The sequence below is a fragment of the Anomaloglossus baeobatrachus genome, chromosome 8 (assembly GCF_048569485.1).
Source record: "Anomaloglossus baeobatrachus isolate aAnoBae1 chromosome 8, aAnoBae1.hap1, whole genome shotgun sequence".
Classification (NCBI taxonomy): Eukaryota; Metazoa; Chordata; class Amphibia; order Anura; family Aromobatidae; genus Anomaloglossus; species Anomaloglossus baeobatrachus.
Genome location: NC_134360.1, coordinates 239,937,265 through 240,059,160, shown reverse-complemented (window position 1 = coordinate 240,059,160; position 121,896 = coordinate 239,937,265). Strand labels below are relative to the sequence as shown.

The 121,896-nt window shown below is 48.6% G+C and overlaps 5 protein-coding genes across 8 annotated transcripts in view; 2 read left to right on the top strand and 3 right to left on the bottom strand.

The window, feature by feature from the left end:
- Positions 1 to 244: 244 nt before the first annotated feature.
- On the top strand, positions 245 to 68,541 carry EBNA1BP2 (EBNA1 binding protein 2). 2 transcript variants are annotated; one of them, XM_075320434.1, is made up of 10 exons: positions 245 to 310; positions 53,788 to 53,875; positions 60,661 to 60,744; positions 62,002 to 62,165; positions 62,784 to 62,907; positions 64,099 to 64,188; positions 64,277 to 64,352; positions 66,118 to 66,199; positions 66,449 to 66,620; positions 68,322 to 68,541. In XM_075320434.1, the coding sequence occupies exons 1-10, from the start codon at positions 252 to 254 to the stop codon at positions 68,370 to 68,372; spliced, it is 990 nt and encodes a 329-aa protein (XP_075176549.1). In that variant the 5' UTR covers positions 245 to 251; the 3' UTR covers positions 68,373 to 68,541. The 2 variants fall into 2 exon arrangements, with proteins under 2 accessions (XP_075176549.1, XP_075176550.1); XM_075320435.1 differs by lacking the exon at positions 245 to 310 and adding an exon at positions 53,254 to 53,340.
- CFAP57 (cilia and flagella associated protein 57) lies at positions 5,200 to 53,241 on the bottom strand. Its single transcript, XM_075320433.1, has 23 exons — positions 53,129 to 53,241; positions 42,965 to 43,145; positions 40,376 to 40,692; positions 38,784 to 39,073; positions 35,715 to 35,874; positions 35,452 to 35,604; positions 34,814 to 34,953; positions 33,723 to 33,888; positions 31,314 to 31,427; positions 31,001 to 31,213; positions 30,365 to 30,538; positions 29,945 to 30,106; positions 29,448 to 29,603; positions 29,274 to 29,367; positions 24,013 to 24,203; positions 21,094 to 21,267; positions 20,710 to 20,868; positions 19,785 to 19,928; positions 17,754 to 17,870; positions 17,371 to 17,505; positions 8,869 to 9,012; positions 8,458 to 8,593; positions 5,200 to 6,263 (listed from the first exon to the last, which is right to left on the bottom strand). Exons 2-23 carry the CDS (start codon positions 43,119 to 43,121, stop codon positions 6,079 to 6,081), a joined length of 3,681 nt encoding a protein of 1,226 aa, XP_075176548.1. The 5' UTR covers positions 43,122 to 43,145; positions 53,129 to 53,241; the 3' UTR covers positions 5,200 to 6,078.
- Positions 68,542 to 74,881: 6,340 nt separating the features above from the next.
- CFAP144 (cilia and flagella associated protein 144) lies at positions 74,882 to 79,764 on the bottom strand. Its single transcript, XM_075321163.1, has 4 exons — positions 79,497 to 79,764; positions 75,913 to 75,972; positions 75,447 to 75,550; positions 74,882 to 75,374 (listed from the first exon to the last, which is right to left on the bottom strand). The coding sequence occupies exons 1-4, from the start codon at positions 79,636 to 79,638 to the stop codon at positions 75,261 to 75,263; spliced, it is 420 nt and encodes a 139-aa protein (XP_075177278.1). The 5' UTR covers positions 79,639 to 79,764; the 3' UTR covers positions 74,882 to 75,260.
- A 774-nt stretch (positions 79,765 to 80,538) lies between these two features.
- On the top strand, positions 80,539 to 93,143 carry PIF1 (PIF1 5'-to-3' DNA helicase). The gene is made up of 13 exons (XM_075321162.1): positions 80,539 to 80,643; positions 85,686 to 86,256; positions 87,186 to 87,315; positions 87,489 to 87,614; positions 87,926 to 88,079; positions 88,157 to 88,271; positions 88,495 to 88,601; positions 89,134 to 89,273; positions 90,081 to 90,187; positions 90,834 to 90,921; positions 91,460 to 91,605; positions 91,686 to 91,877; positions 93,062 to 93,143. The coding sequence occupies exons 2-13, from the start codon at positions 85,690 to 85,692 to the stop codon at positions 93,098 to 93,100; spliced, it is 1,911 nt and encodes a 636-aa protein (XP_075177277.1). The 5' UTR covers positions 80,539 to 80,643; positions 85,686 to 85,689; the 3' UTR covers positions 93,101 to 93,143.
- A 17,147-nt stretch (positions 93,144 to 110,290) lies between these two features.
- Positions 110,291 to 121,896, bottom strand: part of USP24 (ubiquitin specific peptidase 24) — a 229,752-nt gene continuing 218,146 nt past the window's right edge. For all 3 annotated transcript variants that reach the window (XM_075320429.1, XM_075320432.1, XM_075320431.1), the window contains exon 67: positions 110,291 to 110,662. In XM_075320429.1, the coding sequence (XP_075176544.1) occupies positions 110,600 to 110,662 (63 nt within the window). In that variant the 3' untranslated portion in view covers positions 110,291 to 110,599. The remainder of the gene's footprint in view (positions 110,663 to 121,896) is intronic.

Here is a 121,896-nt window from a genome sequence, read left to right as displayed (position 1 = left end):
GGGGGTACACTAGGTCTGTCACATTGGTTCTCCATGTAATAGGCTCCCCATCTCAGTATAAAGAACAAGAGGCTGATAACGCTCCAGTGACGTTTTCTCTACCGGGGACTCCTGGCACCTGCTCTACAAACCGGGCATTGTTCGTGGTGCCGGCGGTGACACAATACCACATTGTCCGCCGGCATCGCTGCGCACATACAGTGCATTGAGTATTACAGTCTCACTTCCATTTGCCTAAATAACAGGCAGTAATGAAATCATCATCAGCCGCCTCTGCGACCTGTGAACATCCAAGAGACGTTTCAGAGAGGTCAGTGAATGCGTCTTTACTACTTATTTTCCAGTTTTTAGTTAAAAACCCCCAAATCTAATTAATCTAGAACTGATCAATACACTGCTGCTGACGATCCATTATTCTTAAAATGTGCCCCTTACTATGAATGGTGATTTACATTAATGGTTGTTTGAGCCAAGTTCTACACAGCATCATATTATTGTAAAAAACATTGTAGGATTATTATCACAATGACACGCGCTCGATGTTTCCCCAACACAACAATCAAAACCAATGAATGGAGAAAGGCCATTAATAAAGCCTATGATGGGAGTAAGGCTGGAATGACACGAATGTATGAAAAACAGTCCCATTCTCATCCAGGAGAGGACGAGTTTTCATCACTTGTCATCCGTGTGCAATCTGTTTTTTTCTCAGCTGCTATTAGTCCTTTACAGTAATTTACAGAACCATTTACAGTGTTCTCTGCTACATGATAGGATTATATCCTTAATAATGGATGTCACTAGGATGGTCTGTGCCGTCCGTTTTTTTCTCGCACCCATTGACTTCTATTGGCAAGACAAATCCAGTATCTGGATGAGAAAAAAGCTGACCAACTGCTCTGCCTCATTGACTAACACTGGTCCGAGTGCAATGAGAGATTTTCTCACATTGCACTCGTCCGATTCATACGCTTGTGTGAGCGTACCCTAAGGCTATGAACCCACGGGACAATGTACCCGTGGATTTTGCAGCGGAAAACCCGCGTATTTATCTGGATTTTCCAGATAAATCCGCAGGTTTAAGCAAGGACAGACACTCCCCATGTTACCCTAAGAGATTTGGGGAGTGCTGTATCAATGCTGCGGTATGTGCGGCAGTGGAATATGCTGCGGATGTCCCGCAGCCATATGTAACTGCATGTCAATTATTCATGCGGAAATATCTGTGGAATTCCCGCCCTTCCACCATGGAGATAGAGGCCGGGACATCCGCAGGTAAGTCGCATGAATGTCCGCAGGTTTACCGCAACAAAAATGCCCGGAACCCGCAGCAATGGATAGCTGCGGATTCCGAGAAGCTGCTGCGGACAAACCTGCGGGTGCATTGTTCCGTGGGCGCATAGCCTAATACTCAGAATGGCTCCTTCAGACTGAGGGGCCACCACCACATCCAAAGCAGGTGGGATTGTGCAAAATAATATCATCTCAGCAAAGGGGCGGACATATCACTGGTGCAGCCGCACAGGGGCCCAAGAGGTAAGGGGCCCCACTACCTCCAAAGAAGGAGGAATTGTGCATTATGATATTTTGGGCTGCACAGGGGTCTTTTCTGTCTGTGTCCGCTCCTCTATATGTAAAGTACAGGAGAAAGTGACAATTAGGCTATGTGCCCACGGGCGCTCGTACCTGCGGATGTATGCGCAGGTACGAGCGCATGTTTCCCGCAGCTGCCCGCCGGCGTCCGCAGCTATTTTTAGCTGCGAGATTACAGCGGAATAGCTGCGGGAAACATGTGGACATTCATGCGAATTACCTGCGGACGTCCCGGCCTCTATCTCCATAGCGGAGGGCCGGGACATCCGCAGGTAATTCCGCATGAATAATTTACATGCAATTATACGTGCGGATACGGACATCCGCAGCATGGTCGGCAGCTGCACTTTCTGCAGCGTGGACACAGCACTCCCCATGTTCCATAGGATAACATGGGGAGTGACTGTACTTGCTAAAACCTGCAAATTCATCTAGAAAATCCAGAAAAATCCGCAGGTTTTCCGCGGCAAAATCCGCACAAACAAGCTCCCGTGGGCACATAGCCTTAGAGATAAACCGCATGCAGTACCAGAGCCGTACAAGAGAAGAAATCTCATCTATACATGACATACGTTTAGCTGAGATACTGTATCTATCAGACCTGCTTCATACAGAATTTGATTTGCAGGCTTTTTTTTTTTTTAGCTTACAAAAATCCCCCACTATAAAATTCATTTTCTATAAGCGGTATTATATGTGGCATTTTTGCTATTATTATTTTGATAAAAAAGCTATAAAAAACATGAGAAAAAAGCTTCATCCATAACATGCTGCATTAAAAAAACACATAAAGGTCTCAAAAAAACCCCCAAAACCCACGAAAAAAATATAAATTGACACAACACTACTGACTCACCCCAGGGTTTGGGGTACTCTGTCCCGGGCCGTATATTTACTGGGACAGTTAACTGGGTGGCCATTGCCCAGTTCCGTGACCCTGGGGGTCGCTTGAAAGGGGTTATGTACAGGGGAATAATAATAAAGTTTTTGTCGTGACGCCACTTGCGGGTCGCGGCTATGTAGATGGAGCCGCCGCTGGACAGTCTGTGGGGCTGGTGTTAATGGCAGCCTGGATGTTAGGCCCTCTGCAAGTAGTGTGGCGCCCTGGACTAGCTAGGTCGTCACAGGTACTACAACACACACACCCACCCTGAGACAGGCACATCAGCCAGACACAAAATCCTTGTTGCCTCCCTCTAGGGGCTGATGTCCACACCAGGTGGGGTGGAGCCAGGCGGTTGGCCCCACCCACAGGAGTTCACAGTCCTGGAGGCGGGAAAGGAAGTCAGATCAGTTAGGGAAGTGCAAAAGAGAGGAGAAGTGAGGAGTAAACTGACCGTGTCCGGGTGTGTGGCCCGGGCACCAGGAGCAAGGTTGGCAGACGGTGGTGGCCGTCTGCAGGAGAGGCATATCAACGCGGAACCGTAGGACCGGGGACGGGCGGTGGCCTGCCGGTACCGAACCGGGGAGCGAAGTGAAGCCAGCACACACAGGCAGGGCCTACGGACCCCGACCAGGCTTGGAGTCGCCATTAGAGGTCAAATCCGTCAGTGACCAGAACCCCAGGGGTTTCCTAACAGCCAAGACCCGATTGAAGGCAACCGTGCGACCAGCAAAAGGAAATACAGCTACCGCCACAGCTAGAGTTCCAAGGGCCAGAGCCTGCGGGCAAAAGGGCTCCTCCGGCACATATACACGCTGGGGAGCGGGTTACCGGTGGGAATCCATCGGGACCGAACATACAAAAAGGTGCAGGGAAAGGCAGCCACAACCAACAGTCCGGGAGAAGCCACAGCGGCCGGCTGCGGGACCCGTCCATCCAGCCGTTTGGTTTACCAGAGACTTTGCGTACATTTGTGGCTGAGTGAGTACAACCGTGCCATCCGGCACCGCGCTGCGCAGTCCAGGCGACCCTGCACCTTGCCAACCCTGCCTCCCCGTCACCTCACTGGGCCCCGGGACCACCAACCCCCTACCCACGGAGGGTGAAAACAACATCCCAGCTGCTCCCTACCATCGCTCCCGGGATCCCCGTCATCAGCAGTGGTGGTGCCCAACCTCCCCACAACCCGTGGATGGTGTCACGGACCAAATCCCCAAACCAAACTACCCCCTTTCACTCACGGGCGAGGAGCGCCGCTCGACTCCCCGGATCCGGCCCACCGCTCGAGCCACCGAGCAGCCGTCGCAGCAGCGCCGGACCCGAGTGTTAGCGAGCACAGTGCAGCGGCGTCCTCCCCGCCTGCGACAGTAGGGCCAGGCCCCGGGGGGGTAGGTGATGGAGTTGGGCGTGGAAAGAAGGTAGGCCACACAAGGGATTGCAGTGTAACTGGTTTCTTAACTCACAGGGTTGTTGTTGCTGGAGGCTGGTCCTCACCACTGGTCTCCTTAGTCCCAGTGTCGTAGTGGTGACCTGGTGGCTTCTTTCCCCTGCACCTGTCTCTAGTTGGTGGGTCCCCGTGGCTTGGAGCGTCTGGGGGTCCCCTTCTGGTAGTCTTTCAGTCTCTGGTCCGTACGGTGGGCAGTTTGAACCCTGCAGGGTCGGTGTTCTGTTCCGGTCCCTGGTTCTCCCGTCACTGCTGGTGCCCCCAGAGTTTACGGTCAGTGAGGTCCTGGATGGTCCCCTCACTGTGCTATGGTTCCAGGAGTACTCCGCCGTTCTCCACCGGCAACCACACGCCTGGGCTCTCAGGTCACCGCTACACTCTCCCCGTCAGTACGGTTTTGTCCGCCTCCTCACACTTCCACTTACTGACTGTCTGACCCCTCCACCCTGGCTGTCGTCTAGTGGACTGGATCGGCTCCACCCCTAGGTGACCATCCACTGGGTCCAACCCTAGCCTGTCACCAGTCATTGGGGAAGGGAAAAACAGGGATTACCGTATATATATGTTTTGGTGTTACCAGCACTGGTCTTCTGGGTCCTTGGAGGTAGGCTCTGCATCTTTCACAGGATGCAGTACTTTGTAGCTCCTTATTATTATTTATTATTATTATTTATTATTATAATAATAAATAATAATAATAATAAGGAGCTACAAAGTAGCTTATGGCTTCAGGGGTGCTACACAACTACTGTTTGTATTGTTTTATAAAAATCATGAACACTGTTTTTTTTTTTTTTTTTGTCTTAAAACATATATTTGGATTTATTGCTCTGAAATCTGCAGCTATGATACGTTCATCCCTCGGGGGTCCGACCCCAGGAGGAGAACGAGGTGCACAAAGCCATGTCCCAAAATGACATGAATGGTAGACAGGGAAACTACAGGGGTTTGTTTTTTTTTTTTTAGCCATTTTCATTGTCATTTTCACTAGTGTTGTTGTTGTTGTTTTTTTGTGTGGCCTGATATTACTACAATGGGATAGAAAAAAAAAGTCTTTTGTGGTGTTTTGGGGGGAAGGTGACTTTCTTTTCACTAACTCCCAAAAAATTACAAAAACTTTTTTCAGTTATTCTCATAGTTTTATCACTAAGTAAAAAAAAATACCAAAAACGCAAATAAAAATTACTTAAAAATCTGACATTGCATTTAAAAAACACTGTTATTTTTAATTTTTTTTTAAAATGCAAACAAAAGAAAATGGTGCGGAATCATGAACGCAGCTTTGTAGAGTTTTTCTTTTTTGTAATTACACTTCTTCTTTTACGTTATCTTGTACACTTTATTCACATCTAGAGCTGCAATCACAGTTCTGCTTTTACACCACGTCCTATACTCTATTCACATACACAGCTGCATTCACAGTTCTGTTTCGATGGCATACATTCAGCTTTGCTGTTAAGTGTTTTTGAGCAGAGAACCAGAAGTGGATTCAAAAGTGCTAGGAAATGTAAAGGACGGATTGATACTTTTCCTGTTGGATCCACTTTTCTCATTGGCTTAAAAAACTGCACCAAAAATTGCCTGTGTGATTTCAGCTTAAAAACAGCAGGGAGCGCAGCTCTGGAGGCTCCTTCTAATGATTAATGGAAGGTAAAAATGTATCTCTGTCCCGTCTGTGGGTGAGGGGCTGACAGAAACATGCACTCAGGAAAAAATCTCACAGCTACAAAGTAACATCCAGTGCAACATTTCCGCTAAATGACAGATGAGGCCGATATAATCAGAGCATAGTCCTGGAAAATTCCTGTGCTTAACGCCATGTGTCATTTTATATTATAAAGTAAGGCATCACGATATATCATCTTTGACTAATAGGGCATGATGGGAATTGTAGTTTTTCAACAGGGTCACAGGTTGGAAAACATTATTATAGCCATAGTAGTAGCAATCAACTTCACAAAACGGTGGCATTAGAAACTGCAGGTAGGTGGACATTTTTTTTAGACGTGTGAAGCTTATCGATGTAAATGGCGCCATCTCATTATATAAATACATATATAGTATGGTGTATTTCAGCGGTTATATGGAAGATTGTATCAGACACATGAATGATGGGAGGCTGATTGTTTATTAGGTTATGATAACATGTGCAGAGCGATCAGGTGGTGAGTGACGGTAACCTCCCCACCGAGGGCGGCCTCATCCCCACCGCCACATCCTGGGACTGGAGCACATCATGTAAGCGTTTGATCTCCAGTTTCTGCAGTTCGATGATCCTCGCTGTTTCTTCCTCGATGTTTAGCCGCAGCACCCCCGAGGAATGCTGATCGCTGGTGAAAGACCCTGGTATAGAGAACACAGCAAGTCTAATGTCTCCATATGATAGCAGACTACGCGGCAGATACTGCGCTTTAGGTTCTCCTAATCCAGTCACATGCAGAGCGGTATTCACAGTTCTGTTCCTACATCATGTCCTATCCTCTATTCACATCCTGAAGAATAAAACTGACATCACATTCAAAGCTGCATTTGTAATTCTGCAATACATTGTTACAGCAACTGTGGCTGAGATCCAAAAACACTCTGCACCTTACGGCACTGCACTGGAATCTGCATTACACTGCACTGTGCTGCACTACACTGCATCCTACTACACAATACTGCACTGTGACTGTGCTGCACTACACTGCACCCTACCACACTATACTGCACTGTGACTGTGCTGCACTACACTGCACCCTACCACACTATACTGTGCTGTGCTGCACAATACTGCACTACACTGAACCCTACCACATTATACTGCACCCTACCACACGTTACTGCATCCTACCACACTACACTGCACTGTGCTGTACTACACTGCACCCTACCACACTATACTGCACTGTGCTGTACTACACTGCACCCTAATGCACTATACTGCAGTGTGCTGCACTACACTGCACCCTACCACACTATACTGCACTGTGACTGTGCTGCACTACACTGCACCCTACCACACTATACTGTGCTGTGCTGCACAATACTGCACTACACTACACCCTATCACATTATACTGCACCCTACCACACGTTACTGCATCCTACCACACTACACTGCACTGTGCTGTACTACACTGCACCCTAATGCACTATACTGCAGTGTGCTGCACTACACTGCACCCTACCACACTATACTGCACTGTGACTGTGCTGCACTACACTGCACCCTACCACACTATACTGTGCTGTGCTGCACAATACTGCACTACACTACACCCTATCACATTATACTGCACCCTACCACACGTTACTGCATCCTACCACACTACACTGCACTGTGCTGTACTACACTGCACCCTAATGCACTACACTGCACCCTACCACACTATACTGCACTCTGCTGTACTTCACTGCACCCTACTGCACTATACAGCACTACACTGCACTCTACCACACTATACTGCACTGTGATTATGCTGCACTATACTGCACCTTTCCACACTTTACTCCACTCTGGTGCACTACACTGCACCCTAACACACTATACTGCATTCTGCTGCACTCTTCTGTAATACACTGTACCCTACTGCACCGTATTGCACTGAGCTACATTATCCTCCACCCTGCCAACACTACACTTGCAGTGCGCTACAATACATTGCACTCTACTGCACTGCATGGTTGTATGTTTTCCCTATAGTCTAAAGCCCGCTTTACACGCTACAAGATATCTTACGATGTGTTGGCGGGGTCACGTCGTAAGTGACGCACATCCGGCATCGTAAGGTATGTTATAGCTTGTGACAGCGACGTGCAATTGCGATTGAACGAAAAACCGTTCATTGCATGCACGTCGTTCATTCCTGACGAATTGAACATCAGATTGTTCATCGTACCCGGGGTAGCACACATCTCAGTGTGTGACACCACGGGAACGATGAACAGATCTCACCTGCCTCCTGCGGCTCCCGCCGGCAATGTGGAAGGAAGGAAGTGGGCGGGATGTTTACGTCCCGCTCAGCTCCGCCCCTCCGCTTCTATTGGCCGGCTGCCACGTGACGTCGATGTGACGCCAAACGTCCCTCCCACTCCAGGAAGTGGACGTTCGCCGCCCACATCGAGGTCGTATGGACAGGTAAGTACGTGTGACGGGGGTTAATCGTCTGTGCGGCACGTTCAACAAATTGAACGTGCTGCACATACGATGGGGACATTGCAAATCGCATACGATAGAATATGCGAAATTGCAACGTGTAAAGCAGGCTTAACATTTCCCACAGCGCAGCACAATCAGACAGCTGTGCAGTGCGTTACTGAGCAGTGGCAGGAATGTTTTGGGTTTTTTTGCCCTTTGAACCCTTACAGAAGAGTCCGGGGTGTATTGCAGGAATACAGACCAGCGCAGGGTTATGATCACATTTTTTTCTGCCTAAACCTCTGCCAGTCCATTGTGCCATTACTCCCGCAGTGACCTCATGGACTATCAGTGGATATTGTGGCGGCTCCTGCGCAGCGCTGTGTGCACCGGTACAGAAGTACAGCAGGATTCTCACCTTTGGAGTCGGCCAGGCTACTTCTGCGGTTCTTCCTTTCTACCCCAAGCGCCACCTCCAGGTCATGGACCTTTGTACGACTGATCTTCAGCTCACGACGTAACTCATTAATTTCCTTAATCAATGTTACATTTTCCTGCACAAGACAAAAGATAGACGCTATAGGTGGAATCCTGCCTGGTGCGGTCACATGTACAGCTGCAATATTTCACCGCTGCTGGAGGTCACATTGTAGTTATCGAAGGAAACGAGAAATCGTAACATATTACAGAAAGTCAAGTGTCCCTGAGGCCAGGATCACATGATGTGAGAGCAATGCTATCCCCATAGCCTCAGGGGCAAGGTTAAACTTGCATCAAACAGGGCAGCGCGTGCGTGTGCTGCAGGGATCTGGTTCTGTGGTGCCTCTACCTGCATCACCCGGACGTTATCAGCGCGATGGATCTCGGTATCCTTCACCAGCTTCTTCTGTAATGTGCTCAGGCTGCGCTCCAGGTGCTCCCGCTGCCGGGCAAATTCCCGCTGGATGTCCGCATCTATGCCCACAATCTCCGCCTGGAAGGATGGATACGTGAGAAGGTTACAGTGACTGACGAGCGGCCATAGGTGCCTCGCTGCATGGATCCACTGCGGGCTGAGACCTCTGATGGGCACCAAGAGAAGACGATCCGGAAAGAAGGGAATTTTGTTTACTTACCGTAAATTCCTTTTCTTCTAGCTCCAATTGGGAGACCCAGACAATTGGGTGTATAGCTTCTGCCTCCGGAGGCCACACAAAGTATTACACTTAAAAGTGTAAAGCCCCTCCCCTTCTGCCTATACACCCCCCGTGCATCACGGGCTCCTCAGTTTTGGTGCAAAAGCAAGAAGGAGGAAAAGTTATAAATTGGTTTAAAGTAAATTCAATCCGAAGGAATTTCGGAGAACTGAAACCATTCAACATGAACAACATGTGTACACAAAGAACAACAGCCCGAAGGGAACAGGGGCGGGTGCTGGGTCTCCCAATTGGAGCTAGAAGAAAAGGAATTTACGGTAAGTAAACAAAATTCCCTTCTTCTTTGTCGCTCCATTGGGAGACCCAGACAATTGGGACGTCCAAAAGCAGTCCCTGGGTGGGTAAAATAATACCTCGTAATAGAACCGTAAAACGGCCCTTTCCTACAGGTGGGCAACCGCCGCCTGAAGGACTTGCCTACCTAGGCTGGCATCCGCCGAAGCATAGGTATGCACCTGATAGTGTTTCGTGAAAGTGTGCAGGCTCGACCAGGTAGCCGCCTGACACACCTGCTGAGCCGTAGCCTGGTGCCGCAAAGCCCAGGACGCACCCACGGCTCTGGTAGAATGGGCTTTCAGCCCTGAGGGAACCGGAAGCCCAGAAGATCGGTAAGCTTCGAGAATTGGTTCCTTGATCCACCGAGCCAGGGTTGATTTGGAAGCTTGTGACCCTTTACGCTGGCCAGCGACAAGGACAAAGAGTGCATCCGAGCGGCGCAGGGGCGCCGTACGAGAAATGTAGAGTCTGAGTGCTCTCACCAGATCTAACAAGTGCAAATCCTTTTCACACTGGTGAACTGGATGAGGACAAAAAGAGGGTAAGGAGATATCCTGATTGAGATGAAAGGGGGATACCACCTTAGGGAGAAATTCCGGAACCGGACGCAGAACCACCTTGTCCTGGTGAAACACCAGGAAGGGGGCTTTGCATGACAGCGCCGCTAGCTCAGACACTCTCCGAAGTGATGTGACTGCTACTAGGAAGACCACTTTCTGCGAAAGGCGTGAGAGAGAAATATCCTTCATTGGCTCGAAAGGTGGTTTCTGAAGAGCCATCAGCACCCTGTTCAGATCCCAGGGTTCTAACGGCCGCTTGTAAGGAGGGACTATGTGACAAACCCCCTGCAGGAACGTGCGTACCTGTGGAAGTCTGGCTAGGCGCTTCTGAAAAAACACAGAGAGCGCTGAGACTTGTCCCTTAAGAGAGCCGAGCGACAACCCTTTTTCCAATCCGGATTGAAGGAAGGAAAGAAAAGTGGGCAAGGCAAATGGCCAGGGAGAAAAACCCTGATCAGAGCACCAAGATAGGAATATCCTCCACGTCCTGTGGTAGATCTTGGCGGACGTTGGTTTCCTAGCCTGTCTCATAGTGGCAATGACCTCTTGAGATAACCCTGAAGACGCTAGGATCCAGGACTCAATGGCCACACAGTCAGGTTGAGGGCCGCAGAATTCAGATGGAAAAACGGCCCTTGAGACAGCAAGTCTGGTCGGTCTGGTAGTGCCCACGGTTGGCCCACCGTGAGATGCCACAGATCCGGGTACCACGACCTCCTCGGCCAGTCTGGAGCGACGAGGATGGCGCGGCGGCAGTCGGACCTGATCTTGCGTAACACTCTGGGCAACAGTGCCAGAGGAGGAAACACATAAGGGAGTTGAAACTGCGACCAATCCTGAACTAAGGCGTCTGCCGCCAGAGCTCTGTGATCTTGAGACCGTGCCATGAATGTTGGGACCTTGTTGTTGTGCCGGGACGCCATTAGGTCGACGTCCGGCATCCCCCAGCGGCAACAGATCTCCTGAAACACGTCCGGGTGAAGGGACCATTCCCCTGCGTCCATGCCCTGGCGACTGAGAAAGTCTGCTTCCCAGTTTTCTACGCCCGGGATGTGAACTGCGGATATGGTGGAGGCCGTGGCTTCCACCCACATCAGAATCCGCCGGACTTCCTGGAAGGCTTGCCGACTGCGTGTTCCCCCTTGGTGGTTGATGTATGCCACCGCTGTGGAGTTGTCCGACTGAATTCGGATCTGCTTGCCTTCCAGCCACGGCTGGAACGACTTTAGGGCAAGATACACTGCCCTTATCTCCAGAACATTGATCTGAAGGGAGGACTCTGTCGGAGTCCAGGTTCCCTGAGCCCTGTGGTGGAGAAAGAACGCTCCCCACCCTGACAGGCTCGCGTCCGTCGTGACCACAGCCCATGATGGGGGAAGGAAGGATTTCCCCTTCGACAGAGAAGTGGGGAGAAGCCACCACTGAAGGGAAGCCTTGGCTGCCCGTGAAAGGGAGACGTTCCTGTCGAGGGACGTCGACTTCATGTCCCATTTGCGGAGAATGGCCCATTGAAGTGGACGCAGATGAAACTGCGCAAAAGGAACTGCCTCCATTGCTGCTACCATCTTCCCGAGGAAGTGCATGAGGCGCCTCAGGGGGTGTGACTGGCCTTGAAGGAGAGATTGCACCCCTGTCTGTAGTGAACGCTGTTTGTCCAGCGGAAGCTTCACTATCGCTGATAGAGTATGAAACTCCATGCCAAGATATGTCAGTGATTGGGCCGGTGTCAGATTTGACTTTGGAAAATTGATGATCCACCCGAAACTCTGGAGAGTCTCCAAAGCAATGTTCAGGCTGTGTTGGCATGCCACTTGAGAGGGTGCCTTGACCAGCAGATCGTCTAAGTAAGGGATCACCGAGTGTCCCTGAGAGTGTAGGACTGCTACCACTGCTGCCATGACCTTGGTGAAGACCCGTGGGGCTGTCGCCAGGCCGAAAGGCAGTGCCACGAACTGAAGGTGTTCGTCCCCTATGGCGAAACGCAGGAAGCGCTGATGCTCTGGTGCAATCGGTACGTGGAGATAAGCATCTTTGATGTCGATTGATGCCAGGAAGTCTCCTTGGGACATTGAGGCGATGACGGAGCGGAGCGATTCCATCCGGAACAGCCTGGTTTTTACGTGTTTGTTGAGCAGTTTTAGGTCCAGAACAGGACGGAAGGATCCGTCCTTTTTCGGTACCACAAACAAGTTGGAGTAAAAACCGTGACCCTGTTGCTGAAGAGGAACAGGGATCACCACTCCTTCTGCCTTCAGAGTGCACACCGCCTGAAGAAGAGCATCGGCTCTCTCGGGGGGCGGAGATGTTCTGAAAAATCGAGTCGGAGGACGAGAGCTGAACTCTATCCTGTAACCGTGGGATAGAATGTCTCTCACCCATCGGTCTTTTACCTGTGGCAGCCAGGCGTCGCAAAAGCGGGAAAGCCTGCCACCGACCGAGGATGCGTTGTGAGGAGGCCGAAAGTCATGAGGAGGCCGCCTTGGGAGCGGTTCCTCCGGCGGTCTTTTTAGGACGTGACTTAGACCGCCATGAATCGGAGTTCCTCTGATCCTTTTGAGGCCTTTTGGACGAGGAGAACTGAGACCTTCCCGCGGGCCGAAAGGACCGAAACCTCGATTGTACCTTCCGTGGTTGAGGTCTGTTTGGTTTGGACTGGGGTAAGGATGAGTCCTTTCCCTTGGATTGTTTAATGATTTCATCCAATCGCTCACCAAACAGGCGGTCGCCAGAAAATGGTAAACCGGTTAAGAACTTTTTGGAAGCGGAGTCTGCCTTCCATTCACGTAGCCACATGGCCCTGCGGACTGCCACCGAATTGGCGGATGCTACCGCCGTACGGTTCGTAGAGTCCAGGACAGCATTAATGGCGTAGGATGCAAACGCCGACGCCTGAGAGGTTAAGGACACCACTTGCGGAGCAGATGTACGTGTGACTGCATTAATCTGCGCATGACAGGCTGAGATAGCTTGGAGTGCCCAGACGGCTGCAAATGCTGGAGCAAAAGACGCGCCGATAGCTTCATAGATGGATTTCAACCATAGCTCCATCTGTCTGTCAGTGGCATCCTTGAGTGAAGCCCCATCTTCCACTGCTACTATGGATCTAGCCGCCAGTCTGGAGACAGGAGGATCCACCTTAGGACACTGAGCCCAGCCCTTGACAACGTCAGGGGGGAAGGGATAACGTGTATCCTTAAGGCGCTTGGAAAAACGCTTATCTGGACAAGCTCGGTGTTTCTGGACTGCCTCTCTGAAGTCAGAGTGATCCAGAAACATACTCAATGTACGCTTGGGAGACCTGAAACGGAATTTCTCCTGCTGAGAAGCTGACTCCTCAATTGTAGGAGCAGGTGGAGAAATATCCAACACCTGATTGATGGTTGCTATAAGGTCATTCACTATGGCGTCACCATCAGGTGTATCCAGGTTGAGCGCGGTCTCAGGATCAGAATCCTGATCTGCTACCTCCGCTTCATCATCCGGAGAGTCCTCCTGCTGAGACCCTGAACAGTGTGATGAAGTCGAGTGAATTTCCCAGCGAGCCCGCTTAGGCGGCCTGGGACTGCGGTCCATGTCAGAGACCTCACCCTGGGACCCATGGGTCACCCCAGGAGCACTTTGCTGCTCCAATTGAGGGGGGCCTGAGGTCAATGATTGAACAGTGCCCGGGGCCTGAGTCACCGGTCTGGACTGTAAGGCTTCTAGTATCCTAGCAGACCATTTATCCATACTCTCAGACAGCTTGTCAGCAAACAATGCAAACTCCGTCCCTGTCACCTGGACAGTGGTAGCAGGTGGTTCCACCTGGGCCACCAGTAGCAGAGGCTCCGGCTGAGTAAGTGCCACAGGGGCCGAGCATTGCACACAATGAGGGTCAGTGGAACCTGCCGGTAGTATAGCCGCACATGAGGTACAGGTTGCAAAGTAAGCCTGTGCTTTGGCACCCTTGCTTTTTGCGGACGACATGCTGTTGTCTCCTCTGAGTACAATCCAGGAGGGTATATAGCCAAAAATCAACAGTGCGACCGTACAGTGTAAATGTATAGCATATAAGCATATATATATATGAACACTCCGGCACTCAGTGGGGCCAGCACCTCAGGTGCTGCTTACCGACCGCTCAAAGCGGTTGTGTGAACACCAGATTCCCTGCCTGGGCCTCCCAGAGCCTGTTGTCTCTCCTCCCCAGCGTCAGAAGTGCTGACAGGAATGGCTGCCGGCGTTCTGTGGGGAGGAGGGGGCCGTGGGCGTGCCCTAGAAAGTGCGGGAATCTGGAGCCCCACTGTGCTGAATGAGGGGGGAGGAGGATACAAAGTATGCTCCAGCCCTCAGCGCTGACGTCCTGTGCAGCGTCCTGCCCTTCCCCTGACTGACAGGCCTGGGGGCGGGAATATGCGATACTAGGCCGCAAAAGCCGGGGACTAAAGTTATAAGCGCGGCCGGCATATAAGCGCGGCCGGCGCGGTAGTCCCCGGCGCACTAACACACCCAGCAGTGCTGCAGTATATATGGCACAAGCGCTCCATGCGTGGTCCCCACGGGGACACAGAGTACCTCACAGTAGCAGGGCCTTGTCCCTGACGATACCCGGCTCCTGTCCAGCAGATTCCCCAGGGGCTGCGGAGGGAGCACGGTCCCAGTGCCTTGAGACCGATTAGGATCCCACTTCACCCAGAGCCCATTAAGGGATGGGGAAGGAAAACAGCATGTGGCTCCTGCCTATGTACCCGCAATGGGTACCTCAACCTTAACAGCACCGCCGACCAGAGTGGGGTGAGAAGGGAGCATGCTGGGGGCCCTGTTATGGGCCCTCTTTTCTTCCATCCGACATAGTCAGCAGCTGCTGCTGACTAAGATGTGGAGCTATGCGTGGATGTGTGCCTCCTTCGCACAAAGCATAAAAACTGAGGAGCCCGTGATGCACGGGGGGTGTATAGGCAGAAGGGGAGGGGCTTTACACTTTTAAGTGTAATACTTTGTGTGGCCTCCGGAGGCAGAAGCTATACACCCAATTGTCTGGGTCTCCCAATGGAGCGACAAAGAAAAGTCTACAAATATATAGACAGGAGATGTATACAGACCGCTATAGAGGAGATGTATACAGACAGCTATAGAGGAGATGTATACAGACCGCTATAGAGGAGATGTATACAGACCGCTATAGAGGAGATGTATACAGACCGCTATAGAGGAGATGTATACAGACCGCTATAGAGGAGATGTATACAGACCGCTATAGAGGAGATGTATACAGACCGCTATAGAGGAGATGTATACAGACCGCTATAGAGGAGATGTATACAGACCGCTATAGAGGAGATGTATACAGACCGCTATAGAGGAGATGTATACAGATCGCTATAGAGGAGATGTATACAGACCGCTATAGAGGAGATGTATACAGACAGCTATAGAGGAGATGTATACAGACCGCTATAGAGGAGATGTATACAGACCGCTATAGAGGAGATGTATACAGACCGCTATAGAGGAGATGTATACAGACCGCTATAGAGGAGATGTATACAGACCGCTATAGAGGAGATGTATACAGACCGCTATAGAGGAGATGTATACAGACCGCTATAGAGGAGATGTATACAGACCGCTATAGAGGAGATGTATACAGACCGCTATAGAGGAGATGTATACAGACCGCTATAGAGGAGATGTATACAGACCGCTATAGAGGAGATGTATACAGACCGCTATAGAGGAGATGTATACAGACCGCTATAGAGGAGATGTATACAGACCGCTATAGAGGAGATGTATACAGACCGCTATAGAGGAGATGTATACAGACCGCTATAGAGGAGATGTATACAGACCGCTATAGAGGAGATGTATACAGACCGCTATAGAGGAGATGTATACAGACCGCTATAGAGGAGATGTATACAGACCGCTATAGAGGAGATGTATACAGACCGCTATAGAGGAGATGTATACAGACCGCTATAGAGGAGATGTATACAGACAGCTATAGAGGAGATGTATACAGACAGCTATAGAGGAGATGTATACAGACAGCTATAGAGGAGATGTATACAGACAGCTATAGAGGAGATGTATACAGACCGCTATAGAGGAGATGTATACAGACCGCTATAGAGGAGATGTATACAGACCGCTATAGAGGAGATGTATACAGACAGCTATAGAGGAGATGTATACAGACCGCTATAGAGGAGATGTATACAGACCGCTATAGAGGAGATATATACAGACCTCTGTACAGGAGATATATATAGACCGCTATAGAGGAGATATATACAGACCTCTGTACAGGAGATATATACAGTCCGCTATACAGGAGATATATACAGACCTCTGTACAGGAGACATATACAGACCTCTGTACAGGAGATATATACAGACCTCTGTACAGGAGATATATACAGTCCGCTATACAGGAGATATATACAGACCTCTATACAGGAGATATATACAGTCCGCTATACAGGAGATATATACAGACCTCTATACAGGAGATATATTATACAGACCTCTGTACAGGAGATATATATAGACCGCTATAGAGGAGATATATACAGACCTCTGTACAGGAGATATATATAGACCGCTATAGAGGAGATATATACAGACCTCTGTACAGGAGACATATACAGACCTCTGTACAGGAGATATATACAGACCTCTGTACAGGAGATATATACAGACCTCTGTACAGGAGATATATAGAGACCTCTGTACAGGAGATATATACAGACCTCTGTACAGGAGATATATAGAGACCTCTGTACAGGAGATATATACAGTCTGCTATACAGGAGATATATACAGACCTCTGTACAGGAGATATATACAGTCCGCTATACAGGAGATATATTATACAGTCCGCTATACAGGAGATATATACAGTCTGCTATACAGGAGATATATTATACAGTCTGCTATACAGGAGATATATACAGACCTCTGTACAGGAGATATATACAGACCTCTGTACAGGAGATATATACAGACCTCTGTACAGGAGATATATACAGACCTCTGTACAGGAGATATATACAGACCTCTGTACAGGAGATATATAGAGACCTCTGTACAGGAGATATATACAGTCTGCTATACAGGAGATATATACAGACCTCTGTACAGGAGATATATACAGACCTCTATACAGGAGATATATACAGACCTCTGTACAGGAGATATATACAGTCCGCTATACAGGAGATATATACAGACCTCTGTACAGGAGATATATACAGTCCGCTATACAGGAGATATATTATACAGTCCGCTATACAGGAGATATATGGGTGCACTCACTGCGTCACTTTCTTGCACGTATTTTGTATACAGCTCCCGGATGTTGTCCTTCAACTTTTTAGGCTCCTGGATGAATCCCACACAATTGTGCAGATCGGTCTTAAAGCGTTTAACCAAAGCTTCCACGTCACGAACCTGCGGACACAACAGATTCCACGTCACATGATCATGAGTGATCCGGGGATCTTGTATACACTTCTTTATAGAAGGAAACATGCCACCATTGTATGCATCCCTGGTTACTGCTATCGCTGCACTGTCAAAATCTGGAACCTGAGAGGTAACAGAAACTGTCAGTGAGCGCAGCTTTGGATGTGAATACAGGGATTATATGTAAAGTGTCCAGTGATGCTGAGGAGCGCGAGGCCCCGGCCCATCCTCACCTTCTGTCTTTCCTTCTGCATCTCCCGCTCAGTCGCTTTCAGCTTCTGCTTCAGTTCTGTGATGTTCAGGTCCAGTTGTGTGTTCTGCTTATGGAATCGCTCCAGTTCTGCCTCCATCTGATAGAGACAGTCACAAAATATGAGATTATTCTGATATCAAAATATTAAGGGGTAGAATATAAAAAAACAGCAATTAATTACAGCGTTCACCATGAGGGATAAAAATACATCACTATTGCTTTACTTTTTTATTATTATTTTTTTATTGTAACAAGTGGTTTTTTATTACTATTACCTTGGTTTTTTTTTATATTTTGGATTTGTTTTTACATTTTTTTCCTATTCCATCAGGGTAGTTGAGCAGGCCTGGCTGCCATGACATCTAAGGGGTACTTTGCACGCTGCGACATCGCTAGCCGATTGTAGCGATGCTAAGCGCGATAGTCCCCGCCCCCGTCGCAGATGCGATATCTTGTGATAGCTGCCGTAGTGAACATTATCGCTACGGCAGCTTCAAATGCACTCACCTGCCATGCAACGTCGCTCTGGCTGGCGACCCGCCTCCTTTCTAAGGGGGCGGGTCGTGCGGCGTCACAGCGACATCACACGGCAGGTGGCCAATAGAAGCGGAGGGGCGGAGATGAACGGGACATAAACATCCCGCCCACCTCCTTCCTTCCTTATTGCAGCCGGGACGCAGGTAAGGAGATGTTCCTCGCTCCTGCAGCTTCATACACAGCGATGTGCGCTGCCGCAGGAACGAGGAACAACATCGTACCATCGCTGCAGCGAAATTATGGAAATGACCGATGCTACACAGATCACTGATTTTCGACGCTTTTGCGATCGTTTATCGGTGCATCTAGGCTTTACGCGTTGTGACGTCGTTACCAGCGCCGGATGTGCGTGACTTTCGATTTGACCCCGACGAGATCGCAGTAGCGATGTCGCAACGTGCAAAGTACCCCTAACTGTCATCCCGTCATTACATTTTGAGGGAACTGGTGTGAGTGACAGAAGAAACCAATTATATAAGATATCAATAGAAACCCTGGTATCTAAATGGTTAAACTATTGGTATCAAATATGTATGCCAGAATGGGAAACGTAATGCTTCATTTCCAGAGAAAGGCCCTGTGCGCACTAGAAAATGGACTTTTCTTAAGAAAAATCCGCACCTTCTCGCAGAATACCGCACCCGCGTTTTTGCGGCAATTTGCTGCATTTTTGCTGTGTTTTTTCCGCAGTTTGGTCCCCGCGGTTTTTACCATTATCTATGGCAAAAACCGCAGGTACCTGCGGAAAAGAAGTGACATGCTCATTAATTCTGCAGCGGAAAATCCGCGGGTATAAAAAAACGCAGTGTGCGCACAGCATTTTTTCAAACCCATAGGATTTGCTGGGGAATGACTGCAGCAATGTTAGACACATTTTCTGCAGCAAATCCGCGGCGAAATCCGCGGTAAATCCGCAGCGTGCGCACAGGCCCTAAGGCTGGATTTATACACGCACGCAGATTCTGATGCAGTTTATTAACTAAAGAGGGGAGTGGAAATAATATGCTCCCATTCCTTAAAGTCCAGTCAAAAAAGCTGCAGCCTCTAGAAACACAAGCCTTTGTTCACACGCAGCGTTTTTGTAGCATTTTTTACTGCGCTTTTCTCTGCAGAAAATAAGTTGTGTTTTTCATTACCAGCAAAGGCGATGATTTTTTTTCCTCACTCAATTTGAGCAATGCAGCGTTTTTAAAAACTGCAGCGTGTCAATTCTTTCAGTGGTTTTGCAGCATTTTTCATCCATAGAAAGCAATGAGAAAGTGCAAAACTGCTGTAAAAAATGCAGCAAACAGGTTTGCTGTGTTTTTGGTAAATGATAAATCCCATGTTATGCATAACAAAAAATAAAAAACATGCAGCAAAACCTGCATTTTGACCGCAGCGTTTTTACTGCCAAGAGACCAAAAATGCTGCATGTGAACATCGCCTACAACTTCTGATCAGCTGAAGGGAGAAAGTAGGGTGAGCGAGTCACCTCCTGGATCTGCTCCTTCATCTCCTTGATCTCGTTTTCTCGGGGCTCGATCTGCTTCTTCAGTTCCTTGATTTTATAATCCAAAACGAACTTGAACTTCTCCAGCTCCTGGTTCTTCTTCTTCAGATCGTAGATTCTCTTCTCCTGGAAATACCAGAGACATCGAGATGTGAGATCTACGACAATGTTCCTAAAAAATTACTTATATACAAAGGAGACACTGTGTAACATCCCATGAACCTGTGGGAGTGATTTCCATTCATTCCCAGCACGCAGAGATCCTAAGGGGCACTTTGCACACTACGACATCGCAGGTGCGATGTCGGTGGGGTCATGTCGAAAGTGACGCACTTCCTGAGTCGCTCTCGACACCGTAGTGTGTAAATCCTAGATGATACGATTAACGAGCGCAAAAGCGTCGTAATATCATCGGTGCAGCGTCGGCGTAATCCATAATTACGCTGATGCGACGGTCCGATGTTGTTCCTCGTTCCTGCGGCAGCACACATCGCTGTGTATGAAGTCGCAGGAGCGAGGAACATCTCCTACCTGCGTCACCGCGGCTTCCGTAGGCTATGCGGAAGGAAGGAGGTGGGCGGGATGTTTGCATCCTGCTCATCTCCGCCCCTCCATTCCTATTGGCCACCTGCCGTGTGACGTCGCAGTGACGCCGCACGACCCGCCCCCTTAATAAGGAGGCGGTTCGCCGGCCAGAGCGACGTCGCAGGGCAGGTGAGTGCATGTGAAGCTGCCGTAGCGATAATATTCACTACGGCAGCTATCACAATGATATCGCAGCTGCGATGGGGACGGGGACTATCGCACTCGGCATCGCAGCATCGGCCTGCGATGTCGCAGTGTGCAAAGTGCCCCTTACTATACTGCAGTGGAAATATCTGCTAATTATCCTTGGAGCCGGACTCGCCTTGTCCTGTATGGTCTCATCCCTCTCCTGGATCTCTCTCTTCAGCCCCTGAATGTCCTTATCCAGAGACTTGATAACACCCTGCAGCTTCTGCTCCTCCAGCTTCAGCTTCTCAATGTCGGCCGCCCGCTCTTCAATGTCTTTCTGTAGGCTGCTGAACTAAAGCGGGAGAAGTGGGAAAGGATTAGACTTGTCCCATAGAAAATATACAACAACTCCGCAGCGGCAAAATATGCACCAAATTGTGTATATTTTGCTGTGGATTTTGAGGTGGAAATGCCACAAGTTGACCCGAGATTTCACCCTTTGCATTGCAGAAATCGGCATACTATTTGGTGCTGCTGGTTCCGAGCTTAGCATGTATACATAATGTAAACACTGTACCTTCTTCCTCATAATTCCACTCTCCCCCTTCAGTCGCAGGGAGTTTTCCCTCTCCTCCCGCAGACGCCGCTCGTATTTTATCTTGATGTCCTGGATCTCTCGGTCTCCATCCTCTTCAATCTGCTTCTTTGTTTCTTCAAATTCTCTCAGCTGCTGACGCGCTTCATCCTGAGTCTAAGGAAAATGGGAAAAATGTTTTCTAATTATCCGGTCTGGTGACCATTGAGAGAAGCTCGTGGCCTCCTCTATACCAGGCATGGATGACATTCTCACCAGTCCTGGAAATAATTTTCCCAACTGAGCTAGACAAATCGATCAAAATTCAAGAACTGCCGGCAAATATGGGTGCACAATGGTGAGCTAATGAATATGAAGACTAAATGTTTCCACCAGTAAAGCGGGCTTTACACGCAACGACATCGCTAACGAAATGTCGTTGGTGTCACGGAATTCGTGACGCACATCCAGCCTTGATAGCGACGTTGTTGCGTGTGAAACACACGAACGACCGTTAACGAATAAAAATATTCACCTTATCGTTGATCGTTGACGCGTCGTTCCTTTCCCGACTATCGTTACTGTTGCAGGACGCAGGTTGTTCATCGCTCCTGCGGCAGCACACATCGCTATGTGTGACACCGCAGGAACGAGGAACAACCTCGTACCTGCGGCCGCCTGCAATGAGGAAGGAAGGAGGTGGGCGGGATGTTCATCCCGCTCATCTCCGCCCCTCCGCTTCTATTGGGCGGCCGCTTAGTGATGTCACTGTGACGCCGAACGCATCTCTCCCTTAGAAAGGAGGCGGTTCGCCGGCCACAGCAACGCCACCAGGCAGGGAAGTCCCGTGTGACGGGTCCTAACGATGTTGTGCGCCACGGGCAGCGATTTGCCCGTGACGCACAACCGACGGGGGCAGGTGCTTTCACCAGCGACATTGCTAGCGATGTTGCTGTTTGTAAAGTGCCCTTTATTGTCTGCTGTTATTGTATTCATCTCCATCATGACTGGCACCATTTTCCTGGCTGCTTTGTGCAACCCCTAAGCTCTTTTGTAAAGCATCACAAATTTCACCCTGCGCCCATCCAGTTAAAAAAAAATACAAATGAGTAATTTAGATATCAGAGGTGGTCCCTATGATCAGATATGTAGTTATTATAAGAAATCCCTTAGGCCTCCTTCACACATCTGTGTCTCCGGTACATGTGACGTCCGTTTTCACACGTGCCGGAAACATGGACACCAGTAGACCCATTAATATCATTGGGCTTGCGCACATGTCCGTGTTTTGACATGGACCGTGTGTCCGTGTGGATCATATGTGTGTCTGTGTGCTTCACACGGCAACATGTCCATTTTCTGCCGGCAGCACGGATGTCACACGGACCGCACACTGATGTGACCTGTGTGACATCAGTATGACATGTGCCGGAGGAAACTGAGAAATAAATGTATTTTTATACTTACCTGTCTCCGGGGCTGCTGTTGCTTCTGGTGTGACGCTCCTGGACTATTCAGGTCGTCACAGTTTACTGCACGCTCTTTTTCTTAGTGCAGGACTCAACCCCCCATGGTCTGGGTCTCCATCCTGCAGTACTGCCTCCACCAGCATTCACAAATCCTAGATACACCCTGCACCACACCTGCCGGGCACACCGGTGGGCTGCTTAAGCTGGAATAGGGCCGCCCACCTAGGGGTCAGGCAGGGAGGTGGGAGGTGACAAGTCAGTTGAGTGGTAGCCCTCGAGCTGTGAGGAGCTCTGAGGAAGCTGGGAGTTGTAGCTCTCAGGGGAGAAGCAGACTAGGTCGCAGACGGTGGTCTGGACCTAGAGGAGTCGGACCCCCGGTCGCAGGGGATTGAGGCTAGGTGCCTGTGACCTGTCTTGGAGGACGGTCAGCAGCCTGGTCCTAATCACCGGTCTGGGATCGAAGGCACGTCGGGGTACACAGACCCTAGATCGGGGAGAAGCTTCAGGCGACCCGGCAATTAACTTGCGGAGGACAGGGCCTTTATGGACTGTTCCCAGGAAGCTCAGAGATCGGGGCACTAGCGCAACGAGGGGGATAGGGCTTTCCAAACAAGTGGCCCACTGAAATCCTAAGTGTGAGCGCCTGAGATCAGGCTCCTTCACTTAGCCATAGCGGGGAGCGGGGCCCGGAAAGCTCCAAGCTGACGGCCACAAAGGACACTCTAAATTATGTGCCAGGAGGCAGGTTACAGACCACCAGGCAGTGCTGCAGGGGACGGGACCCGGACGAACTCCCCTCAGGAGACAGCGGCAGTCATAGACTTGGTTTACCCTGTTGTCAGCGTCTGCTTTATTGCTGGGTGAGAACCCGACTGACCCCTGCAACCAGTGAGCCTGCGCTCCCCCCTGCATCCCATAGCACCATCCAGAGTCCCGGGGCATTCCCCTACCCGTGGAGGGTAACGTCATCTAGCTGCCCCACTCCATCACCCCGTGTACTCCCAACGGCAGTGGCGGTACTCCCAATTACCGTACACCACTGGTGGTGTCACCAACTATACCTATGCCCTGTAAATAATCCCCTTCTTCATCTGAGTGTAGCCCCTAGCCCCCGGTCCGGAGACCCTCGAGCCACGAGTAATCACCACCCCTGGATCCGAGCGGTTCGACCGCTGCAGAGGCGGCACACTGGGCCTGCTCATTATGCTCATGAATATTCACTGCACAGACTGCGGACCCAGAAGCAAGTGTGACAGCAGCGCCGGAGACAGTTAAGTATACAAGCTCATGTTGTCCAGATGCCACAGAGATAGCACATGAACAGCACATGGAAAACACGGACGGACATACGTAACTACACCACAGACAGTGCAAAACATTTGTTTTTTTGCACAAACTTGTGTAGGGGGCCTTAGACTGTAAAGAGACATGTATGTAGGACAGTAAGTGACACCTGCTGGAGCTGAGACGTCTTCTCGTGGAGCTTGGCCTCGTAGTGTTCGGTCAGTTCATCCAAGGCTTGGCTCTTACTCTCCTCCAGTTCATGCAGCTGCCGCTCATCATCCTCCTGCATCCGCTGCGATTTCACCTGCAGCTCCTGATACTTCTCATACTCCAGCAGTAACTTCTGGTTATTTGCAGCCTCTAAAAAGAAAAGGGACAAATCAGGACAATCACAAGGTATCTTTTGAGCAAAGGATGGATGAACATCAGCGTAAGTCTACGCACCCGCGGATTTTGCCGTGGAAAGCCTGCAGATTTATCTGGATTTTCTAGATAAATCTGCAGGTTTTAGCATGTACAGACACTCCCCATGTTACCCTATGGGACATGGCGAGTGCTGTGTCCATGCTGCGGTATGTGCGGCTGCGGAATATGCTGCGGATTTCTCGCAGCTGCACGTAACTGCATGTCAATTATTCCTGTGGAAATATCTGCGACGTTCCGGCCACTCCACTATGGAGATAGAGGCCGGGACTTCCGCAGGTAAGTCGCACGAATGTCCGCAGGTTTACCGCAGCTATTTCGCTGGAATCCCGCAGCAATGGATAGCTGCGGATTCCGGGGATCAGCTGCGGGAAACCTGCGGACATATCCGCGGGTACATAGTCCCGTGGGCACATTAGCCTAAACCTCTTATCCCAGCAGCAGGAATGGAGACGGTCGCGTCTGTGCGGCTGCTTTGGACTAAAGGAAAGAGAATTAATGTAAGAAATTACACTTTAGCATTGATGATGAACTGAGCTGAACACAAGTATTTGTAATGGAGGTGAAGAGAGGACCCTACAGGACCCTTGTTACTCCCATTTGCCAATGCTGTGATCGGGGCTGCAAGCTCTAATCAACTCTTCCAAAGGCTCATTTTAATTTAAAAGGCTTTTCCCACCAACCACATATAACCGCTATTATAATTGCTGGTAAAACACCTTTAATTGCTGTATTATGAAAAGTTCTGGATCTTTCTAATACACTATGGACGCGATTCTGCACGGTGTTTTCACCAGTTTTCTGGAGTAAAACTAGAAATGTTAAAAAAAAAATTGAAGTTCGAAGTTAAGCAAAAATGTTGCGACATTTGTTGCTTTTACTCCAGTCCCGGCAGCTCTGCTAAAGTGGACGTAGCTGAGGCAGGACGAGGATTGGTGAAGTCTGTACGGCAAATTCACCAAAATTTACTGTACACCACCAAAATTATGCTAGAGATGTACTCAAGCCCCTGAATGGAGACGCAGCAGCTCTAAGAAGCACCTAATACATTAAGAGGTGCGGTGCCTTCATTAAATGGAACCCGTCACCAGGTTTTCCCCACCTAATCTGAAAGCAGTATAAAGCCCGCTACACACGCTTCAATATATCTCACAATCTGTCGTTGGGGTCAAGTTGTAAGTGACGCATATCCGGCATCGTTTGTGAGGTATCTGCGTGTGACAGCTACTTGCGATCAGGATTGAACGCAAAACCGTTGATCGCAAACACATCGTATCATTCTCTAGAATTGAGCGTTTTGTTGCACGAACCTAGTCAATTGTAACGTGTGACATCCCTCATACGATTTTGTTGTCTGATGCTATGTGCGCAGGTGTGCGCTCTGCACCGCAGCTTAAAAAAGGTCCGCTTCAGAGCGCAGCTGAAAAGCTGCGTTCTGAAGCGCCTCACAATGTCTGTCATTCCCTAATCTCTGTCAGTCGGTCACTATCTCTGTCCCTCACTCTCTGTCCATGTCAGTCTATCCCCCTCTCTCATATACTCACCGATCCCCGATCCCCGGCGCTGCACGGCGTTCACACTGCTCCGGCGGCTCTTACTGTTTTGAAAAAGCCGGCCGCCCATTAAACAATTTCGTATTCCCTGCTTTCCCCGCCCACCGGCGCCTATGATTGGTTACAGTGAGACACGCCCCCACTCTGAGTGACAGGTGTCACACTGCACCCAATCACAGCAGCCGGTGGGCGGGTCTATACTGTGTAGTGAAATAAATAATTAAATAATTAAAAAAAACGGCGTGCGGTTCCCCCCAATTTTAAAACCAGCCAGATAAAGCCATACGGCTGAAGGCTGGTATTCTCAGGATGGGGAGCTCCACGTTATGGGGAGCCCCCCAGCCTAACAATATCTATCAGCCAACAGCCGCCCAGAATTGCCGCATACATTATATGCGACAGTTCTGGGACTGTACCCGGCTCTTCCCGATTTGCCCTGGTGCGTTGGCAAATCGGGGTAATAAGGAGTTATTGGCAGCCCATAGCTGCCAATAAGTCCTAGATTAATCATGTCAGGCGTCTATGAGACACCCTCCATGATTAATCTGTAAATTACAGTAAATAAACACACACACCCGAAAAAATCCTTTATTAGAAATAAAAACACAAACATATACCCTGGTTCACCACTTTAATCAGCCCCAAAAAGCCCTCCATGTCCGGCGTAATCCAGGATGCTCCAGCGTCGCTTCCAGCGCTGCTGCATGGAGGTCACCGGAGCTGCAGCAGACACAGCCGCTCCGGTCACCTCCACGCAGGTAATGAAGACAGCCGCGCGATCAGCTGATCTGTCACTGAGGTTAACCGCGGCCACCGCTGGATCCAGTGACAGCGGGTAACCTCAGTGACAGCTCAGCTGATCGCACGGCTGTCTTCATTACCTGCGTGGAAGTGACCAGCGGCGGTGTATTCTGCAGCTCCGGTGACCTCCATGCAGCAGCGCTGGAAGCGACGCTGGAGCATCCTGGAGTACGCCGGACAAGGAGGGCTTTTTGGGGCTGATTAAAGTGGTGAACCAGGGTATATGTTTGTGTTTTTATTTCTAATAAAGGATTTTTTCGGGTGTGTGTGTTTATTTACTGTAATTTACAGATTAATCATGGAAGAAATCTCATAGACGCCTGACATGATTAATCTAGGACTTATTGGCAGCTATGGGCTGCCAATAACTCCTTATTACCCCGATTTGCCAACGCACCAGGGCAAATCGGGAAGAGCCGGGTACAGTCCCAGAACTGTCGCATATAATGTATGCGGCAATTCTGGGCGGCTGTTGGCTGATATTGTTAGGCTGGGGGGCTCCCCATAATGTGGAGCTCCCCATCCTGAGAATACCAGCCTTCAGCCGTATGGCTTTATCTGGCTGGTTTTAAAATTGGGGGGAACCGCACGCCGTTTTTTTTTAATTATTTAATTATTTATTTCACTACACAGTATAGACCCGCCCACCGGCTGCTGTGATTGGGTGCAGTGTGACACCTGTCACTCAGAGTGGGGGCGTGTCTCACTGTAACCAATCATAGGCGCCGGTGGGCGGGGGAAAGCAGGGAATACGAAATTGTTTAATGGGCGGCCGGCTTTTTCAAAACAGTAAAAGCCGCCGGAGCAGTGTGAATGCCGTGCAGCGCCGGGGATTGGTGAGTATGAGAGAGGGCTGCTAACTTCAGTAATTTAGGAGATTAGCGGTCACCGGTGAGTCCTTCACTGGTGACCGCTAATCAGGACGCGACACAGACAGAGCCGCAGCATGACAATGAAGTCGGGTGAAGTTCACCCGAGTTCATTCTGACAGTGCGGCTCTGTCTGTGTCTGCTGTCATCTGCCATTCAGCTCTGCTACATGGCTGTCTGTGTCTGCTGTCAGCGGCCATCTAGCAGAGCTGAATGGCAGATGACATAGTAAAAACACATCCCTACACATTACACACGCTTGGCAAGTCAATAAATAAAAAAAAAAAAAAAGGTGCCCAATGCATACGTCACAGATCACATGATCTAAAGGATCGCACATAACATTGATCAATTTAACATAGACTACTAACGCTCGTGTGACAGCAAATGAACGACCAACGTGAAATCTCATAGATCCCGTATGCAACCTGGGCGTGTCACATCGCAAATGCGATTGTACAACTAATTGCAACGTGTAAAGTGGGCTTAACGTAGGGGCAGAGATACTGATTCCAGCGATGTATCACTTACTGGTCTGCTTAGTGTAGTTTTGATAAAATCACTGTTTAATCAGCAGGAGATTATCATTGCAGGACTACTTGGCCTGCTGCAGGTAGTCCAACATATTCATGAGCTCTGTATAACTGCTAGATCTGCAGCAGAGAAAACATTGATTTTAGCAAAATGACAGCAAACAGCTCAGTAAGTGACACATCACTGGAATCAGGATGTCTGTCTCTACATCATTCTGCTCTCAGAGTAGGGAGCAAAAACCTGGTGCCAGATTCCCTTTAAGACTGGCCTACAAAACTCCAAATCAGGCCCTTATGAATATCAATCCTTTGATATTTTCAAGATCTTTGACAGCTTTCAGCGAATATTCTTGTTTCCATCCAACCTGTGAAGCCTTAAAAGGGTGGTTATCCCATATTTTTTATTGTCTAGTTCGATATTATATTGAGAAACAATGTTTCTCTCAAATACCTTGTGTTGGCAATAGTGCCTGTGAGAAGCGCTATTGCAGACCGCTGTTCCCCGCTCCGGTGACGTCACGTCAAGTGCCGCACACATCACATCCGTGCAGCCAGCTGCATTCTTCCAGACTCACTGAGCCTATCTGCTCCCTGCTCCCTCCTCCCTTCTCTCTCCTCCCTCCTCCGTCACAGCGCAGCACAGCGTGTCTTCCTGCTTGCAGTGTTCTGCTGTGAGGGAGGAGGGAGCAGATGGGCTCAGTGAGTCAGGAAGACTGCAGCCGGCCACAGGGATGTGACGTGTGCGGCACTTGACGTGACGTCACCGGATTGGGGAACAGCGGTCTGCAATAGCGCCTCTCACAGCCACTATTGCCAAAACAAGGTATATGAGAGAAACATTGTTTCTCAATATAATATCGAACTAGAAAATAAAAAATATGGGTGAACCACCCCTTTAATACGTCTGATATCTGAGGCTTTGCTACAATTGCGTCAAGTCTAAATAATTCTCTGAGTTATAACCTGGAGCCCAGAATCTATAACGCCAGGCTACAATGGAGGTCACCCAACTTCCCCACTATAGGATACAAGTAAGAAAAGCAAGAAAAGCAAGAAAAGCCTGATTAGAATAAAAAAAAGTGAAAAGTATTACAACTGTATGGAGACAGATCACCATTTAATTTTAGAAGGGAGTCGCAAAAAGATAGAATATATCTACAAAAATCACCAATAATATATATATATATATATATATATATATAAATAATGTTTTTTTGCCCCCTTATATTTAATCTACACCCCCCTCTGTACCTAGATCCTGCAGCTCCTGGGAATGTCTTTCTAGGACATCGGCTAGATCTTCCTGATGTTTCAGCTCCTGTCTCTCGGCTTCGGCCTTCAATACCTGAATGATAGGAGTGATGGTGATGACCGAGCTTCCATCAGATGATGAGGATTATGGGGTGCGGGTCACAAGTTTCATACCTGGTTTGTGGTTTTCAGAACCTCCATTTCTTGGATGAATTTCTCCGTCAGTTCCTTTAGTTTCTCGTTGTAGTTCATGTCTTTCAGTCGGAGCTGATACTCGCTCTCCATTTTCAGTTCCTCCACACGTGTCTTCAGCTCCAGCATTACCTGGTTCTATATACAGATATATATATACACATTATATCACTTGCTCTGTGTACAACTGGGCATTAAGCTATCGTAATCCTCTGATCTATAATGGGACTCGAAAAAGTAGGGGCATAAACTCCACCATGGACAACCCCTGCTTGTAGACATTATGCAGATCACAAAGTGCCTAGCAGCTTACAGTATATACTCATTTTTCCTGCAGCGCCACCACAGGAGAAATGAAGTATTACACAGTGTCCAATGCCCACATCAATTAAGGTATAACTCGTATCATTCACATAGATGTACAGTGAAGCTCCTCAGCAGATGTATGCGATGATGATGATGATGATGATGACCCTCACCTTCTCCTCCAGGTCTGACTTGGTGATCAGGACTTCCTCTGCATATATCAAATCTTTATCCCTCTTCAGGCCTCGGCTTTCCTTGTCTGAAATTTTCCACACCATGAGACACCCGTCTTCAGAAATGGACAGGAGATTCTGGTCATCGTATGTCACCATCAGCTGAAGGTCAAGCAAGACAACTGTGTTGTAAAAATGCCAGCTTTTCACCCATTGCAGCGCATAGGAGGAAAATCCCCAAATATAACCACACGTCCCTTTCATGCCAGGAAAGGTAAAAATGGCGTTCTATGGCCAAAGATGCAGTTATATGACTAGACAGTGGAGGTATCCGTCAGAAAATCATATACCCTAATCTAAAAGGTAGAAGTTATTCAGGTCGATGACACGACGCTCAATGGACAGGACGCGAGCTCTTACCCTGGTGACTGGACCCGCATGTGCCTGGTACTCGTTGAATTCCCTATGAAGAGGTAGCGGATATTTCATGGAGCGCACAGTCCCGGTGGATGTGCCAGTGAAAACCATCCGTCCAGAATGAGAGATGGCAACGGCGGTATAGGTGACATCGAAGGAGGAGGCTTCCCGTGATACCTGAGATAGACACAGGTGACAGCACATGAGGAGATCTACACCTCTATACATCAGAACGTCCCGGTCACCCAGACTGCAATGTCTCCCAGTGTCAAGGCCATGATCACCACCACTCTCTACACCAGGACCTGTGTCCTGATAGTGGCATTGTGATGCTAAAGCTTCATGCCTCACTAATACAGTAGAGATCACGATAGTCTTCACCCCTGTCCCAACATCCTCGGTGCCTCCATGACATCATGAGAAGTCTAGACACTAGGCCTCACACAACATCATGACTGATTTCCCTCATGATGTCAAGAGGCCTAGTAAGTGCCACAGGCTTCCATGATGCCAGGTCAAAGATACCTGCCCATGAAGTGAAGACAGCCCTGGTGGGCTACACTCCACCATCAGGGCAGCGTGAATCTTTTTGCGCAGCTGTATTGTACTCATTTTCACACACATATACTGCGTCTTTACCTGCGAATCACTAATCTCCTTCAGCGTCTGGTCAGATCCAACAGCGAAGATGATTTTAGAGTCGGGGGACAGGGCCACGCAGCTGTAGTTGCAGGATTTCAGCACACACTCGGACTCCCTCTTTCCGGTCAGCGAATTCCACTCGTAAACCGCTCCATCCAGACCGCAGGAGACCAACTTACTGTCATCGGCACTCCAGACCACAGAACGCACCTGACACATTAATAGCGGCATTTAGTGCAACGTTCTGCTTTACGGTATTATAGACATTGGTTAAGGTGAAAGAGAAGAGCGACGTCGGGATCCGTCCTACCTTCCCATTGTGACCTTTCAGGTTGATTACATTCTCGAAGGTTGTTGTGGAGTAAATATGGATGACGTTGCCATTCACAGCCGCAAAGAGGTGACCTCCATGACTAAAGACGCACTGTAATGAGAGCGTAAGGCGAGACGCCGAGGCCGTGTATGGGGGATGAGGATGGGACAGACTGTAAAGCAATTCACTGACATGGACATAACCATTAATAGCGCTGGTATGGCACAAATCTGCGATTCTGCAGCACCTTGTGCAGGGGTTACATGCAAATTTTGCTTCAGATTTTACCTTATAAATTAAAAAGGAGAAATCTGCAGCAAACAGAATGAGAGTAAAGAGTATATGGACTTCTGCAACAATATCATTCTTCAAATAGATGTGAAGCATGTATTTTTTTAATGCCATCCTGGTCCATTCGTTCAAACAAAATGTAGCAGTGGACAACCCCTTTAATCAGATGGCCTTGCGAAAGTATTCGGCCCCTTGAATTTTTCAACCTTTTCCCACATTTAGGGCTTCAAACATAAAGATAAAAATGTTAATGTTCTGGTGAAGAATCAACAACAAGTGGACACAATTGTGAAGGTGAACGAAATTTATTGCTTATTTTAAACTTTTTAAAAAAATAAATACCTGAAAATTGTGGCGTGCAATATTATTCATCCCCTTTACTTTCAGTGCAGCAAACTCACTCCAGAAGTTGATTGAGGATCTCTGAATGATCCAATGTTGTCCTAAATGACTGATGATGATAAATATAAGCCCCTGTGTGTAATCAAGTCTCCGTATAAATGCCCCTGCTCTGTGATAGTCTCAGGGTTCTGTATAAAGCGCAGAGAGCATCATGAAGACCAAGGAACACAACAGGCAGGTCCGTGATACTGTTGTGGAGAAGTTTAAAGCCGGATTTGGTTACAAAAAGATTTGCACAACTTTAAACATCCCAAAAAGCACTGTGCAAGCGATCATATTGAAATGGAAGCAGTATCATACCACTGCAAATCTACCAAGACCCGGCCGTCCATCCAAACTATCATCTCAAACAAGGAGAAGACTGATCACAGATGCAGCCAAGAGGCCCATAATCACTCTGGATGAACTGCAGAGATCTACAGCTGAGGTGGGAGAGTCTGTCCATAGGACAACAATCAGTCATACACTGCACAAATCTGGCCTTTATGGAAGAGTGGCAAGAAGAAAGCCATTTATCAAAGATATCCATAAAAAGTGTTGTTTAAAGTTTGCCACAAGCCACCTGGAGACACCAAACATGTGGAAGAAGGTGCTGTGGTCAGATGAAACCAAATTCGAAATTTTTGGGCACAATGCCAAACAATATGTTTGGCGTAAAAGCAACACAGCTCATCACCCTGAACACACCATCCCCACTGTCAAACATAGTGGTGGCAGCATCATGGTTTGGGCCTGCTTTTCTTCAGCAGAGACGTAAAAGATGATTAAAACTGATAGGAAGATGGATGGAGCCAAATACAGGACCATTCTTGAAAAAAACCTGTTGGAGTCTGCAAAAGACCTGAGACTGGGACGGAGATTTGTCTTCCAACAAGACAATGATCCCGAACATAAAGCAAAATCTACAATGGAATGGTTCACAAATAAACGTATCCAGGTGTTAGAATGGCCAAGTCACAGTCCAGACCTGAACCCAATCGTGAATCTGTGTAAAGAGATGAAAACTGCTGTTCACAAACGCCTCCATCCAACCTCACTCAGCTCCAGCTGTTTACAAAGGAAGAATGGGCGAGAATTTCAGCCTCTCCATGTGCAAAACTGATAGAGACATACCCCAAGCGACTGCAGGTGTAACCGCAGCAAAAGGGGGAGCTACAAAGTATTAACTTCAAGGGGATGAATAATATTGCACGCCCCGATTTTCAGATTATTTTCTTATAAAAGTTTAAAATAAGCAATACATTTCGTTGAACGTCACAATTGTGTCCCACTTGTTGTTAATTCTTCACCAGAACATTTAAATTGTTATCTTTATGTTTGAAGCCTGAAATGTGGGAAAAGGTTGAAAAAATCAAGGGGTCTGAATACTTTCACAAGGCACTGTATAACTGAGTAGGGTCTGCAGAAATGCTCATGATTCAGAAACTTCTCCAGTCACATGTATGGAAACGTGCTGCAAACACTACAAATAATGTCAAGGGAGAAATTTTGGTAAGACTGCTAATGGAGTCTTTATTCAGGGTACCAGAGGCATAGCCCAGGCTACCTTCACAATAATATGGTGGTGACCTACTTGTCACTGATGCAAATATGGTTGCCACAACTCTCGAAGAGAAGAAACATAACTAACAAGCATCATCTTGTGTCATTTCTGACTTTCTCATGGACAGATATAGCCTGACTATGTACCGCCATATACAGACTATGCCGCACCTCTTTACATCCACGGACTGTGAATTCTTTGAACATTCGGATATCATCGATCAGCAAGTTCATTAGACGCAGCTTGTCAGAAAATCCCACCAGCACGTACAGTCCAGAGGGGTGCAGCGAGACACTGTACGCTTCCTCCTGGAACTCCTTGTACAGATCCAGAGAGCTGAGAATCAACACGACAGAATCAATGAAGGGTGACATTCACCCAAAGCCTTCTCCATAACTCATCAACCTCACCCAGGGGCTATTATCTGTGCAATGAGCTCCAATACACGCAACTGAGCCCCATAATTACACATGATCAGAATGTGCCCCTGCTATACTACCCAGTGATTGCACTATAGACCCCAAACCAATCTCCATCTATATACATTTTATATCTTATAATTCTACATAAAAAATCCCTGTATATATACAGATACTGAGTTACATTATTGTACTCCAGAGCTGCACTCACTATTCTGCTAGTGCAGTCTCTGTGTACATAGATTACTTATCCTGTACTGATCCTGAGTTACCTTCTGTATTATACTCCAGAGCTGCACTCACTATTCTGCTGGTGCAGTCTCTGTGTACATAGATTACTTATCCTGTACTGATCTTGAGTTACATCCTGTATTATACTCCAGAGCTGCACTCACTATTCTGCTGGTGCAGTCACAGTGTACATTATATTACTGATCCTGTACTGATCCTGAGTTACCTCCTGTATTATACTCCAGAGCTGCACTCACTATTCTGCTGGTGAAGTTACTGTGTACATGCATTACTGATCCTGTACTGATCCTGAGTTACCTCCTGTATTATACTCCAGAGCTGCACTCACTATTCTGCTGGTGAAGTTACTGTGTACATGCGTTACATTACTGATCCTGTATTATACTCCAGAGCTGCACTCACTATTCTGCTGGTGTAGTCACTGTGACAGCTCTGAGGTATATTACATGCTGTAACCCATCCATAGCACATCATTAATAACCAAGTGACTAAACTGTTTAGATTGACAGATTTCCATAATGTCTTAATAAGAAAGCTGTAGAGGCAGAGTGATGTAATCCACGCAGGGGGTGGATATATCGTCACAGTACCTGCTCTCGTAGTTCCAGATGCGCACAGAGTGATCCACTGAACAGGTGGCGATCAGAGGTTTGCGGATACAGACGCTCAGGCCTGTGATGGCGGAGGAATGCCACGGCTCAGTCAGGTACTCAAAGTGGATGTCGTCTCCCTGCAAGGCAAGCGGGGGAGTCACAGAGCAGGTAAAGGACAGAGAAGAATCGCTGAAGAGGAAATCAGCACATTACCAGACTGTTGTCTGATGGATCTAATATGCACCTAAATCCCCATCTCCATCAATACCACATCCTTCCTGACTTGGTTACTGGTCATTATGGTTAGATATTGATGTAGATGGTGATTTGGACACTGATTCTTCCCCATGAGAACATTGCTTATGTCAGAAATGCTTCATGTCCACATGTATTTCATGAAGATCGGCCCAAGCACCTTTGAAGTCAGTGAAAAGCTTCATCTTTACAGAAGAGGACCTCTAGGCAGGGGCGGACATATGCACAGGGGCCCAAGAGGTAAGGGGCCCCACCACCTCCAGAGCAGGTGGAATTGTGCGTTTTCTGAGCTTTTGAGCTGCATAGGGCCTATATATTGTTCTTGCACCAGGGCCCTTTTCTGTGTCCACCAGTGCCACTAGGGGGCAGCCTGGTCTTACCTTGGTGAGGTCCGCAGAGGACAGCGCGATGCTGTAGAGCTGGCTCCTATCAGTACTGACGATAACCGTCTCCTCGGACGGGCTCAGACACATGCACAGGATCTCCTGCTGCTCGGAAAGCCCCGGATCACTGTTATTCTTATCCTGCGGGATCTGCCGGAGAAAGATAATATCGTAGTCTATACAATATACGTGTCAGTCCGGCCGCCGTATTGGTCACCTGACGCTATCTTCCATTTTGGCGCCAGCTCCACCAGACGTACCCTAATGTTCCGTCCTCTCTTATAGAATTCTCGATCCTCCACTTTCTCAAACATGCAGACGGTGCCGGGGCCGCCGGAGCACAGGAACCCCTTAGAATAGGGCAAGATGGAATAGATGTGTAACGGGGATGACGGGGTGCCGCCAAACGCAGAGAGGGCGCTGCGGAACATTGGAAAGGATCTGTTAACCGTCGTGTAGCCGAATGTATACACAGTTATCATCAAATTCCTTTAACCTGTCACCAATACAAAACAGGTGATAGAAAATAACAACCTAAAAAGAATATACAGCTTATATTACACAGTGCGAAATGTATTGTGCTTAATGATGAGCAGATCCCGGAGCCAAGTGAGGACAACCAAGGGGGACGCCAGGGGCAGGGGCACAGACCGTACGAGTGGCTCATCTGCGCCTTATCTCACCTTTACGGCGCATCCTACAGACGTCTTCATATACTTATGACGTGTGTTTTCTTTATGCAATTTTCCTATGTTAGTATATCAAAAATGATCGATGTAATTATGATACTTTTTATTTTTTCTGTATATGATTATTTCATCGTAGAGTATTTGTATGACTTTATAGGCCGTGAACAAGGTCTATTGACCGAAGCGTTAACGTTGGTTTATGTGCACAGACCACTGCGATGATATTAAATCTAATTGATATGTCGTGCTATTTTCTACCCTGGATCCTAGAGCACTTGGTGGGACTATTCCTTTAAGCCACCCTTCTCCTTGCCTACCTGTCTACTGTAACCATCCGTGGTATTTTCTACAGCACTTGGCTGGAATATCCCTTAAAGCCGCTCTTCTCCTTGCCTACCTGTCTACTGTAACCATCCATGGTATTTTCTACAGCACTTGCTGGAATATCCCTTTAAGCCGCCCTTCTCCTTGCCTACCTGTCTACTGTAACCATCCGTAGTATTTTCTACAGCACTTGCTGGAATATCCCTTTAAGCCGCCCTTCTCCTTGCCTACCTGTCTACTGTAAGCATCCGTGGTATTTTCTACAGCACTTGACTGAAATATCCATTTAAGCTGCCCTTCTCCTTGCCTACCTGCCTACTGTAACCATCCGTGGTATTTTATACAGCACTTGGCTGGAATATCCCTTTAAGCCGCCCTTCTCCTTGCCTACCTGTCTACTGTAACTATCCGTGGTATTTTCTACAGCACTTGGCTGGAATATCCCTTTAAGCCGCCCTTCTCCTTGCCTACCTGCCTACTGTAACCATCCATGGCATTTTCTACAGCCCTTGGCTGGAATATCCCTTTAAGCAGCTCTTCTCCTTGCTTACTGAGCTATGGACTAGATGTCAAGCTGACACTTTTTTTGCCGCTGGTCACCTATCTGACTATCCCCATTAGGATAACCCAGGCAAGACATCCAACTTTTAAAGGTGGGGTGCACACTTTGTACAATGGCTGTACTGATTTACAACCCCAACCACATGTAAACATTTCAATGGGAAAACGGACAAGCTGCCGAAATTCAAATGCTTAATAGTTTATGGAAAAGAGGTGAAATTTTCATGTGAATTTCACTTCTTCAGTGCACAGACTAATTCTGCTACGATCTGATTGGCTGCGGTCCTCACGTGACAACCCCTCTTGATTGGCGATGCCAATGATGAGTACAGAGGATCGGCGCCGGTATGGTAGATGAAAATCTTTTTTATACCTATTTTCCGCTTTTTTTCATCTTCCTGTGCCCATTCATAAGTGTTTGTCCACGATAGGACAACCCGGTAAAGAAATTAAATGAGTGGCAGGACATGTAAAAGAAACACTACTCACCAGTTAAATTCCATGACGCTCCAGTGGCCCCTTCTTTGATATTCTTCTTCTATAGTTCAATTATAAGTACATTGCAAATATTCGTATATATACATATGACCACTGCAACCAATCACTATCCCCAGCAATCAGTTTGTAACATTTTAGTGTCAGATAACAACTCCCCTTGGTTGGCAATACCAGTGATGAGTACAGAGCTTTGACGCCGGTCTGGTAGGACAACCCGGTAAAGAACTGTGATTATTATCAGAACATATAATAAAATTAAAAAAAAACAGCAACAATAATCACCAGTTAAATTACACAATGCTCCAGTGGTCCCTTCTTTGATGTTCTTGGTAGTTCGATTACATGGCAGATAGTCGTATATTTATGTGACCACTGCAACCAATCACTATCCCCAGCAATCAGTTTGGAACATTTTAATGTCACATAACTCCCCTTGATTGGCAATGAAAGTGATGAGTATAGAGCTTTGACGCTGCTCTGGTATGTGAAAATCTTTTTTATTTTTTTTTTCACCCTCCTGTATCCATTAATAAGTGATTGTCCAAAATAGGACAAACCAGTAAAGAAATGCCATTATTGGCAGAACATGTAGTAAAATTAAAAAAAAACAGCAACGATAATTACCAGTTAAATTACACAATGCTCTAGTGGTCACGTCTTTAACGTTCCATGTAGTTCGATTACATGGCAGATAGTCGTATATTCATGTCACCACTGCAACCAATCACTATCCACAGCAATCAGTTTGGTACATTTTAATGTCACATAACAACCCCCCCTTGATTGGCGATGCCAGTGATAAGTACAGGGCTTAGGCACCAGTCTGGTATGTGAGAATCTTTATTTTCAGCTTTTTATCACCTTCCTGTGCCCGTTGATAAGTGTTTGTCCAGGATAGCACAACCCGGTAAAGAAATGAAATGAGTGACAGGACATGTAATAAAAAAAATAAAAAAAACAACACTATTCTCCAGTTAAATTCCACAACGTTCCAGTGCTCCCTTCTCTGATGTTCCTGGTAGTTCGATTACATGGCAGATAGTCGTATATTCATGTGACCACTGCAACCAATCACTATCCCCAGCAATCAGTTTGGTACATTTTAGTGTCCTATTGAGACTAGAGATTGGCTGCAGTGGTCACAGCCAGCAACGGCATCATCAGTCAAGTGGGGAGTACACTCTGGTCTTTATGCCATAACATTTCCCGCTTCATTTCTTAAACTCTTGGCTGCCCCATTACAGGTCATGATCTTACCGCCCGTCATCAGCAGACGCCCGCCGTTTTTCGGGATGCTGATGTTGTGTGCTGGCTCTCCCTCCGATGTTCTGCTCCCAGCGCAGCTCTCCGGACTCCCACAGACAGAGTTTCCCGGTGTCTGTTCCACAGATGACTCGGTCTTCGGACAGCCACGCGTGGCTCAGGAAGTTATGGGCGTCCACTTTTTGAAAGTTTTGTTTCAAATTACCATCTACATAGCGGAAGATTTTGAAGACCCCGTGTCCCGTGACGCAGATCTGGGAATTGTCATGGGGGTTGAAGCTCACCTACAACATTAAGAGGAAGAAATCAGCTCTTCAGCACTCGTAAAGGTCATGTGACCCAAATACGGAGAGGACCTCCCACATGGTGGACTGTGGAGCATCAGGCTGCAGGGAAATGAATACAGAGAGGACCTCACACATGGTGGACTGTGGAGCATCAGGCTGCAGGGAAATGAATACAGAGAGGACCTCACACATGGTGGACTGTGGAGCATAAGGCTGCAGGGAAATGAATACGGAGAGGACCTCACACATGGTGGACTGTGGAGCATCAGGCTGCAGGGAAATGAATACGGAGAGGACCTCACACATGGTGGACTGTGGAGCATCAGGCTGCAGGGAAATGAATACGGAGAGGACCTCACACATGGTGGACTGTGGAGCATCAGGCTGCAGGGAAATGAATACAGAGAGGACCTCACACATGGTGGACTGTGGAGCATCAGGCTGCAGGGAAATGAATACAGAGAGGACCTCACACATGGTGGACTGTGGAGCATCAGGCTGCAGGGAAATGAATACGGAGAGGACCTCACACATGGTGGACTGTGGAGCCTCAGGCTGCAGGGAAATGAATACGGAGAGGACCTCACCCATGGTGGACTGTGGAGCATCAGGCTGCAGGGAAATGAATACAGAGAGGACCTCACACATGGTGGACTGTGGAGCATCAGGCTGCAGGGAAATGAATATAGATAGGACCTCACACATGGTGGACTGTGGAGCATCAGGCTGCAGGGAAATGAATACGGAGAGGACCTCACACATGGTGGACTGTGGAGCATCAGGCTGCAGGGAAATGAATACGGAGAGGACCTCACACATGGTGGACTGTGGAGCATCAGGCTGCAGGGAAATGAATATAGATAGGACCTCACACATGGTGGACTGTGGAGCATCAGGCTGCAGGGAAATGAATACAGAGAGGACCTCACACATGGTGGACTGTGGAGCATCAGGCTGCAGGGAAATGAATACGGAGAGGACCTCACACATGGTGGACTGTGGAGCATCAGGCTGCAGGGAAATGAATATAGAGAGGACCTCACACATGGTGGACTGTGGAGCATCAGGCTGCAGGGAAATGAATACGGAGAGGACCTCACACATGGTGGACTGTGGAGCATCAGGCTGCAGGGAAATGAATACGGAGAGGACCTCACACATGGTGGACTGTGGAGCATCAGGCTGCAGGGAAATGAATACAGAGAGGACCTCACACATGGTGGACTGTGGAGCATCAGGCTGCAGGGAAATGAATACAGATACTTAGTCAATCCGACAATTGTTCTGGGGGACGTTTACCTGGTAAATGGGGCTATTCTGGCTGTCCGCCCTCACGGTCGCCATCACTTTTTGCTTCTCCCACATCCATAGGATGATCTGCCACTCAGGAGCCCCTGACAGCGTCACCAGGTACTTGGAGTCCGGTGAGAATGCCATGCTGACAAACTCCTGCGCGATAAAGTCTGTAGCGCTCAGGACTTTGCGCTTCTTAAACGGCATGGACGCCAAATCATAGATGGTGACGGTAGCCTTGTCCAGGGACTTCTCGGACATCGCAAGGTAGCGGCGATTGGGGCTGATCGCTAACGCTTGCATTCCCTGACTCTTCTCTGAGCCTGCAGACAAGAAAGTCATACATAAGAGGGAAAGTGAACCAAAAGGCCTACTCCATAGACTACTACGGGGTGAAGGGGGTCCCCATACTATGCTTTGATGGCTGCTGTGGACCAGCAAAGGGCACCAACCCTCAGAGCCAAGGGAGGGTGAAGTAGCAGCAGGGTGATGTTGTGTGCTCTCATATATGAGATAGGAAGGAGGATGAAAAGTAATGGATACTGCTGACTTACATGTCCCTTATGGATAAAATGTTATTTTACATTAAATCTCTAAATTCTCTCTTTTAAATCAATTAAATATTAGTAAAAGTCTATATGTTTAGATTGTGAGCCCCAATGGGGACAGCGATGATCACGTCTTTAAAGGGCTATGGAATTAATGGTGCTATATAAGTGAATAAATGTATAGTCAGTGCTACATATATGATGTAATATATGACTTTATTCTTTAATAAAAATGTAATGTTTTAAAAAATATAAGTGAATAAGATAAATAAATGACAATTCGCTATGATTGGTGTCTCTATGACAACATGGTGAAATCCAGTGACCTGATTAATGATGGGAGTCCCCTTTAATTGTGCCTTAGTTTGTGTTGACTTTTGGACGAAAAAGTTACAATGATGGTCGTCCTGTGCAGGATGGAGCCTAAACCCCTTCAAGGCCACAATAAGTTATTAAAGGGGTTGTCTTCAGGAGAGGTTATGAATATTGGATTGGTGGGAGTTTGACACCCAGGACCACCAGTGATCACCTGTTTGCAGACAGGAGTACAGAGCTGGAACACCACAGCGCCATACACTGTGTAGTGGCCATTCCTGGGTACTGCATCTCAGCTCAATACACTTCAATAGAAGCTAAACACTGCAATACCAGAGAAGTCACTGCAGTGTGTGTAGAGGGCTGTGGTGCTCCATGCACTTCTGATGAGGGTGATCCTGGGGCTGCCGGCTGTTGGGCCCCCATGGGTCTAATACGTCATCATCCCTTTTAAGAGGTTAACAACGCCACCTGACTTTAGATATTGTGTGTTTATATGTTATGGTATCCTGCTACTCTGCGGATTCTCCCTAGGGGTGCAGTCACACTTGCCTGTGTGGCGCCCCTGCGGCTTTAGGCGCCACAGGGTACTGCGCCTCACCCGAGGTGCAGTATTAATTTCGAATACGGAAGAGGTTGTCGCAGGAAACCACCACCAACAACACACTCAACCATCACATAACACGGGAGCTCTTCCACTGGGACTGGGCTAGGGTAGGGTGGGTGCTGGGTGGCCATCATGAGGTATGGGACCTCTTGCCCACTAGTTCAGCATCCCGGGAGCGAGAACCAAAAGGGGAGTTGGGAGCCATCACTCTCAGTAGTCTGTTGGTTCCGGGCGCACCAAGCGCCAGGTCTCACTCAGGAGGAGATAAGCAGAGACACGGACTGTTCGGGACCCGTGGTCTGGAGCTGGAAGCTCAACTCGAGTTCTTAGGAAAGAAGGAGGATCCCAGGGTTCGCGGGGAGTGGAGAAGGCACGTGTGACCCATTCCACGGCCCAGGAGCTGGAGGGAAACCGTCGAAAGGAGACGCACAGAAGCAACCGCCGGCCTCGACCTCTGAAGTATCCGGGATCGGCTGAAGCCCATCATAGCGTAGCTCGGTGCTCCAACGGCGGTGTGACTTCAGTGAGTAAAGAACTTGAACTGCACCTTCTGTGTCATCCCGTTACTGCCGGCGCTCTCAACCTCGTGCCCCTGCGCCATAGGCGACTACCACTCCTATCATCTTACCTGGGGCCTAGCTCTACCTGTGGAGATTTGTGACACCCGAGCTGCACCACCATCCGCCCCAGCAGAGAGAGACCCTCCGCAGCAGCGGCTAATAATTGGTCGCACACCACTGGTGGCGTCACAAACAACTACCCCCATCATCCATATCCCCAGCTTTATTGACACCGCTGGGGTCATGAAACCGGGCAAGGCCACCGCGGCGACACAGGAGCAGCACCGAGGCACGGTGAGGGGTAACCCCAGACCTCGTGGGCACGTCACCCATATCTCGAGCGAGTCTCGCATCGCATCACCCGGCACGGCCGCACACTCTCCTAACAGGAGCGAGTAAGCTGCATGTATTTCTATTCAGCTGACCCACACCTGTCCGGAGAGTGTGCGGCCGTGCCGGGTGATGCGATGCGAGACTCGTATGAGTCTCTGGCAAATGTGACTGCACCCTTAGACTGACCCCCATATGTGTGCCTTCCCTCGCCCCTTCCCTCTGAGGCTCCTACCTGGAATAAACTTCTGCCATTTCTGGTCCACGTTATACTTTATACAGTTGTTGCCGGACGGGAAGATCACGTTTTGTTCATCGAAGTAACAGATGTTATTGGCGACTTTTGGTCGCAGACCAAAGATATAATGAGACTGAGCCACGATCACAGACATGATGGAGGAATGTGACGGGTGAACCTGCAGATGAAAAAACAGGGAAAGAAAAGGAAAAAACATTATTGTAATAGTCAAATTCCTCTAATTCTACAGAAGCGGGATGTAACGCGGGGCGTTCCAAGACGAGACGCAATCGGATCAGAAGATGGTTCCCCTGACCGATGGCGTCATGTGACATCTGGGCAGGATGGCGGCCGCTGCTGCCCGGGGAGGGGGTATTATGGGCGGAGAGGGCAGTATCGGATGTTACCTGTCACCACGACCAGGAATTTGGCAAAGTCAGAATCCAACAGATTCGGCAAGTTGTAACTCACCGGATGCAGTCGTGTTGCTGATGGTAAGTACTGTATACACTTAGTATATATTTTATCCACTAGGGGAAGGATGAACCTGTGATCAATAAACTTCTGTGTTTTATCAATATCCTGTGGCTTCAATAGAAAAAGAATATAGCAGACGTGGGGCACATGGGGGTAACGGGGACCTCCCTGTCCCCATGGGACCCCTTAGGCCACATTCACACACCGTTTTTTCATCTGTTCAAAACAGAAAGGTTTTTCAAGTCGATCGCACTTCAGGGAAGACTCCATCATTGGGGAGTTTTTTTTAAGGAGCTTTTTGTTTCCTGAAACAATTATGAGGTTTTTTTGTCCTCAAGTGTTTTTTTTTTCCAGCCTTTTGATTGGACAGCGCCTGGGGTGCAGCGGATCCATCATGTGAACAGACTTGAATCCTCGTTTTCCCAACGGGAATTTTTCAACACCTCATCATAAAAAATGCTGAAAAAAATCCTCATATAAACAGCAAAGTGGATTTCCCATAGAAATGAATTTTAAAAAATGGTGAAAAACTCATATGAATAGTAAAGTCAATTTCCCATAGAAGTGAACAGGACAAATTTTACCATTTTTTTTTTAACTGATTATAAGATAGTTTTTTGGGGAAAAAAACCCCAAAAAAACCTACAAATAAAACTCAGTCTACGCTCAAACAGAGCTGATTGACAAATCTATATTTTTTTAGAGGATCCGAGCAACAATTCTCCAACAATGCTTTTGAAAACTCTTTGCATTCAGGTGTATAGGATATACACTTTGCTGTTCCATTACAGAGGTTTTTTTAAGCCTTTTTTTCTTTAAGAAATTTGAAAAATGTCTGATGGAGATAATGTGCGTCATGTCTGTGAGTCACATCCTGATGGAAAAAGCTCCAAACCAGACACTGCCCAATCAGGAGGCTGCAAAAAAAACAAACACTGCCCAATCAGGAGGCTGCAAAAAAACCAAACACTGCCCAATCAGAAGGCTGCAAAAAAACCAAACACTGTCCAATCAGGAGGCTGCAAAAAAACCAAATACTGTCCAATCAGGAGGCTGCAAAAAATCCAGACACTCTCCAATCAGAAGGCTGCAAAAAAACCAAATACTGTCCAATCAGGAGGCTGGAAAAAAAACAAACACTGTCCAATCAGAAGGCTACAAAAAAACAAACACTGTCCAATCAGGAGGCTGCAAAAAAAACAAACACTTTAGAAAAAGAAACCTTCCACAAAATCCCTCAAGAATAAAATCCCCCAAGAAGGAGCGTTCTCTGAAGCGATTTCTGCTTGAAAAACCTGTTATTTTTAAAAATGTAAAAAAGACGTCTGAAAACAAGTGTAAAAGCCGCGGCCGCTCCTCACTGTGGCGTCTAAGCAGGTATCGCAAGTTGTGGCCTCAGCAGGGACCTATAGACATATATATACACACACATATATATACTGTATACAGGGCCACTAAGGGGTTTAATCGCGCCTGCGTTTCCAGCAACGTCACCACAGGGCTCCGAGAATAATCCCAATAATACACAGCACTCAGCACATAACAGCCATCATCACCCTCCATATGTACCTAACACACAGCACTCAGCACATAACAGCCATCATCACCCTCCATGTGTACCTAATAAACAGCACTCAGCACAGCATCATCACCCTCCATATGTACCTAACACACAGCACTCAGTACATAACAGTCATCATCACCCTCCATGTGTACCTAATAAACAGCACTCAGCACATAACAGCCATCATCACCCTCCATGTGCATTATACACAGCACTCAGCATATAACAGCCATCATCACCCTCCATGTGCATTATACACAGCACTCAGCACATAACAGCCATCATCACCCTCCATATGTGCATAATACACAGCACTCAGTACATACAGCCATCATCACCCTCCATGTGTATAATACACAGCACTCATTATATAACAGCCATCATCACCCTCCATATGTGCATAATACACAGCACTCAGCACATAACAGCCATCATCACCCTCCATGTGTATAATACACAGCACTCAGCACATAACAGCCATCATCACCCTCCATGTGCATAATACACAGCACTCAGCACATAACAGCCATCATCACCCTCCATGTGCATTATACACAGCACTCAGCACATAACAGCCATCATCACCCTCCATGTGCATAATACACAGCACTCAGCACATAACAGCCATCATCACCCTCCATGTGCATAATACACAGCACTCAGCACATAACAGCCATCATCACCCTCCATATGCATAATACACAGCACTCAGTATATAACAGCCATCATCACCCTCCATGTGTATAATACACAGCACTTAGCACATAACAGCCATCATCACCCTCCATGTGCATAATACACAGCACTTAGCACATAACAGCCATCATCACCCTCCATGTGCATAATACACAGCACTTAGCACATAACAGCCATCATCACCCTCCATGTGCAAAATACACAGCACTCAGTACATAACAGCCATCATCACCCTCCATATGTGCATAATACACAGCACTCAGTACATAACAGCCATCATCACCCTCCATATGTGCATAATACACAGCACTCAGCACATAAGAGCCATCATCACCCTCCATATGTGCAAAATACACAGCACTCAGTACATAACAGCCATCATCACCCTCCATGTGTATAATACACAGAACTCAGCACATGACAGCCATCATCACCCTCCATGTGCATAATACACAGCACTTAGCACATAACAGCCATCATCACCCTCCATGTGCATAATACACAGCACTTAGCACATAACAGCCATCATCACCCTCCATGTGCAAAATACACAGCACTCAGTACATAACAGCCATCATCACCCTCCATATGTGCATAATACACAGCACTCAGTACATAACAGCCATCATCACCCTCCATATGTGCATAATACACAGCACTCAGCACATAAGAGCCATCATCACCCTCCATATGTGCAAAATACACAGCACTCAGTACATAACAGCCATCATCACCCTCCATATGTGCATAATACACAGCACTCAGCACATAAGAGCCATCATCACCCTCCATATGTGCATAATACACAGCACTCAGTACATAACAGCCATCATCACCCTCCATATGTGCATAATACACAGCACTCAGTACATAACAGCTATCATCACCCTCCATGTGTATAATACACAGCACTCAGTATATAACAGCCATCATCACCCTCCATGTGCATAATACACAGCACTCAGTACATAACAGCCATCATCACCCTCCATGTGCATTATACACAGCACTCAGTATATAACAGCCATCATCACCCTCCATGTGTATAATACACAGCACTCAGGATATAACAGCCATCATCACCCTCCATGTGTATAATACACAGAACTCAGCACATGACAGCCATCATCATCCTTCATGTGCATAATACACAGCACTCAGTACATAACAGCCATCATCACCCTCCATGTGCATTATACACAGCACTCAGCACATAACAGCCATCATCACCCTCCATGTGCAAAATACACAGCACTCAGTACATAACAGCCATCATCATCCTCCATGTGCATAATACACAGCACTCAGCACATGACAAACATCATCACCCTCCATGTGTATAATACACAGCACTCAGTACATAACAGCTATCATCACCCTCCATGTGCATTATACACAGCACTCAGCACATAACAGCCATCATCACCCTCCATATGTGCATAATACACAGCACTCAGTACATAACAGCCATCATCACCCTCCATGTGTATAATACACAGCACTCAGTATATAACAGCCATCATTACCCTCCATGTGCATTATACACAGCACTCAGCACATAACAGCCATCATCACCCTCCATGTGTATAATACACAGAACTCAGCACATGACAGCCATCATCACCCTCCATGTACCTAATACACAGCACTCAGTACATAACAGCCATTATCATCCTCCATGTGCATAATACACAGCACTCAGCACATAACAGCCATCATCACCCTCCATGTGCATAATACACAGCACTCAGCACATGACAAACATCATCACCCTCCATGTGTATAATACACAGCACTCAGCACATAACAGCTATCATCACCCTCCATGTGCATTATACACAGCACTCAGCACATAACAGCCATCATCACCCTCCATATGTGCATAATACACAGCACTCAGTACATAACAGCCATCATCACCCTCCATGTGTATAATACACAGCACTCAGTATATAACAGCCATCATCACCCTCCATGTGCATTATACACAGCACTCAGCACATAACAGCCATCATCACCCTCCATGTGTATAATACACAGAACTCAGCACATGACAGCCATCATCACCCTCCATGTACCTAATACACAGCACTCAGTACATAACAGCCATCATCACCCTCCATGTGCATTATACACAGCACTCAGCACATGACAGCCATCATCACCCTCCATATGTGCATAATAAACAGCACTCAGTACATAACAGCCATCATCACCCTCCATGTGTATAATACACAGAACTCAGCACATGACAGCCATCATCATCCTTCATGTGCATAATACACAGCACTCAGCACATAACAGCCATGATCACCCTCCATAGCATTATACACAGCACTCAGCACATAACAGCCATCATCACCCTCCATGTGGATTATACACAGCACTCAGCACATAACAGCCATCATCACCCTCCATGTGCATTATACACAGCACTCAGCATATAACAGCCATCATCACCCTCCATGTGCATAATACACAGCACTCAGCACATAACAGCCATCATCACCCTCCATGTGCATAATACACAGCACTCAGCACATAACAGCCATCATCACCCTCCATGTCCATAATACACAGCACTCAGCACATAACAGCCATCATCACCCTCCATGTGCATTATACACAGCACTCAGCACATAACAGCCATCATCACCCTCCATATGCATAATACACAGCACTCAGCACATAATAGCCATCATCACCCTCCATGTGTATAATACACAGAACTCAGCACATAACAGCCATGATCACCCTCCATAGCATTATACACAGCACTCAGCACATAACAGCCATCATCACCCTCCATGTGGATTATACACAGCACTCAGCACATAACAGCCATCATCACCCTCCATGTGCATTATACACAGCACTCAGCATATAACAGCCATCATCACCCTCCATGTGCATAATACACAGCACTCAGCACATAACAGCCATCATCACCCTCCATGTGCATAATACACAGCACTCAGCACATAACAGCCATCATCACCCTCCATGTCCATAATACACAGCACTCAGCACATAACAGCCATCATCACCCTCCATGTGCATTATACACAGCACTCAGCACATAACAGCCATCATCACCCTCCATATGCATAATACACAGCACTCAGCACATAATAGCCATCATCACCCTCCATGTGTATAATACACAGCACTCAGCACATAACAGCCATCATCACCCTCCATAGCATTATACACAGCACTCAGCACATAACAGCCATCATCACCCTCCATGTGCATTATACACAGCACTCAGCATATAACAGCCATCATCACCCTCCATGTGCATAATACACAGCACTCAGCACATAACAGCCATCATCACCCTCCATGTGCATAATACACAGCACTCAGCACATAATAGCCATCATCACCCTCCATGTGTATAATACACAGCACTCAGTACATAACAGCCATCATCATCCTCCATATGCATAATACACAGCACTCAGCACATGACAGCCATCATCACCCTCCATATGTGCATAATACACAGCACTCAGCACATGACAGCCATCATCACCCTGCATGTGCATAATACACAGCACTCAGCACATAACAGCCATCATCACCCTCCATGTGCATAATACACAGCACTCAGCACATAACAGCCATCATCACCCTCCATGTGGATTATACACAGCACTCAGCACATAACAGCCATCATCACCCTCCATATGCATAATACACAGCACTCAGCATATAACAGCCATCATCACCCTCCATATGTGCATAATACACAGCACTCAGCACATGACAGCCATCATCACCCTGCATGTGCATAATACACAGCACTCAGCACATAACAGCCATCATCACCCTCCATGTGCATAATACACAGCACTCAGCATATAACAGCCATCATCATCCTCAATGTGCATAATACACAGCACTCAGCACATCACAGCCATCATCACCCTCCATGTGTATAATGCACAGCTCTCAGCACATAACAGCCATCATCACCCTCCATGTGGATTATACACAGCACTCAGCACATAACAGCCATCATCACCCTGCATGTGCATAATACACAGCACTCAGCACATAACAGCCATCATCACCCTCCATGTGCATAATACACAGCACTCAGTATATAACAGCCATCATCACCCTCCATGTGTATAATACACAAAACTCAGCACATAACAGCCATCATCACCCTCCATGTGTATAATACACAGCACTCAGCACATAACAGCCATCATCACCCTCCATGTGTATAATACACAGCACTCAGCACATAACAGCCATCATCACCCTCCATGTGCATAATACACAGCACTCAGCACATAACAGCCATTATCACCCTCCATGTGCATAATACACAGCACTCGGCACATGACAGCCATCATCACCCTCCATGTGCATAATACACAGCACTCAGCACATGACAGCCATCATCACCCTCCATGTGTATAATACACAGCACTCAGCACATAACAGCCATCATCACCCTCCATGTGCATAATACACAGCACTCAGCACATAACAGCCATTATCACCCTCCATGTGCATAATACACAGCACTCGGCACATGACAGCCATCATCACCCTCCATGTGCATAATACACAGCACTCAGCACATAAGAGCCATCATCACCCTCCATGTGCATTATACACAGCACTCAGCACATAACAGCCATCATCACCCTCCATGTGCATTATACACAGCACTCAGCACATAACAGCCATCATCACCCTCCATGTCCATAATACACAGCACTCAGCACATAGCCATCATCACCCTCCATGTGCATTATACACAGCACTCAGCACATAACAGCCATCATCACCCTCCATATGCATAATACACAGCACTCAGCACATAATAGCCATCATCACCCTCCATGTGTATAATACACAGCACTCAGCACATAACAGCCATCATCACCCTCCATAGCATTATACACAGCACTCAGCACATAACAGCCATCATCACCCTCCATGTGCATTATACACAGCACTCAGCATATAACAGCCATCATCACCCTCCATGTGCATAATACACAGCACTCAGCACATAACAGCCATCATCACCCTCCATGTGCATAATACACAGCACTCAGTACATAACAGCCATCATCACCCTCCATGTGCATAATACACAGCACTCAGCATATAACAGCCATTATCACCCTCCATATGTGCATAATACACAGCACTCAGCACATGACAGCCATCATCACCCTGCATGTGCATAATACACAGCACTCAGCACATAACAGCCATCATCACCCTCCATGTGCATTATACACAGCACTCAGCACATAACAGCCATCATCACCCTCCATATGCATAATACACAGCACTCAGCACATAACAGCCATCATCACCCTCCATGTGGATTATACACAGCACTCAGCACATAACAGCCATCATCACCCTGCATGTGCATAATACACAGCACTCAGTACATAACAGCCATCATCACCCTCCATGTGGATTATACACAGCACTCAGCACATAACAGCCATCATCACCCTCCATGTGGATTATACACAGCACTCAGCATATAACAGCCATCATCACCCTCCATATGTGCATAATACACAGCACTCAGCACATAACAGCCATCATCACCCTCCATGTGCATAATACACAGCACTCAGCACATAACAGCCATCATCACCCTCCATGTGCATAATACACAGCACTCAGCACATAACAGCCATCATCACCCTCCATGTGCATAATACACAGAACTCAGCATATAACAGCCATCATCATCCTCAATGTGCATAATACACAGCACTCAGCACATAACAGCCATCATCATCCTTAATGTACATAATACACAGCACTCAGCACATAACAGCCATCATCACCCTCCATGTGCATAATACACAGAACTCAGCATATAACAGCCATCATCATCCTCAATGTGCATAATACACAGCACTCAGCACATAACAGCCATCATCATCCTCAATGTGCATAATACACAGCACTCAGCACATAACAGCCATCATCACCCTCCATGTGCATAATACACAGCACTCAGCACATAACAGCCATCATCACCCTCCATGTGCATAATACACAGAACTCAGCATATAACAGCCATCATCATCCTCAATGTGCATAATACACAGCACTCAGCACATAACAGCCATCATCATCCTTAATGTACATAATACACAGCACTCAGCACATAACAGCCATCATCACCCTCCATGTGCATAATACACAGAACTCAGCATATAACAGCCATCATCATCCTCAATGTGCATAATACACAGCACTCAGCACATAACAGCCATCATCATCCTCAATGTGCATAATACACAGCACTCAGCACATAACAGCCATCATCACCCTCCATGTGTATAATACACAGCACTCGGCACATAACAGCCATCATCACCTTCCATGTGTATAATACACAGAACTCAGCACATAACAGCCATCATCACCCTCCATGTGCATTATACACAGCACTCAGCACATAACAGCCATCATCACCCTCCATGTGTATAATACACAGAACTCAGCACATAACAGCCATCATCACCCTCCATGTGCATAATACACAGCACTCATCACATAACAGCCATCATCACCGTCCATGTGCATAATACACAGCACTCAGCACATAACAGCCATCATCACCTTCCATGTGCATAATACACAGCATTCAGCACATAACAGCCATCATCACCCTCCATGTGCAAAATACACAGCACTCAGCACATAACAGCCATCATCACCCTCCATGTGCATAATACACAGCACTCAGCACATAACAGCCATCATCACCCTCCATGTGGATTATACACAGCACTCAGCACATAACAGCCATCATCACCTTCCATGTGCATAATACACAGCACTCAGCACATAACAGCCATCATCACCCTCCATGTGCATAATACACAGCACTCAGCACATAACAGCCATCATCACCCTCCATGTGCATAATACACAGCACTCAGCACATAACAGCCATCATCACCCTCCATGTACCTAATACACAGCACTCAGCACATAACAGCCATCATCACCTTCCATGTGCATAATACACAGCACTCAGCACATAACAGCCATCATCACCCTCCATGTGCATTATACACAGCACTCAGCACATAACAGCCATCATCACCCTCCATGTGCATAATACACAGCACTCAGCACATAACAGCCATCATCACCTTCCATGTGCATAATACACAGCACTCAGCACATAACAGCCATCATCACCCTCCATGTGCATAATACACAGCACTCAGTACATAACAGCCATCATCACCCTCCATATGTGCATAATACACAGCACTCAGCACATAACAGCCATCATCACCCTCCATGTGCATAATACACAGCACTCAGTACATAACAGCCATCATCACCCTCCATGTGCATAATACACAGTCAGATATAACCTCATACACAGGACGCACTGCGCTTACCCGGCTCCCCTCACTGTGTACCACTAGTCACCATAGCGACAGGACGCTCCGTCGCATAGAACACTGGGCGGCCGCGGAGGATGACGGGATATGTAGTTCCGGCAGCGCGATCTCCAGGGCATCTGTAGTTCCAGTCGCAGAAATGATGATGTCAGCGGAAGTGAGACGATAGAAGACTTCCGGGAGGCTCCACGTGCGGACTTTCGGTGCCGGTGGGTGCAGTGCGGGTCTGGTTCTGAGGGAAGGGGAAATTGAGCCTTTGTAGTGACGTACGCATTGTTGCAGGTAGCGCTGAGGGGGCGGGAGCGGAATATTTAGGGAGTCGTTTATTATTTTGACCTATGTCCTCGTTACAATGTCATGGACGCAGAATTTCTGGGCTAATGTTATATGTTGGTGATTTTCTTGTACTTGTACGCCCCCGTGTGGCTGTGGCTGATGGTGGTTGTAGTCAGGGGAGTGATCAGCTTTGTAGGGATTGGTGCGGTATGTCTGGGGTAACGCGCCTGAGATCAGGATGATGGGGGTCTCCATCTCAGGGGGCACACAGCAGGATTGTGGCACTCTGGGATCTGGGGGGGTCACTTACTTTCACCTCGCAGATTTCCATCCCTGTAGATCTCACTGACAAGTTTACCGGATCTGTTGTTTCTATCTAGGAGACGAGCCGCCATGTCGGAGCACGAAGAGGACAGCGCCTCGGATCTGGACTCAGACTTGGACCCTTCAGAACTGACGGATAAAGAGGTGCGAGGTGCAGTCTGGGGGGGGGGGGGGGGTGGCTCTGCTCTGCTCTGCTCTGCAATATGTCCTCCTTACTGTAGTGCCGGGGCCCAAGGAGACAAGTTTTCTTTTTTGCTTAAAGCGTTCAATCACTTCTCATAAAGTGGCGGTGTAATGTTAGATCTGCCATTTTCTTTTTCGCTCCTAATTGGGAGACCCAGACAGTGGGTGTATAGCTACTGCCTCTGGAGGCCGCACAAAGAACTACACTTAAAAGTGTAAGGCCCCTCCCCTTCTGGCTATACACCCTCCCGTAGGAGTACGGATTCCTCAGTTTTAGCTTTGTGCGCAAGGAGGTCAGACACGCACGCATAGCTCCATTGTTTTTAGTCAGCAGCAGCTGCTGACTATGTCGGATGGAAGAAAAGAGGACACATACAGTGTCCCCAGCATGCTCCCTTCTCACCCCACTTATGTCGGAGGTGTTTGTAAGGTTGAGGTACCCATTGCGGGTACGGCGGCAGGAGCCCACATGCTGATTCCTTCCCCATCCCTTTTTACAGGGCTCTGGGTGAAGTGGGATTTACCGGTCTCCAGGCACTGAGACCGGGCTCCATCTACAGCCCCTGGAGAAGATGCTGGATGGAGCGGAGTACGTCAGGGACATGGCCCTGCTTCCTTAAGGTACTCTGTGTCCCCGTGCATTTGGCGCTCACACAGCAGCATGCTGGGTGTTGTAGTGCGCCGGGGGACGTCAGCGCTGCGGCGCCTGTGCCATGGCCTCATTCAGCTTAGCTGAAGCAGGCACACTTATGGGATCGGCCGCGCCGGCCGCTGGGGCTGCGGCACGGCTGGCACTTGTAGTGCGCCGGGGACTTCAGCGCGGCCTGCGCTTTTACGGCGGCCGCGCTGATAACTACAGTCCCCGGCTTTTTGCGGCCTGTTTCCGTTCGTTCCCGCCCCCGGACCTGCCAGTCAGGAGAGGGGCGGGACGCTGCCCACGTCTAGGACTCGGTCGCGCCGGCCGCTGGAATAGCGGCGCGGCTGGCACTTGTAGTGCGCCGGGGACTTCAGCGCGGCCCGCGCTTTTACGGCGGCCGCGCTGATAACTCGAGTCCCCGGCTTTTGCGGCCTGCTTTCGTTCGTTCCCGCCCCCAGACCTGCCAGTCAGGAGAGGGGCGGGACGCTGGCCAGTGCATCAGCGCTGAGGGCTGGAGTCGTTTTTACATACTCCAGCCCTCACAGTCAGCACAGAGGGGACACTGTTCCCGCACTTTTGTTTGGGAACTCCCACGGACCGCCCCTCTCCACACAAGCCGGCAGCCATTCTTGCCAGACACGCTGCGCTGCAGAGGGGAGCCGGGGAGACCCAGACAAGGCATTCTGCAGCCTCTTACCCGCTGTTCAGCGGGCGGTAAGCAGCCCTCAGGGCTCACCCCCTCTTGTGCTCGTAGTATTCTTAGTATTTTGTTGCTACAAATACTTTGTACTGCATAGCGCTGGTCGCCCTTTTGGCTATAGACTCTCTCACATGCAGAGAGCCAGCAGCATGTCGCCCGTAAAACGCAAGGGTGCCAAAGCACAGACATTATATGCTTCCTGCACCGCATGTGGGACTTTTCTACCGGCAGGCTCCACGGACCCCCATTGTGTGCAGTGCTCGGCCCCTGCGGCGCTTGCACAGTCGGGACCTCTGCTGGACGTGTCCCAGGGTGTACCACCTGTGAATGCTGTCCAGGTGACAGGAACTGAGTTTGCAGCTTTTGCTGACAGAATGTCTCTCACTATGTCACAAATTCTTGACACATTGCGAGCTAGGCCTGTACTTCAGACCACGGACACTGTGCAATCATTGCCCCCTGGTCCCCCTCAGCTCCTAGCTCCGGGACGGGCATCTACACCTCAGGGTGAAGACTCTGACTCGGACGATGGCCCCGGGCAGCCTAAGCGGGCTCGTTATGACGGGCCTTCACATTCATCTCAATGGTCTGGATCCCAGCGGGATGAATCTATGGGTGATGAGGCGGACGTAACTGATCAGGATTCTGATCCTGGGACCGCTCTCAATCTAGATACACCAGATGGTGACGCCATAGTTAATGATCTTATATTTAACATCAATAAGATGTTGAATATTTCCCCACCAGCTCCTCCTGTAGAGGAGTCAGCTTCGCAGCACGAGAGAATCCATTTCAGATACCCTAAGCGTACATTAAGCACTTTTCTGGACCACGCTGACTTCAGAGACGCAATCCAGAAACCCCACGCTTATCCTGAAAGGCGTTTTCCTAAACGACTTAAAGATACACGCTACCCTTTTCCCTCTGAAGTGGTCAAGGGTTGGACCCAGTGTCCAAAAGTGGATCCTCCAATTTCCAGGCTTGCAGCTAGATCCTTGGTTGCTGTTGAAGATGGAGCGGCACTTAAAGATGCCACTGACAGGCAGATGGAGCTCTGGCTGAAATCCATCTATGAAGCGATTGGAGCGTCATTAGCGCCTTCTTTTGCGGCCGTATGGGCACTCCAAGCTATCACGGCCGGGCTTGCGCGAGTCGACTCAGTCACACGTGCATTTGCCCCGCAGGTAGCACCATTGACCTCGCAAATGGCGGCATTCGCGTCGTACGCGATTAATGCTGTTCTGGACGCTACAAGCCGCACGGCAGTGGCGTCAGCCAACTCAGTTGTTTTGCGTAGGGCTCTGTGGTTGAGACATTGGAAAGCAGATTCTCATTCCAAGAAGTGCTTAACCAATTTGCCTTTTTCTCGTGACCGATTGTTTGGAGAGCGTTTGGATGAAATCATCAAACACTCCAAGGGTAAGGACTCTTCCTTACCGCAACACAGACAAAACAAGCCCCAACAAAGGAGGGGTCAGTCTGGTTATCGGTCCTTTCGAGGACAGGGCAGGTCCCAATTCGCCTCGTCAAAAAAGACTCAAAAGGACCAGAGACGTTCAAATCCTTGGAGGTCTCAGTCACGCCCAAAAAGACCAGCCGGAGGAACCGTTGCCAAAACGACGTCCTCCTGACTTGCGGTCTCCGATACCCACGCCCGCGGTCGGTGGGAGGCTGTCCCACTTTGGCGACATTTGGCTAGCAAGCGTCAAAGACCGTTGGGTGAGAGATATTCTATCTCACGGGTACAGGATAGAGTTCAGTTCTCGTCCGCCAACTCGTTTCTTCCGAACTTCTCCACCACCAGACCGAGCCGATGCTCTGTGGCAGGCGGTGGCCGCTCTAAAGGCGGAAGGAGTGGTGACCTCCGTCCCTCTTCAGGAACAGGGTCACGGTTTTTACTCCAATCTGTTTGTGGTCCCAAAAAAGGACGGATCGTATCGTCCCGTCCTGGATCTGAAGTTGCTCAACAGACACGTAAAAGTCAGGAGGTTCCGGATGGAATCCCTACGCTCCGTCATAGCCTCAATGTCTCAGGGAGATTTTCTAGCATCAATAGACATCAAAGATGCGTATCTCCACGTGCCGATTGCACCAGAGCATCAGCGTTTCCTACGTTTCGTCATACACGACGAGCACCTACAGTTCGTAGCGTTACCCTTCGGTCTGGCAACAGCCCCCCGGGTCTTCACCAAAGTCATGGCAGCAGTAGTAGCTGTTCTGCACTCGCAGGGTCACTCGGTCATCCCGTATCTAGACGACCTGCTTATAAAGGCATCCTCTCAAGAAGCATGCCAACACAGTCTGGAGGTGGCGCTAGACACTCTCCAGACTTTCGGGTGGATTATCAACTTTCCAAAGTCTCATCTAACCCCGACCCAATCTCTGACTTATCTTGGCATGGAGTTTCATACTCTCTCAGCGATAGTGAAGCTTCCACTGGACAAGCAGTGCTCGCTACGGACTGGAGTGCAATCTCTCCTTCAGAGCCAGTCGCACTCACTGAGGCGCCTCATGCATTTCCTAGGAAAGATGGTAGCAGCAATGGAGGCAGTCCCGTTCGCGCAGTTTCATCTGCGCCCTCTCCAATGGGACATTCTGCGCCAATGGGATGGGAGATCGACGTCCCTCGACAGGACGGTCTCCCTCTCTCAGACTGCCAAGGACTCTCTACTTTGGTGGCTTCTCCCCAACTCATTGTCACAGGGAAAGTCGTTCCTTCCCCCGTCCTGGGCAGTGGTCACGACAGATGCGAGCCTATCAGGGTGGGGAGCGGTGTTTCTCCACCACAGGGCTCAGGGGACGTGGACTCAGGAAGAGTCCACCTTGCAGATCAATGTTCTGGAAATCAGAGCAATCTATCTTGCTCTGCGAGCCTTCCAACAATGGCTGGAAGGCAAGCAGATTCGGATTCAGTCGGACAACTCCACAGCGGTGGCGTACATCAACCACCAAGGGGGAACACGCAGTCGCCAAGCTTTTCAAGAAGTCCAGCGGATTTTGACGTGGGTGGAAAGCAGAGCGTCCACCATATCTGCAGTTCACATCCCAGGCGTGGAAAACTGGGAAGCGGACTTTCTCAGTCGCCAGGGCATGGACGCAGGAGAATGGTCCCTTCACCCGGACGTGTTTCAACAGATCTGTTGCCGCTGGGGGTCGCCGGACGTCGATCTGATGGCGTCACGGCACAACAACAAGGTCCCAGTTTTCATGGCACGGTCTCACGATCACCGAGCGCTGGCGGCAGACGCATTGGTTCAGGATTGGTCGCAATTCCGACTCCCCTATGTGTTCCCACCTCTAGCATTGTTACCCAGAGTTCTCCGGAAAATCAAGTCCGACTGCCAACGAGCCATACTCGTCGCTCCAAATTGGCCAAGAAGGTCGTGGTACCCGGATCTGTGGCATCTCACGGTAGGCCAGCCGTGGGCACTACCAGACCGTCCAGATCTGCTGTCTCAAGGGCCGTTTTTCCATCAGAATTCTGCGGCCCTGAACCTGACTGTGTGGCCATTGAGTCCTGGATCCTAGCGGCCTCAGGTTTATCTCAGGGAGTTGTTGCCACAATGAGACAGGCTAGAAAACCATCCTCAGCTAAGATCTATCACAGAACGTGGAAGATATTCTTAGCGTGGTGTTTGGCTCAAGGGTTTTCTCCCTGGCCATTTGCATTGCCAATTTTTCTTTCCTTCCTGCAGTCTGGGTTGGAAAAAGGTTTGTCCCTTAGCTCGCTTAAGGGTCAAGTCTCCGCGTTATCCGTATTCTTTCAGAAGCGCTTGGCACAGCTTTCTAAAGTACGCACGTTTCTCCAAGGAGTTTGTCATATCGTTCCTCCTTACAGACGGCCATTGGAACCCTGGGATCTGAACAAGGTTCTCCTTGCTCTTCAAAAGCCGCCTTTCGAGCCTTTGAAAGAGGTTCCCCTTTCTCGGCTTTCACAAAAGGTAGTTTTTCTTGTAGCGGTCACATCTCTTCGAAGAGTGTCCGAGCTGGCGGCGTTATCTTGCAAATCTCCCTTCCTGGTATTTCACCAAGACAAGGTGGTACTGCGTCCAATTCCAGAGTTTTCTCCCAAGGTGGTTTCTTCCTTTCATCTCAATCAGGATATCACTTTGCCATCTTTGTGTCCGCATCCAGTTCACCAATTTGAAAAGGGTTTACATCTGTTGGACCTGGTGAGAGCACTCAGGATTTACATTTCTCGCACGGCGCCTCTACGCCGTTCGGATGCGCTCTTTGTCCTAGTCGCTGGTCAGCATAAGGGATCGCAAGCTTCCAAATCCACCCTGGCGCGGTGGATCAAGGAACCAATTCTTCACACATACCGTTCTGCTGGGCTTCAGATTCCATCTGGACTGAAGGCCCATTCTACCAGAGCCGTTGGTGCGTCCTGGGCGTTGAGGCATCAGGCTACGGCTCAGCAAGTGTGCCAGGCGGCTACCTGGTCGAGTCTGCACACGTTTACCAAACACTATCAAGTGCATACCTACGCTTCGGCAGACGCCAGCCTAGGTAGACGGGTCCTCCAGGCGGCGGTGGCCCACCTGTAGGAAGAGGCTGTATGACAGCCCGTTCATGTGGTATCTTTTTACCCACCCAGGGACTGCTTTTGGACGTCCCACTGTCTGGGTCTCCCAATTAGGAGCGAAAAAGAAGAAGGGAATTTTGTTTACTTACCGTAAATTCCTTTTCTTCTAGCTCCAATTGGGAGACCCAGCACCCGCCCTATTTGTTTTTAGGGTTTCGTTTTTTTCGGGTGCACATGTTGTTCACGTTGTTTCTTAAGTTCTCCGATCTAGTTATCGGATTGAATTTGTTTTTGAAACTGTTATTGGCTTTCCTCCTTCTTGCTTTGGTACTAAAACTGAGGAATCCGTACTCCTACGGGAGGGTGTATAGCCAGAAGGGGAGGGGCCTTACACTTTTAAGTGTAGTTCTTTGTGCGGCCTCCAGAGGCAGTAGCTATACACCCACTGTCTGGGTCTCCCAATTGGAGCTAGAAGAAAAGGAATTTACGGTAAGTAAACAAAATTCCCTTCTTTTTGGACGTTTGGGTTCCACTGATCCTGAGAAGAGGCCCTAGCACTGCGCCCACTTATGTTTTCCCTGCACATGAATGCACTTGGCCACTGATCTTTGGAGGGAGCTGCAGTCCGCCATATTTACTTCAATAGAGCCATGCTGCAGAGGGGGACCCGGTGCGCCCCTGCACAGAGGAAAATGTGTGAATCTGGATGTGGCGCTCAGTTACTGTAATTCTCAGGATCACGGGGAGGCTGCCAGTGCAGTATCAGACCCATAGTGACCGTCACATGATGGCAATAACGTTTAGTAACTGAAATCTTGATGTACCAGATCACAGTAAATCTATAATGTTACATTTGTGATGACTTCACTCATTTCCTATTTTAGCTGCAAGAAGCCTTCATTCAGGGGAAGCTGAAACCGGGATTAAATTTAGTACTGGATGAAAAGAAGAAGCCGCCTAATGATGTGGTGAGTGCGGGTACAAATCCATCCAGATCTAGAGACCACTTCACTGACGATAATGGACCTAAGTTACATACGATAATAAGCAAAACTTCTGCTGCTCGAAACATTTGGTTCTTAAGTTACTCCTTAAATCCAATGTAAAAACTAAATAAGAATTGAACGCATTGCTTGTCATATAATACAGATTCTAGTTAACAATGTATTAAATCACAAGCTGCACTCTGCACTCACTATTCTGCTGGTGCAGTCACTGTGTACATACATAACATTACTTATCCTGTACTGATCCTGAGTTACATCCTGTATTATACTCCAGAGCTGCACTCACTATTCTGCTGGTGCAGTCACTGTGTACATACATTACATTACTTATCCTGTACTGATCCTGAGTTACATCCTGTATTATACTCCAGAGCTGCACTCACTATTCTGCTGGTGCAGTCACTGTGTACATACATTACATTACTTATCCTGTACTGATCCTGAGTTACATCCTGTATTATACTCCAGAGCTGCACTCACTATTCTGCTGGTGCAGTCACTGTGTACATACATTACATTACTTATCCTGTACTGATCCTGAGTTATATCCTGTACTATACTTCAGAGCTGCACTCACTATTCTGCTGGTGCAGTCACTGTGTACATACATTACTTATCCTGCACTGATCCTGAGTTACATCCTGTATTATACTGCAGAGCTGCACTCACTATTCTGCTGGTGCAATCACTGTGCACATTACATTACTTATCCTGTACTGATCATGAGTTACCTCCTGTATTATATTCCAGAGCTGCACTCACTATTCTGCTGGTGGAGTCACTGTGTACATACATTACTTATCCTGTACTGCTCCTGAGTTACCTCCTGTATTATACTCCAGAGCTGCACTCACTATTCTACTAGTTATTGTAAACGTCCATAAATATTTTTATCAGATACACACTAGCTGCGTTTAAGTAATATAGGTGAACAGATAACTGTATAGTATCAGTGCGCAGAGAACTTGACAGATTATGCTTTCTAGAGATGCTGAGTAAGCAGGAGGACCTGGAAGATTGCAGCTCTGAAGTTTGCAAAATTATCGCTGTTGATCTGCAGTGTAACACAGCCTTTACTTTTTTGCAAAAGTGACTACATTTTTGTGTTAGCTAAATCTATAGCTAAAATATCACAGCCGTTTCCTACACTTAAATTTTCAGAAGTTGGGACAAATGTTTATTCTGAAACCATGCATGTAATATTTATTTCTGATTCAGAATGGACTGAAGCAAAGTCTGAAGGACTTGAAGAAAACCCTGACCTGGGTGGAGCGTCTGGATGTGACTACGGCCCCGGTACCAGACCCAGCGATTCAGAACAGAGAGGAGACACAAGACACAGATGTGGACGCAGAGGACGACTTCAAAAGGGAGATGTGCTTGTAAGTGATCGCCTGTGATAGGGGGTCTGTCTGGTGATGGACACTCACAATTCAGCTGAAATGGGCAGCAAGCTTGTCTGCAGCAATATACAGCATAGCTCATAGTGCAGGGGACACATTTTTTATATTATTAAATAAGTAATGTAAATCACCAGAGTAAGCTCTGTGCAGACACTGGAAGGAGAGGAGAATGCTGGGAGATCTTGGCTGCAAAGTGCAGCTCTGGAATATAATATAAGTAAAATTCAGGAACAGTACAGTATAGGTAACGTATGTACACAGTGACTGCACCAGCAGAATAGTGAGTGCAGCTCTGGAGTATAATACAGGATGTAACCCAGGATCAGTACAGGATCAGTAATGTAATGTATGTACATAGTGACTTCACCAGCAGAATAGTGAGTGCAGCTCTGGAGTATAATACAGGATGTAACTCAGGATCAGTACAGGATAAGTAATGTATGTACACAGTGACTGCACCAGCAGAATAGTGAGTGCAGCTCTGGAGTATAATACAGGATGTAACCCAGGATCAGTACAGGATCAGTAATGTAAGTACACAGTGACTGCACCTTATAGTGTTGGAATTTCTTGATATATTTCTGTCTTTGTCCTCAGTTACCGCCAGGCTCAGGCTGCAGTCCTCTTCGCTTTGCCTCGTCTTCAACAGCTAAAAGTCTCTACAAAACGTCCTGAAGATTATTTTGCAGAGATGGCCAAAACCGACCAACATATGCAGAAGGTCAGTGATTCCCTCAGTGTGAGCAGATTCTGCTCCTGTATTCAGTAGGTTTAGTATAGTTTATTTTTTTTTGTTTGTTTTTTTTGCTCTGTATATAAATCCTAATTGGGACACAATGGAAGTAACATTGTGGTTGGGAGGATGTTGCAACATCTTTCATTCATGATGGGGAATCGATGATGTTTATATTTAAAGGGAACCTGTCACTGTTTTTTTGGCTTATAAGCTGCGGCCACCAGCACAGGGGCTCTTATATACAGCATTCTAACATGCTGTATACAAGAGCCCGGGCTGGGGGTATAACATAAAAAACACTTTAATACTTACCTAACGGTTGAACGGTGGGCCTTATGGGCATCTCCGTTCTCCGGTGCCTCTTTCGGCCATCTTCGTCCTTCTTCTGAAGCCTGTGTGCATGACGCGTCTACGTCATACACACTCGCCGGTCCTGTGCAGGAGCACTACAATACTTTGATCTGCTCTGCACAGGGCAGATCAAAGTGCGCCTGCTCAGGACCTGAATGCCGGCGAGTGTGTATGATGTCGGACCCGTCATGCACTGCGGCTAGAGAAGGAGATCAAAGATGGCCAAAAGATGCGGCGCCGGGTACCGGACAACAGACGCCCATATGGCCCACCGCGCGACCGTTAGGTGAGTATTATAAAGTGTTTATGTTTTACCAAGTGGCCTGGGCTCTTATATACAGAATTTTAGAATGCTGTATATAAGAGCTCAGTGGTGGTGGCGGTGCAGAACGCAGCATAAAAGCATGTAATTACTCAACGTGTGCACATGACCTAAATATCATAATCTTGTACCCTATTGACGTGATAATCTCCCTTTTTTTTCTGGACACTGGTAGTGGCCGAGATCAAACTTAACCTGTAGGATCTACTGCTTTATTGGGTAAAGAGATGCAGATTGCAGTGCAAGTGAATAGTCTATTGCTCCCTGTTATCAGCCATTTTGCGTTGAGAGGCTGACTAGTTTTTTTTTAGTTTGATGAGTGAAATGAAGTGTAGAGATATTGCCCCCCATGATCACTTGTATATCTCCAGTGCTGTGAACCTCCAGAGACCTCTATAGTGATAGGAGCAATGTCTGCTTCTCCTGTAACACTAGGTTCGCTGGCCCTTTAAGACATGTGACAGCTATTGAATCTCTGCTTTTTTTTGGCTTTGTGTTTCTAGGTGAGAAAGAAACTTCAAGCCAAACAGATCTCAATGGAGAAATCAGAAAAAGCCAAACAGCTGCGAGCTCTGAGGAAGTACGGGAAGAAGGTGAGCGTCTGCGCCTGTGTCTTGTCATGACTGTGGCTTTGTGTCAGTGAATGCTCAAACACTGCTTCTTTGCTGCTTTCATCTTTAGGTGCAAGTTGAAGTTTTGCAAAAGAGACAGAAGGAGAAATCCAACATGATGCATCAAATCAAAAAGTATCAGAAAGGTAATGCTCAGGGAGGACACAAAGTGTGTGCCAGAGGAGTCTGCCAGATGTGGAACCTGAACTCATATCAAGCATTGGACCCCCTTTAAGTCTAGTAGTGACTGTATAAATCTGTATGTAGTGACCTTCCCCCTACTGGTGGCTGCATAAATCTGTATGTAGTGAGCTCCCTCTAGTGGTGGCTGTATAAACTTGTATGTAGTGAACTCCCCCTAGTGGTGGCTGTATAAATGTATGCAGTGAGCTCCCTCTAGTGGTGGCTGTATAAATCTGTATGTAGTGAGCTCCCTCTAGTGGTGGCTGCATAAATCTGTATATAGTGAGCTCCCTCTAGTGGTGGCTGCATAAATCTGTATATAGTGAGCTCCCTCTAGTGGTGGTTGTATAAATCTGTATGTAGTGAGCTCCTCCTAGTGGTGGCTGTATAAACTTGTATGTAGTGAACTTCCCCTAGTGGTGGCTGTATAAATGTATGCAGTGAGCTCCCTCTAGTGGTGGCTGTATAAATCTGTATGTAGTGAGCTCCCTCTAGTGGTGGCTGTATAAATCTGTATGTAGTGAGCTCCTCCTAGTGGTGGCTGTATAAATCTGTATGTAGTGAGCTCCCCCTAGTGGTGGCTGTATAAATCTGTATGTAGTGAGCTCCCCCTAGTGGTGGCTGTATAAACGTGTATGTAGTGAACTCCCTCTAGTGGTGGATGTATAAATCTGTATGTAGTGAGCTCCTCCTAGTGGTGGCTGTATAAATCTGTATGTAGTGAGCTCCCTCTAGTGGTGGCTGTATAAATCTGTATGTAGTGAGCTCCCCCTAGTGGTGGCTGTATAAATCTGTATGTAGTGAGCTCCCTCTAGTGGTGGCTGTATAAATCTGTATGTAGTGAGCTCCCTCTAGTGGTGGCTGTATAAATCTGTATGTAGTGAGCTCCCCCTAGTGGTGGCTGTATAAATCTGTATGTAGTGAGCTCCCTCTAGTGATGGCTGTATAAATCTGTATGTAGTGAGCTCCCTCTAGTGATGGCTGTATAAATCTGTATGTAGTGAGCTCCCTCTAGTGATGGCTGTATAAATCTGTATGTAGTGAGCTCCCTCTAGTGATGGCTGTATAAATCTGTATGTAGGGAGCTCCCTCTAGTGGTGGCTGTATAAATCTGTATGTAGTGAGCTCCCTCTAGTGGTGGCTGTATAAATCTGTATGTAGTGAGCTCCCTCTAGTGGTGGCTGTATAAATCTGTATGTAGTGAGCTCCCTCTAGTGGTGGCTGTATAAATCTGTATGTAGTGAGCTCCCTCTAGTGATGGCTGTATAAATCTGTATGTAGGGAGCTCCCTCTAGTGATGGCTGTATAAATCTGTATGTAGGGAGCTCCCTCTAGTGATGGCTGTATAAATCTGTATGTAGGGATCTCCCTCTAGTGGTGGCTGTATAAATCTGTATGTAGTGAGCTCCCTCTAGTGGTGGCTGTATAAATCTGTATGTAGGGAGCTCCCTCTAGTGATGGCTGTATAAATCTGTATGTAGGGAGCTCCCTCTAGTGGTGGCTGTATAAATCTGTATGTAGTGAGCTCCCTCTAGTGGTGGCTGTATAAATCTGTATGTAGTGAGCTCCCCCTAGTGGTGGCTGCAGGTGTCCACATTTTTTTTTTTTTTTTAAATGTGTAAAATGTTTAAAAAAAAAAATAAATAAAATGTAAGGTTACAGACATGAATTGTAATTTATATATGTTATTACCGAAGATCCTTGACATTATTTTATATCATTCTCCAGGTCTTTCTGATAAGCTGGATTTTCTAGAGGGCGATCAACATCAACAGAAATCTGATGGAGTACAACGGAAGGGGAAGAAAGGGTGAGCGTCCAAGAACGAGAAGCAATGTGCAGGTTGTAATAACTGATACAGATGGTACCTCTGTAATTCCCAGCCTTTGCTGCTCCATCCAATATGCTGGTACTTCTGGTTTTAGCTGTGGAGCAGATCTATGCGGGTCCTGGTCCAGATATACTTTGCCACTTGTTAGGAACTTGTAGATTCATAGATTTACACAGACTATTCTATGTATTGTAACGGCTAAACTTTTTTTTGTTCTTCTATGTAAAGACCGAACGCCAAGAGAAAATACAAAGATCAGAAATTTGGATTTGGAGGAAGGAAAAAAGGCTCAAAGATGAACACAAAGGAAAGTGTTAATGATGTGTCGCGTTTCCGAGGGAGTGTGGCTCATGGACGTGGCCCCCACAGACCCGGGAAGAAGGGAGGCAAGAACGCAAATGTAAGAAGAGGACGCTATTAAAGTGTAAACTATGTATATAGAGAGGGACATACAAAGAGCAGACACTATATATACACCACTCACAAACAATTAGGGATATTTGGCTTTCAGGTGAAATTTCAGGATGATCCTACATTGCCCTCTGACCTTTTCAGGTGACCTGAATGTGACCGTCTCTAAACTTTTGGCTACTCATGTCCAACTGTTCAATGTTTCAGGATTTTTTGCACAACTTGCTGTTCTCTAACAAGGAACTTAATGGAAAAATTAACAGGTGTTTGATCCTTTAATCGCTCAATAAATTTCAAGGTTGAATTAGAATTGGTATTTACTTTCCTCCTCCTCATGCGGTTCACATTCTGACAACATGAGACAAAGTAACAATTGATCAGCAAGACCGCGCCATTGTGAGGCTTCAAGCAGTATGTTCTCAGATGAAAGTGGAGGCTGAGCTTTGTGTCACAGAGTGTCATCAGCGGGTTGTACAGAGATAGAGAGAGACTGGAAGAGTCCTAGAAAGGCAGAGAAGTGGATGTCCTCTGGCCACATCCCACACTGATGACCGCTTCATTGTGAACAATGGTCTTGAGAGGTACCCAGGTGTCACATCAGGACTATTCAAAACCGTTTACATAAGTGTAGTGTGTGTGCTAGACTACCTGCAAGGTATCTGACTGCACCCCCAGGCACAGGCATCATCTACCCTGGACGAGGGACCAGTGGGCCTCAGTGTTGGTCACTGATGAAAATCGGTTCATGCTGAGCAGAAAATGATGGCAGACAACGATGTTGGAGAAGCTATGTATCAGCCACTGTTACCAGATGAGCCTTTGGTGGTGGTGGTGTTACAGTGTGGGCCACTGTGCCTAGTCAGTACAGAACAGCCCTACACTGTGTGACTGGTAGTGACCGCCCCTACTACATTAATAACATAATTAATCCAGTCATTATGCCTCTGCATGAACAACACCAGCATATCATCATCTTCATGGAGGACAATGCTCCAGCTCATTGAAGTCACATTAGGAAACGGCTGCTGGAGACTGGAGGACCTCAAATGGAGTGGCCGATACATCCTCCAGACCTGAACCCCATAGAAAACCTATGGAATCAGCTGAGTCGCCGTGAAGAGGCCGAAACTCTGTACCCCAGAACCTCAATGACCTGAGGGCCACTTTTCAAGAAGAGTGTGATGCCGCCTCCACAGACAATAACTCCACTGGTGACCAGCAGGAGGCGATGCTCAAGGTCACATGACAAGTTATTGAGACATTGGCATTTTTGTGGGGTATACTGACCACTGTTGGCTTTTTTTTTTTTATTTTGTTTTTCACTTAACTGTTTGCAATGAGGAAATCACTGTCGCATGCTTCTACTTCAAACACCCTACGTAGATACGTTTTACATAAATTTGTAAATTTCACCCAAAAGCCAAATATCCTAAACCTTGTGTGTGTGTGTATATATCATATATACTGTGTGTATGTATGTATATATATATATATATGTATATGTATAATGTGTATTTTGCTCCAGAGCTGCAGTCGCTGTGTACATACATGTACAATGTAATGTCTTACAAAAAATGACTTCCGTACAGTTTTTATTGCCCCACATTGCTTATGTTGGTCTCCTTAACTCTTTGTATGCTGCAGAGCTTCACATTAATACATGTTTGTTTTTCTGTGTCTGTTTGTGCAGAAGAGACCGGGTAAGAAGGTGCGGCAGAAGATGAAGAATAAGGGAAGATGAGACGGATGCGCTGATTTAGGACATTGACCTCCTAGCGATCTCCCGGGGAGCTGTATATTCTCAGAGACTTTTTCGTGGTGGTGGGTGCAGCGCTCGGCTGGTCCCGTCATGCTGGTTTTTATAAACTTAAGTTTCATGATTCTATTAAATATGATGAGTGAGCACTACAGCGGGTTCAGCACTTTACTGTAAGGGCGCAAATCAGGCTGAAACACCAGGGACCCTAAATAACGGAGGGTCAACACCGGAGCAGCGGAGCTTGTCTGCATATCATTGCTGGTATTGGTGAGAAGGGTTTGGTTATTTCTGAGTAACAAAAGCAGTGTAACAAAGCATTAGTTGGTGCTGCCCTTCCTCCATTCTTTATACTGCAGGTGTTGCCCATTATCCTGTTAGACAGATCCCTGGTGGCCTAATGTCAAGATAAGAATTGCTGGGGGTCTGACCTCTTGGACCGTCAAGGATTCTGAAAATGGATGGGGGATGTGTTTGAACGTTAGAGGTTGAGCGCGTACCTAACCATTCGTACTCGCTATACTCATAACAAGTACTGTCTAATACTCGCGTATTTATTCCGAATACTGTGTGCAATGCAAGTCAACGGGGAAAAATTCGTAAAGTAACAACCCGAATTGCCGTACTATTCATGTGAGTAGCGATTAGTGCGAAATTCGGGTTACTCGTTACAGTGCGAGTTTTCCCCATTGACTTGCATTGCACACACTATCCAGAACGAGTATGTGAGAATTAGACCGTACTCGTTATGAGTATAGCGAGAACGAATAGTCAGGTACTCGCTCATCTCTAGTGACCGGCTGCAGATCCCTGCACAGATGGGCGGCCACAAGAGCTCATGTGCAGAGAAAGTGAAGTCACTGCTAGTAATGACATTCTAGCAATGTGTCCTAACTTGGTAAGATTGGAGAAGCCCTTTAAGACTTGCTGCACAAGATTCTTTGGATCTCTCTCATTGTATCAGTTTAAGGCTGCTTTCACACTATTTTTTTTTTAGCATGTGTCATGAACGTTTTTTTGCTGCAAAAGCGGATCCTGTTTTTGCAGAGAAAAAGCATGCAAACGCATGTGTTATTTTACAGGATCCTGTCACTTGAAGTTTATGGGCGGGCATTGGAGTCATGTGATCGGGAGTGAGGGGAACTGAACGTGAGATTGGGAGCCGGCATCTGACAGCTGTGGAGGCTCGTAACCAAGGGCTCCCTGCACACATAACCAAGGTAAACATTGGGTATCCAAGCAAGTTACCCGATGTTTACCTTGGTTACGAGCCTCCGCAGCTGTCAGAGGGGAGACTGATACACCAGGCTGGTTTCTGGGCATGCTCAGTAGAGCAAGCAGGATCCTGTCTATCAGCATGCCAGCGTTCACATGCGTTTGCGTGCTGTTTAGTCAGGATGCAGCGATTTGCAGTATTTGGACGCAGCTCAAAAACGCTACAAGTAGCGTTTTTGAAAAAGTTAAAAACCTGCAAGTCGCTGGATCCTCACTATAACGCATGTGACCGCATGTTGACGCGAGTCCATTGCAAATGCATTGAAATGAAGACGCATTTGCACTGGATCCGTTTTTGTGTTAAAAAAACGTAGTGTGAAAGTAGTCTAACTCTGCTTTTCTTTGTCGCTCCATTGGGAGACCCAGACAATTGGGGTGTATAGCTTCTGCCTCCGGAGGCCACACAAAGTATTACACTTTAAAAAGTGTAACCCCTCCCCTCTGCTATACACCCTCCCGTGCATCACGGGCTCCTCAGTTTTATGCTTTGTGTGGAAGGAGAGGGGGAATCTGCCGGACAGGAGACGGAGTATCGTCAGGGACATGGCCCTGCATCTACAGGTACTCTGTGTCCCCGTTGGGATGGTGCATGAAGCACCTTGGCCTCAGACGCAGCTGCGACTGCGGTGTGGATTTTTTGTCTGGGACTACCGCGCCGACCGTGCCTGTTTGCCGGCCGCGGTTTTTACTTTAGTCCCCGGCTTTTGCGGCCTAGTGTGTTAAACTCCCGCCCCTGAGCCTGCCAGTCAGGGAGAAAGGCGGGACGGTCGGTATGATGCCGACAGTGAGGGCTGGAGCGCACCTCGCTGTCCTCCGCCCCCCCCTCACTGATCACTATAGGCCACCAGATTCCCGCACTTTTGTGACTACAGGGACAGAGCCCTGCATCATAAGGTACTCTGTGTCCCCTGAGGGACGGTGCATGCAGCATCTGTGTTACAAACGCCGCAGCGGTTGCTGACTGGTTTGTGAGACTGGGACTACCGCGCCGACCGCGCCATGTTTGCCGGCCGCGTTTTTAAATTTAGTCCCCGGCTCTTACGGCCTAGTGCCATATACTCCCGTTCTCGGGCCTGCCAGTCAGGGGTAACGACGGGACGGCCGACTGGACGTCGGCAGGGAGGGCTGGAGCATACGTTGGTATCCTCCTTCCCCCTCACTGAGCACTGGGGGGCACCAGTTTTTCAGGTGCTGTCCCCCCCCTTGGTGCCGCAGTGTGTGTGTGTGTGTGTGTGTGTGTGTGTGTGTGTGTGTGTGTGTGTGTGTGTGTGTGTGTGTGTGTGTGTGTGTGTGTGTGTGTGTGTGTGTGTGTGTGTGTGTGTGTGTGTGTGTGTGTGTGTGTGTGTGTGTGTATATGTGTATATATATATATATATATATATATATATAATGTTTATTTATATGGTATATGATCTCACTGTTCGGCAGCATTATTTGTTTTTGGCTGTATACCCTCACTGATTACTCTGCGGACAACATGCTGTTGTCTGCTCTTAGAGTAAGGGTGCCAAGGCACTGGCTTATTTTACAACCGGTACCTCTTGTGCGGCTATATTACAGGCACGGCACAGATGACAGCGACAGAGTTTGCATGATGGAATCAGCAAATCTCTGAGTAGCTTTCACATCACAGGACTCAGTCTATGGACAGGGGGTCTGCTAAGATACTGGAAGCCTTGCAGACCAGACCGATAACACAGGGCCAGGGAGCTGTGAGTTCATCGCTCCCGGGTCCCTCTGGGTCGGTACAACATCCTGGGGTAACACCCAGATCCCACGGTGAGAACTCCGTCACGGACCGCGGCCTATGATAGGCTAAGCGGGCCCGCTGGGAACCTTCCCCGAATTCATCAGGAGTGCGTGTTTCGATCACTCTAACTCCAGAGGGGCCGTCCAGTAGCACAGAACTTGACGGACAAGCGCTTACTAAGCGCCTTATTGACACGCGTTACCCTTTTCCCCCCTGACGTGCTTAAGGGTTGGGCTTAGTGTCACAGGGTGGATCCTCCAGTCTCTAGGCTGGCGGCTAGATCCGTAGTATTAGGGGCAGATGTCCATCTCTCACGAATGCCACTGACAGGCAAATAACGCTTATGATGAAATCCATCTATGAAGCCATAGTCGCATCTTTTGCTCCAGCCTTCGCAGCCGTGAGGGCACTCCAAGCTATCTCAGCTTCTCTGGCTGAGATTATTTCGGTTGCACATACATCTGCCACGCAGGTTGTGTCCTTCACTTCTCAGGCGTAGGTTTTTTCGTTCTACGCCATGAACGCCGTTCCTGGACTCTGCGAGCCGTACAGCGGTAGCATCAACCAATTCAGTGGCAGTCTGCAGGGCCATGTGGCTACGTGAATGGAAGGCAGGCTCTGCTTCCAAGAAGTTCTTAACCGGTTTGCCATTTTCTGGCGACCGTTTGTTTGGCGAGCAATTGGATGAAGTTACTAGACAGTCTCGTCCTTGCCCCAGTCCAAGACCGATGGGTGAGAGACATTCTGTCTCACGGTTACAGGATACAGCTCTGCTCTCGTCCTCAGACTCGTTTCTTCAGAACATCTCCGCCCCCCGAGTGAGCCGATGCACTTTTTCAGGCGGTGAACACTCTGAAGCCTCGATGTCACAAGGAGACTTCCTAGCATCAATTGACATCAAGGATGCTTATCTCCATGTGCCGATCGCACCCGAGCTTCAACGCTTTCTGCGTTTCACCATCAGGGATGAACACCTTCAGTTCGTGGCACTGCCATTCGGCCTGGCAACAGCCCCACGGGTCTTCACCAAGGTCATGGCAGCAGTGGTGGCGGTCCTACAGGGTCACTCGGTGATCACTTACCTAGACGATCCTCTAGTCAAGACACCCTCCTGGGTGGCATGTCAACACAACCTGGCCATTGCTCTGGAGACTCCAGGGGTTCGGGTGGATCATCAAAATTCCAAGGTCAAAACTGACACCGACCCAATCACTGACTTATCTCGGGATGGAGTATTATACTCTCTCAGCGATAGTGAAGCTTCCGCTGCATAGTCAGCGTTCACTACAGACAGGGGTGCAATCTCTCCTTCGGGCCCAGTCACCCCTTGAGGCGCCTCATGCACTGTCCCAGGAAGATGGTGGCAGCAAGGGAGGCAGTTCCCTTGCGCAGTTTCGTCTGCGTCCGATTCTATCGGACACCGCAAATGGGACAGGAGGTCGACGTCCCTAGACAAGAACGTCTCTCTTTCCCTTGCAGCAAAACCTCTCTTCAGTGGTGTCTTCTTTCCACTTCCTGGGCGAAGGAAAAATCCTTCCGGCCCCCAGCCGGGGCTGGGGTCACGACGGACGCCAGTCTGTCAGGGTGGGGAACGGTCTTCCTCCACCACTCGGCTCAGGGAACCTGGACTCCGACAGAGTCCTCCCCTCGGTTCAATGTTCTGGAGATAAGGGCAGTGGATCTAGCCCTAAGAGTGTTCCAGCGGTAGCTGGACGGCAAGCAGATTTTTCTCAGTCGCCAGGGCATGGACGCAGGGGAATGGTCTTCACCCGCACGTGTTTCTAGAGGTCTGTTGCCGTTGGGGAACGCCGGACGTCGATCTAATGGCGTCTCAGCACTACAACAAAGTCCCGGCATTCATGGCTCGGTCCAAGGATCACAGAGCTCTGGCGGCAGACGCGCTAATTCACGACTGGTCGCAGTTTCGACTGCCTTATGTATTTCCTCCTCTGGCACTACTGCCCAGAGTGTTACGCAAGATCAGGTCAGACTGTCGCCGCGCCATCCTCGTTGCTCCAGACTGGCCGAGGTGATCGTCGTACCCGGATCTGTGGCACCTCACGGTGGGTCAACCGTGGACTCTCCCAGACCGACCAGACTTGCTGCCTTAAGGGCCATATTTCCTTCTGAATTCTACGGCTCTAATCCTCACTGTGTGGTGGCTCCTAGCGTCATCAGGGATATCTCCAGATGTCATTGCCACCATGAGACAGGCCAGGAAACCAACGTCCGCCAAGATCTATCACAGGACTTGGAGGATCTTCTTATCCTGGTGCTCTGATCAGGGTTTTACTCCCTGGCCTTTTGCCTTGCCCACTTTCTTTTGCAAAGGGTGGCCTTCCTAGTGGCAGTCACATCACTCAGAAGAGTATCTCAGCTGGCAGCGCTGTCATGCAAAGCCCCCTTCCTGGTGTTTCACCAGGATAGGGTGGTTCTACGTCCGGTCCCGGACTTTCTCCCTAAGGTATCCCCGTTTCGTCTTACCCTCTTTGGGTCCGCATCCAGTTCACCAATGTGAAAAGGATTTGCATTTATTAGATCTGGTGAGAGCACTCCGGCTCTACATTTCTCGCACGGCGCCCCTGCGCCGGTCTGATGCGCTCTTGTCCTTATCGCGGACCAGAGTAAGGGATTTCAGGTTTTCAAGTCAACCTTGGCTCGGTGAATCAAGGAACCGATTCTTGAAGGCTACCGTTCTTTTGGGCTTCCGATTCCTGCTGGACTGAAGGCCCATTCTACCAGAGCCGTCGGTGTCCTGGGCATTGCGACACCAGGCTACGGCTCGGCAGGTGTGTCAGGCGGCTACCTGGTCGAGTCTGCACACTTTCACGAAACACTATCAGGTGCATGCCGATGATTCGGCAGATGCCAGCCTAGGTAGGCGAGTCCTTCAGGCGGCAGTTGCCCACCTGTAAGAGGGGGCCGTTTTTCGGCTCTTTTTATCGAGGTATTCTTTTACCCACCCAGGGATTGCTTTTGGACATCCCAATTGTCTGGGTCTCCCAATGGAGCGACAAAGAAGAAGGGAATTTTGTTTACTTACCGTAAATTCCTTTTCTTCTAGCTCCTATTGGGAGACCCAGCACCCGCCCCTGTTCCCTTCGGGCTGGTTGTTCTTTTGTGTACACATGTTGTTCATGTTCAATTGTTCTTTTGGTTCATGGTTTCAGTTCTCCGAACATCCTTCGGATTCAATTTACCTTAGACCAATTTATAAGTTTCCTCCTTCCTGCTTTTGCACCAAACTGAGGAGCCCGTGATGCACGGGAGGGTGTATAGCAGAGGGGAGGGGTTACACTTTTTAAAGTGTAATACTTTGTGTGGCCTCCGGAGGCAGAAGCTATACACCCAATTGTCTGGGTCTCCCAATAGGAGCTAGAAGAAAAGGAATTTACGGTAAGTAAACAAAATTCCCTTCTTTTGCGCTTATTCTTTAATAAATCTTAAAGAGGCTTTCCCAGAATTGTAGGTGATATCCTTGGCTACTGAATAGGGGATAACTCATCACTGAAGTGGTCCGACTTCTGGGACCACCAGTAAAGAAGAGGATGGGGCTCTGCAGACCATTACCTATTATACTACTGGGGTATAGACTGATGCTTTACAGGAAAAGGAGGAGACTCAACTCTTAAGAATGTATATTCATGGCTTTATCAGATGTGAGCGCTCATGTGGAGGGACTGTAAGTCTCAGCCTGTCCTACCCTCACCCGCAGGACCTGGGTTCAGGGGTATTTCCATGTTGTACATTGGAATTTGTTAATTCTTGGTGAGCAATGTACAGAATGAAAGTGTGATGGTCTGTAATCTCGGGCTGAGACACGGGGCCTGGCAGGTCCTTCTCCACCATCACTGCAGATTGACGCTCTGCTCTTTAAGTTTCCACGCCGTCTCCATGTATGCCGTGATCTCCGTCTTCTGCCGATGATAATGCAGCCGTCTGTCTGTCCGGTCGATGCTGATCTGCAGGGGAATAAAGCGGTGAATGTCTGACCCTCCGTCCTCCCTCCTGGCGGTAACGGAGCTGATACTTACCAGCGGTTGCGTCATCCAGCCGATCTCTTGGTTCGTCGTTTGTGGCTCGGTATACTTTTTTGTCGGTTCCAAAGCTGCGTGATGGATTATATTCAGGAAGTTTTCTGTTGATATGTTAAAAAAAAAAAAAAAAAGATGTCAGTATATCAAAAATATTAGTAGCCCCGATAGCTGTCAGTGAATAGAAACTGTCCCAAGCTAATTCTTATAATTGACGATTTCAGTCATGTATTACTCATCTTGCAATTTCCTAAATGGCATTTTCAGTGGGAAATCGATAGCGATGCTCATCCTGAGCCTCCAGCTACATTTAAGATGTGACATGTGGAATGGAGCCTGTGCCCAATAACTGCAAGGTCAATGACCCCAGACAAGGGGCAAATCTTCCCCCGCTCTACCCTGTGACACGGAGCCTGATCTATAAAGAAGCTGGCGACCCAGTGCATCTGCAGCTTTTAACACTTACCATCGGCGGTCTCGTTCTGGTTCTCATGCCAGGCCATTGGCTTCCCCGTCACGGCATGCACTGTAAAATATATCAATGGTGGGGTGAGAATGGCGCCTAAACGTGTCATTAAATATATTGGCATTTGCAACACATTTATTAAAGGGAACCTGTCAGGTAATTTGTGTTCTAACCTAGTAGCAGTGTGATGTGTGGCCTAGTAACCCCTTCCTACCCATCCCTGCATTGTAATATTGTGTATTGTGCATGTATAAAAATGTTTTATTACTTGCGTGTTCCCTTTGTAAATGAGCAGGGGCTCTAGCCCCCTGGGTGTCGCATCGCCCTCTGGGGGTGATACCATGGATAGACTTGAGCGACGTCCCCGTCGCTCCTTGAGATCCCGCGCGTGCGCACTTGCCATTCCCGCAACCTTGTTATCTAGGTGCTTGCCTCTCGTCTTCAGACGCGCTCTGCGCATGATCGGAACCGTAGGAGTCTTCTGAGCATACGCAGTGCACGGCTGAAGACGAGAAGCGAGCACCCGTTTAACAAGGCTGCGGGAATGGCAAGTGCACATGATCTCCAAGCAGCAACGGGGACGTCGCTCAAGTAAATACATGGTATCATGCCCACAGGGGCGTGATACCACGGAAAACATGCAAACGCCCACAGGGCGAGGAGACGCCCATGGGGCAAGAGACCTATGCTATTTACATAGGGAACATGTAAGTAATAACACTTTTATACATGCACATTACACAATATTACAACACAGGGATGGGTAGGAAGGGGTTACTAGGCCACATATCACCCTGCTACTAGGTTAGAACACATAAATTACCTGACAGGTTCCCTTTAAGCTGGTGCAATCTGTATAATGTAATGGATGCAATCCGTCTTGACAGCGGGGAATCCTACGGATCCTGAGAACTGAGGTGCCTGGATCTATGCGGGAGCGGTGGCTGCACCGAAAATGAGCCGCAGATGCGGGTGCCCTCTGCTCAGATGTCTGTGAAAGTACATTACTGGGCAGACGCTTGGACACCTCAGCAGATGAACTATGGGATCCCCTCGCTTCAGATCAGTGGCTGCCGCACAGGTAAGACCTGCATCTATGGGGCAGATCATAAACATCCAAGGTGGAGAACCCCTTTTAGCCCTTCTGATCTATGATGTATTCTTATATCATATTAGGGGTGAGCGTGTATGGAGGCGGCTGTGCTCAACAGCCAGCATTGCCTCTAAGGGCATAAATACAACTCTGATCACTGTTGTTTCATCACTTAAAGGGGCTCTATCAGTTCAGAATGACCGAACAAAGGAAGTACAGGCGCTTGGTGCATCATGGTGTGCCGAAATATTTAAAGGGAACCTGTCAGGTGCAATATCCACCCATAGCAACGAGCAGTTCTGGGTGTATTTTGCTAATCCAATCCCTTACTAACCGTCTCTGTATACTCTAGCATAGATACAGATCTTTAAAAAAAAATGATTTCTAAACATCTTTTATTTATGCTAATGAGCACTGGGACTAGTCCCAAGGGCGTTATTTCCCCTGACTTGTCCCCCCTCTTAGCATGTTAGTACATGGTATTCAATTTAGCGTCACCAGTGGTGCAGCATGTACCTGTGTTTGCTGTGACTGCGCTTCTGAATGCCGGCACTTCTGGTCATGCGCAGTATGAAGTCAGGTGTACGCATCCCGAATTTAGAGAGGTCTACTGCGCAAGACCGGAAGAGCCGGAGCACTCAGAAGCGCGGTCACCGCATACACAGGTATGTGTAGCACCGCTGGTAATGCTGAATTGAATAGCATGTTAGCACGCACACAGGGGTGTACTAAGGGGGGGGGCTAGTCGGGGGATATAATGTCCTTGGGACTAATCCCTGCGCTCATTAGCATAAGATAAAAGATCTTTCGAAATTCTTTTTCTATAGATCCCTTTATCTATGCTAGTGTATACAGGGATGGTTAGGCAGGGATTAGCAATGTGCACCCAGAACTGCCCGTGGCTCTGGGTGCATATTACACCTGACATGTTCCATTTAAGTGCATCTTCCCACCTGATAGATGAAAAACATTCTCCTCCCTTCTCTGGCTCTATGAAACCAGAGATGTCAATCAAAGTCAAGAAGACTCTTTGATTGACAGCTCTGGTTTCATAGAGCCAGAGAAGGGAGGAGATGGATGAAAAACCAATAGGTGGGAAAATTACACTAATATTTGGCCACGTCATGATCTAATGAGAGCCTGTACATGGTTTGAACTGTCCCTTTAAATGTTGTCAGTCTCTAACAACAGCGTTTAAGTGGCGCCCCCGGCACAATACACTCATCGGGTGCTGATTGGATGCCAGAATAGTACAGATCTTCTGGAGGCATCTATTGCTGCCTCTGTGCAGCCGACTCACTGGGCGGACGTCATAGGAGTCTATGACTTTTATCATCTACAAAAAGTGTCACAGTTCAAGCCCCCTGGTTGTGACTAAAAAATAATTTGATGTAATAAAACATTAATATTCAAAACAAAAAAATTGGAATCTATTTACATTACGGAAAAAAAATGAGCAGGTTGGCTTCTACGGTTTTAGAATGGCAGCTTTTTCTTCAAAAAGCGATAACGTCGTCTGCAGCTCAAACTGATATCAGCAAAATCAGCAGCTCTGGAGATGGGAAAAGAGTATCACAGGGCCCCGGGACAAGAAGAGAGGGCGAGCCGCGGGGCCCCGGGACAAGAAGAGAGGGCGAGCCGCGGGGCCCCGGGACAAGAAGAGAGGGCGAGCCGCGGGGCCCCGGGACAAGAAGAGAGGGCGAGCCGCGGGGCCCCGGGACAAGAAGAGAGGGCGAGCCGCGGGGCCCCGGGACAAGAAGAGAGGGCGAGCCGCGGGGCCCCGGGACAAGAAGAGAGGGCGAGCCGCGGGGCCCCGGGACAAGAAGAGAGGGCGAGCCGCGGGGCCCCGGGACAAGAAGAGAGGGCGAGCCGCGGGGCCCCGGGACAAGAAGAGAGGGCGAGCCGCGGGGCCCCGGGACAAGAAGAGAGGGCGAGTCGCGGGGCCCCGGGACAAGAAGAGAGGGCGAGCCGCGGGGCCCCGGGACAAGAAGAGAGGGCGAGTCGCGGGGCTCAGGGAATTAAGAGAGGGCGAGTCGCGGGGCTCAGGGAATTAAGAGAGGGCGAGTCGCGGGGCTCAGGGAATTAAGAGAGGGCGAGTCGCGGGGCCCTGAAAAATGGGGATTGGAACCAAACTTTATTTACACAAAGCCCAGAGTGTTAGTGAAGCCGGTAATAATGATCCAGGTCGGGGGTCGCTGGGAGAATCACTAGATCGCTCATCGTTACCGGAAAATGAACACAAAATAAATCCGGGGCAGAAATCTTTCTTTTTTTTTACGTTTCACCGGAGTTGGGATTTTTTTTCCAATGGTAAAATGAATGGAGACATTGAAATACCGAGGACAGAAAGAGAAAAGTTCTGAGTCCCGGAATTAATGGAACTGGTCCGCGTCCAGCGGCTCGGCCGCCATGTCTGCAGCAGATGTCGCTGTGAGGACAGTTCACACCCCGCGGCACAGCCGCCATCACCGCACACGGCAGGATACATTACTCCTATGATGCGGGTTGATGCTGAACTCGGTGACCAGCCTCTGGCTGCGGTTCTCTTTGCGGATCGTCTCCCGGTGAATTGCATTCAGAGACACCTCGTCCCGCTGAACTTTCTCCCGCTGTCCCGTCGCTGTGGCCGCCATATTCCCGGTTGTTTCCTGTGGTTTTGCGTCCCGTTTCCAGGGAAACTCTTAAGGCCCCTAACAGGCTGTCCTTTATGGCGCCTGAATGGATGTGACGTTACAGCAACAAAGGACCCTGCGGTGTGTCCGAGGCGGTGCCTGAGACTGGAGAAAGTGATTACTGGAGGCGAGAAGGGTCAGGTTTCTATGGCGACCGTATGACCATATATGGCTGTGTGGAAAGCGCTCAGGATCTGCGCTGATTTGTACTTTTTTTTTTTTTATTTTTTTAAAATTAACTTTTTATTGTGAAAGGAAAAACAAACATACAAATAAACTGTACAGAGACATAGAATATGTACAAGCAGCGGACACAGTGCAGTGTTTTGTACTTTTTATTACATGAAAAATATTTTTTTTTTACATTTTAGTAAACATTTTATTACGTCGCACAAATGTAGTGACCTGATATAGGCCTGTAACCCTCCTGTATATAAGCATCTGACAGCGGCCAATGGAGGGGGGGGGGGACTACGGTGGCCGAGCGGATCATTGATGCACTGTGATGAGCAGATAATCGGCTAGAAATTATAGTTTCACAGGAGGAGTACTAAAGTTTGCAGACCCGACCGATATGTAGTAAACGATGGGTTTCTGTGTGGTTTTTTTTTGCCAGCAGCTGTCACATAAGCAGAGCCATGACGTTCCCAAAACAAAGATGGACGCCGCGACTTTCGTGGAAGGAGTCACGTGACGATAACATCCTGAGCTTCAACGGCTCGATAGCTCTGACTTCACTAAAAGCTGATTGGTTGATTCTTTAAATGTCCAGTTTCTGATTGGTTGTGTTTCCGACCCGGCGAATTTGAATTTGTTTCAAATGTTTGATGCAGAATCCGGGGGGATCAGAGCCGGAGAGAGCGCAGGAAGCGGCGGAGGAGGCGGCAGAGCCGGGAGAGGACACAGCCGGGGAGGGACACCGGGCTAATCAGAGAGCAGGAGCCGCCGCAGACACAACAGCACGAGGTGAGTCCCGCTGCTGCTCCACCGGATCTACGCTGGGATGACACTAGCTCTATATATACCAGACCTCACTGCAAAATGCCTTTAATCCGGCAAGGGGTTAATTATATATACTACATATATATGAGTGTGTGTCTATCTATCCCTCTATCTATCCCTCTATCTATCCCTCTATCTATCCCTCTATCTATCCCTCTATCTATCCCTCTATCTATCCCTCTATCTATCCCTCTATCTATCCCTCTATCTATCCCTCTATCTATCTATCTATCCCTCTATCTATCTATCCCTCTATCTATCTATCCCTCTATCTATCTATCCCTCTATCTATCTATCCCTCTATCTATCTATCCCTCTATCTATCCCTCTATCTATCTATCCCTCTATCTATCTATCCCTCTATCTATCTATCCCTCTATCTATCCCTCTATCTATCTATCTATCTATCCCTCTATCTATCTATCTATCCCTCTATCTATCTATCCCTCTATCTATCTATCCCTCTATCTATCTATCCCTCTATCTATCTATCCCTCTATCTATCTATCCCTCTATCTATCTATCCCTCTATCTATCTATCCCTCTATCTATCTATCCCTCTATCTATCCCTCTATCTATCCCTCTATCTATCCCTCTATCTATCTATCTATCTATCTATCTATCTATCTATCTATCTATCTATCTATCCCTCTATCTATCTATCTATCCCTCTATCTATCTATCTATCCCTCTATCTATCTATCTATCCCTCTATCTATCTATCTATCCCTCTATCTATCTATCTATCCCTCTATCTATCTATCTATCCCTCTATCTATCTATCTATCCCTCTATCTATCTATCTATCCCTCTATCTATCTATCTATCCCTCTATCTATCTATCTATCCCTCTATCTATCTATCTATCCCTCTATCTATCTATCTATCTATCTATCCCTCTATCTATCTATCTATCTATCTATCCCTCTATCTATCCCTCTATCTATCCCTCTATCTATCCCTCTATCTATCCCTCTATCTATCCCTCTATCTATCTATCCCTCTATCTATCCCTCTATCTATCCCTCTATCTATCTATCCCTCTATCTATCTATCCCTCTATCTATCTATCCCTCTATCTATCTATCCCTCTATCTATCTATCCCTCTATCTATCCCTCTATCTATCTATCTATCCCTCTATCTATCTATCCCTCTATCTATCCCTCTATCTATCTATCTATCCCTCTATCTATCTATCTATCCCTCTATCTATCTATCTATCCCTCTATCTATCTATCTATCCCTCTATCTATCTATCTATCCCTCTATCTATCTATCTATCCCTCTATCTATCTATCTATCCCTCTATCTATCTATCTATCCCTCTATCTATCTATCTATCCCTCTATCTATCTATCTATCCCTCTATCTATCTATCCCTCTATCTATCTATCCCTCTATCTATCTATCCCTCTATCTATCTATCCCTCTATCTATCTATCCCTCTATCTATCTATCCCTCTATCTATCCCTCTATCTATCTATCTATCCCTCTATCTATCTATCTATCCCTCTATCTATCTATCTATCCCTCTATCTATCTATCTATCCCTCTATCTATCTATCTATCCCTCTATCTATCTATCTATCCCTCTATCTATCTATCTATCCCTCTATCTATCCCTCTATCTATCCCTCTATCTATCCCTCTATCTATCCCTCTATCTATCCCTCTATCTATCCCTCTATCTATCCCTCTATCTATCCCTCTATCTATCCCTCTATCTATCCCTCTATCTATCCCTCTATCTATCCCTCTATCTATCCCTCTATCTATCCCTCTATCTATCCCTCTATCTATCCCTCTATCTATCCCTCTATCTATCCCTCTATCTATCCCTCTATCTATCCCTCTATCTATCCCTCTATCTATCCCTCTATCTATCCCTCTATCTATCCCTCTATCCCTCTATCTATCTATCCCTCTATCTATCCCTCTATCCCTCTATCCCTCTATCTATCTATCTATCCCTCTATCTATCTATCCATCTATCCCTCTATCTATCTATCCCTCTATCCCTCTATCTATCTATCCCTCTATCCCTCTATCTATCTATCCCTCTATCTATCTATCCCTCTATCTATCTATCCCTCTATCTATCTATCCCTCTATCTATCTATCCCTCTATCTATCTATCCCTCTATCTATCTATCCCTCTATCTATCTATCCCTCTATCTATCTATCCCTCTATCTATCTATCCCTCTATCTATCTATCCCTCTATCTATCTATCCCTCTATCTATCTATCTATCTATCTATCTATCTATCTATCTATCTATCTATCTATCTATCTATCTATCCCTCTATCTATCTATCCCTCTATCTATCTATCCCTCTATCTATCTATCCCTCTATCTATCTATCCCTCTATCTATCTATCCCTCTATCTATCTATCCCTCTATCTATCTATCCCTCTATCTATCTATCCCTCTATCTATCTATCCCTCTATCTATCTATCCCTCTATCTATCTATCCCTCTATCTATCTATCCCTCTATCTATCTATCCCTCTATCTATCTATCCCTCTATCTATCTATCCCTCTATCTATCTATCTATCCCTCTATCTATCTATCCCTCTATCTATCTATCCCTCTATCTATCTATCCCTCTATCTATCTATCCCTCTATCTATCTATCTATCCCTCTATCTATCTATCCCTCTATCTATCTATCCCTCTATCTATCTATCCCTCTATCTATCTATCCCTCTATCTATCTATCCCTCTATCTATCTATCCCTCTATCTATCTATCCCTCTATCTATCTATCCCTCTATCTATCTATCCCTCTATCTATCCCTCTATCTATCCCTCTATCTATCTATCCCTCTATCTATCTATCCCTCTATCTATCTATCCCTCTATCTATCTATCCCTCTATCTATCTATCCCTCTATCTATCTATCCCTCTATCTATCTATCCCTCTATCTATCTATCCCTCTATCTATCTATCCCTCTATCTATCTATCCCTCTATCTATCTATCCCTCTATCTATCTATCCCTCTATCTATCTATCCCTCTATCTATCTATCCCTCTATCTATCTATCCCTCTATCTATCTATCCCTCTATCTATCTATCCCTCTATCTATCTATCCCTCTATCTATCTATCCCTCTATCTATCTATCCCTCTATCTATCTATCCCTCTATCTATCTATCCCTCTATCTATCTATCCCTCTATCTATCTATCCCTCTATCTATCTATCCCTCTATCTATCTATCCCTCTATCTATCTATCCCTCTATCTATCTATCCCTCTATCTATCTATCCCTCTATCTATCTATCCCTCTATCTATCTATCCCTCTATCTATCTATCCCTCTATCTATCTATCCCTCTATCTATCTATCCCTCTATCTATCTATCCCTCTATCTATCTATCCCTCTATCTATCTATCCCTCTATCTATCTATCCCTCTATCTATCTATCCCTCTATCTATCTATCCCTCTATCTATCTATCCCTCTATCTATCTATCTATCCCTCTATCTATCTATCTATCCCTCTATCTATCTATCTATCCCTCTATCTATCTATCTATCTATCCCTCTATCTATCTATCTATCTATCCCTCTATCTATCTATCTATCTATCCCTCTATCTATCTATCTATCTATCCCTCTATCTATCTATCTATCTATCCCTCTATCTATCTATCTATCCCTCTATCTATCTATCTATCCCTCTATCTATCTATCTATCCCTCTATCTATCTATCTATCCCTCTATCTATCTATCTATCTATCCCTCTATCTATCTATCTATCTATCCCTCTATCTATCTATCTATCTATCCCTCTATCTATCTATCTATCTATCCCTCTATCTATCTATCTATCTATCCCTCTATCTATCTATCTATCTATCCCTCTATCTATCTATCTATCTATCTATCCCTCTATCTATCTATCTATCTATCTATCCCTCTATCTATCTATCTATCTATCTATCCCTCTATCTATCTATCTATCCCTCTATCTATCTATCTATCCCTCTATCTATCTATCTATCCCTCTATCTATCTATCTATCTTTTGTAGTGGGATTTCTGGGTTTTTAAAGGGGTATTCCAGTAAATTGTGGCCAATTGCTGAGGGTCCCATCACTTGGACCCCTATGGATCCTGGGATTGAGGCGCCGCAGTGCTCCTTCTTAATAGAGTTACGGTTGAGCACACGCACCAGTGCCCCATTCATTCATTTATTCATTCATTCATTTTTGACAGCTGGAAATAGCTGGTGGTCTCACTGCAGAGCCCCCCATTGGGGTCCCAGAGATGGGACCCTTAGTTTATTGGCCATTGTTTATTATTATTGGAATACCCTTTTAATAGTCCAGAAATTCAACTTATAAAAATGTTAAATAATTTGGGATTTGTGTCATTATCCACCTCTGGTGGAAGCTGCTGCCTGGCCTTCAGAGCAGAACTCTGTGATTAATGTCCATTCTGATTTTGACACCGTTCAGTTGTATATTATAAGGTATGTTTTCACGTTGCATATTTTTTTTGAAAATAAACACTGCGGCAAAAATGCACTTTTTTTGCATTGAGATAGGGAAAACTTTGGGAGAAATGCAGAAAGAATTGACATGTCCATTGTTTGGCGCAGATTTTTCTGCAACAAAATCTGCAAGGAAAAAAAATCTGCAATGTGTGCACAGCACTTCAGGATTCTCATACTCTTTGCTGGAATGCATTTTCCCTTGCAGATTGATTAAAATCTGCAAGAAAAATGCATGAAAAAAAAAATACCGCAGCTTGTGCACACAGCCTTACTGGTCCTGATGGTAAAATACAGTATTAACAAAGTGACCGTCTCATGACCCCAAATCCCTCCCCCCCCTCCCCAGTAGTCAGTGGAGATATTGAGTTATGGGATTTGTCATTTTAGTGGCTTCATAATGGGGTTTATTGTAAATGTGAGAGTCCGGAGGAAACCCCCAGGGAGCACATGCAGAGACCCCTCTGACTGACATAACCTTGACTGCTCTTTCAGGAGGATGAATCTGGTCGATCCCCTGTCCCCCGAGATCCAGAGCAGCGTCGCCATAGAATATCTGAACGCATCCGGACAGGCGCTGAAACGTAAAGTCATCCGGAACGCCTTCACTTCACTGGGGCGCAATGAATTTCGGGAGCTGGTGCTGAAGGTCAGTGATGGGAAGTTACCCCAAAATTTCATCCTGAAACAAATCCAGATCTTCACCCGCTTCATCCAAGATGGGAAAAGCTCCATCGTTCTCCAACCAGACAACATCCAGCTGCTGATCTCCAACTGCCCCTCCGACAAGCTGAAGCACTTCATGAAAACCCTGATGATTAAACACGAGGCAGGGAAGGGCGAGAAGCCGGTGAACGAGCGCATGCGACTGCTGTCAGGGCTCCCACGGGTATTTGAGACAATCAGTCCTGTACAGAAGAAGGACCTGGAGCAAGCGAACGAAATGCGAGCAAAGGTCAACAGTCAGACACCTGTGAAGGGGAAGGGGCTCAGTAACCGAGGAGCCAACGCTGCAAACCGAGGTCCACAAAAACGGCCGAGGACGGCGTCATCCGAGAACAATCTGGTAAGTTACAAGTCAGACCCTGGGTTACATCCTGTATTATCCTCAGAGCTGCACTCACTATTCTGCTGGTGCAGTCACTGTGTACATACATTACTTATCCTGTACTGATCCTGAGTTACATCCTGTATTATACTCCAGAGCTGCACTCACTATTCTGCTGGTGCAGTCACTGTGTACATATATTACATTACTGATCCTGTACTGATCCTGAGTTACCTCCTGTATTATACTCCAGAGCTGCACTCACTATTCTGCTGGAGCAGTCACTGTGTACATAGATTACATTACTTATCCTGTACTGATCCTGAGTTACATCCTGTATTATACTCCAGAGCTGCACTCACTATTCTGCTGGTGCAGTCACTGTGTACATACATTACATTACTGATCCTGTACTGATCCTGAGTTACCTCCTGTATTATACTCCAGAGCTGCACTCACTATTCTGCTGGAGCAGTCACTGTGTACATAGATTACATTACTTATCCTGTACTGATCCTGAGTTACATCCTGTACTATACTCCAGAGCTGCACTCACTATTCTGCTGGAGCAGTCACTGTGTACATAGATTACATTACTTATCCTGTACTGATCCTGAGTTACATCCTGTATTATACTCCAGAAGTGCACTCTGGATAAGTAGTGTAATATAAGGTATGTACACAGTGACTGCACCAGCAGAATAGTGAGTGCAGCTCTGGAGTATAATACAGGGTGTAACTCAGAATCAGTGCAGGTGTAAGTTGATTTGATGAATTGCGTTACTCTCCTTTTGGGGGAAAGCTAAATCTCCTTTATTTCAATCCTGATGAATAGAATGCCGTAGTTGCAGTGAATAGTGACATTATTCTATTTCCTGTACAGGGAGTTAGACTTCGCTGTGCGATCTGTAGTGTGATTTTACATATCCTCATGTATTTGGTTGTAGATTTCTGAGCTGCGTCCCAGTAAGAAGCCGGCTCTGACCATGCCCCGGCAGCTGCATCTCTCCACCGAGCAGTCCACGGTCCTCGGCACCGTCCTCAGTGGGAAGAACGTGTTCTTCACAGGCAGTGCGGGTTGGTACAGGCGGCCTCTGTAATTACTGTAATATATAGCTTGTTTTTATTTCGCCAGTTCTCTTGCTGCAGCCTGCAGTGTAAAGAATGGAGGCTTTTATTATATCTTGACATGACCTGATCTGTGAATGGCTGGTCCCAGCTTTATAGACTGCTTGTCTCTTTATTTCCAGGTACAGGAAAGTCTTACTTACTGAAGAGGATTATTGGGGCTCTGCCCCCTAAAAGCACTTATGCCACAGCAAGCACAGGGGTGGCCGCCTGTCATATTGGCGGCACCACGCTACATGCCTTTGCAGGTGAGGAATAACCTAATGAGGGCTGTATACATCAATTAGTAATTACAAAAACAATATCCGCCTTTATGCTCAGTGATGGCCTCTGGGGGCGCTATCCTGCTGCATGGTCCCTATAGTGACCTGCACTAGCTATAGACATTCATGGTAAGAGGCTTCTGCCTCAAGCCACCACCAGGGGGAGCTCTTTGCTTACAGGATTTCTGGGGAATGTTGTGCATGTTAGCGCCCCCTAGTGGAGGCTTTTATAGTACCGACATTGCAGTGATGAATGATGGTGGTTAGACCTTTCCTTACTCTCCTCTTTGCTTCAGGGATCGGTTCTGGGAAGGCTCCACTGGACCAGTGTGTGGAGTTGGCCAAGAGGCCGGGGGTCCGTCAGCACTGGATAAGCTGCCGGCAGCTGATCATAGATGAGATCTCCATGGTGGAAGGGGAGTTCTTTGACAAGCTGGAGGCTGTTGCCAGGTATGGGGGCTTCTCTGATGTCCAGGGTCTGAGACTGGGTGAGGCTGAATATTGATCTGTCTTGTCGCTCCTTGCAGGGCGGTCCGAGGTAAGGACGAGCCGTTCGGTGGGATCCAACTCATCGTTTGTGGTGATTTTCTGCAGCTTCCACCGGTGACTCAGGCCTCAAGTCAGACCAAGTTCTGCTTCCAGGTAGGAATCTCCATTATTGTCAATAAGTTGGTGACAGAGCCCCCCCACCTCGGTGGCAGAGCCCCCACCCCCCCTTGAAATGTTGCCCCTGACGGTACCTGGAGTGATGCATTGTGGTCTGGAGTTTCTGGTATTTTAGGTTAATAAATCTGACAAAGGGAAGAAGCGAAAAAGTAACATCTTGTGCATCTCTGCTAATAACCGGGATGTCTCTGCTCCTCAGGCCAAAAGCTGGCGGAGATGCATCCACCTGACCATGGAGCTGACGGAGGTGCGGAGACAGACGGACAAGAAGTTCATCTCCCTGCTGCAGGCCATCCGTCTGGGCAGGTGAGGACGGACGCCTCGCTGTCTGCATTATGTCCCAGCTCTTTTCTAGGAAGTTAAACTCCGGGGTTTGCTGTGACCGTTTTCTCTTGTGGCATGCTGGGATTTGTAGTTTGTAATGACTGATGTCTCCTCTGTGGCTTTCAAGGGGTAACTTCTAATAGGCATCAGTTTCCATTTAGGGTTCTCCATGGCAGACTTCAAACCTGCTCTGGGCCCAAAGCCTGATCCATCATGTGATTGCCAGCAGCGTTTCGTGATGCTGCTACGTTCCTTTGGCCTCCATCACCTGTTATATCTGTACTGTGATCTATGTTAAGGATTGCAAAAGATTCAAAAATGTATTTATTTTCTTGCTTAATAAAACACCACCTCCCCTATGATCAGGTTGCACGTGGTATTGCCGTTTACTTCAATAGAGCTGAACTGCAGTTCCGATCACAACCATCAAACGGGAGTGGCGCTGTTTCTAGGAAAAAGCAGCCATGTTTTACAAAACCTTTATTTCACTGGACACTGAATATTTCTCCTTCAGATGCAATGAAGAGGTGACGAAGCAGCTGCTACTGACCGGTAACAACAAGATTGAGCGGGACGGGATCCTGGCGACGCGGCTCTGCACCCACAAGGACGATGTAGATCTGACGAATGAGCGGAGATTACAGCAACTACCTGGTATGGATGGGACCCCTCATAAAGCACAATGTAGCAGATAAGACCCTTTAACGGCTGCTCCTTGATGCTGAGGCGTGGAGCAATCCTCGGATGCAGGATCAGACTACACAGTTGTTTGTAGTGTGTAACCATGGAGATCCATGACTGCACATAGGAGCTGCAGAGCAAAAAAAAAAAAAAATATCTATCTATCATATAAAGCTGTGTGTATGTATGTGGGTGTGTCCGCTAAAGGAATCGCATTTGCAATCACAACATTTTGCATAGACACTCCATGTGACTCGGGGAATGTCATAGACTATGTTTGGATGGGAAAATTTAACCCTGCGCTTTACAGTTACTCTCCAAAAATCCTGCCTCCATTAAAGTCAATGGAGCTGCGAGCTATTAGGTTAGTAATAGGAGCTGTGATTGGTTGCTATAGGCGCAAAATAAATTGTTAGTATAAGAAACTTATGTGTGAGGTAATAAGATGTCAGCGGGAGAAGGATAAAGACAGACAGACAGGGAAAGATACGGGGAACGAGACGGACACAGACAGACACACAGAGACCGACAGACTCGAAGAGAGGCAGACAGTTACTATCCTGGGCAACACCCGGGTACTAAAGCTAATATATTATATATAATTTTTCTTTTTTAGCAAGGTGCTCTGCACAGTTAATTACGTGTTTTGTTTTTTTGTTGTTTTTTCCCCTTTGGCTGCACAATTAAAGTCCACACCTCCTTTAAGGAGAGGGATATGCTGAGCGCTCCCCCGACCTATCCCCTGATTACTGATATGTGACCTCCTGTTCTGTGCTGCAGGGGAGATGCACAAGTACGACGCCCTGGACAGCGACCCAATGCTGGTGAAGATGGTAAACGCACAGTGTCCCGTTGGGGAGAGGATCCTGCTGAAGAAAGGGGCTCAGGTGAGAGGAGACCGCGAGTGTAAAGCAAGATCAGCCCCAACCTTTGCTGGGGCTGGGTCCTGGGGCGGAGATACTAAAATCTGAGTAAATAGTCTTTGGTTTCTTCATGCTTCGGGATGTGGGAGACTAAACTGTAACCGGAGAGCTTTATTCTGCATAATCATGTTTAAGGGGTCTGCTCTGCCGCTTCTCACCAGGAGGGGAGCGGCGCTGATTGTGGCAGATGTGTCAGGCATCTGCCAACACAACTCCGCATGTGAAAGAGAACGGCGGTGGAGATCCTCTTTAAATTTCCATATTTCCACTATATTCCTCTTGTTCTAATGTTAGATCAAGTATTCTACTAATATCCGGAGCAGCACTCACAATTCTGCAGTTTGGCGAATATCCCATAATGTACAACATAGACTCAGTGGTTTCCATTATTGCTACAGACCCCTTCCCATAGTGTAAATGTAACTGTTCCCACAATGCAATACAGTGGAGCAAGCTGAATAAGCAGGGGGCGCCAATAAAATGCCCAATATTGGTGGGTCAAAAAGGAGGTTGGTAAAACCGACCGCAGCTCTGGTTGTGACTGGAGTAGGTCTCCTCAATGTCCTCTGCAGACTTTGTTCCCCCTAATTCTCCACTGATCACGCTGCAGGTGATGCTGACCAAGAACCTGGATGTCGCCCGCGGTTTAGTGAATGGAGCGCGAGGAGTCGTCGTTGGGTTCGAAGGGACAGAAAGACGTAAGTGATAGGAGAAATGCTGAGATCTTCCTCGTCCCAGAAACTTATATCTGCCACCCCTCCCCCTACTGCCATATAAAGGCTCTGGGGTCCTGAGTCCAGGGAGGGGTTAAAAAGTAAACAACAGTTTTATATAATAAATTAATAGCTAATATGAAAATAAATAACTTTGTAAAATCTTATCAGAGAAATCCCCTTCTTTCTCCTCCTGGGTTCATCTTTCACTCTGTTCATGATTACAATTTGGATTTCAGTGAACTCAATCTTCCTATTATTGACAGGGGATGACTGACAGTTGGTGCTCATAATATTCTATGGAGATGGGCGGAGCCAGTGGCGACACAGACATTCCGCCGCCGGTTCTAAAACGTCAGTTACACTTTAAATGACTTGATACAATGTATCTATTGTGGTCGGATACTGGGAACCACATTACTAAACTGTCAGTCACCCCCTGATCCGTGCTCCTTTCCCCCTTCTGACTTTCGCTTTTTCATTCTTATCATTTCTTCATGTCACTTCTTGTTTCTCTCTTCAGCTTTGCCCAAAGTGCGTTTCTTGTGCGGGGTCACAGCGGCCATGAAGCCGGAGCGCTGGGTCATTAAAGCTCACGGCGGTGTCTTCCTGAGCCGGCAGCAGTTGCCTCTGAAGCTGGCGTGGGCCATCTCCATACACAAGAGTCAGGTACGTTGCCCTCCACCATAGGAGAGTCCGGTGCGATACAATATGGCCAATGTCTGATTCTGGCTGTTCCTGTGCTGCAGGGAATGACGCTAGACTGTGTGGAGATCTCCCTGTCCCGCGTTTTTGAGAGCGGCCAGGCGTATGTGGCGCTCTCCAGAGCTCGCAGCTTAGAAGGCCTGCGAATCATGGATTTTGATCCCAAAGCTGTAAACGCGAATCCCTATGTGCTCCAATTCTACGCCAGACTGAAGAAGGAGCGAGCGCTGTACCAGGTGAGAGATGGCAGAACGAGGCGGGGGTGATACATGCTTATACATAGGAGCAGTATTATAGTAGTTATATTCTGGTACATAGGGTGTTGTGAATTCATTTGGACTAGCTTCCAGTTTGGGGGATCCCTCTTGTGCTCAGTGCTAGCAGTGACATTTGCTTGCTGAATAGAAGCCAGACAGCTGGGGATGATTGGCAATCAGGTCCTTCTGACTGGGCCTATATAACAGAGTAGTGTTCTCTTGTTCCTGGCCGGTGCTCAATGTTGTTTCCTGTGTGCTAAGGACATTCTGAAGCTAGCCCTTTTGTGTCTACCAGAACTCCTTTCAGATAAGTTTGGTCTTTGTGCCTCTGCTGGTTTCCACCTTCTTGTTGTTTTTCTGTTTAGGTACTAAGGCTTATTTCCTATTTTGCCTGTGTGGAGTTGGATATTCTGCTATTTTGTTTTGTCATGCTTGGTACTAATTTTAGTCCCTCCACTATATTAGTGTTTTGTTTGGATCCCAGTAACACCAGAGTAGTGATATAGTGGGGGCAGAGTCTGTGTGGGCTGAGTATTTTTCCATATCCGACATGTTGGTTCTTTTTCTAGGGTATTGCACGGCTGCAGACAGTGCTCTTTTCTGGCCTTTCCTATTTAGATAGTTTGGGCCTCAACTTTGCTGAATCTGGTTTCTGCCTGTGTATTGTGTTTTCCTACATCACCGTAGTCTTTAGATGTGGGGGGCTATCTATATCTTTGGGGACTACTCCGAGGCAGATTAGCCTTTCCTGTATTTCTCTGTGTAGGGATAATTAGTTCTCCGGCTGTGTCGAGGCGACCAAGTCATCGTAGGCATGTCCCACGGCTACTTCTAGTTGTGTGTTAGTGGTAGGTCTGCAGTTCGCTGAGATTCCAACCACTCTGGTACATTCTGGGTTTCCTAGTTTTTGTCCTTTTTTGTCACTGAATCATAACATAGGGACAGTATTATAACTATTATAATACTGTCCCTATGTACAAGAATATAACTATTATAATACTGTCATATATATATAATAGTTAAATTCTTGTACATAGGGGCAGTATGATAGTAGTTATATTTTTGTACACAGGGAGCAGTATTGTAATTTAGGTGTTGGTAATGGCTTTATTATTGAAGTATATATGTGCTAGCTCCAATTTTCTTTGTTTTTTCCCTTTCAGACATGTCTGGATCCTTACCTTGAGGACAAGGAGAATTGATGTGTGTAATTTTACCCATTTGGGCTGTATATATTAGTGTACAGAAGAAATTGGCACTTTTTTTATATTAAAGATTTTTTATTTTTTTACATTTGTGGTTTGTTGTTGTAGTTTGGGTTATTCGCGCGGGTGATGGGGGTCATCTTTTCATATAATCCTACAGAGGGATGTGTTCTCCTGATAAAAAAACCCCAGTGAAGATTGTATAATCTGCATGTGGATTTTCGCACTTTGCTGCCGGTACAATCATGCCCCGGTGCAGGCGCCTTTTTGCCTTCTCTACAGAACATTTGATGTTTCCAGTTATCTCAATCCCTTACTGTTCTGCTATTTGTCCACAATGGCTGTTATTGATCCAAGGGCGGCTTCATGTCCTCGCTTTCTGGACAGGCGGCCGGTCTCCTGACCTAAACCCACCAGGCTCAGACATATCTGATGATGTGGACTTCAGCTCCGGTCATTTTGAAAAACCTTTCCAGCCTCCTAATGTCGGCAGCGTACGCTGAAGATGTCCTGTGTCCCCCAATGAAGTGATTGCCAACCTCACGCAGCAAAGAAACATTAACTAGCAATCACTGGTATCACAGCCCCCCCCCCAAAGAGGGTTCCTCACGTCTGGTCTTCTGCAGGAGCGCACAGCTCTCTGACCTCCTACAATATGTGCTGCTATACCAGCGTGACACGCTCCTTTCACAACAAACTTTCAGTATAACCGGACCACTAGTCTCCTGCCAAACGAGCAAGAACGCTCGATGGTTGGATTAAATGGGCTTTTGTGCAGCGCATCCTATGTAAAGTCAACGAACGTGGTGGAAATCTGTGGAAACAGTGTGACCGTGGCCCAGGATCCGCCAGCTCCGGATGTCGCTCGGTGCCGATTTACGGTGCCAGGCACAGTATGATGCCTCTCGCTTGGTGAGGTCGGCTACACTCAGAATACCGGGGGTAGAGCCTAAAAATGCACCAGATGTGTCCTGCAACGTGAGGTACTGCGCATCACCTGGTGCACTACACGTTTGTACAGTCCAGGCAGACACTGTTAAATCTGCCCCAAACTTTAGTTTAAAGGGAACCTGTCAGGTGCAGTATGCACCCAAAATCATGAGCAGTTGTGGGTGTATAGTGTTAATCCCTGCCTATCTGTCCCTGTATACACTAGCATGGATAAAGATCTCTGTTTTATGCGGAGTACGGGGATTAGTCCCAAAAGTGTTATATCCCCCGACTAGCCTCCTTCTTAGTACGCCCCTGTGGGTGTGGTAACATGCTATTCAATCCAGCGGTGCCGTGCGTATCTGTTTGTTGTGACCGCTTTTCTGAATGCCCCAGCACTTCCGGTCATGCGCAGTAGACCTCACTGGAGGCATGCACCCGGCTTCATACTGCGCATGACCGGAAGGGCCGGGCACTTAAACGTGGGCACAGCGAACACAGGTACATGCTGGTGACGCGACATTGAATAGCATGTTAGTGCACCCCTGTGGGCCTACTAATATGCTAAGAGGGCGGCTAGTCAGGGGAAATGACACCTTTTGGGACTAGTCCCTGTGCTCATTAGCATACAATATAAGATCTTTAGAAATACTTTTTCTAACTATATCTATCTATGCTACTAGATACAGGGACAGTTAGGCCGGCTTTGCACACTAAGACATCACAGCTGCGATATCGTTGGGGTCAAATCGAAAGTGACGCACATCCGGCGTCGCTGTCGATATCTTAGTGTGTAAATCCTTTTTGATACGATTAACGAACGCAAAAGCGTCGTTATCGTATGATCGGTGTAGGGTCCGACATTTCCATAATTTGGCAGCAGCGACAGGTACGATGTTGTTCCTCGTTCCTGCGGCAGCACACATCGCTGTGTATGAAGCCGCAGGAGCGAGGAACATCTACCTGCGTCTCACGCCGGCTATGCGGTAGGAAGGAGGTGGGCTGGATGTTTACATCCCACTCATCTCCGCCCCTCTGCTTCTATTGGCCGCCTGCCGTGTGACGCCACACGACCCACCCCCTTAGGAAGGAGGCGGGTCGCCAGCCAGAGCGACGTTGCAGGGCAGGTGAGTGCATGTGAAGCTGCCGTAGCGATAATGTTCGCTACGACAGCTATCACAAGATATCGCATGTGCGACGGGGGCGGGGACTATCGCACTCGACATCGCAGCATCGGCTTGTGATGTCGTAGTGTGCAAAGCCCGCCTCAGGCAGTGATTAGCAATATACACCCAGAACTGCTCGTGGTTCCGGTGCATATTGGGCCTGACAGGTTCCCTTTAACATCTAACACTTAATGGGGAGAAAAAAAATCTGACGCCTCCTGTCCAAGAATAAATTGTGTCACCGGGCATCATAACTACTCGACTTCTTCCACTTTTGTCTGTCCTTCCTTTACTGCACAGTTTATGGCCACATATGCACAGTAAGAAATCCGTCCACCAACGCTGATTGTAAAGATTGCTGTAGTGATTCTTTATAGGAAAGTATATTCTGTGACACCGTCCTATACAGCACACGGCCTCCGCCTGACACCTGGGGGGGTCTATGGGAATGTAAACCTAGACAAGTTCCCCATGTCACATTAGGCTATAAAGATGTAGCGTGCATTTTGCTTTTAAGTCCACTGGTCACGTATCGTTAATACTCAGCCAGAGCTGTATTCACAATTCTGACGTTTCCATTGCTGCAGTGACTTGTGAGAATTGTATTCTCGTGCATTTTTTTTTTAATATATAAAAAGAAGGGAATTTTGTTTACTTACTGTAAATTCCTTTTCTTCTAGCTCTAATTGGGAGACCCAGACAATTGAGTGTATAGGCTATGCCTCCGGAGGCCGCACAAAGTATTACACTCAAAAGTGTTAAGCCCCTCCCCTTCTGCCTATACACCCCCGTGCTCCCACGGGCTCCTCAGTTTTGGTGCAAAAGCAAGAAGGAGGAAAGAAGGGAATTTTGTTACTTACCGTAAATTCCTTTTCTTCTAGCTCCTATTGGGAGACCCAGACGATTGAGACCCAGACGATTGGGTGTATAGCTACTGCCTCCGGAGGCCACACAAAGCATTACACTAAAAAGTGTAAGGCCCCTCCCCTTCTGGCTATACACCCCCAGTGGGATCACTGGCTCACCAGTTTTAGTGCAAAAGCAAGAAGGAGGAAAGCCAATAACTGGTTTAAACAAATTCACTCCGAGTAACATCGGAGAACTGAAAAACCGTTCAACATGAACAACATGTGTACCCGAAAAAACCCAAAAATCCCGAAGGACAACAGGGCGGGTGCTGGGTCTCCCAATAGGAGCTAGAAGAAAAGGAATTTACGGTAAGTAACAAAATTCCCTTCTTCTTCGGCGCTCCATTGGGAGACCCAGACGATTGGGACGTCCAAAAGCTGTCCCTGGGTGGGTAAAGAATACCTCATGTTAGAGCTGCGAAGACAGCCCTCCCCTACGGGGAGGCAACTGCCGCCTGCAGGACTCTTCTACCTAGGCTGGCGTCCGCCGAAGCATAGGTATGCACCTGATAATGTTTGGTGTGCAGACTCGACCAGGTAGCTGCCTGGCACACCTGTTGAGCCGTAGCCTGGTGTCGCAATGCCCAGGACGCACCCACGGCTCTGGTAGAATGGGCCTTCAGCCCTGATGGAACCGGAAGCCCAGCAGAACGGTAGGCTTCAAGAATTGGTTCTTTGATCCATCGAGCCAGGGTGGCCTTAAAAGCCTGCGACCCTTTGCGCTTACCAGCGACAAGGACAAAGAGTGCATCCGAACGGCGCAAGGGCGCCGTGCGGGAAATGTAGATTCTGAGTGCTCTCACCAGATCTAACAAATGTAAATCCTTCTCATACCGATGAACTGCATGAGGACAAAACGAAGGCAAAGAGATATCCTGATTAAGATGAAAAGAGGATACCACTTTCGGGAGAAAACTCCTGAATGGGACGCAGCACTACCTTGTCCTGGTGGAAGACCAGGAAAGGAGCCTTGGATGACAGCGCTGCTAGCTCAGACACTCTCCGAAGAGATGTGATCGCTACCAGAAAAGCCACTTTCTGTGATAGTCTAGAAAGTGAAACCTCCCTCAGAGGCTCGAAGGGCGGCTTCTGGAGGGCAACTAGTACCCTGTTCAGATCCCATGGATCTAACGGCCGCTTGTACGGGGGTACGATATGGCAAACCCCCTGTAGGAACGTACGCACCTTAGTAAGTCGTGCCAGACGCTTCTGAAAAAAGACGGATAGCGCCGAGACCTGTCCTTTAAGGGAGCCGAGCGACAAACCTTTTTCTAACCCAGATTGTAGGAAAGAAAGAAAGGTAGGCAAAGCAAATGGCCAGGAAGACACTTCCTGAGTAGAGCACCAGGATAAGAATATCTTCCACGTTCTGTGGTAGATTTTAGCAGACGTGGGCTTCCTAGCCTGTCTCACGGTGGCAACGACCCCTTGGGATAATCCTGAAGACGCTAGGATCCAGGACTCAATGGCCACACAGTCAGGTTCAGGGCCGCAGAATTCCGATGGAAAAAACGGCCCTTGGGACAGTAAGTCTGGTCGGTCTGGTAGTGCCCACGGTTGGCCGGCCGTGAGATGCCACAGATCCGGATACCACGCCCTCCTTGGCCAGTCTGGGGCGACGAGTATGACGCGGCTGCAGTCGGATCTGATCTTGCGTAGCACTCCGGGCAAGAGTGCCAGAGGTGGAAACACATAAGGGAGCCGGAACTGCGACCAATCTTGCACTAAGGCGTCTGCCGCCAGAGCTCTGTGATCGCGAGACCGTGCCATGAAGGTTGGGACCTTGTTGTTGTGCCGGGACGCCATTAGGTCGACGTCCGGCCTTCCCCAACGGCGACAGATTTCCTGAAACACGTCCGGGTGAAGGGACCATTCCCCTGCGTCCATGCCCTGGCGACTGAGGAAGTCTGCTTCCCAGTTTTCTACGCCGGGGATGTGAACTGCGGATATGGTGGAGGCCGTGGCTTCCACCCACATCAGAATCCGCCGGACTTCCTGGAAGGCTTGCCGACTGCGTGTCCCCCCTTGGTGGTTGATGTATGCCACCACTGTGGAGTTGTCCGATTGAAATTCGGATCTGCCTTCCTTCCAGCCACTGCTGGAAGGCTAGTAGGGCAAGATACACTGCTCTGATTACCAGACCATTGATCTGAAGGGTGGACTCCTGCTGAGTCCACGTACCCTGAGCCCTGTGGTGGAGAAAAACTGCTCCCCACCCTGACAGACTTGCGTCTGTCGTGACCACCGCCCAAGACGGTGGTAGGAAGGATTTTCCCTGTGATAATGAGGTGGGAAGAAGCCACCATTGCAGAGAGTCCTTGCAGTCTGTGAAAGGGATACTTTCCTGATCAGGGATGTTGACTTCCCGTCCCATTGGCGGAGAATGTCCCATTGAAGTGGACGCAGATGAAACTGCGCAACCGGAACCGCCTCCATTGCCGCCACCATCTTCCTGAGGAAGTGCATGAGGCGTCTTAAGGAGTGTGACTGACCTTGAAGGAGAGTCTGCACCCCAGTCTGTAGTGACCGCTGCTTGTCCAGCGGAAGCTTCACTATCGCTGAGAGGGTATGAAACTCCATGCTAAGATACGTTAGTGATTGGGTCGTGACAGGTTTGACTTTGAGAAGTTGATGATCCACCCGAACGTCTGGAGAGTCTCCAGCGCAACATTCAGTCTGAGTTGGCATGCCTCTTGAGAGGGTGCCTTGACAAGTAGATCGTCCAAGTAAGGGATCACAGAGTGTCCCTGTGAGTGCAAGACTGCTACCACTGCCGCCATGACCTTGGTGAACACCCGTGAGGCTGTCGCCAGACCGAATGGCAGAGCTACGAACTGAAGATGGTCGTCTCCTATCACGAAACGTAGAAAAAAACAGTGGTGCTCTGTAGCAATCGGCACGTGGAGATAAGCATCTTTGATGTCTATTGATGCTAGGAAATTTCCTTGAGACATTGAGGCAAAGACGGAGCGGAGGGTATCATCCGGAACCGCCTGGCCTCCACGTGCTTGTTCAGCAGTTTTAGGTCCAGAACGGAACGGAAAGAGCCATCCTTTTTTGGCACCACAACCAGATTGGAGGAAAACCGTGTCTTGTTCCTGAAGAGGAACAGGGATTACCACTCCTTCTGCCTGCAGAAGAGCATCGGCTCGGTGGGGAGGTGGGGACGTCCTGAAGAATCGAGTCGGAGGACGAGAACAGAACTCTGTCCTGTGCACGTGGGCACACTGTCCCTCACCCACCGGTCTGTGACCTGTGGCAGCTAAATGTCGCCAAAGGCGAGCGAGTCTGCCATCAACCGCGGATGCGGAGAGATGAGAGAGCTGAGAGTCATGAGGAGACCGCTTTGGTAGCGGTTCCTCCGGCTGCCTTCCTTGGGCGTGATTGAGCCCGGCCGGAAGCTGAGCCCCTCTGAGGCTTTTCAGCCCTTTTGGACGAGGACAATTGGGACCTGCCCGGGCCTGGGAAGGACCGAAACTTCGACTGTCCTTCCAGGACAGCATTAATAGGGTAAGTCGCAATGCAGACATTGCGAGGTTACGGACGCCCCTGCGGCACAGATGTACATGTGCTCAAGACCAGCTGCGCAAGAACAGCTGAAAAGCTTAGGGTGCCTATACGGCTGTGAATGCCGGAGCAACCGACACGCCGATAGCCTCATAGAAAGATTTCAACCAGAGTCCATCTGTCTGTCAATGGCATCTTTAAGTGAAGTCCCATCTCCACTGCAACTATGGCTCTAGCCGCAAGCCTGGAGATTGGAGAATCCACCTTTGGACCCTGGGTCCAGCGCTTGACCACGTCAGGGGGGAAGGGATAACGTGTATCCTTAATCCGTTTGGAGAAAACGCTTCTCTGGGAAGCGTGGTGTTCCTGGACTGCTTCTCTGAAGTCAGCGTGGCCAGAACAATACTCAATATACGTTTGAGCCACTGAAATGGGACTTCTCCTGCTGTGAAGCTGACTCCTCCGCTGGGGGAGCTGAGGGAGAAAAATCCAACATTCCATTGATGGACGCTATAGGATCATTCCTTATGGCGTCACCATCCGGTGTATCCGGATTGAGAGCGGTGTCAGGATCAAAGTCCTGATGAGCTACGTCTGCCTCATCATACAGAGAGTCTTCCTGGGACCCCCCCCCCCGGAGCACCGATTTTATTCCAAATGAGGGTGGCCAGGGAGCAATGATCCAGATTGCCCATGGCCTGTCCGGACTGCAAGTCTCTATCCCATTGCAACTCCGTCCCTGTCCTTGGACAGGGTTGAGAGGTGGTTCCTTTGGCCACGTCAAGTAGAGACCCCGGCTGACCAAGTGCTACAGGGGAGCATTGCACACAATGGGGTTCAGTGCCGTGGAACAGTATCACATGCAGTAAAAACAGCAACGAAAGCCTGTGTTGCTTATATGCTGCTGCCGACTAGCCATCTAGGAGTATAGAGCCAAGAATGGCGACCGTACAGTGCAATGTATAGCATACAAGCCTAAAGTACAAATGAACACTGCAGCACATGCAATACAAGCAGCATAGAAAGCCTGTGCCTTGGCACCCCTGCTTTTCTGCTGCTGTAGACTAGCCATCTAGGGGAATATAGCCCAGAATAGCGACCATACAGTGCAATGTATAGCATACAAGCATCAGTACAAATGAACACTGCAACACCTGCAATACAAGCAGCATAGAAAAAAACCTGTGCCTCAGCACCCTTGCTTTTCTGCTGCTGTAGTCTAGCCATTCTATGGCGAATATAGCCAAGACTAGCGACCGTACAGTGCAGTGTATAGCATACAAGCATAAATACACATGAACACTTCAGTACGTGCAATACAAGCAGCATAGAAAGCCTGTGCCTTAGCACCCTTGCTTTCCTGCTGCTGATGTGTCGCCATCTAAGAGGGCATATAGCCAAAAATAGCGACGTATGCAGTGTAGCCTAAAAAACAAATGGACAAATGGACAACTGCGGTATTTAGTGTCAGCACTTCAGGTGCCGCTTACCGCCCGCCTATAAGCGGGTGTGTGGTCGCCCTAGTCCTGTGCCTGGTTGCCCAGAGTCCGTTCTCTCAGCTCGGACTGCAGGAATGGCTGCCGGCGTCCTTCTCCAGCTCGTGTGAGTAGGGGCGGGCCGTGGGCGTGCCCCAAGTCAGAGCGGGAAACCGGCGTCCCACAGTGTCCAGTGAGAGGGCTGGAGCATGTAAATAAGGCTCCAGCCCTCGGCGCTGCTGATTGTACAGCGTCTCTCCCCTACCCTGATTGACAGGGTGGGGGCGGGAACGAAGCGGAGCTAGGCCGCAAAAGCCGGGGACTGGATTTATAAGTGCCGCCGCCGTAAAAGCGCGGTCGGCGCTAAGTCCCCGGCGCACTACAAGTCCCAGCCGCGCCGCCGCTCCCGGAGCGTCCGGCGCGGTAGTTCCCAATACATAAAGTCACTCAGCAAGGCTGCAGTGACTGTAACCCTTTACTGTCCCCGGCGCACTAGCACACCCAGCAAGTCTGGAGCGTGCTGTGCCTGTGTGTACGGGGACACAGAGTACCTGAATGGTGCAGGGCCATGTCCCTGAACGGTACCCAGCTCCGTATCCAGCAGGTTCAATGGGTCTGTGGATGGAGCCCGGCCTCAGGGCTTTGGGGCCGGTAAGATCCCACTTCCCCAGAGCCCCTCAGGGGGATGGGGAAGGAAAACAGCATGTGGGCTCCAGCCTCCGTACCAGCAATAGGTACCTCAACCTTACAAACCACAAGCGGGGTGAGAAGGGAGCATGCTGGGGGCCCAATATGGGCCCTCTTTTCTTCCATCCGATATAGTCAGCAGCTACTGCTGACTAAACAGTGGAGCTATGCGTGGATGTCTGACCTCCTTCGCACAAAGCAGAAAAACTGGTGAGCCAGTGATCCCACTGGGGGTGTATAGCCAGAAGGGGAGGGGCCTTACACTTTTTAGTGTAATGCTTTGTGTGGCCTCCGGAGGCAGTAGCTATACACCCAATCGTCTGGGTCTCAATCGTCTGGGTCTCCCAATGGAGCGCCGAAGAAAAGAATTATAAACTGGTTTAACGTAACTTCAATCCGAAGGAATATCGGAGAACTGAAACCATTCAACATGAACAACATGTGTACACAAAAAAACAGGGGCGGGTGCTGGGTCTCCCAATTAGAGCTAGAAGAAAAGGAATTTACGGTAAGTAAACAAAATTCCCTTCTTCTTTGTCGCTCTATTGGGAGACCCAGACAATTGGGACGTCCAAAAGCAGTCCCTGGGTGGGTAAAATAATACCTCGTAAAAGAGCCGTAAAACGGCCTCTTCCTACAGGTGGGCAACCGCCGCCTGAAGGACTCGTCTACCTAGGCTGGCATCCGCCGAAGCATAGGTATGCACCTGATAGTGCTTCGTGAAAGTGTGCAGGCTCGACCAGGTAGCCGCCTGACACACCTGCTGAGCCGTAGCCTGGTGCCTCAAAGCCCAGGACGCGCCCACGGCTCTGGTAGAATGGGCCTTCAGCCCTGAGGGAACCGGAAGCCCAGCCGAACGGTAAGCTTCGATAATTGGCTCCTTGATCCACCGAGCCAGGGTTGATTTGGAAGCCTGTGACACTTTACGCTGGCCAGCGACAAGGACAAAGAGTGCATCCGAGCGGCGCAGGGGCGCCGTACGAGAAATGTAGAGTCTGAGTGCTCTCACCAGATCTAACAAGTGCAAATCCTTTTCACATTGGTGAACTGGATGAGGACAAAAAGAAGGTAAGGAGATATCCTGATTGAGATGAAAGGGGGATACCACCTTAGGGAGAAATTCCGAAACCGGACGCAGAACCACCTTGTCCTGGTGAAACACCAGGAAAGGGGCTTTGCATGACAGCGCTGCTAGCTCCGACACTCTCCGAAGTGAAGTGACCGCTACTAGAAAAACCACTTTCTGCGAAAGGCGTGAGAGAGAAATATCCCTCATTGGCTCGAATGGTGGTTTCTGAAGAACCGTTAGCACCCTGTTCAGATCCCAGGGTTCTAACGGCCGCTTGTAAGGAGGGACGATGTGACAAACCCCCTGCAGGAACGTGCGTACCTGTGGAAGTCTGGCTAGGCGCTTCTGGAAAAACACAGAGAGCGCCGAGACTTGTCCCTTAAGGGAGCCGAGCGACAAACCCTTTCCCAGTCCAGATTGAAGGAAGGACAGAAAAGTGGGCAAAGCAAAAGGCCAGGGAGAAATACCCTGAGCAAAGCACCACGACAGGAAAATTTTCCACGTCCTGTGGTAGATCTTGGCGGACATTGGTTTCCTAGCTTGTCTCATAGTGGCAATGACGTCTTGAGATAACCCTGAAGACGCTAGGATCCAGGACTCAATGGCCACACAGTCAGGTTGAGGGCCGCAGAATTCAGATGGAAAAACGGCCCTTGAGATAGCAAGTCTGGTCGGTCTGGTAGTGCCCACGGTTGGCCGACCGTGAGATGCCACAGATCCGGGTACCACGACCGCCTCGGCCAGTCTGGAGCGACGAGGATGACGCGGCGGCAGTCGGCCCTGATCTTGCGTAACACTCTGGGCAACAGTGCCAGCGGAGGAAACACATAAGGGAGCTGAAACTGCGACCAATCCTGAACTAAGGCGTCTGCCGCCAGAGCTCTGGGATCTTGAGACCGTGCCATGAACGCTGGTACCTTGTTGTTGTGCCGGGACGCCATGAGGTCGACGTCCGGCACCCCCCAGCGGCAACAGATCTCCTGAAACACGTCCGGGTGAAGGGACCATTCCCCTGCGTCCATGCCCTGGCGACTGAGATAATCTGCTTCCCAGTTTTCCACGCCTGGAATGTGAACTGCGGAGATGGTGGAGGCCGTGGCTTCCACCCACAGTAGAATCCGCCGGACTTCCTGGAAGGCTTGCCGACTGCGTGTGCCGCCTTGGTGGTTGATGTATGCCACCGCTGTGGAATTGTCTGACTGAATTCGGATCTGCTTGCCTTCCAGCCACTGCTGGAACGCTTTCAGGGCAAGATACACTGCCCGTATTTCCAAAACATTGATCTGAAGCGAGGACTCTTGCTGGGTCCACGTACCCTGAGCCCTGTGGTGGAGAAAAACCGCTCCCCACCCTGACAGACTCGCGTCCGTCGTGACCACCTCCCAGGATGGGGGTAGGAAGGATTTCCCTTTCGATAATGAAGTGGGAAGAAGCCACCACCGAAAGGAAGCTTTGGTCGCCTGCGAGAGGGAGACGTTCCTGTCGAGGGACGTCGGCTTCCTGTCCCATTTGCGAAGGACGTCCCATTGAAGAGGACGCAGGTGAAACTGCGCGAAAGGAACTGCCTCCATTGCTGCCACCATCTTCCCCAGGAAGTGCATGAGGCGTCTCAAAGTGTGTGACCGACCTTGAAGGAGAGATTGTACCCCTGTCTGTAGTGACCGCTGCTTGATCAGCGGAAGCTTCACTATCGCTGAGAGGGTATGAAACTCCATGCCAAGGTATGTCAGCGATTGGGCCGGTGTCAGATTTGACTTTGGAAAATTGATGATCCACCCGAAACTCTGGAGAGTCTCCAGGGTAGCGTCGAGGCTGTGTTGGCATGCCTCTAGAGAGGGTGCCTTGATCAACAGATCGTCCAAGTACGGGATCACCGAGTGACCCTGAGAGTGGAGTACCGCTACTACTGAAGCCATGACCTTGGTGAAAACCCGTGGGGCTGTCGCCAGGCCGAACGGCAGTGCCACGAACTGCAGGTGTTCGTTCCCTATGGCGAAGCGCAAGAAGCGCTGGTGCTCCGGAGCAATCGGTACGTGGAGATAAGCATCCTTGATATCGATCGATGCAAGGAAATCTCCCTGGGACATTGAGGCGATGACGGAGCGGAGGGATTCCATCCGGAACCGCCTGGTCTTTACGTGTTTGTTGAGAAGTTTCAGGTCCAGGACAGGTCGAAAAGACCCGTCCTTCTTTGGAACCACAAACAAGTTGGAGTAAAAAACGTGGCCCTGTTGCTGAAGAGGAACAGGGACCACCACTCCTTCTGCCTTCAGAATGCCCAGCGCCTGCAGAAGAGCCTCGGCTCGCTCGGGAGGCGGGGATGACCTGAAGAATCGAGTCGGGGGACGAGAGGTGAACTCTATCTTGTAACCGTGAGACAGAATGTCTCTCACCCAACGGTCTTTTACCCGTGGCAGCCAGGTGTCGCAAAAGCGGGAGAGCCTGCCACCGACCGAGGATGCGGAGTGGGGATGCCGAAAGTCATGAGGAAGCCGCTTTGGTAGCGGCACCTCCGGTGGACTGTTTAGGACGTGACTTAGACCGCCATGCATCCGAGTTCCTTTGATCTTTCTGAGGCCTTTTGGACGAGGAGAATTGGGACCTGCCCGCGCCCCGATAGGACCGAAACCTCGACTGCCCCTTCCTCTGTTGGGGTATGTTCGGTTTGGGCTGGGGTAAGGATGTATCCTTTCCCTTGGATTGTTTGATGATTTCATCTAAACGCTCGCCAAACAATCGTTCGCCCGAAATTGGCAAACTGGTTAAGCGCTTTTTGGAAACAGAATCTGCTTTCCATTCCCGTAGCCACAAGGCCCTGCGGAGTACCACCGAATTGGCGGCTGCAACCGCCGTATGGCTCGCAGAGTCCAGGATAGCATTAATAGCGTAAGACGCAAATGCCGACGTCTGAGTGGTTATGGACGCCACCTGTGGCGCGGACGTGCGTGTGGCTGCGTCAATTTGCGCTTGACCTGCTGAGATAGCTTGTAGCGCCCATACGGCTGCGAATGCTGGGGCAAAAGAAGCGCCGATAGCTTCATAGATGGATTTCAACCAGAGCTCCATCTGCCTGTCAGTGGCATCCTTGAGTGAAGCCCCATCTTCCACTGCAAGTATGGATCTAGCCGCAAGTCTGGAGATTGGAGGATCCACCTTGGGACACTGAGTCCAGCCCTTGACCACGTCAGGGGGGAAAGGGTAACGTGTATCCTTAATGCGCTTAGAAAAACGCTTATCTGGACAAGCATGGTGATTCTGGACTGCCTCTCTGAAATCAGAGTGGTCCAGAAACATACTCGGTGTACGCTTGGGAAACCTGAAACGGAATTTCTCCTGCTGAGAAGCTGACTCCTCCACTGGAGGAACTGAGGGAGAAATATCCAGCATTTGATTGATGGATGCAATAAGATCGTTCACTATGGCGTCCCCGTCCGGAGTATCAAGATTGAGAGCGGCCTCAGGATCAGAATCCTGATCAGCTACTTCCGCGTCATCGACCAGCGATTCCTCTCGCTGAGACCCTGAACAATATGATGATGTTGAGGGAAAATCTAAGCGAGCTCGCTTAGTCGGTCTGGGGCTGGGGTCTGTGTCAGAACCCTCAGCCTGGGATCTATGAGATACCCCGGGAGGACATTGTTGGTCCAGCTGAGGTGGGCCCGGGAACAAAGAATCAACAGAGTCCCTGTGCTGAGATACCGGCCTGGACTGCAAGGCTTCTAGTATCTTAGCCATAGTCTCAGAGAGTTTTGCAAACTCCGTCCCTGTCACCTGAACAGTGTTAGCAGGTGGCTCCCCCTGGGCCCCCCCTAGCAGAGGCTCTGGCTGAGCAAGTGCCACAGGGGCCGAACAGTGCAGACAATGAGGGTCAGTGGAACCTGCCGGTAGCGGGGTCGTACATGCGGCGCAGGCAACATAATAAGCCTGTGTTTTGGCACCCCTGCCTCTTGTGGGCGCCATGCTATTATCTTCCCTGAGCAACACAATAGGGTATATAGCCAGAAAACAACTGTGCACTATACAGTGTAAAATAAACATATAATGTTACACTACTGCACAATGGGGCTAGCACCACAGGTGCTGCTTACCACCCGCTTAAAGCGGTTGTGAGGCCACCAGAGTCCCTGCCTGGGTCTCCCAGATTTTGTCCCCCTCTGCAGCGTCCGAGGAGCTGACAGGAATGCGTCCTGAGGAGAGGAGGGAGCCGTGGGCGTGACCCAGAAAGAGCGGGAACTGGTGCCTGCACTGTGCACAGTGAGGGGAGTGGAGTATGCAAAGCATGCTCCAGCCCTCAGTGCTGCTCGTTCTATGCAGCGTCCCGCCCTTCCCCTGCCTGTCAGGGCTATGGGCGGGAGGAAAGGAAACTAGGCCGCAAATAAGCCGGGGACTCTAGTAATAAACGCGGCCGCCGTGAAAGCGCGGCCGGCGTGGAAGTCCCCGGCGCACTACAAGTCCCAGCCGCGCCGCATTATTTCCAAGGCAGCGGCGGTCAATGCGACAGTCCCTATACATAAACACACTCAGCAACGCTGAGTGTGTAATGGCACATATTAACCCGGTCAGCTCCGCGGCCCCGGTGCACTAGCACACCCAGCAAATCTGGAGTGTTGCTGTGCGCGGTCCCCACGGGGACACAGAGTACCTCCAAGTAGCAGGGCCATGTCCCTGAACGATACCCGGCTCCTATCCAGCAGGCTCCACAGGAGTTGTGGATGAAGCACGGTCTCCTGTGCCTGAAGACCGATAGGATCCCACTTCCACCAGAACCCTGAGGGGGATGGGGAAGGAAAACAGCATGTGGGCTCCAGCCTCCGTACCCGCAATGGATACCTCAACCTTAACAACACCGCCGACAAGAGTGAGGTGAGAAGGGAGCATGCTGGGGGCCCTATATGGGCCCACTTTTCTTCCATCCGACATGGTCAGCAGCTGCTGCTGACCAATCTGTGGAGCTGTGCGTGCGTGTCTGACCTCCTTCGCACAAAGCAAAAAACTGGGGAGCCCGTGGGAGCACGGGGGTGTATAGGCAGAAGGGGAGGGGCTTAACACTTTTGAGTGTAATACTTTGTGCGGCCTCCGGAGGCATAGCCTATACACCCAATTGTCTGGGTCTCCCAATAGAGCGACAAAGAAATATTAAGTATCTAACAAGAAAACCAAAATATATAACCTGTTATTTTCTGATGATACATTCCCTTTAAGGACCACTGTAGAGAAAGGTCCTGCTGATGGTTATACTGGGAGCGACCTGCCACGTTCAGGGACAGAGGACTGCAGAGCGCCAGGAAGGAGGCCTCGGAGAATACAGTGCATTTATTGGGGGAAAGACCTAAAAATTAAAACAGATCAGTGCAACAAATCAAAAAAATATACAACACAACGAATAAAAATCAATTGGCACAAAACATAGAAACGCTTGTGTCCGCCCCGGCCACAGCAGACGCTCCTGAGCCCGGAGTTCCCTTTGCACAATGATATTGTCGGGGTTCAGACAAATTCCAGTTATAATGAAAAAGACAGAAATAGTAAAGTCATCCTGTGTTACAGACACCGGGGTCCGGTGCACGTTACCTAAGCAGACCCCCAGAATTGCATAGAGTGGGATTTTAGGAGGAAATTGATGAAAAGCAGAACTATAGATTTAGGATCGTTGCATCATGGTATAGGAGACAGTTGCTCAATTGGCAATTACTTAAAGGGGCTGTCCAGCAGAAAAAAAATCTGTTCCGTTCCATAGGATGTAGTTGCACCTATTAATACCGGGGGCGAATATCCATGGTATTCAGGGTCATACGTCGTGTGTTTGGTGTAAAAGGGTCCGACTGCTCATTTCAATAGCTGCACCTACTCCCTTCTCGGTCAATGAAACGGCCGTGATGGAGGAGACTGAAATGAGTCAGCGAGCCAGCCCCCTTCACACAGCACTGAAGATGCCGGCATCCTAAGTCCCCTCCTGTGCTGAGACCACAATGGAAGTGGAAGCGGTGATTCGGGGATCATAATGCTATCCTCTGTGTGCATTACATGGCGACACGTGGGTTGGCGATAGTATGGAGCGCACAATGGTTTCCATCATTGAGACGATTAAAGAAAAGCCCAAAAGTAAAAATAAATAAAAAAAAAAAGCCCAAAAGTAAAAAGTAAATAAAAAAGCCCAAAAGTAAAAAGTAAATAAAAAAGCCCAAAAGTAAAAAGTAAATAAAGCCCAAAAGTAAACTACAAACACATTTTGGCAAATTTATACAATAGATACGTATAATGTTTCTTACAGAAGGAGTTTTACTTAAACTTTCTCAAGTGTCTCTGGCCGTATTATACCCAATGGAGATACTTGTACACAGCACACACGGGTTATGGGGGGCACAATCCCCCCCGTGCCTCATTACCTGGAGTAAGAAATATTGGGCTTGGGCTGTAAAATCAGCGAGCAATCGTCCAGACAAATGTGCTATTACTGTTAGCAAATCACAATCCATCTGTTAAAGGGAAAGAATCAGAAGATTATAGCCAGATTTCTAGTAATAGACCGGTCTGAGTGATAGACACCATTAATTAGGGTTGAGGTCTCTTTAAAAAATGTGGACTTTTCAGATGAGTCTCTCTGATCTTGAACTCCAACTCATAAGATGACAATTCTCTGAAATTGCCCTTTAAATGGAGTTTTGCCACCTCCCATAAGCTCTGATAAGATGCATCCACTGTGGATAAGGCGTCAGCTCCACTCTAAAGACGACCTGTCACTTCTTATAAATGTATATATTTTTCTCTGCTGTATTCGCCGCTGTTCTCCTGAATCCGGCGTCGTTTTTCTTTTCTTTCTGCGCCTCGCCAACACTGAGATATGACCCTTTCTTCACTGCACATCAATCTAGTATTTTTAGCCAAGAAGGTGTGAACCTTAACTCTTCTCTGTGAAGACCACACCCACTTGTATAACAAGACTAGATTTGTATACAGGCCATATCTCAGGATTGGAGTGGCACAAAAAGAAAAGAAAGCCATCGCCGGATTCAGGAGAACAGCTGCGTTTACACCAGATATAAATAACTAAATTTATGACAAGCACCAGATTCACTTTGAATGACCCGGTAAGTCTGTAACACAGGAGACGATCGGCTGAGCATTGATTCCTATGGCACTCTTATAAATTATGGGAGACATTTAATACAAAGCGTTGTTTTTTTCTTTTACTTTTCTTTAAAAGATCGCATCCAATCTAAATGTGTACAAGTCTCTTCCACGTATTTATACATCAATTTAATATTCCTATTATCGAAAGATTAAAAAGTTGCCGGACGCGGCTCCAGGTTATTTTCTTCATTTTTTTTTTGTTTGTTACACTTTGTATAAAACTGAAAACAAAAAAGAAAAATCTCCGCAGCATTACAGAAAAAGCAACAATTGTACATTCACTCCTTTAATGCTCACGAACTTTTTTTTTAAAAAAAAAAAAAAAAAAAAAAAAATGAAGTTCAGCCACTTGCCGGTTTTTCATGTTTTTTTTTTTCAATAAAATTCTGAGAAAAATACTTTGTATCCGTTGTTTTTGCAGCAATACGATTAAAGTTCTCCTTGATGCGACAGTTCCACAAATGACCTTGGCGGTGAGCGTTGCTGTCCGGCCTCTTGGGGACCTGTAGAATAGACGAAGCCGCGGACTCCGGAGGAAATGTCGAGATGAGACTAGTGTGGTCTTCAAAGTGCGTAATGTCTTCACAGCGTGGCGAGCGACTCCTCGTCTCTGGTACCTGGATTCAAGGATCGACGTCCTCAAGGTCACTTTTTGTGTCTCCAAGGATCATCGGAGAGTCGGGGCCCTAAATATATGACAAAAATAAAAAAGCATCAGGCTCTGGAAATTTGTGGCCATGGAGAATGGATGTCACAAGCTCACAACCAAAAATTAGTAACCTAAATATGAAATATCTAAATATGAAATAAAGGGAATTTTGTTTACTTACCGTAATTTCCTGTTCTTCTAGCTCCTATTGGGAGACCCAGACAATTGGGTGTATAGCTTCTGCCTCCGGAGGCCACACAAAGTATTACACTTTTAAAAAAGTGTAACCCCTCCCCTCTGCCTATACACCCTCCCGTGGACCACGGGCTCCTCAGTTTTGGTGCAAAAGCAGGAAGGAGGATACTTATAAATTGGTCTAGGGTAAATTCAATCCGAAGGATGTTCGGAGAACTGAAGACCATGAACCATAAGAACAATTCAACATGAACAACATGTGTACACAAAAGAACAACAGCCCGAAGGGAACAGGGGCGGGTGCTGGGTCTCCCAATAGGAGCTAGAAGAAAAGGAATTTATGGTAAGTAAACAAAATTCCCTTCTTCTTTGTCGCTCCATTGGGAGACCCAGACAATTGGGACGTCTAAGAGCAGTCCCTGGGTGGGTAAAATAATACCTCATTAAAAGGAGCCGAAAAACGGCCCCCTCTTACAGGTGGGCAACCGCCGCCTGGAGGACTCGCCTACCTAGACTGGCGTCTGCCGAAGCATAGGTATGCACTTGATAGTGCTTCGTGAAAGTGTGCAGACTAGACCACGTAGCTGCCTGACACACCTGCTGAGCCGTAGCCCGGTGCCGCAATGCCCAGGACGCACCCACGGCTCTGGTAGAATGGGCTTTCAGCCCTGAAGGAAGTGGAAGCCCGGAAGTACGGTAGGCCTCGAGAATCGGTTCCTTGATCCACCGAGCCAAGGTTGACTTGGAGGCCTGAGCGCCCTTACGCTGGCCAGCGACAAGGACAAAGAGCGCGTCTGAACGGCGCAGGGGCGCCGTGCGAGACACGTAGAACCGGAGTGCTCTCACTAGATCCAAAGAGTGCAAATCCTTTTCGCACTGGTGAAATGGATTAGAGCAAAAGGAAGGCAAGGAGATATCCTGATTTAGATGAAAAGGGGGATACCACCTTAGGGAGAAATTCCGGGACAGGACGCAGAACCACCTTATCCTGGTGGAAAACCAGGAAAGGGGATTTGCATGACAGCGCTGCTAGCTCAGACACTCTTCGGAGTGAGGTAATTGCCACAAGAAATGCCACCTTCTGAGAAAGACGGGAGAGAGAGACATCCCGCAGCGGCTCAAAGAAGGGAATTTTGTTACTTACCGTAAATTCCTTTTCTTCTAGCTCCTATTGGGAGACCCAGACGATTGGGTGTATAGCTACTGCCTCCGGAGGCCACACAAAGCATTACACTAAAAAGTGTAAGGCCCCTCCCCTTCTGGCTATACACCCCCCGTGGGATCACGGGCTGCTCAGTTTTAGTGCTAAAGCAAGAAGGAGGAAAGCCAATAACTGGTTTAAACAAATTCACTCCGAGTAACATCGGAGAACTGAAAACCGTTCAACATGAACAACATGTGTACCCGAAAAAAACCAAAAATCCCGAAGGACAACAGGGCGGGTGCTGGGTCTCCCAATAGGAGCTAGAAGAAAAGGAATTTACGGTAAGTAACAAAATTCCCTTCTTCTTCGGCGCTCCATTGGGAGACCCAGACGATTGGGACGTCCAAAAGCAGTCCCTGGGTGGGTAAAGAAATACCTCATGTTAGAGCTGCAAAGACAGCCCTCCCCTACGGGGAGGCAACTGCCGCCTGCAGGACTCTTCTACCTAGGCTGGCGTCCGCCGAAGCATAGGTATGCACCTGATAATGTTTGGTGAAAGTGTGCAGACTCGACCAGGTAGCTGCCTGGCACACCTGTTGAGCCGTAGCCTGGTGTCATAATGCCCAGGACGCACCCACGGCTCTGGTTGAGTGGGCCTTTAGCCCTGAAGGAACCGGAAGCCCAGCAGAACGGTAGGCTTCAAGAATTGGTTCTTTGATCCATCGAGCCAGGGTGGCTTTGGAAGCCTGCGACCCTTTGCGCTTACCAGCGACAAGGACAAAGAGTGCATCGGAGCGGCGCAGGGGCGCCGTGCGGGAAATGTAGATTCTGAGTGCTCTCACCAGATCTAACAAATGTAAATCCTTCTCATACCGATGAACTGCATGAGGACAAAAGGAAGGCAAGGAGATATCCTGATTTAGATGAAAAGAGGATACCACCTTAGGGAGAAACTCCTGAATGGGGCGCAGCACTACCTTGTCCTGGTGGAAGACCAGGAAAGGAGCCTTGGATGACAGCGCTGCTAGCTCAGACACTCTCCGAAGAGATGTGATCGCTACCAGAAAGAAGGGAATTTTGTTACTTACCGTAAATTCCTTTTCTTCTAGCTCCAATTGGGAGACCCAGACGATTGGGTGTATAGCTACTGCCTCCGGAGGCCACACAAAGCATTACACTAAAAAGTGTAAGGCCCCTCCCCTTCTGGCTATACACCCCCCGTGGGAACACGGGATGCTCAGTTTTAGTGCCAAAGCAAGAAGGAGGAAAGCCAATAACTGGTTTAAACAAATTCAATCCGAAGAACATCGGAGAACTGAAAACCGTTCAACATGAACAACATGTGTACCCGAAAAAACCAAAAATCCCGAAGGAAACAGGGCGGGTGCTGGGTCTCCCAATTGGAGCTAGAAGAAAAGGAATTTACGGTAAGTAACAAAATTCCCTTCTTCTTCGGCGCTCCATAGGGAGACCCAGACGATTGGGACGTCCAAAAGCAGTCCCTGGGTGGGTAAATTAATACCTCATGTTAGAGCTGCAAAAACAGCCCTTCCCTACGAGGAGGCAACCGCCGCCTGCAGGACTCTTCTACCTAGGCTGGCGTCCGCCGAAGCATAGGTATGCACCTGATAATGTTTGGTGAAAGTGTGCAGACTCGACCAGGTAGCTGCCTGGCACACCTGTTGAGCCGTAGCCTGGTGTCGTAATGCCCAGGACGCACCCACGGCTCTGGTAGAATGGGCCTTCAGCCCTGAAGGAACCGGAAGCCCGGCAGAACGGTAGGCTTCAAGGATTGGTTCCTTGATCCATCGAGCCAGGGTGGATTTGGAAGCCTGCGACCCTTTGCGCTGACCGGCGACAAGGACAAAGAGTGCATCCGAGCGGCGCAGGGGCGCCGTGCGGGAAATGTAGATTCTGAGTGCTCTCACCAGATCTAACAAATGCAAATCCTTTTCATACTGATGAACTGGATGAGTACAAAGAGAAGGTAAGGAGATATCCTGATTGAGATGAAAGGAGGATACCACCTTAGGGAGAAACTCCGGGATCGGGCGCAGCACTACCTTGTCCTGGTGAAAAACCAGGAAGGGGGCTTTAGCTGACAGCGCTGCCAGTTCGGACACCCTCCGAAGAGACGTGACCGCTACCAGAAAGGCCACTTTCTGTGAGAGTCGAGAAAGTGAAACATCCCTCAGAGGCTCGAAGGGCGGCTTCTGTAGAGCAACTAGCACCCTGTTCAGATCCCATGGGTCTAACGGCCGTTTGTACGGAGGGACGATGTGACGAACCCCCTGCAGGAACGTGCGTACCTGAGGAAGTCGTGCTAGACGCTTTTGAAAAAATACAGATAGCGCTGAGACTTGCCCTTTAAGGGAGCCGAGCGACAAACCTTTTTCCAACCCAGATTGTAGGAAGGAAAGAAACGTAGGCAATGCAAATGGCCAGGGGGACACTCCCTGAGCAGAGCACCAGGATAAGAATATCTTCCACGTCCTGTGGTAGATCTTAGCAGACGTGGGCTTCCTAGCTTGTCTCATGGTGGCAACAACACCTTGAGATAATCCTGAAGACGCTAGGACCCAGGACTCAATGGCCACACAGTCAGGTTCAGGGCCGAAGAATTCCGATGGAAAAACGGCCCTTGTGACAGCAAGTCTGGTCGATCTGGCAGCGCCCACGGTTGTCCGACCGTGAGATGCCACAGATCCGGGTACCACGACCTCCTCGGCCAGTCTGGGGCGACGAGTATGACGCGGCGGCAATCGGACCTGATCTTGCGTAGCACTCTGGGCAAGAGTGCCAGAGGTGGAAACACATAGGGCAGCTGGAACTGCGACCAATCCTGCACTAAGGCGTCTGCCGCCAGAGCTCTTAGACCGCGCCATGAAGGCCGGAACCTTGTTGTTGTGCCGAGACGCCATTAGGTCGACGTCCGGCATTCCCCAGCGGCGACAGATTTCCTGAAACACGTCCGGGTGAAGGGACCATTCCCCTGCATCCATCCCCTGGCGACTGAGAAAGTCTGCTTCCCAGTTTTCTACGCCCGGGATGTGAACTGCGGATATGGTGGAGGCCGTGGCTTCCACCCACAGCAGAATCCGCCGGACTTCCTGGAAGGCTTGCCGACTGCGTGTCCCGCCTTGGTGGTTGATGTATGCCACCGCTGTTGAGTTGTCCGACTGAATTCGGATCTGCTTTCCTTCCAGCCACTGTTGGAAGGCCAGTAGGGCCAGATACACTGCCCTGATTTCCAGAACATTGATCTGAAGAGTGGACTCCTGCTGAGTCCACGTACCCTGAGCCCTGTGGTGGAGAAAAACTGCTCCCCACCCCGACAGACTCGCGTCTGTCGTGACCACCGCCCAGGAAGGGGGTAGGAAGGACCTTCCCCGTGACAATGAGGTGGGAAGAAGCCACCACTGAAGCGAGTCCTTGGTTGTCTGGGAGAGGAGGACTTCCTTGTCTAAGGACGTCGACCTCCCGTCCCATTGGCGGAGAATGTCCCATTGAAGTGGGCGCAGATGAAACTGGGCAAACGGAACTGCTTCCATTGTCGCCACCATCTTCCCTAGGAAGTGCATGAGGCGTCTTAAGGGGTGCGATTGACCTTGAAGGAGAAACTGCACCCCTGACTGTAGCGACCTCTGCTTGTCCAGCGGAAGCTTCACTACCGCTGAGAGAGTATGAAACTCCATGCCAAGGTATGTCAGTGATTGGGTCGGTGACATGTTTGACTTTGAAAAGTTGATGATCCACCCAAAAGTCTGGAGCGTCTCCAGCGCAACGTTTAGGCTGTGTTGGCATGCTTCCTGAGAGGGTGCCTTGACAAGCAGATCGTCTAAGTAAGGGATCACCGAGTGTCCTTGAGAGTGCAAGACTGCTACCACTGCTGCCATGACCTTGGTGAAAACCCGTGGGGCTGTCGCCAGACCGAAGGGCAGGGCTACAAACTGAAGATGGTCGTCTTCTACCACGAAGCGTAGAAAACGCTGGTGCTCTGGAGCAATCGGCACGTGGAGATAAGCATCTTTGATGTCTATTGACGCTAGAAAATCTCCTTGAGACATTGAGGCAATGACAGAGCGGAGGGATTCCATCCGGAACCGCCTGGTTTTTACGTGCTTGTTGAGCAGTTTTAGGTCCAGAACAGGACGGAACGAGCCGTCCTTTTTTGGTACCACAAACAGATTGGAGTAAAAACCTTGACCTCGTTCCTGAAGAGGAACAGGGATCACCACTCCTTCTGCCCTTAGAGAGCATACCGCTTGCAGAAGGGCATCGGTTCGGTCGGGAGGTGGAGAAGTTCTGAAGAACCGAGGCGGAGGACGAGAACTGAACTCTATCCTGTACCCGTGGGACAAAACGTCTGTTACCCACCGGTCCTTGACCTGTGGCAGCCAAATGTCGCAAAAGCGGGAGAGTCTGCCACCGACCGATGATGCGGAGGGAGGAGGCTGAAAGTCATGAGGTAGCCGCCTTGGAAGCGGTTCCTCCGGTTGCTTTCTTTGGGCGTGAGTGAGCCCGCCAGGAATCTGAGCTCCTCTGCTCCTTCTGAGTCCCCTTGGACGAGGACTGTCCTCTCCTCTGTTGAGGTTTGCTTGATCTGGGCTGGGGTAAGGAAGAATCCTTACTCTTCGACTGTTTAATGATTTCAGCTAATTGCTCACCAAACAGTCTGTCTCCAGATAATGGTAAACTGGTTAAGCATTTTTTGGAAGCAGAATCTGCTTTCCATTCCTTTAACCACAAGGCTCTGCGCAAAACCACAGAGTTGGCGGACGCCATAGAGGTACGGCTCGTGGAGTCTAGGACCGCATTGATAGCGTAAGTCGCAAACGCAGACATTTGCGAGGTTAAGGACGCCACTTGCGGCACTGATGGACGTATGAGAGAGTCCACCTGCTCCAGACCAGCTGAAATAGCTTGGAGTGCCCACACGGCCGCGAATGCTGGAGCAAACGACGCGCCGATAGCTTCATAGACCGATTTCAACCAAAGGTCCATCTGTCTGTCATTGGCATCTTTTAGTGAAGCCCCATCTTCCACTGCAACTATGGACCTAGCCGCAAGTCTGGAGATTGGGGGGTCCACTTTTGGACACTGGGTCCAGCGTTTGACCACGTCAGGGGGAAAGGGATAGCGTGTATCCTTAAGACGTTTGGAGAAACGCTTGTCTGGATGAGTATGGTGTTTCTGGACTGCTTCTCTGAAGTCAGAGTGGTCCAAAAAAGTACTCAATTTACGCTTGGGATACCTGAAATGGAATTTCTCCTGCTGTGCAGCTGCCTCCTCCGCTGAAGGGGCTGGGGGAGAAATATCCAACAGTCTATTGATGGCCGCTATAAGATCATTTACCATAGCGTCACCATCAGGAGTATCCAGATTGAGAGCGGTCTCAGGATTAGACTCCTGATCAGCTACCTCTGCCTCATCATACAGAGAAGCCTCTCGCTTAGACCCTGACCAGTGTGATGACGTCGAGGGTCTTTCCCAGCGAGCTCGCTTAGGCTGCCTGGGACTGTCGTCCGAGTCAGAGCCGTCAGCCTGTGATGCCTGAGACCCCCTTGTAGCCTGGACTAGTTCCAACTGAGGGGGACCGGGGAACATTGCATCAACAGTGTCCATGGTCTGAGTGACCGGCCTGGACTGCAAAGTTTCAAGAATTTTTGACATAGTCACAGACATCTTATCAGCAAAAACTGCAAACTCTGTCCCCGTCACTGGGGCAGGGTTCACAGGCGTCTCTGCCTGGGCCACTACCACCATAGGCTCCGGCTGACGAAGTGGCACAGGGACCGAACATTGCACACAATGGGGGTCAGAGGAACCTGCCGGTAGATCAGCCCCACATGCGGTACAGGCAGCATATAAAGCCTGTGCCTTGGCACCCTTGCTTTTTGCGGATGACATGCTGTTGTCTCCTCAGAGCAATAGGGTATAAGCCAAGAAGCGACCGTACAGTGCAATATATAGGTACAGACAAAAAGTACACTAAATAACACTGTGGCACTAGTGGGGTCAGCACTTTTGTGCTGCTTACCGCCCGCTAAACAGCGGGTGTGTGGTCGCCAGAATCCCTTGTCTGGGTCTCCCAGGGCTATGTCCGTTCTCCAGCTCAGACTGCATGCAGGAATGGCTGCCAGCGTCCTGTGAAGAGGGGCGGGCCGTGGGCGTGCTGCAGACAAAAAGCGGGAAACTGGCGTCCCACTGTGCCCAGTGAGAGGGCTGGAGTATGTAAATAAGACTCCAGCCCTCGGCGCTGACTATTGTACAGCGTCTCTCCCCTTCCGTGATTGACAGGGTTGGGGGCGGGAACGAAGCGGAGCTAGGCCGCAAAAGCCGGGGACTAGATTTATGAGCGCTGCCGCCGTAAAAGCGCGGTCAGCGCGAGTCCCCGGCGCACTACAAGTCTCAGCTGCGCCGCCGCTCCAGGGGCGGTCGGCGCGGTAGTTCCCAACACAGAAAAGTCACTCAGCAAAGCTGTAGTGACTAAGACCCATGCGCACAGCGCTAGTGTCCCCGGCGCACTAGAACACCCAGCAACACTGGCGTGTGTCTGTGCCTGTCTGTACGGGGACACAGAGTACCTGAATGTTGCAGGGCCATGTCCCTGACGGCACTCAGCTCCGTATCCAGCAGGATCTCCGGGTCTGTGGATGGAGCCCGGCCTCAGAGTCTGGAGGCCGTTAAGATCCCACTTCCCCAGAGCCCTTCAGTGGGATGGGGAAGGAAAGCAGCATGTGGGCTCCAGCCTCCGTACCCGCAATGGGTACCTCAACCTTAACAAACACCGCCGACACAAAGTGGGGTGAGAAGGGAGCATGCTGGGGGCCCTAGTATGGGCCCTCTTTTCTTCCATCCGACATAGTCAGCAGCTGCTGCTGACTAAACAGTGGAGCTATGCGTGGATGTCTGACCTCCTTCGCACAAAGCTTGAAAACTGAGCATCCCGTGTTCCCACGGGGGGTGTATAGCCAGAAGGGGAGGGGCCTTACACTTTTTAGTGTAATGCTTTGTGTGGCCTCCGGAGGCAGTAGCTATACACCCAATCGTCTGGGTCTCCCAATGGAGCGCCGAAGAAAGCCACTTTCTGTGATAGTCGAGAAAGTGAAACATCCCTCAGAGGCTCGAAGGGCGGCTTCTGGAGGGCAACTAGTACCCTGTTCAGATCCCATGGATCTAACGGCCGCTTGTACGGGGGTACGATATGACAAACCCCCTGCAGGAACGTGCGCACCTTAGAAAGTCGTGCTAGACGCTTCTGAAAAAAGACGGATAGCGCCGAGACTTGCCCTTTAAGGGAGCCGAGCGACAAACCTTTTTCTAACCCAGATTGCAGGAAAGAAAGAAAAGTAGGCAATGCAAATGGCCAGGGAGACACTCCCTGAGCAGAGCACCAGGATAAGAATATCTTCCACGTTCTGTGGTAGATCTTAGCAGACGTGGGCTTCCTAGCCTGTCTCATGGTGGCAACGACCCCTTGGGATAATCCTGAAGACGCTAGGATCCAGGACTCAATGGCCACACAGTCAGGTTCAGGGCCGCAGAATTCCGATGGAAAAACGGCCCTTGGGACAGTAAATCTGGTCGGTCTGGTAGTGCCCACGGTTGGCCGACCGTGAGATGCCACAGATCCGGGTACCACGACCTCCTCGGCCAGTCTGGAGCGACGAGTATGACGCGGCTGCAATCGGATCTGATCTTGCGTAGCACTCTGGGCAAGAGTGCCAGAGGTGGAAACACATAAGGGAGCCGGAACTGCGACCAATCTTGCACCAAGGCGTCTACCGCCAGAGCACTTTGATCGCGAGACCGCGCCATGAAGGTCGGGACCTTGTTGTTGTGCCGAGACGCCATTAAGTCGACGTCCGGCACCCCCCAGCGGCAACAGATTTCCTGAAACATGTCCGGGTGAAGGGACCACTCCCCTGCGTCCATACCCTGGCGACTGAGGAAGTCTGCTTCCCAGTTTTCCACGCCCGGGATGTGAACCGCGGATATGGTGGATGCTCTGTCCTCCACCCACATCAGAATCCGCCGGACTTCCTGGAAGGCTTGCCGACTGCGTGTCCCTCCTTGGTGGTTGATGTATGCCACCGCTGTGGAGTTGTCCGACTGAATTCGGATCTGCTTTCCTTCCAGCCACTGCTGGAAGGCTAGTAGGGCCAGATACACTGCCCTGATTTCCAGAACATTGATCTGAAGGGTGGACTCCTGCTGAGTCCACGTACCCTGAGCCCTGTGGTGGAGAAGAAGGGAATTTTGTTACTTACCGTAAATTCCTTTTCTTCTAGCTCTTATTGGGAGACCCAGACGATTGGGGTATAGCTACTGCCCTCCGGAGGCCACACAAAGCACTACACTAAAAAGTGCAAGGCCCCTCCCCTTCTGGCTATACCCCCCCGTGACATCACGGGTTCTCCAGTTTTAGTGCCAAAGCAAGAAGGAGGAAGCCAATAACTGGTTTAAACAAATTAACTCCGAATAACGTCGGAGAACTGAAAAACCGTTCAACATGAACAACATGTGTACCCGCAAACAACAAAAAAATCCCGAAGGACAACAGGGCGGGTGCTGGGTCTCCCAATAAGAGCTAGAAGAAAAGGAATTTACGGTAAGTAACAAAATTCCCTTCTTCTTCAGCGCTCTATTGGGAGACCCAGACGATTGGGACGTCCAAAAGCTGTCCCTGGGTGGGTAAAGAAATACCTCATGTTAGAGCTGCAAGACAGCCCTCCCCTATGGGGAAGCCACTGCCGCCTGCAGGGCTCTTCTACCTAGGCTGGCGTCCGCCGAAGCATAGGTATGCACCTGATAATGTTTGGTGAAAAAATGTGCAGGCTCGACCAGGTAGCTGCCTGGCACACCTGTTGAGCCGTAGCCTGGTGTCGTAATGCCCAGGACGCACCTACGGCTCTGGTAGAATGGGCCTTCAGCCCTGAAGGAACCGGAAGCCCCGCAGAACGGTAGTCTTCAAGAATTGGTTCTTTGATCCATCGAGCCATGGTGGCTTTAGAAACCTGCAACCCCTTGCGCGTACCAGCGACAAGGACAAAAAATGCATCAGAGCGGCGCATGGGCGCCGTGCGGGAAATGTAGATTCTGAGTGCTCTCCCCAGAACTAACAACTGTAAATCCTTTTCATACCGGAGAACCGGATGAGAACAAAAGGAAGGTAAGGATATATCCTGATTAAGAAGAAACGCGGATACAACCTTAGGGAGAAACTCGTGAATAGGGCGCAGCACCACCTTGTCCTGGTGGAATACTAGGAAGGGAGCCTTGAATGACAGAGCCGCCAGCTGAGACACTCGCCGAAGCGACGTGATCGCAACCAGAAAGGCCACTTTCTGTGACAGGCGCGAAAGGGAAACTTCCCTCAGAGGCTCGAAAGGCGGCTTCTGGAGAGCAACTAGTACCCTGTTCAGATCCCATGGATCTAACGGCCGCTTGTACGGGGGCACAATATGACAAACCCCCTGTAGTAACGTGCGCACCTTAGGAAGACGTGCTAGACGCTTCTGAAAAGAACACGGATAGTGCCGAGACTTGCCCTTAAAGGGAGCCGAGCGACCAACCTCTTTCCCAACCAGATTGCAGGAGGGAAGGCAAAGTAGGCAATGCCGATGGCCAGGGAGACACTCCCTGAGCAGAACACTAAGATAAGAATATCTTCCACGAGTTGTGGTAGATCTTGGTAGACCGCGGCTGGCTAGCCCGTCTCATGGTGGCAATGACGTCGTGCTCACGGTCGACCGACGGTGAGGTGCCACAGATCTCGGTACCACGACCTCCCCGGCCAGTTTGGGGCGACGAGGATGGTGTGGCAGCAATCGGTAGCTGGAACTGTGACCAATCCTGAGCCAAGGCGCCTGTCGCCAGAGCTCTTTGATCGTAAGACCGCGTCATGAAAATCGGGACCTTGTTGTTGC

Bases quoted from the DNA above. Each gene is read 5' to 3' on its own strand.
- EBNA1BP2 (XM_075320434.1), top strand. From the start codon at position 252: ATGAAATCATCATCAGCCGCCTCTGCGACCTGTGAACATCCAAGAGAC. The intron at 60,745-62,001 runs GTGAGTGCGGGT...TTTCTGATTCAG, and splicing joins AGAAGCCGCCTAATGATGTG to AATGGACTGAAGCAAAGTCT. The intron at 66,200-66,448 runs GTGAGCGTCCAA...TTCTATGTAAAG, and splicing joins CAACGGAAGGGGAAGAAAGG to ACCGAACGCCAAGAGAAAAT.
- CFAP57 (XM_075320433.1), bottom strand. From the start codon at position 43,121: ATGTCTGTGATCGTGGCTCAGTCTCATTATATCTTTGGTCTGCGACCA. The intron at 30,107-30,364 runs GTAAGAGCTCGC...CTTGACCTTCAG, and splicing joins ATGCGGGTCCAGTCACCAGG to CTGATGGTGACATACGATGA. The intron at 29,368-29,447 runs GTATGAAACTTG...CCTATCATTCAG, and splicing joins TTCTGAAAACCACAAACCAG to GTATTGAAGGCCGAAGCCGA.
- CFAP144 (XM_075321163.1), bottom strand. From the start codon at position 79,638: ATGGCGGCCACAGCGACGGGACAGCGGGAGAAAGTTCAGCGGGACGAG. The intron at 75,973-79,496 runs GTAATGTATCCT...TATATTTTACAG, and splicing joins CATCAACCCGCATCATAGGA to TGCATGCCGTGACGGGGAAG. The intron at 75,551-75,912 runs GTAAGTGTTAAA...ACATATCAACAG, and splicing joins CCAGAACGAGACCGCCGATG to AAAACTTCCTGAATATAATC.
- PIF1 (XM_075321162.1), top strand. From the start codon at position 85,690: ATGAATCTGGTCGATCCCCTGTCCCCCGAGATCCAGAGCAGCGTCGCC. The intron at 88,272-88,494 runs GTAGGAATCTCC...TCTGCTCCTCAG, and splicing joins AGACCAAGTTCTGCTTCCAG to GCCAAAAGCTGGCGGAGATG. The intron at 91,606-91,685 runs GTACGTTGCCCT...CCTGTGCTGCAG, and splicing joins TCTCCATACACAAGAGTCAG to GGAATGACGCTAGACTGTGT.